Here is a 144,179-nt window from a genome sequence, read left to right as displayed (position 1 = left end):
TTCCCTAAGTTCAAGCCCTGATAGTTATTTATCCTCCACCGTTGCACTTAAAGCCACTAACTTCTCCATCGGGGTGCCTGGGCAGAGACCTCACTGCATCTGGAAGCAGCATGGCCCACACCTTCATCTCCAACCTGTCTCCTCCATCTTGCCTGTTCCAGCACAGACAGACACCATACTCTAGTGCCAACTTCAGACTACAAGCTAGCGTTCATCCCTTGGCTTGGGACTCCTTTCTAGGCCCACATCATCTGACCTCTATATCCCACCTTCCAGTCCCAGCTTTCTACTTTCTTTCCACACAAGAAGCCACTTAGGGCCAGTGACAAGGGTCATTGAGTAAAACTGTCTGACATCAAAACTGATGGCTGGAGTTTGACCCCAGGACTCTATGGTGGGAGGAAAAAATTGACTTATGCATGCATGTCATCTGAGCTCCACACATGTACCTTGGCCCAGGCACAACCACCCCACGCCCAAATCAGTTTTTTAAGTGCAGCAAACAAAACAAAACAAAACAAAAAAGGTCATTTCCCGTTCCCTGAAGTTCCCTTCTCTGCACACCTCAGTGTTTTCCCATGAGAATGAAAGTCTCTAGACAGGCGCTAGGCCTTCTAAGAAACATTCTGTAAGACCAATCAACTGATTAGAACTTGAGTAGCTATGGAGCGTTTAGGATGTCTCAGGCCCATTTACCTTGGATTAACTTTAGCTCCCTACATAGCCATCCCTCATCCACCTTCGTGTAGGTCTTCACATCCCATGAGGAACAGATAAAAAGCCTTTCAGAATGTACTAAGTTAGCAAAACCACCATTTCTACCAACCACAATGCTAAGGGTCATCAGACAGCACCTGAGGCCTGTAGCTGAGCGTTCCTTGCTTTTCTGTAAACCATCAAAATGCTTAAGAAGTGCTTGATTTACGATTTCCTTTGTTCTGTTACTATAAAAGCTTCATGAGGACTGGAGAGGTGGCTCAGCGGTTAAGAGCACTGGCAGCTCTTCCAGAGGACCCAGGTTCAAGTCCCAGCACCAACATGGCAGCTCACAGTTGTCTGTAACTCCAGTTTCCGGGGACCTGACACCCTCACACAGACATATATTATGTACAGAAAACACACCAATGCACATTAAAAAGCAAACAAGCGAGACAAACCAAACAAACAAACCTTCATGAAACTCTCCAGTCCTGGATGTCGTCCTGGGCTAATACCATCTCCTCATGGAGAAGTGCTGTGTTAGAAAAATGAACTAGGGAAACCGCGGGCTCAAATGAACATACTTGTGGGATCCTCTGCTTATAGAACAAAGGAACAGGAGTGGGTTGTTATGACTCAAAGTTTTGTTTGTGTGGATATTACTGTGAGATTTCGGAAGACTCACTCTTGGGCTCAGGGTCCCTCTGAGACAGCTCTGTTCCCCAAAGGCTGAGGTGTTCTTATGCTTTGGCAGGGCTGGTCTGAGCTATATCAAAAGCCGACTTGGCAGCTCAGCCCTGGGTTTCGATGCTCTCCTCCGTGCCCTGGGGGAATGCCTCATCTGCTTGTGATTGCTTATCTCTCTGGTTTCTGGCTTTAGGCCCTGAAATGATTTCTGACTACAGGGACTTCTGCTCTTTACTGCCCAGCACCAACAGTAATTTCTCAACAAGCTTTTCTTAAACGAATACTTTTGAAAGCAAATCTCCGGCAATGCCTCTTGAAACAAACAAACAAACAAACAAACAAAAGTAAATCTAGGTGTCATTTACACAAGAGCGAGTCTGAATTATTTAAAAGAGCTTTTGTTTCTGCTAAACCGAAGTCTGAAAGAGTCTGATCTGAGAAGCAGAGGAAGCCGCTGGAGAAGGGCCGTCCTCTCCCTCTGTTGAACAACACAGCAAATATGGCAACAAAAAGGAATGAGAAACTTTGGTGTTAGTCAATCTCTGTCGGGAGTCTCAGGGAGAAATTGTTCTTTGGCTCCTGCTGACTCAGAACAGCACACAAAGCAACAGCCACGTGCTATCACTTTGTAACCACATGCTGTTTCCAACATACTGGGGTGTGGGTGGGTTCCTTGCTGTTTTTAGAGGATGTTCTTAGACCTGGTAAACACACACACACACACACACACACACACACACACACACACACGGGGGTAGGGGGAGAGAAGAGGAGACGAAGGACAAAAGCCAGCCAGAGAAGAGGAGACGAAGGACAAAAGCCAGCCAGGGAGAACATCTGTGGCACCGATCCCACTGTAGCCGTCTCACAGCTCAGCCATCAAATGGTCACCAGGCCACATGTCCTGATTTTGTGACCTCAGGGCTGAGAGGCTTATTGTCCTGTGGCCAGCGAGAAGCAGACTTGGATTCTGCTATCCATTAGCTTAACTGGGTAACCAGCCCAGCGCCTACAGTTCTTTTCATCCTCATTGTCATTGTTGCTTTGAGACAGATGCGAGATGGTCATGTTTGAAAACTGTGACATCAGGACCTCTGACGACGAGAGTCCAAATCCGTCCTTACAGGCCATGGTGCAGTCACAAGCTTTCCAGTCCGAGCTAAAAGGGGAAATGAAATACAGTGGTTTAAAAGAAATGTACACTGGGAGGGCGGAACACTAGTGACGGAGTCGAATGGTACCACAGGAGGCTGCGACTCAGAGCTTTGTCAAGAGGGGACACTCTTCACAGACACGGAGACTGAGCTAACGAAAGCAAAGACACTTGTCTGCTGTGACCCAGAGCTGGCTTACGAAACTAATTGCTTCTAAGTAAAGATTTGTTGTTGTTGTTGTTGTTTTAGGGTGTGAATATTTTGCCGTGTCTGTCTGCACATCAAACGCACGCAGTACCTGTAGCGAACAGAAGAGGGCAGCAGATCCCCGGAATTGGAGTCACAGTTGTGTGTCTCCGTGTGCTTGCTAAGAACAGAACCCCCAACCCTGATCTCTGGAGGGTCAGCAAGTGCTGTTGTTGTTTTGGTTTTTCGAGACAGGGTTTCTCTGTGTAGTCTTGGCTGTCCTGGACTCACTCTGCAGACCAGGCTGGCCTGGAACTCACAGAGATCCACCTGCCTCTGCCTCCCAGGGCTGGGTTACCGGTGTGCGCCTTCGCGCGCAGCTGTTCAGCAAGTGTTCTTAACCACTGCTCCATTTCTCCAGACCCGGGGTTTGCTGATTTTTGTTTTTTCCACACTCTAGCCTTTCTCTACGTGGTTTGCAGTTTGCTCTGCGCAACCACCCAGGAAATCCTCTGCTGCCGCCCCCTCCCGGCCGCCCCGACTAGAGAATGAGGAACAGGCTGGGTGTGGAGCCCTCGGGGACCCATCAGAGACCATTTGCACCAGCTCATGAGAACAGGTGTGACAAGGGACATCTTTTCCAAATTCAGTGATCAGGGTGCACCTTCGTAGCTTAAAATCAGCCATCGTCGGAATATTTACACTAGAGAAATTGGCAACCGCTACAAACCTCCTTCCTCCACACAAACCGAGGTGGCTGTTTAATCAGCACACCCCTGGTCATCGAGATTATTTTTGCGACACCAACTGGCAGACTGAGGTCTGGGTTTTGCTATGGTTGGATTTATCCTCTCCAAACCTCGTGCTGAAATGTAGCGCTCATTATGAGCTATTAAGAGGTAGGCTGAGGGGCTGGGAGAGACAGCGTAGAAGTTAAGAGCTCTGGCTGCTCTTCCCGAGGTCCTGAGTTCAATTCCACAACAACCACAGGGTGGCTCACAGCCATCTACAATGAGATCTGGTGCACCGGCATGCAGGCAAAACACAGCATACATGATAAAACTTTTTTAAAAAAATAAATAAAAATTTAAGAGGTAAGATGAGCAGGGCTACCTTTAAGAGCTGATTAGGTCTTCACTCTCAAGAACTGATGGCAGCCAGATGTGGTGGCATGCATCTGTAACATAGGACTTGGGAGTCTGAGGATGTAGCCCCTGTTGGCTCCATGAGTGTGAGGCCAGCCTGGGCTACACTGCAAGGTCAAGACTGTCCTAGGCTTTAAAAGACAATGCTACTTTATTCTGCTTTTAGTGCATTTGTGAGCGAATGAATTACCTCGAGTGTGTGTGCTATAAAAGCACTCAAGAGCCACGTCACACGTACACTCTGTATTATTATTATTTTGTCATGCACTTCCCAAAACCACTTCATTTTTCATCCTTCTTTGTTCTGCTCTATGTCTCAAATCTGACTCTGATAAACCATATTCCCCTCAATCTCCCAATGACTACACTTCCTTTGTAACGCCATAAATTCACCCCAATAGACACACACTCAGGTGGCAGAGAGGGAGTTCCCCCATGGTGATTATGTTGTCCGAGGGACCGGAGAAGCAGAAGCAGAGAAAACGAACCCACATTTATGGTGGAAGGCACCTGCCACCTGGTGGCTGGCTGGTCCCTCAGAGAACAGTGTTCTCAGAGGACCTGACTCATTACCCGCTTGGTATTAGGTACCACTGACTTCCTGCGTTGGTCATGAGGAGGCCCTGTGGACAAGCTTCTACACAGCCTCTGCAATGGAGACAGTATGGGCCTCTCTGCTCACAAGTCCCTCGGGCAGATGTCGGGTGGCTGGAAAATGAGGCTGGCCCATAGCTCTGGAGTGTCGAGACCTCTGTAGACTGTGTTCTTATACTTGCATGAATGAGCAGTCACGTGGGAGACAGTAGTCTTCTCTGTGTGTTCTGAGAGGTCCAGCCCCCTGCCTCCGCCCATTCTTCTTTGTTCGTTTTCAGATCCTGATCCTGGATCCTCTCGAGTCCCTGAACATCCGGTGAATCCCGTAGGTCTGAATTTCCTGCCAGCCCTTGACATAGATCAAGCTGAAGTGAAGTGCATTCACCAGTCGTTCGCCCCAGGGAGAGCTGTCTCTCATTACTGTCTCTCAGAGTCACCCTGAACTGAGAAGGCTGTGGAAGTAGAGCTGGTCACTTCCAGTATGGAGCAAACCCATCAGCAAATCCATGTCAAGTGTTTTCTTCCTCAGCCAACTGGCCCAGGGGGAATTTGGACGTGAGTATGACCAAAATATACTGTAAACATGTATGAAATTCACAAAGAATACATTTTAAATATTTTTGAAAATTCACACGTGGAAACTTTATCATGAATGTGGTGGTGTAGGAAAGTGAGGGCCTTTGGGGAGTGACCATGGTGCCCTTGGAAATGGAATTAGTGTCTTCTGCCGTGCACTTTCCATCACACAAGGACACAGCCAGGGAAAACTGTCTATGAACCAAGAAGAGAGCCCTCATCACACCCCGAGCCTGTTGGGATTTTGGGTCTTGAACTTTAAATAAGTTCACGTTTCTCACAAGCCACCGAGTCCACGGGGCTTTGTTGTAGAACAATGGGAGTAAAATGCGGGCCACGTGGCAGGCCATAAATAAGTTTTAAATGAACAAAATCACTCAGTATACATTTTGTAAGAAAGACATGAATCAGTAAGCATGTCCTAACTAGATCATCCTCAAATCCCTGGAAATAAATAAATATATTGTGTTGGTCACTGCTCTGTCACTGTGATGAAATGCCATGACCAACTTAGGTCACGAAGAAAAACTTCATATTGGCTTGTAGCATGTTGGGGAAGGCATGGCCTGGCAGCAGGAACAGGAAGCTGGCTGGAGACATTTTCACCCTCACACAGGAAGCAGAGAGAGCGGGAACAGGAAGCAGAACAGAGCTGTAAACTCTCAAGGCTTCCCGCAGTGATCCACTTCCTCTAGGAAGGTTGTCTCCACCTCCTGAAGGTTCCTTAGCTGGGTGACCAAGTGTTCAAATGACATTGGGCCTATGAGGGACATTTTTTTATTCAAACTACCACACATACACGTAAGTATGTATACACACTATACATATATTCCCCAACCACTTAGAAAGATATTCAAAATGGAAACTAGGTGACATACAAAACTAAAGAAAGTGGAACTTTTGAGGAGGCCAGGAGAGGTGGCTCGGCAGTTGAGAGCAAGTACTCTTGTTGCCAGAGGTCTAACTTTGGCTTGCAACATCCACATTGGGCAGCTCAAGGCTGCCTGTAACTTCAACTCCAGAGAGATCTGACTCCTCTGGCCTCTACGGGCCCCTGTACTCTCAAAGACACACACAAGCAAAAACAAATCTTTAGAATTCGTTATTGGGATACAACTTTTGTAATGTAGAGAGAGGGTGCAGAAAAATTCTATAGACGATAAACAGGCTGAAAATTAATACACTAAGCACATGTCTCAGAAGCTAGGCAACAGTCAGATCATCCCATAGAAATTCAGAAAGCAGAGGTTAAAGAAGAATAAATGTTAAATAAATAGATATTAAATATGCTAAAATAGCAAGTACATGATAATACAAACAGAAGGGAGTATTTTTCTCCTATGATATATTAAAATTGAAAATAATCTGATGGGGCTGGAGAGATGGCTCAGTGGTTAAGAGCACTGTATCCTCTTCCGAAGGACCCACGTTCAACTCCCAGCACCCACACGACAGCTCACAACTGTCTCTAACACCAATTCCAAGAGATTTGACACCTTCACACAGATACACATAAAATTTAAAAGCAAATTTTCAAAAGAAAATAATCTGATGAACCTGTCAAGAATTAAATCAGAGAAGATACAAATTAGGAATGAAAATACCTCTGACATTTTTGCAGACATTGAATACCTAAAAATGAATACTGAGTGTCTATTTCAGCAGAGTTGTGCACATAATATAATAACGAATGGGAAAGGTCTTAGAAAAATCTAATAAAACATTAGAATCCAGAAGAAACAGAAGGTCTGGGAGCTCAGGGGCTGGCCACTTGCCTTTCATATATGAGGACCTGGGTTTCATTCCTGGGGCAGCATGAGAAAGAAGAGGAGGAGGGGGAAGGAAGAAGAGGAGAGGGAGAAAGATTACTGATAAAAAACCTCACAGAGAAAGCTGGTTTCTAGAGCTTTGCTGGTAAGAAATCCCAGGTTTGCACAGACTCTCCAGAGAATAAATTCTTCTTCAGAATATACGATGCTTCAGCGTATGGACTCTCACATAATGGCCTTTATGAAACTCAGAAAGGGAGCATGGAAGAAAGAATGATTACAGCTGTAACTCACTCAGAAACGCAGAGGCAAGCACTCTGGATGTTAACACCGCGGATTCAGCTCCTGTGATGGGCAGGGAGAATGGGCAGGGAGAATGGGCAGGGAGAATGGGCAGGGAGAATGGGCAGGGAGAATGGGCAGGGAGAATGGGCAGGGAGAATGGGCAGGGAGAATGGGCAGGGATGGCTTGTACATTCCCAGAACTGGGATTGGCTCAACATTCAAAAAGGATACAAACTGCAATGTTAAAAAAAAAGATATTTCATTTATTTATTCTTTAAAACTTTTTATTGGGGCTGGAGCACTGTCTGCTCTTCCAAAGGTCATGAGTTCAATTCCTGGTGACCACATGGTGGCTCACAACCGTCTATAATGTGAACTGATTCCCTCTAGTGGCAGATGTAAATGCAGATAGAAGACTCATATACATAAAATAAATAAATCTTTAAAAAAAAAAGTTGAGGTTTGCTGGAAAACATTAAAAAAAACTTTTTATTGATTTTTTTGTGAGTTTCATGTCATGCAACTCAGTCCCGCTTATCTTCCTTTCCCCTCATATCCGCCCTTTGCTCTCGCAATCCCCCCCCAAAATAAAACGCACACACAAACAAAAAGACAAAGCTTAGAAAAACATCTCATTGTGGAAGTAGTATGTCAGTGTGTCCCACAGTATTCCTCTGTCCACACATCTTCACTTGAAAATGTTCATTGCAGTGAGTTCTTGGTTTGGTTCCTGGCCTCTGGCTTCTGTGACACCATCAATCCTGGATCCTCCCCGGGATTCCTGTGTTGCCCTGTGTCATGGAGATCCTGCGGCTTTGGAATAGTAGAAATTGGCCCTTTCATGCATCCCAACCCTTCCCAGATGATAGAGATTTGGGGTTGGGCCAACTCAGAGCCCTGGATCTGGGCCTGGGTGGTAGCTGAGCCGGTCAGCCTGCCAGCTCACCTTTGTCTGCACCACCAGGACAAGCCCTCCAGCACTGGTCCGGCTAGGTCATCCAATGCTGCCATCAGCATGAGGCAGGGTCAGCTCTCCTGAGTGCTGTAGCCAGAGAGAGACAAGACCAGCTCACCTGCTCTCACTGACCCAGGGCCAGCTCTCCGGACAGTCACAGGTGGTAAGGGGGTGAGGACATCACCCACGCACCCACACCATTTCACAGCAGATGGGTGGTGGGGCCAGCTCTCCCAAGCTCTCATCTTTGGGGCTGGCTCGCCTGTGCCTCCATCACCAGGGTCAGCTCTGCTAGGTGCTGTTCAAGCTAGGTACAGAGCCTGCTCTCCCGAGTGCTGCAGCTGGCAAGGGGCAGGGATGGCTGTCCCTCGCTTAGGACCCGGTGGGCAGCTTTCCCAACTACCAGACTCAGCTCTCTCACTCTCACATCCTGGGGCCAGCTCCTCAGATCTGCCCTGACAAGGTGCAGGGCCCGCTGGTCCACTGCCAGCGAAAAGTAGAGCCAGGTCTGCACAGCCCCTGGACATCTATGTGGTCCCTGGCAGTTGCTCTGACCAGGGAGCCCTCCATGTTCTCTAGTGGTAATATGAACCATGGACATTGACGCTGACCCCTGCCACTGTGAACCCAGGGACCCAGACATGACCCCCAGGGTGGCTCAGGCTGGGACTTCACCATGGCCTCAGGTGGCTGGGCTGGAAACTCACAATTGGCTACTCATCTCCATCTTAAATCTCCAGCTCCATCTCTCTTCATAATGCTTGAGATGCTCCACTTCTCTTGGTCTCTAATTGGACCACCCCATACTGGCACACTCGTTCAATTTTGTTAAACCTGTTCCCTCACGTGTCCTTCATTTCCTCAGTCTCTATACTCATCTTTCTATGGACCATGAAGGTCACAGGAATGAAGCTCAAGTTGTCATCAAATGGTACTGTGTGTGTGTGTGTGCGCGCGCGCGGGCGCGCAGCCAAGAATGACCTGGAATTTTTGATCCTCCTGCCTTCACCTCCCAGGTGCTGGGATTCCAGGGGTGACCACATCATGACTGGTTTGTACAATGCTGAGGCTCAAGGCTTCCTCAAGGTTGCTAGGCAACCATTCTATCAAGGAAGCTTCATGCCAGCCTTGCTCTCTTCACATTCTTGGCAGATTTTTCTGATTCGTAAAGACTCATGGACGCCCTCCATTTTGTGTTCCTCTTTTGTATATTTTAGGTCACTGTTTGCTTTAGGGCTAGTCAGAATTTGAAATCCGAAATAGGTTTTTTTCTCCCTGTTTCATGAGCATGTTTAATAACTTTGCTCAAATTTCGAAAAGCCCGAGTTAAAAATTCTAAGGGATTCCTCTGTAACGGGGACTTCTGCTTTGAAGTTTCACACGGCGCCAGGAGCAGAAGTAAAAAGTGGCTCCAAAGCAGGGTCATTTTCTCCTCTTAGCTGGTGTTGCCAAGAGGGACGAGGGATGGGTAAGGAGCAAATAGAGGAACCGTGGGTATCTGGTCTGCTGGGCTGAGAAGTGTGAGGTTGTGCGGGACAAGGGAAGAGGCAGCTTCATGGCTGGGGCTCAGTGCTGTGGCACAGACAGTGCCCTGGAGTTCTGAGACTTGATGCCTCTGGGACCAGCCCGTTCCTGGCGTATTCCTCATGTGGGTGTAGATGGGGTTCTGTATGGGACTTCCTCTGGCCCAGATGTTGAATCACCAGCCTGGAAATAGGCGACCTCTTGCTTGTGACCTCCGGATCATGGCTGGCTGGTATTTGTCTGACTTAAAGTGAAAATGTCCAGTCAGCAAGGCAGTGAGGGTTTCGTGGGTGTGTGCCAGCGAGGAGGTAAAGCCTCTTGCCTTCAAGGCCAAAGACCAGAGTTAATCGCTGGGACCCATGTGGTGAAAAGACAGAAACCGCTCCTACAAGCTTTCCTTGGCCCTCTGCACATGCACTGTGGTGATAAATAAATGTAATAAAAAAAGAAACGTGCAGGTATGATTGCCCTGTCCCTGCCCTCGCCAAGTCAGAAACAGTGACACATTCAGGAAGACATCACACGGGTAAGAAGCAAGTTGGCACTGGCTACGGAGAGGGAGTGCTTCCGTTTCTCACCTTATGGAGGTGAAGAAAGGAGCAGAGGGGCTGAATGTTTAGTCCACAACAGAGGTAAACCCTTCCATGCAGGACTGAGCGAACGTCTTCAGAGCAGAGGGAACTCAAGAGCTCTCAGTAGGCTTTGTCCTCACACCCTCATGTACCTCAGCTGCTGTACAGAGCAGCTCAGTTTCTACGAGAGCATAGGAGTAGCCAGCCTTGTCCTTGTGCTGGAGCCTAGAGAACCCAAGGTATTGCCTGGTTTTGTGTGCCAACTTGACACAAGCTAGAGTCATCAGAGAGGAAGGAGCCTCAGAGGAGGAAATGCCTCCATGAGATCCAGCTGTAAGGCATTTTCTCAATTAGTGATCAGTGGAGCAGGCCCAGCCTGTGTGAGTATAGAATGGTCGCCCTGGGTTCTACAAGAAAGCAGGCTGAGGGAGCCATATGAAGCAAGCCAGTAAGCCGCACCCTCCACGGCCTCTGGATCAGTTTCTGCCTCCAGCTTCCTGCCCTGTTTGAGTTCCTGTCCTGACTTCCTCCAGTGAAGGTCTATGAACTGGAAGGGTGAGCCTAACTTGCTTTTTGTTCATGGTGTTTTGGTTGGATCAACAGAAACCCTAAGACTCCCAAGGAGGTCATGTTGCTTAACTTGGAGAACCGTATGATTAGGGACTTGTGAGGGCTGGCTGCTGGTGTCATAAACTGAGAGCTTTGGGGCTATGTCTGTGAACTTTTGGTACCAGGAGATTACCAGTGCTGCTGGCGGTTGAAGCATAGGACACAATGATTGTCTGTCTGCAAGACAAAGACTACGGGAGCTGGCATCAGAGCAGCCCCGGCCCACGACTGTGAAAAGAGGGAAAAGCACACTCTAAGAGCCAGTGTTGGGCCCAGATGAGCCTGGGCACCAGGAAACAGCATCAGCAAGCTGTCCTCATTGTCCCTTCCCTGAGGCTTTACTTGTATCCTGAGTAAGGCGTTTAAGGAGGAATGAGTCCAAGTCATAGCAGTGATGCTTCTAAGACCACTGGGCCTGGCTCCCCACGACCTCCCTTATCCCATGCCCTGCCTCAGAGACAGGAAGGGCTTCTGTGAAAAGTGGTCTAACATGCCCATCTCTCCTCAGCCCTTCCTGGCCCACCTGAACTCTAGACACCAAGGTATGCCTGGACAGCAAGCCTCAGCTGAGAGGAGAAAGTTATTTTGATTTATTTTTAGAGTCAGATTGCACAGAGCCCCTGGCGGAGCTCTGGAAACAGCACCAGCTCAGGGATGCACACTGGGGCGATGAAGGAAGTCAGAATCCTAGAACATCATGGAGATCTAGCCACTCCTTCTCTCAGACACCAAAGGCCTGGAGAAAGACCTGTCTTTCCTCAAGTCTTCCTAAGTTCCACAGCATGTGTTCTGTCACCAAGTGTCGACAGGAGAATGGAAATAAACACCAACGTCATTTACTGACACTTCTGCAAAAGGAGGTTTCTGGCCTGTTGCTGTGAAGAGACCCCATGACTAAGGCAACTTATGAGAGAAACGTTTAAGTGGGGTCTTGCTTACAGTTTCTGAGGCTGAGTCCATGACCCTCATGGGCAGACATGGCAGCAGGCAGCAGGCAGCAGGCAGCAGGCAGCAGGCAGCAGGCAGCAGGCAGCAGACAGAAGGCATGGTGCTGGAGCAGTAGAGCTTACAAGAGGGAGGCAGAGAGAGAGAGAGAGAGAAAGAGAGAGAGAGAGAGAGAGAGAGAGTGAGTGAAAGCATGAGACTGGACCTGGTGTGGCTTTTGAAACCTCAAAACCACCACAGTGACATACCTTTTCCAACAAGGCCAACACCTCCTAGTCCTTCCTAAATAGTTCACCAACTGGGTACCTAACATTCAAATATGTGAGCTTATGCGGACCATTCATTCAAACCACCAGAGAGGTCTTCTCACACTGAGGGACAGTTGGAGACAGCTGGAGAACAGTCAAAGCACACAGGCAGAGGGACTGGAAAGAAGGACAGACCACAGTCTGAAGATGGGCAGTTTTCTTAGGTATCTTTCTCCTCCTCCTCTCCCTGCTCTTTCTCCTCCTCCTCTCCCTGCTCTTTCTCCTCCTCCTTTTCCTCCTCTTCCTTCTCCTCCTCCTCCTCCTTTGTCTTCTTCAAAATTCTGGGAAAGTCAGAAGTTCTTTGCTGGTGTGACTTTTATAAGTTTTCAGTTTGTCAACAGACAGATAATCATTTTTTTTCTGAACATACATCACCTCCCTTGTTTCATTTTCCCATCACCTTGGTGGCAAAAATTAAATCTGGTTGCATCATTTTGACTTGTGTTTGAGTCACGTTTATGACATAGTAATGGCGTAGACTTTGCTCATGCTCTGCTTTAAAACAACAGCCTCAGGCCTGGAAAGATGGATCAGTTAGGAAAGGGTTTGCTATTCAAACCTGAGGACCCCGGAACTCATGTAAGAAGCTGGACATAGCAGTAATTCCAGCACTGGGGCCTTGTTGGCTGGCTTGTCTAACAGAATCAGTGAGATCCAGGTTCAGTGAATGGCGCTGTCTTAAAAACGAGGGCTGGAGGGGCAGGGGCTGGAGACACTGCGAGGTTGCTGAGAGTGCTTGCTGCTCTTCCTAAGGACCCTTCACAGCGCTCACACCCAGTGACTCACAACTGCCTGTATCCAGCTCCAGGGGATCCAATGCTCTCTTCTTTTCTGGCCTCCATGGATACCCTCACACACTTGGCAAACACACACACACAGTAAAGAAAATTAAGATGGGGCCAGCTAGATGGCTCAGCAGGTAAGGGTGCATGCCACCGAGCCTGATTACCTAAGTTTGATCCCTGGTACCCATGTGGTAAAAGGAGAGAGTAAGTTCCCAGAAGCTGTGTCTGACCTCCATATGTTCACTCACACAAATAATTAAATATTAAAATATAAGATGACGTGAAACAGAGGAATGCATACACACAAATACATATATACCATACACTAATATGTAATACTAGACAGAAAAGAAGAAATAGAGAGAGAGGAAAAGGAAGAAAGGAAGGAAGGAAGGAAGGAAGGAAGGAAGGAAGGAAGAAAGAAAGAAAGAAAGAAAGAAAGAAAGAAAGAAAGAAAGAAAGAAAAGAACAAATACCACCCCACCAAACTCAGCATTGTATTGAACCTGGGCAACTTGAATTAAGAAATGGAAACTATTTTAATACATATATCTAAAGAATTCAAGACAACAAAAGCTTTCCCAGAAGCATGTTTCTATGTTTAATTACCCGAAGCAAAATGAGAAATTCTACAGCATTTGCAGCAAAATTTTACTGCCGTATAATGAGACACAAAGTTGCAAAGGCTATTGAGCCATTCAAGACCACTTGTCCTTAAGATGAAAATTGTATTGCTTTGGGACTGCAGGGCAGCTGAGCAGCTTCTTGCCACATGACATTGCAATCCTGAAAACCTGATTTCTAAGGCAGAGACCCGCTCAGCTTCCCAAAAAAGGCTCAGCTGAGATACTGGGAAAAGACAGTCTCCAACCTGCTGAGCTGTTTGCAGGCTGTGCAGTGAACTCCAGGTCCCCAGCTTTTGTGGGGATCCATCCCCAGCTCATGTCGCCCATGCTGGGATGGGCTTTGGTGACGCAGCTGTCTTTGAGTCACTTTTGCTCCCCTCACCCACATACCTGTAAGTAACCCCAATAAAACCCATTGGTTCAGCAAGTTAGACTTCGGCAGTACACATACTAGACACTTGCTCATGTCTCCCTAGGAATAGTGTCACACAACAAATAATTTCACAGGAAATCAGTTAGAGGAACTTATTAATATGCAGACTTCAAAACACAATGCCCTGCCTGATCCGAGGAGGGGGTAGGCACCTCAAGAGATAGTAGTTGGAAGGAAGAGAGGGAGACCTTTAAAGTTACAACCATCCTCGGTTTTTCTGCTCACTAAGCTGGAGAGATGCTTTTCAGCTGAAAACTTGATTTAGCTCCAGTCTTTTTATCCCCAGCAAAAGGTGTGCAGTGGCCACTGACTGAAATGTCAGAATGAGCTAATTACAAGATGAAGTTATAGTGTATAAATGCAAGTTCAGTGGGAGCAGCTCTGGGCTGTTGTGAAGGAAGAGGGAGAGAGAAGGGAAGGGGAGAGGGAGTGGGAGGGATGGAGAGAGAAGGAGAGAGGAAGAGGGAAGAAGGAAGAGGGAGGGAGCGTAAGAGAGAAGGAGAAAGAGAGAGGACCAAAATGTCTGGATTATATAGTTGATGGGGAAAGGGAAGCCCCTGCCCCTGGGCTGGAAAGTTCAGAGAAGAGGGCAGGGTATGCCAACCACACTCTGCAGCAGTTAGAGACCAAGAGATGCCGGGAGAACCTGGGAGGTCAGGTCCACCTTGGTATTGTCTGAAACCCATGATCACACAAATGTTCCTCTTTGCACCGACAAACTCAGCGAAGTTAAGAAAAAAGTGCCAGTCAGTTGTACTTCACATACATTATTAACAACGTGGCTTTCAGCTCCACTTGCTGAATCCACGATTCCGCAGCAGCGCTTCCTGAAAAAGAAATGAGCATGGTAATGGTTTGCCTCTGGACGAATAAAATATTGAAAAACAATCTATGGAGATACGAGTATGAAGTTTATGGAAAATGACATCTGGGGCCATTTTTTTAAATGCAGCAAAAGATGTCGGGGATGATCCTGGTATCTGGAAAGGAGCCTTCTGGACTTGAAATGGGGTCTGAAACACTCACTCTTCCCATCAACTAACATCAGCCAGGAGGAACAGAAAGGAGAGGCAGACGCAGACATTACATCATCGGCTTGTTGCTGGAGAAACCAAACATCCATAGGTTGTGTTTTCTTGACCTTTACTCTGCTTGCTGACTGTCAGCTTGGCAGCCAATAAATAAACAAATAACATTTCAAACTTAACGTGTCCGGAATTAAAGTGTATGTTCTTGGGGGGGGGGAACTCCTGTGAGTGCACATGTGTGCAAATGTGTTAACACTTCATGTGCTGCTCCCAGGAAGCTGAGCTGACTGTCTTAGAGATGGGCTCTCTTATTAACCTGGAGCTTACAACGTAAGCCAGGCTAGCTGTCCCCCACAGCCCTAGGGGCCCTCATCTCCTCCCAGGTAATGGGATTATGAGGGTACACCATCACTCCTGGCTTTTTTTTTTTTAAGATTTATTGATATTTTAGTTTTCCCTGCCTATATATATGTGCCCAAGTGCCTGCAGTGTCTGTGGAGGCCAGAGAAGGCATTGGGTCTCCTGGAACTGGAGTTACAGGCGATTGTGAGCTGCTGTTTGGATGCTGAGAACCAGCCCCAGGTCCTCTGAAAGAACAGCTAGCCATCTCCTCAACCCCACTCCTGGGCTTTTGATGTAGGTTCTGGGGATCAAACTCAAGTCCTTGTGCTTACAAGGCAAGCACTTTATTGACTGAGCTATCTACCCAGCTCCCCAAATAAATGTTTCCGTTTTTAATCTTCACTTTGATGTCTCTGCCTCAGTTTCTTCCTTTGTTATGTGAGATTAAGGCCAGAACAAATAAGATAAAAAACAAACAAACAAACAAACAAACAAAAAAACAGAAAACAACCCTTACAGGATTAAGAGTTCTGTTTATGGTTAAAATAGTTTGCTTGGTGTTAAAATCCAGCTAAGAGGTAAGTCCATTTGTCCTGTGTCAAGTCCCTGCTAATTGAGGCCTCTATTGACAATCAAGGGTAAGTTCCTGATCTAATTGATGCACACTGCTTATAACCTCCATTCCCTGATGTGTACCCTTGCCTTTGTGACTGCTGTAAGTCGTTTTCACTTGGTGCATATCATATCTTGCCTTGTTCCTCCTCTTTTCATTGTGTCCTTTTAACAATGAATAACCATCAACCACCCCCAACACCTTATCTCTCCTATAAAAAGAACTTCAAGAAGCCAGTGGCAGCTGCTCTCAAAAGCCTCCCTCCCCCAACTTAGGGGAGACAGCAGCTGGCCAGCCTAGAGTGCACTCAAACACAACTTAATTTGGACAATTCTGGACTTGGTCCTTTTGGGGAGAATCTCAGGATTAACAGTTACTCTAGGTAACTGGGTCATATCCTAATATATTGCTTGACTATAAGCCCTTGCTTCAGATTCTGTAGAAACAGTCGACATGAAAAAAAAAAAAAGAGTTCTTTCCCTCTTTTTCTTCTTGTTTTTCAGTTTTGCTTTAATTTTTTTTTTTATTATGTGTACAGTATCCTACCTGTATGTACACCTGCAGGCCAGTAGAGAGTACCAGATCTCATTATAAATGGCTGTGAGCCACCATGTGGTTGCTGGGGATTGAACTCAGGACTTCTGGAAGAGCAGCCAGTGTTCTTAACCTCTGAGTCATCTTGCCAGCCCTTTTAGCTTTACTTTTGAGACAGATAGATCACATAATCCAGGTTGGCCTCAAACTTGCAACATAGCGGAGGATAACCTTGAACTGCTTCTGATGCTTGCACCTCCACTTCTCAAGTGCTGGGCTACTGGTGTGCACAGCTGTGCCTACTTTATATAGTGCTGGGGAAGAGCCTGTATGGCGGGTCTCAGAAAAAAGGGCATTGAAACGGTTGCTCTGTAATTTGGGGGAAGGTTTTTATTGTAGATAAGAGAGAGAAAGCAGATACCTGAAAGAGACCAGATAAAAGAGAAAAAGAAACAGACCGGATGGACACAGCCAGGGCTAGCGAAGTGAGACCAGCAGAGAATAGCAGGGGCAGGAGGAGAATGGAGAACAAGTGTGGGAGGAGGAATGCAACAGCCTGGGAGCTAACACAGTGGAGGAGGAGGAGATGGGGAGGACGGCTAGCCTGCACTTTGAGGAGTATAGCAAGCACGTGAGGTAGGAGCTGAAGCAGCCTGGAGGCCAGCTAGGGCTTTGACACGCAGCACCAGGTATCTGTCAATGAGGAGCCATCTGTCCCTTCTGCCGGAGGCTAGGGAAATGACTCCTTCTGGGGACAGGACCCGGTTCACAAGTTCCTCTGAGGAACGCTAGCTTTTATCCAGTTGCCAGAAATCCTCTAGTCCAGCTTGAGCTGAGCCACGACTGTCATTTCTGGATCTATGCGCTTCCTGAGGCCTAACAGAACCCAGTGCTTTGTGTGAGCTCCGGAAGCACTGAGCTGCATCTCAGCACAATTTCTTAACATTTTCAAGGAAGCTGTGTATGAAATGTATACACAGCACAACCAGCATCTAGTCTGAAGGTGATTTTGAGATCAAGTACCCAGTTTGAACCATCGCAGTCAGGAATTTTCCTTGTTATCAGAGGAAGCCAATTCCACATCCATTGCTCTTTGGTTCTGGATCTTTGGCTTGTTGGCCCACTGATGTTTTAGGTACTCTGTGAAGATCCCATGCAGGTAACCACCTACTGAGCCTGGCAGATGAGAGAGGTCTTGTCATTTTTAAAGCTCTGTGGATCTCACTAGGGGCACACAGAAAAAGTCTCCCTCAAGATGCAGAGTTGATGCATGCAATGGTTTCTACCGTTTTTGAGGCAATGGGTTTTCCAAGGAGGCTGTGTGTGTGTGTGTGTGTGTGTGTGTGTGTGTGTGTGTGTGTGTGATTAATTGTGGAATGGCTGGGTGATTCCACACCTCAGGATGTGTGCTGAAAATTGTTGCTTACCAAAAGCAGGTGCCAGGTTCAAAGGAAACTACAATTCCCCAAAGGCAGTTCAAATATCCAGAAATGAGCTCAAGCCGGACCAGATACAGGAAGATTTCTAATAGTTAGATAAAAGCCAGCAATCTTCAGGGATTTGTGAAACCGGTTCCCATCTACCAACAGAAGCCATTTCCCTTATATGTGGCAGAAGGGACACGTGGTTACCTATGTCACCTCTTAGCATATCAAAGCCCATGCTGGCCTCCAGGCTCCCTCAGTGCACCTGGTACACGTTTCAGGATCAATGCTAGCATCCTAGCCCTTCTCTCCTCCCCAGCCTAAACTCCTTCCCGCTCACAGGCTTCCCTCCTTCCAGCTGTGTGTTCTCTTTCTAACCCTGCTAACTGTGAAATTCTCTCTCTTCTCTGCTCCCACTTCCCTCCTTGTTTTTTCTCTATTCTCTATCCCCTGCTATTCTTCTTTCTCTCACAAATGGCCCTGGTCATGTCCAGTCTGTTGGCCGTATTTCTTTCTCTGTCTGCTCTGGATTCTTCCAGACGCCTCTGGCTGTTCTCTCTCACACATCTACAATAAAATCCTCCCCCTGAACCATATTCTGGAGAGGTCATCATCAGTGTATACAGTTGGTAGCCACACACGTCCCTGTGGACACATGAAGTTTTAGATGGTTCCCAGTATTTCTGTTGGAAATAAGATGATAACAGATTCAGGAGACTAGCCAACAGAAAGTGGTTTTTAATATGAAATTCTGCAGAAAGGGGCACCAGCTTAGAAAAAAAAGCAAAGGGCTGGAGAGATGGCTCACCGGTTAAGAGCACTGGCTGCTCTTCCAGAGGGCCCAGGTTCGATTCCCAGCACCCACATGGCAGCTCACAACTGTCTGTAATTCTAGTTCTAGGAGATCTAGAACCCTTACAAAGACATGTGCATGCAGACAAAACACCAATGCACACGCAAATAAATAAATATAAAATGAAAAAGCGCAAAAGTGGCTGATGTGCTGATGTGAGGCAAGACAGTAGTTTCTAAATTTGTTCCCCACCATTGTGAGAAATGCTTGCCCTTTTCCCCCTAGCCTGGGGCTTGTCTCCTTCTCAGATTTCCCATCTTATTGATTTAGGACACAAAGCTTTATCTAATAAATCATTTAGGACTTGAGACTGTATCATTCTCTGATCATGGGCCCAGTTATGTAGCCGATTCCTGAAACTTTCCAGTTCTCAGAGTTCTGAGACAAGCAGGGGTAGCCACTGGCCTGGGGGAGGGGAAGGACTATTGCCTCCTCCTTATCTTGACTCTTATTAGTGCTAAGCATGCCCCATACAGAAAAAACACCATAGCAATTTATTTCTTACATTTCTTAATCCTGACCCTCCTTTCATTGTGACCCTCTGGGAAAGAGAGTTTGCCAATCCTGGACAAGGCCAGGAAGGAGAAGCAGTGGTTGGTCCTCCTGGTGATGGAGGCCTGGGTAGAGAAGGCTTTTCCCAGACACTAATCAGGGGAGTATGATGTCACCCATGGCAAGGCCTCTGGATGTGTGAGTGTGTCAGCTAACCAAGAGAGGGGGAAAGCAGCCTGACTCCCTGAAGCATGATTGGAGAATGATGCTGTAACCAGCTACTGAGGAGCATCCTGAGAGAGGACGATATCAAAGACCCCTCCCCCCCTCCTGTCAGGCTGGTGTCATCTCGGGGCCACAGTGCTCCCACCCTGCAGTTTTATATTGATGTTTCTGCATCCAGGCTCTGTAACGGAAGTTTTGGTTCCTTTAAAAACTCGGGTATGTTACATAAATATGTTTTTCTTTTACCCCAGTGTGGGATTTTAGTTTGGGCTTTAGTTTGTCCTCCTCAGCTGATAATTGTCTCCTGTGGGATGTGGTCTTTGCCAGCTAGTAATGGCCCGCCTTGTGCAGCATGGGAGAGGGGCATGGTCTAGGACACTGAGCCCAGAAAGAGAAGGTGTGGCAGTTTGGAAAGACTGGAGGTAGATAGTGTGACAGCTTGGAGAGACTCAGGAGAGATGCTTCATGGTGCAGCGGCTTGGAGGAGATAGACGAAGGAGACCGCTGGATGCATTTGCTGTTCATGGAGATTGGAATAGCCCCAAAAGAACCCATTGACCCTAAACAGCCAGGAGAAGTAAGGGGGTCTGCGCCCCTTCTTCCCACTAACCTTCTCTCTCTTACCTAGGGTTAAAGGGTTGGTGGAAGGGAGGTAGAGGCCTAAATACCCCAAATAAAACAGAGTTTAAAAATGAGCGCAGCAGGGGTCCAGGCTCTCCACTCCTCTTAGACTTGCTGTTTCTGTGGAAGTGACGCTGACTCTAAGCCCTGACCTCAGGCCTGCTCCTGACCACTCCTGTCCCTCTATGCTGAAGGGATGAAGCAGAACATTTTGCTGTGCTGTAAGAGACAGGAGTTAAGTGCACTACACAACAAACCATTGGGTGTGACGACAGACAGATGCGCTAAAGTCACGTCAGGGAGATTGTCATTCAGTCTTCAGAGAACAATGCCAGCAGGCAGGAGTTCCAAACCGCAGCACAGAATTAAGGGGATTTTGCTTTGGGTGCCACTGTACCATCTCTGCTGATGGAAAACACGTGTCTTGGGAGCAATTGTTTTTTCACATTTGTCTATCTTCGAGGGGAGGAGTTTGCCACGGGTGCTGTGGTGTGTGCTCATGGTGTCAGTTCTGTCCTTCTGTCCTGTGGGGCCTGGGACTGAACTCATCATCAGGCCTGGCAGCCAGTGCCGTTAGCCACTGAGCCATCTTGCTGGCCCCTGGGAGCAATTTTTGTGAGAAAAAAATCCTGGGGTTTAGATTAGGCTAAACCAAGCTTGAAGTTAGACTTATTCCTAAACTAAGAAGGGTGGGATTGAATGGCCCCTTTCAGTTTTTCACATGTTAAGCTATCTCAGCTGTTTGTGTGGTGGAAAATTGGTTATTAAAGTTTACTATTAAAAAATTTTTTTAAAAACGTTTACTATAATGCATGGACTATTATAGCAGGTTTTTTTTTTTTTAAACCTGCTATCTTATCAATAAAAGACACAGACACCTGTTAGGTTTTTAATAGCTTTGAACCACTGGGGAAGGACAAATATAAGCCCTCTCCTTCTCTTTTACCTCTCAGCCCCACATCCCATGCCGTTTGCCTTAATCATTCCTATCTGGGCTACTTCCCATCCATAATTCCCTCAAATACTTGCACATTCTTTTCGTCTGGGCTGCTTCCCTCCATCACTGATGCTCAGAACCAGCTCCTCCCAGCTGTGTGCTTCTTAACTCTAACCCTTCTTCTCTGCTACTTCTCTCTTCTCCCTTCTCTCCTCCTTTCTCCTTCTGCCTCTGTGATCCTCTGTCCTCCAAGCTCTCAAGCCTTAGCCCGCCTACCTCACTTCTGCCCTGCCCAGGTGTGGGCATTTTTTGACCAATCAGGGATAATCGGGAGACAAGGTTATACAGCATCACTTTGGCATACGTGAGGGTTTGGACAATAAGACTACGGGCGGGGGGAGGCAAGCAATTAATTAAATAGAAAGCGCCAAACCATTCCATAACACGTTTGTGTTCGGGTCTGACACTGCGATGGGAGAGAAGAAGGAGGGATACAGACTTTTGGGGGGCATCCATTCTCACATGCTGTGGGTGTTGGAATAACATTCTTGAGATGGAACGTTTCATCTCATCTTCCTCGCACTGAAGACCGGCTCAGCAGAAAACAAGACTGAGCCCTTACATCTAGGTGGGCCAACTCAGTGGTACCATTCTCAAGAGATCTGCCTTCAGCCGGCTCTCCTCTGAGACCATGCCCTCACCTGGGTCTGCCCTTGACCCTTTCTGCTTTCCTCATTCTGTTCTCTTGAAGCCCTCTCTGTTTCAGCAGCTGGGTGAAAAAGGTTGTTAGAATCAGGAAAAAGAAAAGAAAGAAAAAGCAGGAGCTTCATCATTTAGTCTAGGGAGGAAAAGGGACCTGAAAGAAGTACAAAAAGTAGTAGCCTTGAAATAATGTTTTAAACAAAATTAAAAAGTCGGAAAAAAAAAAGCTGGGTGGTGGTGCATGCCTTTAATCCCAGCACTTGGGAGACAGGCGAGTCTCTGTGAGTTCAGGGCCAGCCTGGTCTACAAAGGGAGTCCAGGACAGCTAGGGCTACACAGAGAAACCCTGTCTTGGGGAGAAGGGGGAGTTAAAAAATGGGAGCCAGGTAAATGAAGTAGAAATTAGACCAAGGCGGAAATTGGTGCGATATCAGAAGGAAGTTTATAATAATCAAAGTTTTGCATCATAGATAGATAAGATTTTACAAGTAACTGGCGATCTGGTGCCACACCTAATTGATGGGCTTGAATTGTCTCTACTGAACCAAAGGCAACACAGTACTTGTTGTTCCTCGAAGTGGACACCAGATGGCAGCAGCAGAGAATTCCCTGGCAGGTGACCAACTAGAAAACGGGTGTTTCCAACTCTTTTTTTCAGATCTTTACTTGTCGTACTAGGTACCGTGTCTGCTAATACAAGCCTTGATAAAACCTATTGAAAAGTAAAATTTTTCACCAGATGCATACTTTTTGCTATTAAAGAGAGAGAGAGAGAGAGAGAGAGAGAGAGAGAGAGAGAGGCAGACGAGGTGGTTCAGTTCCTTCGGGGCAAGCACTGGATGTGAGTTTGGAACCCCAGAGTCCACACCCAGCTATGCTGGGTTTAGTGGTGTTTGGCTAAGATCCCAGCACTGGATGTGTGGAGACAGGAGGGTCTCTGCGGCTTGCTGGCCAGTTAGTCCAGCCATTTCAGGCACTTCCGGCTTCAAGAAGCCCCATCTCAGAAACTAAAAAAATAGAAAAAGGTCTGGAGAGTGACTGAGAAGACCCTCGACATAGACTTGTGGCTTCCATCTGCAAACACAGACAAGTGCATTCACAGGCGTGTACCTACTCTGTGGGCTTGAGTAAAAATAGCCACACAGACTCAGGTTCGATTTCGTAGGGAGTGGCCTTGTTGGAGGAAGTGTGTCACTGGACTTTGCAGTTTCAGAAATTCAAGCCAGGCCCAGTGGGTCACGCTATCTTCCTGATGCCTGGAGGGCCAGATGTAGAACTCTCAGCTCCTTCTCCAGCAAAGTGTTTGCCTGCGCGCCGCCATGCTTCCCGCCATGACGCTAATGGACTAAACCTGTGACAGTGTAAGCCAGCCCCCATTAAATGCTTTCCTTTATAAGAGTGCTCAGGGTGCCTCTTCATAGCAATAGAAACCCTAACTAGTGCACGAGCACACACACACACGCACACACACGCACACACACACACACACACGCGCACACACACGCACACGCACACACACGCACACGGAATATCAGATCTATAAAGGGGCAGGGTTAGCCTGGATGTGAGGTTTGCTCTGATTCAGAATACTCATGCTTCTTACTTTCTAAACTTCTTCCGCTTATTATGTAGGTTTCCAGGTCCAAGCCCAAGCAGGAAATTTAAGAAGCTGTAGACAAGAGGCCTCATGACAGACTCAGCCTATGCTGGATGATTCTCACAGGAAAAAAACCATCGACATGAGCAGGCTTATTTAAAAGTCTACAAGGGGGAGGGCTGGAGAGTTGGCTCAGTGGTTAAGAACATTTGCTGTTAGCCACACAATGGTGGCACATGCCCTTGATGCCAGGATTCAGGAGGCAGAAGCAGGCAGATCACTATGAGTTCAAAGCCAGCCTGGTCTACAGAATTGGTCCCAGGACAGCCAGGACCACACAAAGAAATCCTATTTCAAAAATCAAAACAAAAGCAGCAACAACAAAACCCCAACTGCTGCTCTTGCAGAGGACCCAAGCTCAGCTCCTAGCACCTATCTTGGGCAGCACACAGCTGCCTGTAACTCCAGCTCCATTGTCTTCCAGGCTCTGCAGAAACCTGCAAACACGAGGCGTACACTCTCACACAGACATGCATAAGCTGAAAGTAGTGTTCAGTAAGATAAATAATATAAATGGAGACAAGAAGATGTTGTGGCACGCAGAGGTACCTGAAGGTACTCGGATGCCACTGTGGTTCCATGAAGAAGGTTTACCTCAAAGTTCTGACTGCAACCATGAAGCCAGGCACAGCAGGCCTCATAACCCAGCCACTCCTGGCTCCTGTCTGAGGCAGATAGCCTCCAAGGTGGCCTCCCAGTTGTCCTTTTCTCCTGATATCTATGTCCTTGTTACTGTCCAGCACTAAACCATGGTTGGTATGTGCAATGGGTGGGATTATAGGAGTAATGGACTACAGGCTTGTCTTTAGAGGCTATTTGTCATATTTTATTTTTCATTGACCGGTGTGTACACACACATGAGTGTAACACCTACAGAAACCAGTAGAGGGCATCAGATCCCTTGGAGCTGGAGTTCACAGGCAGTTATCAGACCTTGAGGAAGGTTCTGGGAACCAAGCTCAGGTCCTCTGTAAGAGCTGTGCGTGTCCTTAACCACTGGGCCATCTCTTCAGCCTCAAGCTGACGTATTTTAAAGATGTTCAAGAAGCACTGCCCCCCCCCCCGTGTCTTGCCAGCTACACCAATGAGACATCTTAGAAACGGATCCTTCAGATCCTGATGCTGGGACCCTCATGTCGTGGCAACCCCCAACCATAAAATTATTTTGTTGCTACTCCATACCTGTAAATTTGCTCCTGTTGGAATGGTAATTTCTGATATGTGAGCTCTAAAAGGAGTCTCAGCCCACAGGCTGAGAACCACTGGTGTAGATCCAGGCAGGCTCTCAGATGATTACCGATGAATGGATGCAGCTTGACATTACTGCAGCCATCTTCAGTTATAACTACTATGATTCCCTCTGAGTAACCCTACACAGTTTTTTTCCTGTGCAGCTTCCCAAGAAATCTTAAGTGGATAAAATGACCAAAACTTTCCAGGGCTCTACAAGCAGACTTTGACTCTAGGAAATCACCCAACTCTTCGATATTATCTTATGACAAACCAGGAATATTTTCATCTAAGAAGAAATCTCCTTTGTCCTAACCCATACTACACTGGTGTTTTACTCAAATTATGGGAATCCAACTCACTTCTATGTCACCAAGGACACGTCCATAAATGTCCTGATAAATCATACTGTGTGCGGTTCTAGACTTGTTTGTCTCTCTTTCCACAGCCTCGTGGCAGGTTGGGGCCTGTCCCATATGCAGTAACTAGAAAAACATCAAGGCCCCAGGAAAGACTCAGTTCTGAGCTGAGATTGCAGCTCACTTGGCAAAGCCCTGGGTTCGACCCCCAGTACTGCATAGACCATATAAATCATGTATGTTGGTACACTCCTGTAACCTCAGCACTCAGGAGGTGGAGGCAGCAGGATCAGAAGTTTGAGGTCGTGTGCAGCGAGGCCTGTCACACACGAGACACCATCTGAGCAAGAAAAGGCCCATGGCATGGCTGTCAGCCACGCAGCATTCCTGACCACAAAAGCTGCAAGGTAACGCTTTTTGTTTTGAGCTATTAAGTTTTGGGGGTACTTTGCTACTCAGCAACAGCCCATGGAGCACCCAAATGCCAGACTCCCTGGCCATAGTTATACTCCAGCTACTGCTTTTATCTCAAAGCCTCTTGCCCTGGCTCTTGGCCCGGTGTCTTCTGCCCAAATAACCCACGGCTGAGTATCTGCTCTTCACTGTTTCTCTTCTACGATATGGGTCCTGAGGATCAGGCTCAGGTTTTCAGCTTGGTGGCAAGCACCTTTACCCACTGAGCCTTCTCACCAGCCCCAGCTTGACACTTCAGATATTCATTTCCCATTCCTTGTAACTTTCTTTTCCCTGTCACTTTCTTGTAACGTTTAACCATGTTATCAGGGATTCGTGGCACGTGCTTGTATTTCCGGTGTTGGGAGACTGAGCCAGGAGGATTGTGACTTCAAGGTCAGCCTCAGCTACTTAAGACCCTGTTTTAAAACAAAGAAAAAAACTTTCATCATCTTATATAATCTATGCATTTGTGCTTATTGTCTCTCCTCCTTTAACCGGAAGGTCAGTTCAGTTCTATGTACATAAGGAGCTTTATATTTATTTCATTTACTCAAGAAGGCAAACATCTCTGTGCTGGGTAGTTGTGTGTGTGGATTTTTTTGTTTTGTTTTGTTTTGTTTTTTTGTCTACTTAATACAAGCTTGAGTTATCTAGGAAGCCTCAGTTGAGAAAATGCTTCCATATCATTAACCTATAGGCAAGTCTATGAGGCATTTCCTTGATTAATGATAGACATGGGAGGGACCAGGCCACTGTGGGTGATGACATCCCTGCATAGTTGTATAAAAAGGCAAGACAAGCCAGCCATGAGGAGCAAGCCAGCAAGCAAGCATTCCTCCATGGTTTCTGCTTCAGTGCCTGTCTTGAGTTCCTGCCTCGACTTCCCTCAGTGATGGACTGTGCCCTTTGATATGTAAGCCAGACCTCTCTTCTCCAAGTTGCTTTTGGTCATAGTGTTTATCTCAGCTAAGGTAATCTCAGCCTTATAATGAGTCTAGACACATCCTAAGATTCTCCCCCAGGCTCTCCTGGGCCTGGAGAGAATGCTTCCCCAGTCCCTGAACCCAGAAGTTTGCGTCAGAGGCCGTACAAACTGGAGGTGACAAAATAGCCTGGGATACTGCTGAACATGAAGGAGAAGACCCCGGATTTGAGACAGAGGAAGTGAATGTGGGTCAACTGGCAACTTCCTGGTTCTGTAATCCTGGGCAAGTCGCCCCTCCCTGCCGCTTCCTGTATTGAAATTAATGTTTGCCTCTCTTACCCTGCAGGAATGTGGTGGAAAGCATGACCTTCCTTTAAAAGCTTATGCCTCAGTGACCCGGGGAAAAGACTGACTTGCTACCTTATGAAGCCCAAAGTCTATATCCACATTTACCGACTGGACTTTGTGGTAAAATATCCGCCACAGGGAGGGTATGTTTCAGAGACCCTGAGAGCACCTGGAAGAAGAAAAGAGAAACATGCTAGAATGTTCCGGAAGGGTGAACTGTATCCAGAGAAGTGAAGGCGGGTCATGGAGGAACCCCCCAGGCTTTGAGAGGCTCAGCCACTTCCGGAAGCCCTAGCTGACCTCTGTAGACTGCAGGACTCTCAGCAACTGGACCAGTAGAGTTGCAGCACCTCATCCTCTCTCTACCTCTTTTTCAACTGAGTCCTTCCCCACTCCCCAGCCCCTAACCCCCAAACTCTCAATCCTTCCCCAAGCTCCACCCCCACCCCCACCGCCATAAGCCGTTGACTGTGAAGAGCTACACTGCAGCATCCCTGGCAGACGCAGACGCTTTAAGGACTCTCTGCAATGGCTTCCTGTCTTGCTCTGTTCATTGTCTCTCACTCTCAACTGGGAGCTTGGAGTCATCAATACTACGGCAAAAAAAAAAAAAAAAAAAGTCCTCGCCCGTAACAGCCAGCGGCAGCACCCGCCACGGACCTCAATATGGTCCCCAGTGGCAGCACGGACCAAAACTACCTCTTTTTAAAATGTGTGCCCGTGTGTGTTCATGTGTGTGCGTGTAGGTAGCCAGAGCACAACTCCAGGCATGGTTCTTTAGGTGCAACTTCTCTCTCCCTGCTTTTTTTGAGACAGGCTCTCTCACTGGCCTGGAATTCACCAAGTAAGCCAGCCTCGTCCTGGGAAATCCACCTGTCTCTGCCTACCCAGCACTGAGATTACAAGGGCACACCATCATGCATGGCTTTTTTTTTAAATGTAGGGTATTTCGGGGGTAGGGGGCAGCATGTAACAGGTCCACATGCTTGCATTTCAAGCACTTCATTAAATGAGCTATTCATCGGCCCTGCTCTGCCTTCCTCAAGAGTGATGAATGGAATTATTTCCAGAACGCAGTTGCATTATCAGGTCCTAGGCGGCTTGTGGGCCTTCCCAAACATGGGATCTGCATCCAAGTCCCAAGGAGCCTATCAGAACAGGAGGCCATCTCAGGTCACTGTCCCAGCTCTGCCAGCAGCACCCCAGTGGGGTGCCTGCCTCTTCCCAGCTAGAGTTGAGAGCACCTCTTAACGATGGCAGGAGTTTGGGCCCCTTAATCTTCACCTGTAGGGTTTACTGGCTTTATTTCAGGTTTACTACTGTGTAACTGGAGGCTGGGCCCTGGGGGCGCTTCTGAACCTGTAGTGTTTTGGTTGTGCCTTCGTGTGCATGCAGGGCTGGTCTGTGGCTTTGAATCTGTAGTTTAGCTGGTAATAGCCCTAACTCTAGCCTAATAGCAAACAATTGTTTGGACTGAAACATTACAATTCTATTGATAAAAATAACGACAGTAACTATCCTCAATTGCTTGTTATGCCTAGTCAGTACATTAAGAGTCAGGGGCCACTAAGGGAAGGAAGGCTGGTCACTTTCAGGCAGCTGGTGCAGCCATAGGTAAAGGGGGTGACTGGAGAGTCCACTCTCTCCTCTGCAATCCCTGCTTTCTCAGTCCTCCTCCTACGTAGGTGGTGTCCTGCTCCACCCACACTGGCTGAGCTTCTCCTGGTGTACAGTGGAAGCGCCGTTAGGGCCGGGAGGATCAATTTTCTGAGGAATCAGTGAGGCTCTGAATGGACCTGATGAGGCTTGCATCGTGTTGCCCTTTCTCTGCGGTCTGCTGTTCAGTGATCTGATATTTGTTTTTGGCCTTTTGGTTTTTGTTTTTTTTTTCCTCCCTCCCACCCCCCAGACAGGGTTTCTCTGTGTAGTCCTGGCTGTCATGGAACTTGCTCTGTATACCAGGCTGGTCTTGAACTCACAGAGATCTGCCTGTCTCTGCCTCTTGAGTGCTGGGATTAAAGGTGTGCACCACCTTCTGGCCTGTGATTTGAACACCTTGCCTGACATGTATGTAAATGGACCACACATGCGTATACATAGAAAGATCAGCTAAATGGTGAATAAAAATACATTTTAGGGACAGGAAAGCTCATAGAGATGCTAGAGGCTTGGACACAGAAAAAAGGATGACATCCGGAGGAAAGAATGTTGCTCTCCCAGCCTCCAGGGTGGGGCACCGGGTGTAGAGTGCAGGGATCAGGAAGGCCTCAGGGAAACATGGCCCTGGGTATCAAGTTAGCAGCCCAGCTCTTCAAGTTCCTGGGGGATTAGAAGCTGAGATGTTCCAAGCAGCACTTGCAGGTACCAGAGTTGTCCATCTCAGGGCTCAACTGATGCTAGTCCAGCACAGCAGTGGATCTCATTTCCAAAGCCTTGGTAGGTCAGGCCTGTATTACCCATCACATTAGTTAAGGTTACATGGCTTTCAGGAATGATAAACAGAGTTGGGCCAACTCAAATTAAGAGAGGGAGAGAAAGAGAGAGGGAGAGAGAGGAGGAGGATTAATAGAACGCTCCCAGGATCTTTTATAAAATTAATGGACTAGGTGAACAACTGCAGATCAGCAATGAAGCCATGACCTGATGGTCATACTGCCAGTGTGATTTTGTTTCCGTGTGCCTGGGCTCTCTGGCTCTGGAACAGGGGGTTCTTAAGGAGCCTATAACTTAGCTCAGCTTCCCAGAAGCAGAGTCTGGTGTTGGTGATTAAGAATACCACTTACATGCAGGTGCTGGTGGAGGTCAGAGGGTGTCAGATCCCCTGGAACTGCAGATCAGGGAGGTTGTGAGCTGTCTCATAGAGGTACTGGGAACTAAACACTGGTCCTCCAGAAGAACAGTAAGCACACCATGGACATGGCTTTCTCCTCCTCCTCCTTCTCCTCCTCTTCTTGTTTTTCCCTGGGACTCACTTTGTAAATCAGGCTGGCCTTAAACTCAGAGATTAAGCTACCTCTGCTTCCTGAGTGCTGGGATTAAAGGTATGTGCCACTAACACCTGTTTTTTTTATTTTTTGTTTTTGTTTTTTTCTGGACATGATTTTCTTCTTCCTTAAATTCTGTGTAACATAGAATAATAGAACATAGAAAAATACCTTATATTCTAAAGTACTCTGCAGTTGTGTCTTGGCTATCTAAATTTATAATATGCCAATTGAACATTTATTATTAACATACAATTAAGGGGAGGGGCTTTGTGATAGAATTTAGCCTCAGTAATGAGGATGCCTTGCATTTGTATAGCATTTGATAGTTCATTGAAAAAAAAAAAAAGAATAGTTTCACGTGTTATCTCTCAGGCTCCTCACCAAAGGCCTGGACATAGGAACACAAGGCCTTATTATAACTGAAAGAAGAGAACTTCCCAAGATTACACAAGGGGAGGAGTGGGAGGAGTACTCTGGCCACACCTGTCAATCACAGAGTGCCGTCCATAAAATACAGTTAAGCAGTTCAAGAACTGGGCAGGGAGAGAACCGATTCTCCAGCTGAAGACTGCAGTGTTTCTTACAGGGGTCTCTGCTTGTCACCTCTAGCTCCATGAGCTGAACTGTGGGGAATTCAGACTTTCCCCTCCCCCTTCCTCCGTATGCCTAGGAATCAGTGATCTCAACGTGGGCTGATTGGCTGGTGTGACAATAGCTGTTGTGGAAGCTGGGGGCCTGGTGTCACCGCTGAGATGTCCAGAACATTTCAAAGCTGTGCCCTTGAGAAGCAGCGCCCTTATCAGCTTTCATTGCCGCCCGCAGGCTTTGTACGTAGTGTGTCCTTGTATCTAATAAAGCGGAACCTGATAACTGGCTCAGCTCAAGCCTGGCTCCAGCTACCCTTGCCTTGATGGCTTGCTTAGTGGCCTGCAGGCCGTCCACACAAGTGACTTGGACTGAACTTTATGGTGGGATCTCTACTCAGTGGTTCTGTGGAAAAAAGGGAGGTACCCCTTCCTCAGTATTGGACATTTAGACTCCTGAGCCCAATACCAATAATCTCAGGGACTTGGCTTTATGAGTCTGAGTTGCAGAAGTAAAATACTAAAGACTGGGTGGTTTTTTTCAATGAAAGAAATGTTTTGTTTTTTCACAGTTCCAGAGGCTGAAAAGTTTGCAATGGTGCACCAGCAGATTTGGTGTCTGGAAAGGGCCCATTGCTCAGCAGACAGTGGTGTTCTCACTCTAACTTCACAGGGTAGGATGACAGCTCTCTCTTAGGCCTCCTTTATAAGGGCTTTGCCACCATGACCTAATCACTTCTGAAAGGCTCCATGACTAATGCCTTCTCTTCGGTGGTTAGGATTTCAAATTTTGAGTTTTAAGCAGACACAAATATTCAGACCAAAGCATCACTATAATTACTTTTTAAAAATAGTACTACAGATAGAGTATAGGAATACTTAGGAAATAAAAAATTAAAATAATTGGTCACCTCACTTCTTAAAGATTTTATTTTTAATTATGTATATGAGCGTGCATGTCTTTTTGCATATGAGCACAGCGTCAGTGATGACCAACGAGGGCTTTGGGTTCTCTGGAGCTGCGAGCCCGAAGCAGGTGTCAGAAGCCAAACTGGAGTTCTCTTTAAGAGCAGCTTATAGTCTTGATCGACTGCTGATGGCTCAAGCCCCACACATTCCATCTATTAATGTTAACGTTCAAGTGTCTTTTATTTAGCATTGATCTCTGTGCGTAATAGTAAACACGGCTGAGATTATGTAGAACACACTGTTTGGTAAACAACTTTGTACTTTCAAGTACCTCTGTCACCTCTCCTGCAACAAAAAACATGATAGCTACATTCCGTTTGTTTCATTACCGAGTCTCATTTTAAGTACCCAAACCCCATTTCTACATTCCTGGTTAATGGACCACAGAGTATAGGTCCCCTCATCCAACATACCTGCTAATGAAAGCTGTTCCACACTGCGCCGGGCGCCAGCACATCCTGTGACTCTAGAAACCATTTGTTTGCTTTGGCCTGACAATATGCCCATCCTTCTCACGGACCGAGCGTAGCAGATGGGGGAACCATGTCCAACTCTCTTTACACCAAAGTTGGGCATGCTCTACAGCAAATTCTTTTCTCTACTTTTGAGTTTCCCTTTTTGTTGCAGGATATTTGATCCTATTGTGAACCCCGAGATTCTGAACTGAAAAAAACCTGTTTCATGTTTGGTGTGATTCAACCCCCAACACACACCTTTAATCCAAGGACTTTCTGATTATTGTGAACAGGTAACTATGGTGTGATTCAGCCATCCCTAGCACACACCTTTAATCCAAGAGCTTTCTGTACACAGGATTTAATAAAGCTAACCCTAGGTCAAGAGACAGAGCAAGTAACCAGTTGACAGGGAAAAACAGAAAGGAGGGATTTTGAGTTGAAGGTATTTAAGACAGCACGGCAAAGAAAAAGGGCTGTCTTCTTCTTTAGCTCTTTAGTGCTTTAGCTCTCTAGCTCATGTGCTTTTAGTTGTTGGGTGAGCTGGGAGGCCTTTTTCCTCTTTGAACTGAGTAAGAAAGGTTTTTTCCTTTGGTACATGAGCTGAAAAGGAAAGTCAGCTGGGTGCTTTCTCTGCCTCACTGAGCTAGCAGATTTTCACCCCAGCATCCAGCTCCTGAGTCTTTTTTGGTAATATCGAACACTTGGGCTTTCATTTTTTTAAACAACATTCTCTAGTTTGGAAACTTCTCAGGCAGGTCTCCCCACCCCCTTCTCAAGCTTTTCATGGCCCTCCCCTCTCATTTGTGTCTTCTGTTCTCTAGATAATTTTACTTCTGTTTTCATTTTATATATGCATGATTTCATGTAACTAGATAAAACCCAGGAACCACAAATGAGAGAAAAGATAAGATATTTGTAACTGGTTAGTATAAACTTCATTCAGTTGTAATGGTTTTTCTGCAAGCGACTCAACTTCAATCTTTATGACTAAAAAAAAAAAAATTCCATTATGTATATGAGCCACATTTTCTGTGTTCATTCCTCTGTTGTTGGACATACTGGTTGGTGGTGTCTGCAGAAGATTTTAAAAGAAACGTTAACAGTGTCATATAAAGAGGGTAGGGGGAATAGCTTCTTAGTATAATGAGGAACCAGGGAAGCTAGGAAAAACAAAGCAAAGGAAAACAGACCAACATATGTGTAGATCCTTTTCCAAGACTCTACACGGGGTAAGAGTTCTTCTAGCTGATTCACTTTCGTGCGCTTCTGTGGTGGTTTCCCAGGCCTCTATGTTAGCAGCCACCCTCTCCCCAGGGCAATGAAGGGAGCAAATGAATACTTTCCTGCAAACTGACAATAGGAAAGAATCATAAAGACAAGAAACGACCTGTACTACCAGGTGGGAGTGTTTTGGAAAGCGAAGTGCTGAAATACTGACCCTTCCAGATAGCTAACTCTTATAGTCATGCCTTAATGGTTACATTTGTGTGTGTGTGTGTGTGTGTGTGTGTGTGTGACACATGCAGTGACAACTGATTCTGTAACAGCCTGATGATTTAAGTATGGGGCATGACATTGGGACATGTTCAAAGTGAGTTTCAAGACAGATTTCTTCACCTTTTCCCCTAGTTATGCTTCACTTTTGAGATCAAATGCTTGACAGAAACTGTAGCACGTGTTTCTATTTTATTTGGGTTCTAGTGTCTCTACCTCCCTTCACCCCAATCCCTTCCAATACCCCAACACCAGGTATGAGAGAAGAAGGTTAGTGGGGAGAGGGGACATAGTTCTTTTTGGCTACTTCCTGCTGGTTAGGGTTTCTTGGGGCAAGTCCAATCTTTATTTCAGGATATCTCCACCTTCTTCTCCTCAAACTGCAACAACAGCAACCAGGAGCAGCAGGGGGAAGCAGCCACCTCCTCTTTCCTTGGAGTGCCCCCACTCTCTGGGCTCTGGCATTTATTCCCTCCTTGAGTCCCCCAGAATTAAACTATCTGCAGCTGGTAAAGAGCACACACCTCTCAGAGCCTGCAGGAGGCAAATAGTTCGCTACTGTGGACTATCTGAAGAAGCTCCATATCCCACACCTGGGATTCAAACAAAAACATGTTTACATAATATAACAGGTTTTGTTTATTTGTTTTTAAGAAACTGAAACTCCCACTACAAGAAACTACTTAGCTCAGGAAGAATTTACTCTGGCTTAAACTTTAAGGGAACATCCCTCCAACATGTCAGTGTTCATGGTGGCAGGTGTGTGTGGCTTGGGCACTTCATATCATGGTGGATCAGGCAGAATAGTGCTCAGCTGGAGCTTCAAGGTTGGCTCCCAGCAGCCATGTCAATCATCTAGACACCTTCTTTTCTCTAACATCCCACAACCTCCCTATACCGCACCTCCAGTTGGGAACCAGGTGCCTATTCTAGCCACTGTATTCTTCTTCAGTACACTGGCTTTGAATATAAAATACTCCTCCTTAGCCGGCCCAGGGTTGGGATTAAAAATGTGCCACCGCAACCCCGGCTTAAGGAAGCTCGGGCTTTTGTGTGACTGGCATAGTAGGCATTGTTCCTGACCATTCATATTGTGTTTTCTTTTCTTTTTTCTTGTTTTGTTTTTCAAGACAGGGTTTCTTTGTGTAGCCCTGGTTGTCCTAGAACTAGCTCTGTAGACCAGGATGGTCTAAACTCACAGAGATCCACCTGTCTCAGCCTCTTGAGTGAAGGGACTAAAGGCATGCGCCACCATTTTCCTACCTTAGAGGCAGCGCCTCGCTTTTTCCTCACTTAGGTGACAGTGGCCCCTTTCCTCCCCAGGAAGCACTTCTATCCCGTATTCCATGCACTTCTGGGTGAACCAGGGGTGGAGCATGTGGCTTAGATTTGCCCAGCCACAGACAGTACTTTTCTAGCTATAGTAACCTCTGAGGTGGTGGTTCTCAGCCTATAGTCTCACTTCAGACACCTTGCATATCAGATATTTACATCGTGATTCCTAACAGTAACAAAAGCTAGGAAGTAACAAGGCAGTGATCTTATGTTTGGGGGTCACCACAGCCTGAGGAACGGTGTTAAAGGGTCACAGCCTGAGGAAGGTAGAGAACCCCTGCCCTAAGGGATGGAAAAGTGACCCGCACCAATTCAGTGACTCCAGGGCTTGTGGGAGACCCTCTTTCTTGCTGGATCCAGAGTGTGCATACAATTGCAGTTATTGGGAACTTTCTTGGTGCCTCAGGGAGTCTGAGCGTAAAGACAGTGTGGAGGGGCCATGGGATCTTTGATGTTGGTGCAGAGGGCTCCTTTAGCTGACCTGAAATGACCACAACCTACAAGAGACTGAAAATTATACCTCTGAAAATTATTTATAATTTATAAATAAATTATGCCTTTATTTTCCCAGGGCCCTTCAAACTAAAATAGTTGTAAGAAAACTGAAATCTAGATGTGATGATCATCACAAACTCCAGGCCGTACTGAGCTGCACAATGAGACCAGGCTAGACAGAGACACAATGAAACTGTCTTAAAACAACAGCAAAGTTGGCCCTTTATTTAAAAACAAGAAGGAACAAAAAGCTCTAGATTAACTTATTTTATTTTAGACTATGGACATTGTAAATGTACATTAGGGATATGGAGCTATGGTGTGTAGAAAATAGATCATTTCTCAAAAAAATATACATATATAAAATTTTGGGAAGACAAACCAGTATGTAAAGGGGTGAGTGGGGGGGGGGTGCAGAGAGATGGCTCAGCAGTTAAGAGCATTGGCTGCTTTTTCAGAGGACCTGGGTTCAACTCCCAGTACCCACATGGTGGCTCTCAACTACCATAACTATAGCTCCAGAGGAGCCAGTACCCTCTTCTGACCTTCCTGGGCACCAGGGACACCTGTGGTGCATGGTGCCTCACCTTTAATCCCAGCATTCAAGAGGCAGAAGTAGGTGGGTCTCTGTGAGTATGAAGCCAGCTTGATCTCCATATCTATGTAGCAAGGTCCAATCCAGCCAGGGATACATAGTGAGACCGTGTCTCAGAAACAAAACAAAACACGAACACCACCACCACCACCACCACCACCAACAACAACAACAAATGACAAAATTAAAGCATAAACCCTTTGGAGGTAGTAAGTATATTAATGTATAAAATATCTGAATGGATATAAAGTAATTGATAACTATCTATGAATACAACCAGCCTACACCAAAAGTTTAAGAGGCCTTAAACCCTGAGTATTTCCACTTAATTTCAAAGTACTGCCTGTATTACTTGTAGCACTCATTTTTTAAAAACTTTTTTTTTTAAATTTGGGGTTCCTTAAAGCCTCTCCCTTACAACCCTCCCAGCCCTAGGTAGCAGAGAGAAGATTAGTGGGGAGAGGGGGTGCAGACCCCTCTACTCCTGGCTGTTTAGGATCAATGGGTTTCCCTGGGGCTATACCAATCTCAGTCAACAGCAAATGAAGCAAGCAGTCTCCTCCAGGCCTCTGCACCACGAAGCCATCTCTATCTGCTCCAAACTGTCACACCACCCATCTCTCCGGTCTCTCCAAGCTGCTACATGATGCGTGCCAACACCTCACGCCATGCCACACCTTTCCTTTCTGGGCTCTTGTATTTATATCCCTCAGAGTCCTAGACCATACCCCTCTCTGTGCTCCACGAGGCAGGCTGTTACCAGCGGGCAAAGACCACCCACACAAGAGACAGTTATCAGCTGTGGACAAACTAAAGCCCAAACTAAAATCTCACACTTAAACAAAAACTTATTAAAACAAAAGCATATTTACATAACATCACAGGGTTTACAAAGAAACCAAAACTTCCATCAATTCCTGATCTGTACCTGGATGCATATGTTTGTGTTTCTGTTTAATGACTTGAGGACTTGTATATTATGGACTTGACAGTTCTGCTCAGATGTGTATCAGGTACCTGCAGCTCATGAGGTCTATGAAGATTATTTCTCTAAGTCTTGCCGACCTCCTCTGAATTCCAAACTTTTGGTTGCTGGCAGCCCAATACTTTCAGTCTCTCAAGGTCTAAAATCTTAAATATTGTCTACTGCCCTTTGTCTCACACCTTGAATCCATTTCCAAGCAAATCTTGCTGTCTTTCTATTAAAAATTTCTTTAGAGTGAAACTACCTCTTCCTAACTCTGCTGAAAACCAAGCTACTAGAATAGCTGAACTTGTCTTCCTGCTCTGGTTCTTGCTGTCCAAAGTCTATTTATAGGATATCAGCTATAACAGTCCTCCCCGTGGATGTGACCAGAGAGACAAGACTCTTCAACAATAGCATTTGTGATGAGAAAGAGTCACAAGGTCCAGACACAGGGGATGAGTAGAGTAACTCATGGCTCATTTTGATGATGGACCATTATGATTCATTAAATGCTTTAAAGACTAATTAATGACATGGGGGGGAAAACAGCATGCTAAGTGAAACCTGAACGTCAAGCCCGTGAACACTGGATACCTCTCCAGGGATATCACGTATGTATTAAATGATGTAACTCAAACTGATATATCCCTCTCTCTCCAGAATGTTCTTCTCTGCTCCAAACCATCCTTGCACGTTGCCTGACCGAGTCTCTTCTTGGCTGCTCTGACCTGTTCTCACCACTCTACCTTTCTTTCGTGGCTGGACTTCCATGAAGGTAGATGCTTCTCTGCCTGTTGGTGCCTGGGGTATGTAAATCATTTTTAGACTGACTTACCTTCTTCAAGGACAACTCTTCCCCCCCATCAATTCCCTTTTTTGCTCCTCCAGTCAACTTTCTCAGGACATCTAGTTGTCTTTCTAACCCCTACCTCCCAAAGCCTCTCTTCCGTCCTGTGCAAGATGAACACAGTTGTTTAAAAAAACCCATCCAAAACCAGCTGCAGTGGTCTATTCCTGTGATCCCCTCACTTGGGGAGGCAGAGGCAGGCAGATTTCTGTGAGTTCGAGGCCAGCCTGGTCTACAGAGTGAGTACAGGACAGCCAAGGCTACACAGAGAAGCCCTGTCTCCAGTAACCAAAAATTAAACCAAACCAAACAAAAATACACCCCAAACCCATTCATTAGTGTGTGTGTTTATGGTGTGATTGTGGGTGTGAGCATGCCATGCCTGAGAGTGGAGGTCAGAGGATGTGGGTTCTAGGCAACAAATGCAGGTGACTAGGCTTATGCAGGAACTGTTCCGTGAGCCATCTTGCAACACTTTTGTTTTCTTGAGACAGAATCTTGAGGTTGGCCTCTAAACTCATGATCCTATTTTCTTAGCTTTCTAAGTGTTGGAGTGCTGGAATTATAAGTGTGTACTCTACACCTGGCCTCTGAGACACTGTTAAGCCCTGACACACTGTGTTAGGTAAGGAACCACATATTTTTGTGCTTTTATGATGGTGTCACACCTATTAATGTTTGCTGGGCTGTAAAGTTACTTTGTAAAGTTGACTCTCTTAAAGGACAGCAAACAAAACAAAACAAACAACCCAACACCTCCTTCCCCCTACATCTTTCCTCCTTCTTAGAATCCTCATTTCCATTCAGGAAGTGTCTGGGACATAGGAAGAGCATCACAAGCATTTCAAAGTGTGTTTAGGGTGCTGGAGAGATGGCTCGGTGGTTAAGGGCATTTGCTACACTTGCAGAAGAACCAGGGTCAGTTCCCAGCCACCCACACATGGTGGCTCACAACCATCCATAACTCCTCTTCCAGGGTATCTGATTCCGAGGGTACCAAGCATGCATGTGGTACACATACATACATGTAGGCAAAATCTACATAAAAATAAGTCTGAAAGTGCATTAAGCAGAAATAGTGGTATTTTGGCTCTTTAAGGGCGGAGATGCTATTTTATGGCCATGTTTCTACCATCTGTGTGCTCAGTATGTGATGGGTTAAAGTTTGATAAATAAGCCATGACATGAAGCTATATTACTCCTTTATAAGTTAAAAAGAGCCCTGAGATCTGAGGTCTGGGCATTCAAATGAAACCGATACCGAACCAGCTTCTTCTTCTTCTTTTTTTTTTTATCAACCTTTCCTCGATTTTAAGGCTAAACAGAGTACTTTACACTTCCTTGTTCTATTCTTAGGACCAAAGGGCGAGCCACCTCTTCTGGAAGAATCTGCACAGAGCCCGTATTACTCTGCGAGAATCTGCATCAAAAAGTTATGGAATTCTCATTTTGATAGTTAGGGTTTGTCCTAGTTTTGTGTCTATTGCCGTAATAAAGACTAAACACACGCACACGTGCAAATCAATTTTGGGAGGAAAGGATTTATTTCATGTTACACTTCTAGGTAACAGAAGTTCTGTCTATAACCTCTGAGTTATGTCAGGGCAGGAACTGGAGTCAGGATGTGATGTGGAAGCCATGGGGTGTTGACTTGCTCAGCCTGCTTTCTTACACAAGCCAGGATTACCTGCCCTGGAGTGGCACCCCAATCATTCATCAACAAAATGTTCCACCAACTTGCCTACAGAAATTCTACGGAGGCATCTTCTCAATTAATATTCCCAGTTCTCAGATATGTCTTGGCTTGTGTGATGATTTGAGTAAGAATGGCCCCCAAAAGCTTACATATTGAAATGCTTGGACTACAGCTGGTGAAGGATTAGGAGGTGCGGCCTTGTTGGAGGTGTGACTGTGGACTGGCTTTGAGGTTTCAGAAGCCCATGGTATTTCCCGTTAGCTTTCTGGATCATGCTGTGGATCAGATGTGAGTGCTCAGCTGTTTTCAGTGCTATGTCTGATTGCCCACTGTCATTCTTTTTGCCATAATGGTCACGGACTCATCCTCTGAAAGTGTTAACCTCATTAAATACTTTCTTCTGTAATTTGCCTTGGTCATGGGGCTTTGTCAAAGCAGTAGAAAAGTAAGAAAGACAGTTTGTATCAAGTTGACAAAAATCAACGAGCAGTGTTTAATTTTATTTTTAACCTCAGTTAAACGAGGACTCTTTTTACTTTCACCTCAACACTAATCTCTAAAAATATCTGTGGTCAGATGTATTAAAACACACACACAGGTTTATAGATGGATTTATTGGGAGTGGAATGACATTGGAACAGTGTAAGCAGAAGTAAGTACTGTGAATATTCACTCACAAGTGAGTAATTTTCAATTTTATTGTCTAGCAAATTTAATTAGTTTATTTATTTACAGATAGAATCTCACTCTTTAGCCCAGGCTGGCCTAATTTTCATCAGTCCTGTCTCAGCCCCTTCAAGTGCTACTGTGGTGGTCTGAATAAGAGTGTTCCACAAAGGCTTACATATCTGAATATGTGATCACCATTTGGTGGTGATGTCTGGGTGTGTTTAGAAGGTGTGGTTTTGCTACAGCAAGTATGATGCTGGGCGGGGCTTTCAGAGTTTAAAGACTTCTGCCATTTGTGGGTTGTTCTCCTTGCTTTGTGTCTGTGGATGAAGATGTGACCCCACCCCTTAGCTTGCTGTTCCAGCTATCAAGCTTGGCACTTCCCTGTGATGGTGATGGGGTCTTGTCCCTCTGGAACCATACCAAATGAAGCCTTGCTTTTGTATACAGTCTTTGGTCATGATGTTTTATCACTGTGATAGACAAGTAAGTAATATAACCATCACACCTGGCTGTGGTAGAATTCTGAAAAATAAGTGGAATTTAAGATGACAACCATGGCAGATTTATTAGCTATTGGCATAAGCAGAAAGGAAAAGGAAAGAGCCAAATCAAACATAACAGAAATGAATTAATGTGAAGTGGTACCTTTTTGATATGAAACAAAACCTAAAAATCTAGATTTGAAAATTTAAGGTGATACTAATGAAGAACATTGGGTGAATGACACACACAGTTGACATCAAATGAAAACTGTAAATCTAGACAAGGAAATTTTAGAAGAATACAAAATAAATATACATAGCCTATGGCAATTATATTACTCAGTTCCCATAGCCTCATAAGGAGAAAACAAAAAAATTAAAAATGTTCCCAACACACACAAAACAAATAAATAAACAAAAACATTAGACTTACAAAGTGGCAGCCTTTTTTTTTTGCATATGTGAGTATTGTGCACTTATGTTCATATATGTGTCAGTGCTCACCTATGTATTCATTGAGGCAGGGTCTCTCAACTGAACACAGAGCTCGTGGATATTTCTTGTCTGGTTAGCCAGGTTGCTCTGGAGATCCTGTCTCTGCTTTTTTATTTTTGGTTTTTCAAGACAGAGCTTCTCTGTGTGTATCCTTGGCTGTCCTGGAACTCACTTTATAGACCAGGCTGGCCTCAAACTCACAGAGATCCGCCTGCCTCTGCCTCCCAAGTGCTGGGACTAAAGGTGTGCACAAACCCCATCTCTGCTTTCTAATGCTGGGATGGCAAATGAACTCCACACTTGCCTGGCATTTATGTGGATTCTGGGCACACAAATTCTGGCCTTCATGTCACAGCAAGTGCTTTAGTTTTAGAACCATCTCCCTAGCCCGAGTAACCCATCTTTTTTATTTTTTAAAATTTCATACATGGAGAGCTGGAGAGCTGGCCCAGAGGTTAAGAGCTCTGGCTGTTCTTTTTCAATTCCCAGCAACCACATGGTAGCTTACAACCATCTATAATGAGATCTGGTACCCTCTTCTGGCATGTAGGCAGAATACTGTATAAACAATAAATAACTCTTAACAATTTTTTTTCATACATGTAATAATGTATTTTGATCTCATCTACCCCTACCCACAACCTCCTTCCTTGAGACCTCTAAATCCATTTTCCTCTCAACTTCATGTCCTCTTTTAAAATTATTATTATTGATAGTCCTGACCAATTATTGTGTTTAAGATTTATTTTTATTATTTTTAATTATGTATATATGTGCACCTCAGTGCAGGTGCCCAATGAGGTCAGAAGTGGCAGATTTCGCTGGAGTTAGAGATAGTTGTGAAGCACCCAATGTGGGTGCTGGGAGTCAAATGTGGGTCCTTTGAAAGAGCAGTATGTGTTCCTAACCACCGAGCAATCTTTCCAGCCTGGAGTCTAGTTATTGTTGGCCATAAGTATGTGAGTGTGAGGCCACCCACCGGGGCTCTGTCATATCCACAAAGAAAAGTTACTCTCATTTTTTTTTCAGCAGCCATCAACTGTCAATAATAGTTCCTCAGTTACAGTTGGAGCCTCAGGAGTTCCTCCACCATCCCTGCCGAAATTTTCACTGGGTTGATCTTGTGCAGGCAACACAGCCCCCAGTAGCTTATTTTTAATGTTTGAACTAACGATGTTTCCAGATACATGTTCCAGACAAAGGAACATAGTATTGCTTTGGCCAAGACAGTTTCATCTAAAAATATGAAAATACAAGAGAAACATGAAAAACACATTATTGTCATTAACATCAGAGAAATTCATGCTAAAATATATCTATTTTCCACCCATTACAATATAGAAATAAAAAAAATATATAACCTGATGCAGGCAAGTAAATACAGCAATGAATATTTGTTATTAAAAAAAGGAAAAAATATTTCTTGGCATCATCAAAGAAAAGTATGAAAGATTTGCTGTGGAAATAAATATGTACAGATCCAGCCATCTCATTCCCCCAAACTGTATAAACATTTGCAAAAATTTCCTTCCTCTATTAAATATATCCCCAGAGCAGCCAGCCCACACAGACCTGGGGCATTCACATGTCAGAATATTCCATAAAGATCTGGGAACAGATATTTTTGGCAGAAAGAAATACTTAATGTGCTGAGAAAGACTGCCTACGACATCATTCAGGGTTATGGGCTGAGTCAGGAACTCCTTGCAATGACAAAACGTTGGTGTCAGTATACAACGCTTGAATCACTTATTACAGACACTTTCAACAAGGGGAGGGGCTTTTGTTTCTGTTGCTAAATAGGTGGCAACAAGTGAAGGAGCGGTAATAGGGATCTTGGAAGGCTGCTTCAGGACACTACCCTACACCACCCCAACGCCTACTTTTCCAGTAAAAGAGAGCCAGGTGAGGCGGTGCGTGCTTGCCATCCCCGCACCGGAGAGGCTGCCAACACAGCCGACCTGTTAAGTTCCAGCTCTAAGAGATATTTAATGTCTTAAAAACAAACAAACAAACACAAACAAACAAAAAACAAGGAACATCACCCCAGGTTGTCTTTTGTTTGCTTAAGTGTGTGTAGACACACACAGAGACGCACACGTGCAGTTTCTCTCTGCACACTTATCCGTGTGTGCTGAACCTGCAGGATTGATAGAGTTGATCTTGATAAAGCCTCTGATATCTCAATGGGTACAGGTTCAGAAATTCCTCTTAGAAGCCCGTACACGAAGTCCTAACAGAATCTGCGGGCTTATTCCTGTGTTCCTGAAATCTGCAGTTTTTGTAGACGAGAGGTTGCATCCAAGAGCATTTTGTGCCCTTTCCCCCAAATACCTGGTCAGCTATCACTTCCTGCCAGAGGTCTTCTCTGACCATCTTCTGCAGCCAGAGGCCTCACCCTCCAATTTTTCTCATCATTGCCTGCCGCTGAGTTCACGACCAGCTGTCATTACCTTGCTGATCTGCTTAAGTCCATCTACTCAATTAGAAGGTAAGTTTCCCCCGAGAGCAGGATCTGGTCTTCTGGTTCCTTGAACCTGTGGGGCTTCCACAGACACTTTGGCATTGAAGGACAGGTCTACGGTGCGTGCGTGCGTGCGTGTGTACAGGTCTCACTGCGGTGATGCAAACGCCTTTGCTCGGCCACAGGCTCCAGGGTACCTGGGACAATGTGTGTACGGCACCATACCTGAATGGAACCCAGGGCTACAGACCGCTAAGCAAGAGCCCTATTAGCTGCGCTGGAGACTCAGCTGGAAACTTCTTTAAAAGCAGGTATCTTTATCTCGTGCAGCCACACCCACGCTCCCCATCCTTTCCCACAGCCCGCGCGCCCGGTGCCTCATTTATCGAAGCCCTTCTCTCCCACCCGACCACTTCAGAGGCCACCAGGCCTAAGCACGGCCACGAAACGCTCCGGTACCAACTCTCGGGGCCAGGCCCGGCTTGAGCGAGAGCAAGTCGCCTTCCCCGCCACCCGCTCCACCCTCCGACGCGAGCCCGGCGCCCCGCTACCCATCCGGCCGCTCCTGCGCCGCGCGCGCCCGCCGCCCCGCCGCCCGCCCCAAGTACTTCCGGGTGAGCGGGTCGCCGGCCGGTGGCCCCGCCCCTCTGCCCCGCCACCGCCGCAGCTGCAGCGGCCGCTCGGGCTGCGGCTCGTCCCCGGGTGGCGTTCGCCGTCTCGGCCGCGGCGCGAAGGGCAGCCCGAGTGTGACGGCGCGACCGGCCGCGGCGCGAGGAGCCCTCCTTCTGCCTCCCCGCGGCCCGCGCGGCGGACGGTGTGGGGACGCAGAGCGGCCGCCGCGCCCCTCGCCCCGCTCCCCGGCCGCCGCTCCGGCCCTTCCGGGAGGCGCCGCAGCCTCAGCCCGCGCCGCACGCAGGTAAGAGGCCGGCGACGGGCCCGGCTGTCCCGAGGCGCTGCCCCGGGCCGGCTCCGCGCTGGGGTCGCCCGGCGCGTCGCCGGCTCCCGCTTCGCCCGCCCCCCGCGGGGGAGAGCGAAGGGGTTACGCCCCTTGGACCGGCATCCCTTCGGACAGCTGGGCGCCCCAGCTCCCGTTGCTCCCGGCGCCGCGCTCCCTCGGTCTCCCCGTCCTCAGCCCGTCCCGGGAGGAGCCGCCCCGCGAGTGCTGTCAGGCCGGTGGAGGGCGTAGCTTTTTACGGGAGATCCCCCCCCATCTCCTGGTTCCTTCTTGATCTGAATTCAAGCGCGGGGCTTAACAGGCTCAGGGCAGGACGGTCAGGGTTAATGCCTGGCTAATACGGGGCGTTATTTACACCCACATTGTGGAGTTCCAGAGCGCCAGTCCGGCCTGGTTTCCCTTTGCTGTGGATATCCAGCAGGAAGCCGGGAAATAAAACCCAGAGGAGAAAAGTTCAAGAGTTTGCTTTATGTATTCCCCCCCCCCCCCCGCATCAGGATATGCAACATGGCTAAAGGGTACCCCAAACTTTCATTATGTGTAGTCCCCTTTTGCTTTTTTCCCATTTAGTGACTCAGCGTTTTTGCTGCACAGTTTTTTGTACAGTACGTTGATTGACTCAGGATAACAGTGACTACTATTTGTGTTGTGTTATCTCACGGGAAGAGGAGCAGAAAAGGAGCGGGGAGATGGAACGCAGGGTACAGACAGACAGATCCTTAGTGTTTGACGTTTTCTTCCCAGTATTTGTTCGAGGAATAGGTGTGAAAATAAGCAATTACTGGAGAATGCATAGTGTTCCTTGGCCAAGTTTACCAAGGCTTGAATGTCTTTCAGAGTGAGCCCTAATTTACCAACATCATGCTCTGTTTAACAACTACAGGGAGACGATGACCTCGTCTTTAATACACTCATAACGAATAAGAATTTCGGAAAGTGTGATTCACATAGGAAGTTAGGTCACGCTCACTGTGTGAATCATTGATCTGGCTCTTCACATTGAAATAGTGGAAAGCAAAGTTCGTTTCTGCCCGGTTAATTAGGTAATTTTACTCTTTATAGCAAGTGATGTATAATGTTTGGTTCTCTTCGTTGTTGGGTGATTATTGTCATGCAGTGTGGTATGGAAATAAAACTTTAAACTTTGCATAATGTCTTTTATAATCCTTTGTTAGTTACTAAGTGGACTGCTGTGATTTCCCCCCCCCCTTTTTTTAAACCAGATGTGGGAAGACAAATGAAGGGGTTTAGAAGCCAAATGAATGTCAGTGGAAAGAAGAGCTACCATCACTAAGGTACTGTGAGTCTGTACTGTACAAAGTAGCTTCCTGAGTGGGAGGCCACAGCACTTTGCCATCTTTTCCTTAAAGATGCAGAGTGAGACTATGCTAACCTGTTCTGAAAGGAACTGTGTATTGAAGTTTTGGGTTATTTTTAGAATTGACTAATTTCAAACTAGAAATAACTTTGTGTTGCTGCAGTGTAATTTGATCATTTTAATTTTTCAAAATGAGATGCAGAATAACTTTGAGTCCCACAGTTCTTGATAGTGCAAATCTTGTTTTTCTTTCTTTTTTTTTGTTTACCTTGATTGACAGAAGACCTATTGACTAATTGGAAAGTAATATTAAGTTTATTGGTGTTGTGTAAAACAGACATTCCTTTAATTCTTCGACTAAATTTTGGCATCTTTTTCACTTTGGGTATCTATTCTTATATTCAGAGTGTTCCCTAATGTTGCTTTTTTTTTTTTTTTTTTGTCATGCTGATAGGATGACTTAAGAGCTGCTGTTCCTTGTAACCAGAGATTCCCTTTTGGAAAACCCTTTGTGAAAACCTTCATTGGAGACAGTCTTGATGCCTAAAAACATAAGGGAAATTTTTGTAGATTAGGATTTAAGCATCTCCATAGTGAAGAGAAAAGAGGTATCTGTCTTTAGTGATACAAAACAATTTTTTAAAATTAATTTAGGATGGAGGAGTGAGTGATTTCTTACAAAGATCTTTGTGAATTGCTTCTCCTGTTCCTGTTGTGAAAAGGAACATAATTGAGGAACTGATGATGGGGTGGGGGTGATTGTCCCTATGTCACGGTGGGAGCATTGGTGAGGATTGTTTTAAGGAAATAAAATTCTTCTGTCCTTATCCAAGGAGTACTGTCTGTTACACCTACAAAACAGTTGGGATAGTAGCTTTTCTCTTTAAGGTAGTTGCTTTCTCTCTGGAGAGTCTGAATGGGAAAATATATTACCTTATCCAGTATGTTTGCAAATGAAGCATAGACTCTCACCATCATTCATAGCCCAGGTTTTTAAACTTTAAAAGGAAAGGAATCAAGCAGTTTACCTTGTGAGTAAAATATCTTAGCCCTTATTTCCAGTTTTTCCTCTTAAAACTAATAGATGGGTGGACTATCTTGGGAAATGAATGTTTGACATTACGTTTTGCCTTTTAACCTTTCAAACTTTTTAGTTAACAGTAAATTAGTCTAGACTGAAAAGCAGTTATACACTAGGCTAAAATTATAAACTATAAACTGGGATTTTTATGTGATACAGGTTTTCATTTATGTACTTATTCTGTGGTTGTCATGGGGATCCAAGAGAGAGTTATTTCTTGGACGGTCATGGAGACTTGCTCCCTGTGTGCTATTCTTTTAGTCTGTGGGGCAGGGAAGAAAGAGGTAAAAACAGAGACACTTGGAATGAGGGAAGAAATGATGCGCATAGAAAGAAATGCTGATGATAAGCGTTCAGTGACATTTGTGAACCTTTCACAGATTGATAAATTGTCATATGAGGAAAAAGAGCTTTCCTTTCTGCCACAAACTTTTTATCTTTTCATCCTCCTATTCCCCACTCCAGACTACCATGCTAATGATTTTTCATGTATTCTCCTCCTTCAGATTCTCAGTTACCTGTGTTTAGAAGTGTCTTTACCTGTGATGTGTCTGAGATATTTTTCTGCACCCACACCAATCTCATTTTTAAAAAGACTCGATTTATTCATTTTCAACAGTTTTACTAATTCCGTATTAGTAAGCATTAGGTCATTTTTAGCCTTCTGTAAATAGTGCTCTAGAAAAACCTTGTAAACATGTATTTACCCATTTCTAAGTCAATCTGTGTAGTGTAGTTTTGAATGTATGACTTTGAGGTTGATAGTTAGGTTGTGAACACAATAAAGTCTCAGCCACAGGAGGAGGAAGAAGTTTTAAAAAATTATGTTCTTTACCCATCTCTTCATTTTAAAAAGCGTTGTGAACTGGGCTTCATATCATGTACCTTGTTGTCAATATTTGGGAGGCTAAGCCAGGAGATTGAGAGTTTGCAGTTACGGTATACACAGCATCTAGTAAGACCTTGTCTCAAAATTGCAAATGTGTTTTGTAAGTCAACATTTTTAAGTGTCACAGAATTAATTTGAATTGGTTAATGTCAAGATACTATAGTTGAAGCCTGGTGTTCATAAAAATAAACTACTTATATTTGGTAAAATGGCTCTATATTGTAGGTTTGTTTCAGAGTTTATATTTTCTGTTAATTCAAAACTTTTATATAGCTGGGTGTGGTGGTACACACCTTTAATCCCAGCACTTGGGAGGCAGAGCAGATCTCTGAATTCAAGGCCAGCCTGGTATGTATAGCCCCTTCTAGGTCTGCTGGGGTTACAACAAAAACAACCAACCAACCAACCAAAAAACAAGACCCCCAAATAAATAAATAAAATAAAAATACAACTTTTTTATAGTTTACATTTTTGTCTTGTTAAAGTTAACTGATATTTGTCATAAGAGAAAGAAATGATTCTTCTTTATCTTCTACATACTAGTTTGTCTATTCAAAAAAGAATAACAGACTGAATGCGAGAGCCAGAAATTTCTTGGCCATCCAGAGCACTGTTGGTGGATTCCTTTGTCAAGCAGGAAGCAGGTGTAGGCAAAGAGTTGGTGAGCAGGATAAGGGAGCTTCAAAAATTTAATTTGAAGTTCTTTAGGTGGCTGATGGCCGGGGGAGGTTCACCTTTGTCCTTTTGAAATGAGAGACTGAAGGGGTCAGTGCTGAGAGGCTCAAGTGTGGTGAGGCTGGCACTCAGGAGTGGCAGTTTCCCTGGATGGAGTCCAGGGTCTATTTTGAGGCCCTGTCAAAACTTGCCGGACGGATCTACCGCATAACCATAATCTGGCTTGGCCCTGCTGCGAGTCAGGAAGGCCTGCGGTTTAGGGAAAGTGGCAACTGCAGAAGAGGGGGAGGGAGCTGTGAAGACCGTTTGCCTTCAGAAGATTGAGGCTAAGTTTTGGGCTGAAACTGCTGAGCATGTATATTACATTCAGGTGTTTCTGTCTTAGCATCCGGGTTTTTGTTTTCTATTATTTATTTACTTATTTTTGGAAAGAGTTTGATTGCAGAGAACTAAAGAGGAATGATGTGCACGAGAAGGAACATGGGATTGTCCCAGCTTAGTGTTTTATATTCTGGTTCTGGGAGCACTTGTCAAGAACCAGTCAAAATGATTGACTGTGTGTGTGCTTTGCATTGTTATGGGTGTAGGCAGGTCATATTCCTAGTTGAAATGGTCAACCAACTCACAGTCCTTCACACTTGCCACTGGGATCTTGGAATAACGACTGTTTAGAATTCACACAGCTAAATTATCTTCTTACTCTATTTCTCCCTTGAAAGTGCTGTGAAATTACATATTTTATTTAATTTTCTTCTATTTTATGTATTTTGTATGTGTGGGTATGTAAGTTAGAGGACAATTTGAAAGAGTTGTGTCTCCTGCTCGGTGGCTTTGAGGGTATCACATTCTGGTTGTGAAGCTTGGGACAAGCAAGTGTCCTCACCCAGTGAGCCTTCTTGCCCTGAAGTTGCACCTCTCAGTGGACGCCATAGCTGGCTCCCTGTGCTTTGCAGTGCTGCATGGAAACTTTGGTGTTTTCTGTTTGGTGAGACTTAGGTTAAAGTTCTTCAGGGGATCTCACTTTGACTAGAAAGCCGTTGGGGTTACACCCTCTGACCAAGGTTCATGTCCTGTTTCCCTGCTGAGCTGTCCTGCAATCAAAGCTTTCTTTAGGATTCAGCTTGCAGGTATAGCTGTGAGTCTGCAGATGGTTCCTCATCATTTGTGTTACATTAGGCTGTTACTTCAGGACATTTAGTTCTGGGGTCATTAGCATTTCATGATGATGTCTTCAGGATTCGTTGTAAGGCTTTCTCCCCTAGAACAATAAAACAAAACGAAAAAATTAAACATGGAACAGATGGACGGAGAATGGTTAACAATTGGGAGAAACCTTTAAGTTAAACTTACAGGGTGTTTTTTATTTTCTGAAGAGTGGGCTGCTACCTCCCCATCTAACACCCTGTCAGAATCACACGTTCTCTTTACCCATTGTTTCCACTTTGAACCTTGTATATATCTTAGAGTTTCTTCATATGAGTATTGTTTTAAACTGGTTTTGATGTAATGGCTATAATTTAGTGCTTTTGAAAACATTTAATTTTTAAGCTATTTGGGAGCAGTTATTCTTTTTGTAGTTCCACTTTTAAACAGAAACATTTTAACAGCTAGGAATGAAAGTGTACTGCCTACTAACAATAAGATGTTAAGATACTTATTGTGCATTGGGCATGGTGGTGAGTATCTTTAATTCCAGCACTCAGGAGGCAGAGGCATGCTGCTCTCTGAATTTGAGGCCAGCCTGGTCTACAAAGCAAGTCCAGGGCAGCCAGGGCTACATAGACAAACCCTGTCTCTAAAAACAATAAACAAAACAAAATAAGATACTTAATTTCCTGTTAATTTGTTTATGTTTAATAAAAATTTAGTAAACACCAGTTGTTACCAATTTTTTTTTTTTAGTACAATTAAGTACTCCAGCTAAGTGATTCAATGGGTATAGGATAAAAGATAAACAAAGATTTCTGTTTCAAATCAATGTCCCCCCATGCTATGGATAATGCTTTATCTGTGTGGACAATCCAGGAACTGAGGTCATTGTCTCCTTGTCTTGCCAAATTCATCTCTTGAAATCCATCCAGTTTTATTTTTTGGATCGTAGTAAAACTGAAGTAACATTGCCATATTGACTTTTTCCATTCTTTTCACTGTGGAAAATGTATACAGTGTAAGCCTTCTCCACCCGATGTTGCCCTGCTCCACAAGCCCTCTGCCATTGATCTGCCACCAACCCCTTAAAGCCTGTCCCATTACAGAGCAGTGTGGCACAGCTGCCGGGGAATCCATCTCCCCAACATAGTCATCGCCGAACCTCAAACTGCCCAGCAGATGCTCAGGTCCTGTGGCTCTTGGCAGCCACTTTGCTCCCTTGTCTCTGATTTAACTACTGTAAGTTCTAATCTACTCTAGATCCACATTTGTGGAATCACATATTTGCTCTGTTTGGCTCACTTTATGTAGCATAATGCCATCAAAGCCATTCATGCTGTAGCATGTATGTTTGACTTCTGTTGATTCCCATTTATGTCTTCTACCTTTTGGTTATCATGAATAATGCTGCCAAGGACATGGCATATGACTGTGCATTCAAGTCCCAGTTTGTTATTTTGTGTACATACCTGGAAAGGGAGCTGCTGAATCATGGTCATTTAATGTCTAAATACTGAGGAATCGCAGTGGCTGTACTGTTTTACTCCCCGCTGGCAGTGTGCCAGCCGACCAGCACTTATTATTTTCTCTTTTCTTAACAATTTTTCTTTTTGATCATGAAATCTATCTTAATGGGTTTGTGAAGTATATCTCATTGTGGTTTTGATTTGTATTTTCCTAATTACTAATGATGTTGAGGATCTTTTGTGTACGGTGCTGAGATTAACCGTGTGTGCCACCATACCTGGCCCGTCTCTTAATTAAAAGTTAGTTTATTTTACGTGTATGGGTGTTTTGCCTCACGTATGTCTGTGTACCACGTGGATGCAGTGCTCATGGAGGGAGGCCAGATGACATCATATCCGCTTGGAGCCGAGTTGAGATGCTTGTTAGCCTCTTGTGGATGCTGACGATCAAATTCATGTTCTCTGGAAGAGCAGTGGTGCTCTTAACCTGGGAGCTGTGTCTCTAGCTCCACATCCTTTTAAAAATGAATTATATTAGTATTTGTTTATGCACACATACATACATGCACACGGGGTGGGGTTGCGGTGGGGGTATCTGGCTGTATGTACATGTGCGCACAACATTATTGTGGAGGTTAAAAGACAACTTTGTGGAGGTTCTTTCCTCCCAGGTTTTCATGACTTTGAGGGACCAAACTCAGGCTTGGTGGCAAATGCTTTCATCTGCTGAGCCATCTTACTGGCCCTTCATTTGTTTTTGTTATTGAGTTTTAGTTCTTTATATGTCCAAGAAATCAACCCTTTAATTACCAGTGTTTTCTCCTTTAGATTGCCTTTTTACTCTGTTTATAGTGGGGTTTGATGCACAGAAGTGAAATTTGGTGAAATCTAGCTTGTATATTCCTTTATTGCCTTTAATTTTGTCAAATTTGACAAGAAATGTTTGTTGAATCCCATGTCATGAAGGTTTTCCTGTGCGTTTTCTTCAAAAAGATTATAGTTCATATATTTAGGTCTTGATGCATCATGGGTTTTTATGTTTTAGTGATGAGCTTAGCCTTTAACACCCGAGCCATCTCTCTAGCCCCATGAGATAACTTTTGTGTATTGTGTAATCTAACGGGTCTAACTTTATTCAAGTATGAATTTACCAGTGTCACCATTTATTGGAAGGATGATCCATTTTCTTTTGTATAGTCTTGGCACCTCTGTTGACAATCATTTGACCATGTACATTGGGATTATATATGGGCTATGTAACTGATCTATGGGTCTGCCTTGTGCCTATAACAGACCATTTTAATTACTATAGTTGTGTAGTAAAATTTTAAATCAAGAAAGGTTGAGGGAAAAGGGTTATTTGGCCTAAAATTAGAGCTCACAGTTCATTATTGTAGGGAAGTCAAAGCAGGAACTCCCAGCCCATATTCCACCCATAGTGAAGAGTAGAGAGAAATGAATATATCCGTGCTGCTGCCTGCTTGCTTGATAGCTTACTTCACTCTGATAGACTTCAGGGTAGCCTGGGCAGTGGACTGAGTCTTAGAATCCCCTCACACACACGCCACAGGCCAACCATCTTCCCAGGTGTGTTGGCAGTTAAAATTAACCAGCATGCTGGGCTTTTGATAGGATTACATTGAATTTGTGTATTGTTTTGACCAATTTTGCTATTATTATATTGCTGTCTTTCAATTAATTTGTTTTCCTACTTTCTTTTGGCAGTGTTTTTAATATATGTCTTTTGCTTCCTTGGTTAAACTTATTCCTAAGTATTTTATTATTTTTAATGCTATTATCAATGGAGTTGCTTTCTGAATTTTCCTTTTGGGTTGTTGGTATTTAGAGATCTCTCTCTCTCTCTGTTTCTCTCTCCTCTCTCCCTTTTTGCCTCCTTCCTTTCTTTCTCCAAAGTATACCTCCACCATGTATTTTCGTTATTTTTTTGTATTGTCTAACTTTGTTTCGTTTTTGTTCAAAGAATTAAAGGTTGGAACTACTGTGTGTAATCATACAAGTTTAAGAGTTTAAGACAGCATGCGTTCTGTTGCCTCTGTTTCTTTGTGACAGGAGTCTGAGTGAGAATGGCTGAGCTCCGTCCTCTGCTGTGTGTTGAGGCCTCACTGAGGGTTGACTCAGCTGAGTCTCACTTGGAGACTTGGGAAAATCCTCTTCCAGATTGTGTAGGTTGTTGCCAGAGTTGATTTTCTTGTGGGTCAGGCACTGAGGGTTCTTCCTTGACTGGTGATAACCTTACTCCTCAAGACTGCTGTCTCCCGGCTCCTGAGGCAGCCTGCAGTTGTTTGTAGTTCTTGTACTTCATCAAGCTACCCTGGGAATCTGTGTAGTAAGTCAGTCAGCACCACAGCCTTACATAATGGAACACAGTCACAGGCTTGCCATCCTATGACCTCTGCCCTACTCTGTTGGTGAGAAGTAAATAACAGGTCCCACCCAAAGGCTTTATGTGTCAGTGGTATTTACACAATGGTATAAATACTAGAAAAGAGATTCAGGGCAGGGAGCCACCTAAGAATTTGTTTGCTATACCTGGTTACAAAGTGACACATTGTATATATCTCCTTTGTTTAAAGAAGTGAATACTTTTAATGTTACTGTCTTCAGAATTACTGTTGGTGTCATTGTTATTTTGTAATAAATTTTTTTTGAGACAGGGTGGACTGTAATTCATGTTGTCCTGAGTGTACTATGTAGCCTACCCTGGCCTCTAGCCTACGGTGATCCTCCCCCCCAATAAGGCATTCCGAGCTTTCACTTCTTTGCTTCCTACTTTATGTCCTTGTAGCGTTCCAATTTTGAAGTCAGTAATTGATGTTTTTAGGTACTGTTTATTACTCAGCTACACATTATATTTTGATTATGTCCTTTCTAAATTTTCTTTTCTATTAAAAATTTGCATAATTTTCTGTTTGTTTATGTTTCCACCCATATGCTCCAACTGTTTTTCATTTTTTCCAACTCTTCCTGTATATACCAACATGTAACATAAGTATCAACTATCTTATGGAATATAGAAAAATATAAAACAAAAATGGTTTTAAAGAAGAGTGAGCATCAGTGTTGTCACTACTAGGCTAAGAAATTACATATGAAGGTTATCTGAGCTGGTCCCTCAAGATTGACTTCCCTGGCACCTACTGTCCTCCTCTACCTGCCACATTCTACACCTAGTGGCTCTCTTGGGGCCATTGCTCCCCAGTTTCCTTCACTTGTATGTATGCATTCCTACCCAGTATGTGCGTTAATTTTGAAAAGCTGGAAACCTGTATCATGTGCTGTGTGTTTCAGGGCAGGTTAATTGCTTTTGTGGTACTGGGGACTGAATTCAGGGCTTGTGCATGTATGGCAAGTGTCCTGCTGCTGTGTGACATCCATGACTCAGGTTGACCGCTTTAACAATCTTTAAGTCTTAATATGGTCCTTGTCTACTGTGAGTTGGAAAGCAGTCAGAGAGTTAGTCTGTTCCACAATCATTCAAGAGTTTTATTTCTAGGGACTCTTCTGTCCCCTAGGGCCTTCAAGGATTTCACTAGTGCTTGGCATCTGGCTGGCAGATGCCAGGGTAAAGAGAGGGAGTGTAGTAGAGTTCAGAAAGTTTGATGGCAGGCCTGGACCCTGCTTGCTCTTGCCCACATTGCATTGTCAAGAATGCAATGAAATGGCTGTGCTTACCTCCAAGGACAGATGACAACAGAACCTAACTCTGGCAGAAAAGGGACATAGCTTGGTGTGTGGTGAGCCAGTCTCTGCTGCGTTGTGTCTCTTTGAGTGGTATGTTGTTTGGCTTTGGAAAACTGAGTGACTGGAGGGAAAGTCCATTTTGCCCACTGTTAGATGAAGGCTCCTGAGAGGAAAATCAAAAGTCTTCCTTGAGCCCTCGGTGGGCTTATTTTTGGGAAAACTTGTTAATGAGTTCTGAGGAACACGTGGCTCATGATAATCAAGTCACCTGTTGTAGCTGAAATGTTCACAAGGTATTCATAAATATCTGGAAAATGTGGTTAGGGAAGCAGGCTGGTTGTGTGTTCTTGCCTCTGAGCGCATTGTGTTCTGCCTGTTGGGGATGGATAGAAGTTAAACACTCTGGTGTGACGTTGATCAGCGTATCTAGGCAGAGGGAGGGACCGCAGGGAAACTCAACATGGGAGTCAAGGCAGACTAAATTCGGATGAAAACCTGCACAGGGTTCAGGTTAAAGGGCTATCCCAAAGACTGTGATAGTTTGCTAATGACAGTGGTCCTCTGTTAGTTTTTTTTGAATTGCATGGTTTCAATTTGTATTTCCTTTTCCTGGGAATATCCATCATACCAGTGAGGACCCCTAATGCTCCTGTGTGCGTTAGATTTTATGCTCAAGCCATTTGATTATCCTCTTTGATTTGATGAAGCATTTTAATAGCGTAGTGAAAAAGATAAAATAGGTTAAATTTCAAGCCTTTACATGTCTGAACTATCTTTCATAGTCAAGTTTTAGAAGAGTGTGACTTGATTGGGTTATAGGTCACTTGTAGATTATCTGTAATTTTGATTCATGAGTCTATCTTGCTTCCAGAGCTCCTTCTAGAAGTCTCAAGGCATTCTGTCAACTTCTCTATGATTGCTTTTCCTAGTCTCAGAGGCCAAATATTTTCAGTCTCATTTTCAGTGTTTGAACTCACTGTGATAACTCACTGTGGCTCCTGATGTGAGTCAGACACTGCTGTTGGCTCACACTGGCCTTTCAGTCTGCCAGCTCTCCTCAGCCTCACTTCACCGCCTCTCTCAAATCCTCTCACCTTAGTTCTCGCCTCAGTTTCTCAAATGTTAGCGTTGCAGACCCTACTCCGTCACCGAACTGTCTTGACCTGCTAGCTCCCAATGATGACACGGACACATTTTATCATTTATGAAAGCTTGGACCTGATAGTGTAGGCTAGTTCCCCGCCAGCTCATAAACTTAGTTAACCTGTTTATTCTAGCCGCTTTTGCCACATGGCCTCTGTTACTGCTCCTCAGTCCCAGTATGTCCGACTTCCTCCATGTTTGGATGGCAAATCTCCCTGCACCTTGTTTTTTTTGATAGTTCCTATCTCTGCCTGGAAGTCCCACCTTTTCTCTCCTGCCTCATCTATAAGGCCGTCAGCTCTTTATTAAACCAATCAGAAAGGTAAGAGAAGTATATGTTTACAAAATACTAAGGCAAGTGATTATCCATAAAAATAATAATACCAAGTCTTGACAGTTACACTCTGCTGGTACGGAAACCAACATTTGAATAATACAAAGATGGCCTATACACAGTGTACAAAAAGATTACCCCAACACTACTCCTGTGCTTAGTTAAACTTTGGTTTTATTTTCTGGCTTTTTCATTTTTCTGTGAGATTTTCTGAACTTTCCAATCTGTCTAAGAGATTGTTATTATTATTATTTTTTTCTAGACAGGCTTTCTCTGTAGGCCTGGCTGTCCTGGAACTCACTCTATAGACCGTGCTTATTTTGAATTCACTGAAATAGATCTACCTGCCTCTGCCTCCCAAGTGCTGGGATTAAAGGAATGCCACTGCTTGCTTGCTCTTTCTTTCTCTCTCTTTTTTTTTTCAAGACAGGGTTACTATGTGCATAGCCATCCTGGAACTAACTTTGTAAACCAGACTGGCCTTGAATTTAGAGGTGTGCCTGCCTCTGCCCCCAAGTGCTGGGACTAAAGCCGTGTGCTGCGACCACCACCCAACGCCTTTATTTCTTTATTGAGGTAAAATTTATATTTCACAACATTTACCCATTTAAAGTGAAGGTCTTTGCAGTGTTTTCTAATGTGTTTGCAAAGCTGTCTGGCCAACAGCACCACTGTCCAACCCCAGAGTGTTTCATCACGTTGAGAAGACACCACTCCCGTCCCCTCCTCCCTGTAGCCCTGGAAAGCAGGGCCTGGCTCTCTGTGTTTGAGCATCATGTCTAATGGACACGTTATCGAGATACCGGCAATATGTAATCTCTGTTTCTGGCTTGCCTGTGGACAGTGTCTTGGAGGTCTAACTGCATGGTAAATAGAGACCTTAAAAGTGATGTGATTTTTTTTGGGGAATGTGGAGGCCTGGCCTTCATGCCTGCTTTCTAGCCATGCTGCACAGCTCTGTAGAGGTCAGCTTGCTCATTTCGTGTTTGACTCACTCTCTGCAGGCATTTGTGCTCTAACAGCCATGCTGGCTATCCTCAGCTAACCTTTCTCTACTTAGTGTTATGCATCTTAAATATTTAATTGAAATTACAGCCTCCCACTGCCACCCAGGCCTCAAAACTTAAGATTTATTGGAGTTTAAGGAAGTAGATGGAGTAATTGTGGTTACTCTTCTGTGTGTAACTGGAACTCAAGTCTTAAATTACATTTGTTTGTGTGCTTGTGCACATTGGAAGTGCTAATGCACCGTGATGTGGGTGCGTAGAGGAGCTGGTTCTCTTCTTCATGTGGGTCTTGGAGGTTGAACTCAGGTCATCATGCTTGGTAGTAAACCATCTCTCTGGCCCTCAGCTTTTTATTTTAAAGACATTAAAATATTAGCGAGTTATGTTTGAAATTATGATCATATGTATATATTAAACTTTGGATATGGAATTAAAAAATCAAAATTAATTGAAGTGAGGATTCCCAATTTAGTGCTTGAGGCTGAGACCCAGGGCCTGGGATGTGTGGAGCAAGGTCTCCAGCCCTGCTCTGTCCATCCCTGCTCCTCTATTCATGACACAAAAACGTGGATAAAGGGCCTAGGTGTGTAGCTCAGTCACAGAGTGCTTACCTAGGAAGGCAAGGCCGTGTGTGTCCCATGCCTGCCACCAAGACCTATTAAAATGGTGGACAAGGTACAGAATTTTCAGCCAGTTGTTCTTATAGACCAAACGGGCCCTCCCTCTATTTAATTTATTGCTATTGTCTCAACACTGTTGTTACTATAAGTTTATTGTTGCTTTTCGAATGTGTATTATGTGTCTGTGGTGTTCGTGTGTGTGTACATGTATGTGGAGTTTAGAGGTTGAAACAGAGTCCCCTGTTGCTCTCTGTCTTATGTATTAAGGCAGTGTCTGTCTAGGAGCCTGGAGTGACCTGCTTCCCTGTCTAGCCAGGCATCTTGCCCCAGCTTGTCTGTTACATGGCTGATGGAAGTGCAAACTCCTGTCGTCATACTTTGTATAAGGACTTTGAGCAAGGACTTTAGTTTCTGAGTTATCTCCCAGCCCAAGTTCATGCTTTTCGGTCAGAAGTAGCTCTGTTACAGCCATTAAGGTAACATTTTTATACGCAGTATTTAAAACTTACAAGGTGAAAACCCGGATGTATTGTCTTTCTGCATAGCTTTTACAGGTGCATGGTCTAACACACTTCCTGGCTTGGTCTATTTGCCCCTTTTCATCTTTTCTACTGAAGAGGCATTTACAAATTTCTTTTTCTTTTTCTGTGTCCCTTGAGGTTTCAGAGGCCGCCATTCATTACAGTGTGACATTAAGCTATTAGTGTCAGCTTGTGCCATTTTCTGTTGTTTTATTACAGAGTAAAAAGAAATCGGGGCAATCATATTTATTCATGTAATTTCGTTTTCTTTTTAAAAGTATTTATGGTCTCTTTCTTTCTCTGTCTCTTCTTTCTTTTTCTTCCTCCCTTTCTCCATTCCTCCCTTCCTCTGTCTCTCTCTTTTATTCTTTCTCTCTTTCTTTGTTTCTTGTACTCTGTCTGCATGTACACCTGAATGCCAGAAGTGGACATTACATGGTCATGAGCTATCTGAAGTATTTACTGGGAACTGAATTCTGGTCCTCAGGTCCTTAACCATGGAGCCATCTCACCAGCCCCAAATTTTGTTTTCTTTATTATTAATTTTTTTAATTTAGTTTAAAATATTTATTAATTATATGTGTGTGTGTGTGTTGGAAAGTACATTTGAGTGCCAGTGTACTTGGAGGCTATAGGTGTTGGATCAAAAATGGCCCTCACCTTAGTATAAGATCTAAAGCGGGTCATTGTTGCCACCATCCTGCCTCAGCTTCCCAAGTGCTAGGATTATAGCTGTGTGCCACCACACCTTACATGTGTCTGAAAATGTACTTACAGTCTCTCATCTACCCATCCTCGGCTCTGCTAAAGACTAAATGTATCTGGAGAATTGACTTCAGAGCTTTTCCTTGATTCTCATTCTTGGATTCTTCCTTATTCTGACTTCACAGCCTTCTGTTTTTGTTTTTTTTTTTTTTTGTTTTTTTGTTTTTTTGTTAACAGGTTAGTGGTAACCTGATTTTTTTGGTCACAATTTATAGAAACTTCCTTGTCCATTTAAGCTTTTAAATGACACTTGTGACATAGCAATGAATTTAATAAAGAAATGCAAGGCATTGAAAACAAGAGACTGTAGAGCAAAATAAAGAGAACCAAAATAACTGAAAAGAATCCCATCATTTGGGTCAGGGACTTAATATTATTAAAGTTGTTCCAAAATTGATTTATAGAGACATTGTAATTGCCATTGTAATTCAAGATGCATTTTTTTCTTTTTCATTTATTTCTTCCAAAAAAATGACAAACGGTTCCTAAAGTTTATGTGGACATGCACAGAACTCACAAACCAGAAATCTTAAAGGATGAGATAACAGTTGGATGACTTCTTTTTTTCAATTTTAAAACATCATACAAAGTCACACCAATGGATGGTGTGGTACAGCATAAAGAAAAACATAGATTGATGGAACGGAACCAGGCATCCCCGAGTCTGCCTTTAATTTTATAGCTAGGTGATTAACATTTTTGTTTACTTTTATTGTTAGTGCGTGTATGGGTAGAGCGTGGGTGTGCTATGGTGCAGGTGAGGTTGTAAGAGAACAAGGTATCCTTGATTGTCTTCCTTGCACCTTTACATGGGTTTTGGCAATTGAACACGGTTGTCTGCCTTCCTTGGTAAGTACTTAAACCCACGGAGACATCTTGGCGCACCACCTGATATTTTTCATAAGGGTGACGTGATATTTTACTAGAGAAAAAGTGGTGTTTTCAATATGTAGTGCTAGGACAAGTAATTTTTACATGCAAAAGAATAAAGTTGGATCCCTGTCTCATGCCATATTCAGAAGTTAACTTCATGAATCATGGAAGCAGGAGTAAATATTGTGGCCTTAAGATAGGCAATTTCTTGTATACAATACCAGAAGAAACAACAAAAGGAAAATAAATGGGTTTTCCTTAAAATAATTTTTTTTATGTGTACGAGTATGTTGCCTATGTGCATCATGTACCACAAGTGTGCAGAGGAGGGCATTAGGTCCTCTGGGACTGGAATTATAGAGGTTTATGAGCCATCGTATGAGTACTGGGCTTTGAATCTGGGTCCTCAAGGAGAGCAGCTGGTGCTGTTAACCACTCTTGAGCCATCTCTTGAGCCCATACTGTTTTCCCTCCCTAGTAGAACATAATTATAGATAGATGGAGGCTCAGCAGAGATGGCTTATAGTTAAGAGTGTGCACTGCTCTTGCAGAAGACCTAGGTTTGGCAAATAAAAATACTCTTTAAAAAGATGGATGGATGGATACTACAGGAACCTTCTTGCTAACGTTGTTCCCTCTAATTTTTCCCATTGTTCTTTTGTTCAACTACAAGGCAATGGCCGTACCATGCAAAAAGTGCCTTGCAAATTCTTGGTAGGTACATTTATTTATTTGTTTTGAGATGGGGATCTCATTGTGTAGTCTGGGCTGGTATGAAACTTGCTTTGTAGACCAGGCTGGTCTCAAACTCACGGAGTTTGCCTGCTCTGCTTCCCCAGTGCTGGGATTAAAGGCATGCCTTTAAAATAGCAGGCATTTAAAAAATGTAGAACAAGGAAAGCTATATGACATTTTGTAAAAAGTCTTTAATTTTAAACCTCCATATTATAACAAAGATTTTAAATTATATTACTTGTTTCTCTCTCTCTCTTTTCTGTGCTCAGCTTTGTTCTTTGTTACCTGGCTTGTGTTGTTCACTTTCACTTATCTATGCTTTATTATTATTGTGTGTGTGCAGTATGTGCACACGAGTGTGTGTGCCAGAGGAGGGTGCTGGTATTCTTCTCTGTCGTTCTCCACCGTGCTCCTCTGAAACAGGGTCTCTTGCTGAACCTGGGGCTAGGATCGTAGCCAGGAAATCCTCGTCTTGTTCTTATCTCTATCTCCTGTAGTACTGAGGTTACAGCCACAAAGCCGTGCCTGGTTATTTTTTACTTGGATACTAGGGATTTGAATTTAGGTCCTCATGCTTCCACACTAAAGACTCTCACCCATTGAGCCATCTCCCTAGATCCTTTCTTGTTCTCTGTGTATTTTCAATTTTAAGTCTCTGTCTTTAACACTATGTACTTTTTTTCCTACTGTTTCATCCTCTGAGGTAACTTTAACAGGTATTTAGAAAGAAGGCCATTTGAATGACACTGGGAAGTAATTTCTTCAGGGTACGGAAGAAGGCATTTGTTGGTAAAAGTACATTATCTAAGTTTGACTTCACTGCAGTTAATAACTAATTATTTTAAAAACTGTCTCAAGCATGTAACCACTTACATTTATATTTATACTTATAGAATAGCATAGTTGGCAAGGAAGAAAATGCAACCACTGGCATGCCATCTATGAGGAGAGGAAGCAGGCTAGTGTCTGTTGTGTCGGGTATGGGAATAGTGTGCGTTCAGACCACAGAACCTAAAAAGGCCTTTCTACAGTTCTTAGGATAACCCTGTGGAATATAGGCATCAGACAGTATGAGCTGAGCAAAAACACTATAGATTCTCATGTTCTTTGGAGAGTAAATTTGTGTTCAGTTCCCCCTTTCCTTAGTGAAGTGCTGGCATTTTAGCCAGTGCAGTTATTCTTTTCTTTTGTTTTAAGGGTCTCACACTGTACCCAGAACATTTGAAGTTTTGAGAGACATGTTACCAGGCCCAGCTACATTTTTAAAATGTTTTATATCTTTCTCTCAGTTTCTTGATACACTTTTTATTTCTATGGATTTTGCAAATGACTTATTCATTTTATGTGTTAATCTTATTTTGCTGTTGGTAGGACTGATTTCTTGAGCTAATTCCTTTTGCTCCCCTCTCTCCTCTGACCTGTCTTCTAATTCAGGGAATTGGACCATTTTTTCTTTTGCCAATTGTTTTTTTTTTTCAAGTGAATATGTAACTATTTGTATGAGATTACCTTTACCTTTTTTTTTTCAAATCAAGTATTGAAAAATATAAAATTCATAAGTTCTCAGGTCTTTTGTTGACCTAGTCAGTCATACTTTTCAAGCATTATTTTCCCCAAATACATTGTTAAAATGTTTTGAATTATACAAAAAAATTGAAATAGTTGTAACTGAGTGCAGTGAACCTGCCATCTAGATTTCATCACTTTGCCTTTCTTGTTACATAAAATGGAGCAGATACTGGTACATTTAAACACTGTGTATTTTGGCTTGTACCTCATTAACTAAGTTTAAAATTGTATAGAGATCTTTTTCTAAGGCAAAATTTATTTAGAAAAACATGCATAGATTTTAAGTGTGCTATTGAATAATTTCTTTAGTTTTGTTTCTGTGTATACTGGCTGCTGAGGAGACTGAAAACGGCAACAAACTCACGTATTCCTTTATATTCTCAGAAGTAGACTTAAAATATCACAAAGTACCTTCCAGCTTTTTCTTTTCATTACGTAAATGTTCTTCACAGTGAAGTGGTCATAGTCAAAAGTGTTTTAATTTTTTAACAGATCATTCCTTGAGTCAACAAAAGTCTTTAACTTGACTGGTGTTGTCATATATGCGTACTGAAGAAGATAGCCTAATCCTGTCTTTGTTCAGTTACAGCCTAAACCGTGGCAGTGGCATGTGCCCACGGCCTCAGGTGCTCAGGAGGGTGGGTAGCATGGTGAGGACCCACCTCCAAGGGGAGGAAGGAAAGGCCTGAGCATGCAGCTCATTCATACACTCCTTGCCTTATCTAGCATGCTGCCCTGGGTTGAGTGCCTGGGACCATAATAAAACATGGTCTAAAGTTGTAGATAAAAATGAGGAATGGCCTTTTGTCAGTTTTATGAGTTATATAGGTAAAAGAGGTAATTAAAGATACTTTACATATTTCTGGGATGCTTAGTAGTTTATTAAATGCTTGCATTAATTGTGGCTCATTTGAGCCTTCCTGGGGAAAGGTTGGAGACCTCTAAGAAAACTCCCCTGTAAGTTTCAAGAAATAATTTGTCAGCTGTTCCTTTCAGAGAGGAACCTTTGTTTGCTTCCATTCAAATATGATTTATCTAGATAGGTTTATTTACAGTAAAGAGATTGGTCATCCCCAGTCTTAATTTGTTGGTTTTTTTTTTTTTTTTTGAGAAAGGGTCTTATTGTGTAGCTCTGGCTTGGAACTCACTACATAGACCAGACTGGCATGAAACTCACAGAGAAACTCATCTTCCTTAGCCTCACTAGTGCTAGGATTAAAGGTGGGGCCACTAGGTCTGGCATCTGCTTTTACTGACAAACATGAGGCAACTTGTGACTGGAGAGATGTCTCACCAGAGCTCTTTCTGCTCTTTCCGAGGATGCAGGTTCGGTTCCCAGCACCCTCATGGTGGCTCACAACAGTCTGTAGCTAGTTCTAGGAGATCCACTGCCCTCTTCTGTCCTCCTTGGGCGCCAGGCACACCTCTGGTGTACATGGAGTACATTCAGGCAGTTATTCCGATCTTCTTTACAAAGTGTAAGCCAGCTCAGGCTAATAAGCCATGTCAGAAAAGATAAGATTGCCATGAACTTTGGTTGGGAAAAACATTTCTATTGAAGTGGTTCTACTTAATTTTTTTTTTCTTTTTTTTCTGGGGAGTAGGATAGAAAGTGGTTTGTATTTTTAATTTTAAATTTTTATTTATTTATTCACTTTATATCCCGGTCATAGCCCCTTCTCTCCTGTCTGTATGATCGCACCCTCCCTCCCTGCTCGGTTTATCCCCCTTCTACTCCTTAGAGAAACCTCCACTCCCACCCCAGCATATCAAGTCCCATCAGGACTGAGCTCAACCTCTTCCCCAGTGGCCTGGCGAGGCAGTCCCACCAGGGGAAAGTGATCAAAAAGCAGGCAACAGAGTCCATGTCTGTTACTAGGGAACCATATGAGGACTGACCTGCCCATCGGCTACATGTGTGTAGAGGGCTAGGTCCAGTCCATGCGTGCTCCTTGGTTGGTGCTTCAGTCTCCACAGGGCCCCCCTAGGCCATGGTTAGTTGGCTCTGTTGGTCTTCCTTGTGGAGATCCTGTCACCTCCAGATCCTTCTATCCTTGACCCACTCTTTCACAAGACTCCCTGTGCTCCACTCCATGTTTGGCTGTGGGTTTCTGCCTCTGTTTCCATCAGCTGCTGGGTGGAGCCACTCAGAGGACAGCTGTGCTAGGCTCCAGTCTAAGGGTAGCAGAACATCGTCAATCCTGTCAGGGGTTGGCTGTCTCCCATGGGGTCTCACTCAGGTTGGGCCAGGCATTGGTTGGACTACTTAATATTGTTCAATCAAGTAAATTTGAGCACACTAAAGTCACGTGTATTTTTAACATCCCCTGTTCTTTTTTTTTAATTTAATTTAATTTTTTTATTATTAGTTACATTTTGTCTCTGTATCCCAGGTGAACATATCCTGTTCTAAGGGGTTAAACTTACTCGGGGATCTTGGTGAGTCATATTGTAATAAATGTCTCCAGTTTCTTTTATTAAAATTAGGAAAAAAATTTAGACTTACCGGGTGCTGGGTTAAATGAGCTCTGTTTCTCAGCATTGTATTTAGAAGGGGCTTTCATTCAGTTTGTCATACCCTCTGTCATGGGGAGACATTGGGGGTGGGCATGATAGAAAGTAAACCCAGGGCGTGACACACGCACCGCTTTCATGGGCTCTGTCAGCCTTAGTTTAGGTTGTTGTCATCCTTGTTGCTAAATTCTAGAAAAGAATTAGGTGCGCCTAATAATAACAGTTGTGAGAGGTCCCAGAGATCCTCTTTTTAAAAGCATAATTTTGTTGGAATATATTCATTGTGAGTAGTAATGGGTTTCATAGGAAAAATTCATACATGTATATATTACTGTCACTGTGTTTTCTCCCGTGCTCATTCCCCCTATTTCCCCCATGTTAGTACCCTTTGATCCCTTACATAGTTTTGCTTGTACTCTCATGTGTGTGTACATATATAAACATTATGCATGTATATGTATATATGTACAGATATGTGATCTTAGGCACATAGACACATTCTCAAGTACTTGGCTGCCTGTTTTACTGTCTTCAGCGCTTGTAGTATCAGGCAATTATTGCATGAAAAGTGTTGCTTATAATTAACTGCAGAATAATGACCTTCTGTTAGTTGTTCTGTGTAGTTGTGATTTAATTGGAATTGGTTTTTAAAATATGCTAAAAAGCAAATTTGCTTTTGTGTTACTTTAAAGCTCAATATTGAAATCTTGTGAGTAAATTATTCTAAAACTTTAGACTGAATGATTTATGAAGCATCATTCTTGTTTGGAAATAGATTTTAGGAAAAGCCTTATTAATTTTATGCTCTTCAGTACAATTATAGCTTGTTTCAGTTTTCTGAGCTAAGATAACATACTCTCGTAGGTTGTTGTGAATGGCTTGGTGAAGTTAGCAAGTTGGTAATTGATATAAATTTAAATATCCTAAAATGCACTGAAATAATTTGGTAGTGGGCAAAGGAATTCAGTTACTGATTTCTTTGAGGAGAAATAGAATTGCAGTGTTAAAGTTGAATGTTTAAATAAGCTTCAAAAATTGCACAATGAAACATCCTAACTTACCTTTTTTGTTTATTTCAGGGCCTAACACAAGCAAACTCATTTTCAGAGTTAAAGAATTATTTTAAAAAACAAGATGGGGACTCCTGGTTCTGGAAGGAAGAGAACACCCGTGAAGGACCGATTTTCTGCAGAAGATGAAGCCCTGAGTAACATCGCCAGAGAGGTGTGTGCTGAGGTGTACAAATGATGCCCGCCGAGCCCGGGGAGGCAGACGCGCACTTCACCCAGCTTGGGGTGGTTGCTAGGAGCAGGGAGTGGTGGCTGCCCTTTCACATCATAAATCTGCCCTGGTAAAATGTCTTTAGAGTTGTGTCCCTTCTGAATTTGATTTTCTGAGACTTCATCTGAAATTAGTTTTTCATTATAGTTGGGTCATGTTTGCTGGGGCTTTTGGCTTATGGCTCACTAGACCTCACAGGTCCCAGAGCTGCTGGGTGAGTGTTGGCAGCAACTGCCCTTACAGGGTATTTGTACAGAATTATAATCTGAGGTTGCTTTTTGAAACATCGCAGTGGATTTGTGTGTATGTATGTATATGTGTATTAATTTATTGTGTTTTGAGAGATGGTCTCATGTAGCCCAGGCTGGTCTTGAGCTCCCTATATAGCTAAGGACGCCTTTGAACTTCTGATCCTCCTGTCTCCACCTCCCAACAGCTGGGGTTCTGAGTGTGTTGCTCTCTGGTTTCTGTGGTGGTGGAGCTGAAGCCCAGGGTTTGTGCATGCTGGGCAAGCACAGCTCCAACTCAGCTGGATCCTGGGCTGTGCTGGCAGTTTTGTGTTTAATCCTCCAGATACTAACAGAGCTTCTAGGGAGTTTTTGTTTCAGTTTATTGATAACTCAGGGGAAAGGAGGAGGAGTGGGCAGGGCTGATGCTTTATGAGTCTCTGAAGCATTTCCTGTATACTGGAGATTTAGGATCGCTTTCGACCGGGCCTTCTTCCTGAGGCTCCAGCTTTTCTTCAGTTCTGACGATAGTTGCAGATTTGCTCTCAGAGCTCATTCAGGGTCAGCGTGCTTTCCTTTTGGGTTATCAGTCTTTTTTTCCTCTTGAAAGCTAGTTAGCTTTTGAATGATAATAAAACATTTTAATTCTGATTTCATTTATATGACATACCAGGGTAGGCAAATCCATAGAAATTGATAGATTGTGATCGCAGAGAGGATCATTAGGGGTGACTGCTCAGGTGTATGGGTTTCTGGAGTTTGGTAATAGTGATGATTGTACAACTCTGATTATACTAAAAGCACTAAGTTATTTACTCTAGAAGTGTAAACTTGTAGCAGGTGTATATACAACTCTTAAAAACTCTCAATCAGGTAATGGTGGTGCTATCCCTTTGCTATTTTAATTTGAACTTTTTGTTGTTAGTATTTAAAGGTTTTTCTCATGTAGCCTAGCCTTAGCTCAGATTCCCTGTGTAGAACTTGAAATTCTGCTTCTCCTGACTTGATACTGTCGACTCCCATGGTAAACAAGAGTTTGTGTCACCATACCTTTTAAAAATTATTTTTATTGTGTGTGTATGTGCACAAACATAGAGGCCAGGGGTTTAAAACTGGAGGTGGTAGGGGAGAGGTTCAGTGGTAAAAGCACTTGGCCCACAAGCCTGACAAGTTCAGGTCCTGGAGATTAAATAAAGAGCCAGATGTGGTAGTATAGCATACATCTGTAATCCTTTCATGCCTATGGAGATAGGAGGAGGAGGCAGGAGAATTGTCTGGACACTTGAGGTCCAGCTGGCCTGGAGTGTATTAGTGGGCAGAGGTGAGAGAGTCTGCCTCAGCAAGTCTGAGAACAGTTCACTGAACTCTACACATGTGCCCAGGAACATACATGTATAACACACACACACACACACACACACACACACACACACACAGATCTGTTTTTCTAAAAATATTTGAACAGTTACTCTTTTTAAAAAACAATTATGTCTGCTGAGCAGTACTCTGAAAAGAAATTGAAGCCTTTAGAAAGGACTGCAAATAGCCTTTTTTTTTTCTAAATGTTTTTCTAGATATATTTATTATCTTCTTTGAGAATCTCATATATGTATTCATGTCCATGCCTCATGAGCCCCTCCATCTCAGGCCCCCCCATTTATAACCCGCTAAGTCCAATTAGGGTTGCTTGTGTGCACATGGGTGTGGGTATACCTGTCAGAGCATGGTCACACCCCCTGGGAAAACGGACTCTCCCTTTCTCAGCAGCCATCAGTTGCTAGTAGGTCTTTAGCTAGGGGTAGGGCCTCATGGGCACCTCCCCATCCTACTGAAATGTTGACTGGCTTGATCTTTTGTAAGGCTTACATAGGCAACCACAGCTGCTTTGAATTTCTGAGTGGCAAGGACCTTGTCATGCCCAGCAAACGTGGTTTTATAGCAGTCTTTCCTGATCTCTAGCTCTTCCTAATCTTATTTTCTTTTAGGCAGCCTAAGTTTTGTTTTAGTGGCTTAGTAATATTCCATTATGTATGTATGTATTCTTTTTGTTTATAAGTTCATCAGTTGACTCCACTTTATTGGATTATCATTTATTGTCAGAGGAGGTAATAGACATTCAGGCATCTAGGAGAACCAGAGTTTGTGGGTTTTGAATATAGATAACAGCCTGTGGAAAAGAGTCTAAAGAGGTGGATTGTGCTTAGGTAAAAAGACACTGTCTAGTAGTGCTTTATGGAATGGCATCTTTAAGAGCTGCTGGTAATATTGCTATTCTGAATAACTGATTTATTTTTAGGTTATGGTAAATAAAAGATAAAAAAATTTTAGCAAGTACAAAAGCTTTCTTAAAATGTAAAGGATTACCGTAGTCAGCAGGAATTAATGAGTATTAATTCTAGCTTTCATTTAAGGCTATAGTTTCACTTCATTTCATTTATTTATTTATTTTTATTTTTTGGTTTTTCGAGACAGGGTGTCTCTGTATAGCCCTGCCTGTCCTGGAACTCACTCTGTAGACCAGGCTGGCCTCAAACTCAGAGACCCTCCTGCTTCTGCCTCCTGAGTGCTGGGATTAAAGATACGCACTACCACTGCCCAGCTAATTTCTTTTTAAAACAAACATGAACTTTGCTTTTTTTTATTTGTTGTTTTTTGTTTGTTGAGACAGGGTCTCTCTACATAACTCTGGCTATCCTGGAATTCTCTATGTAGATCAGGCTGGCCTCAAACTTACAGATCCATTTGTTTCTGCTTCCTAAGTGCTGGGATTAGAGGGACCTGACATCACCTGGCTGGCCCTATTTATTTATTTATCTATCTATTTATTTTTGAGACAGGATCTCCATATATGTAGCTGACTGGGAGCTCACTGTGTAGACAGGGTCCACCACACCTGGCAATGTAAACTTTTAATATTCACTCAACACACATTTATTGAGCATCAATTTTGTGTGTACATGACTACATTTAGAGGGTATGGAGTATATAGCTCTAGTATGGAGCTTAGATTCTAAAGGAAGTAGACACTGAGGACCACATACTAGATTCTTCCTCAGATTTCAGATACTTAGCTATTTCTTTTTGTCTTTAAGACTGGTTATGTGTGTGTACTGTAGTCACTGGTATTCTTAGAATTGAGGAAATATGTAATATGTGTATTTATGGTAAGTGCTCTGAGAGAACAGTAAACAGTTTCATTAAAGAGTGCCACAAGGGACATGTTTGAGGGCCTTGGGAAGACTTCCTTGGAGGAAGTGGCCTTTCACCTGAGATTTGAAAGATGAGGAGATTCCTTAAGGGAAAGGGAGTTGTCAGAGAACTTTTTGTAATCTTGTGAGGCTGAAGGAGTGCATAGAATTCAAGGACCAACCGCAGCAGCTAACATTTATTCAGCGTTTCCTTTTATACACTGTCTGAGTACTTGAGTGAAAAGCCCCAGGCCTTTTTATAAAGCATCACTGTTTCATCACTGATGAATATAAGTCATGGAGACACCAGGTAGCCTTGCCAAGGCCATAATGCTTAGAAGGGCTAGAGCTGGAATTTCCCGTAGTTGCCGGCCTCTTAACTGGTGTCTCTAGTAACTTCAGGGTGACAAGTGAGACAGAGGAGAAGAAAGAGGAATTAGCTAATTCAAGCTAGTAGTTTGCAACTAGGGGCTAGTTTTGTCCTTTGGAGGACGTTTGGCAATGTTGATGGACGTTTGCATCTGTCACAGTGATGGCTGGCATGGGAAGGTGCCCTGACAGTTGTGGGTGGAGGCTGAGGATGTTGCTAAACCTCCCGGTGCCCAGCCCAGGGGTGAGCAGGGATGAGGCTGACAACCTTATTAAAGGCTCTCACAGATTATGTTTAGCAGAGTAAGTCAGTGCTAAAAGCAGTGGGGAAGCATTGAAGGTTTGTGCAGGGGAGTGACTCGATCCAAAGGATGGCTTGTTATAGGTTGGAGATCATATCAGGAAAGAGGCTGTATCAGTGGTTTCAGGAGGTGAGTCACGAGCCACAGGTAGTGGGGTGGCTGGGCTGGGGAGATAAGTTGTTGGTTCTCTTGAATGGCATGGGAGGCAGAGACAGGACTCTGTAGTGACTGCATCTGGAGAGATGGTAGGGAGCATCAGAATGAGTGGGGAAGAGCATGATTGCATGTTGGCATGTGTTGTATTTCAGGTGGCTGTGAAATAGCCGCATTGAGGTTTCAGAGGGTGGTTTGAGAATACAGACTAGGGCTCAAAGGCGAGAGGTGGGCTCTAGCAGATTCTGAAATACTTGTACCTGCTGTTGGCACACTGAAGTAATTGAATTCACAGTGTAGACACCATCATCTGGGGAGAAGGTAAAGATAACGCCTCTGTGCTGAGTCTTAAAGAGTTCCAGGTCAAGTTAGAGTTTATCTTTGACATACTTTTTTTTTTTTAACTTTATGTATTTGATTTAGGTTATTCTGTGCAAATTGGATTTGTCAGAAAAAGTAATTCCATGAGTCAGAATTACTCCTCTTTGTAATTTGAAAGTGTTCTAGATGTTGGTTCACAAAATTCATAAATGATTATGAAAAAAGAGTTATGTTTTCAGTTATGAGAAGTGAATGTCTTTCTATTTCTACTCAGTTAAAAAAAATCAGAATCTCGTTTCTGAGTCCTGATTTTACTAGCACATCCTCTGAAAGAGCAGGTCTAAGTTGTGACTTCACCCAGTATTGCCTTGGGGCATGCATTGAGCCAGTCTCTCTCTCCCTTATCCTCTGCTGAGGAGACAAGGCAGAGATGTAGCTGAAGCATCTCTTTTTCTGCCAGGCTATCCACCTGCTGCCTGCTTGTCATTTCCTGCCAGCTTGTCACTGACTCCAAGAAGACCAGTATTGCTCTCAGTATATACCACTGTCCTTGATTTGTTGCTCTCTCTTGAAATAAGTGAGCATCACTGTTCTAAAGGCTTCATTGTGTCTAGGTCTGAGTGGCATCTTTACCATTCATATCCTTCAGGAACAGTACTGTGAATTGGGAAGACATTGCCGGCAGCATGCCTCTGCCCCCAGCACTTTTACAAGGTGACTCACAGTCCCTCCTTTGGTTAGATTGTATCATTGAGATCCACCTTTTGTTTTTCTTGGGTTCTTTGTTATTTTGTAACCAGACCTCAGTAATTAAACTTCTTAACCTTAGATTTCCTTTTTTATTTGATAAGATTGTTTTTGCAGTCAAAAGGTCTCTGAGTAAAAAGAAGATAGTTTGATGAGTTAAATTTTTTTGATTTTATTATTTTGGTTTTATCTAGGATATGTTAATACTTATGTTCAGAAAAATTTAAGTATTTGTTCTTAAGTACCAAAAGCTTTAAAAAAATGGGTAAACATGTTACATCTCTTAATTAATTAAGAAAAATGATACCTCACATTTGGATTGAAGGGAAGTTGCTAGGAACATGGAGTAATAACCTTTATTTGTTAATTTGGAAACCAAGGCAACACAATAAATATTATGTCTCTTAATTTGTCTTTCAGTGTTCTTTTGGCCTGAGTACCATGGAAGAGTAAACAAAATAAACACAGTAAATGCTGAGTACAGTGCTATCTGAGTTAGTCATTTTTCTTAAGTGTTTTACCTTTTTTTTTTTTTTTTTTGAGATCCTGTCTGACTATATAGCCCTGTCTGACCTTAAGTTTATGATCCTCCTACCTTGGGCTCCCAAGTGCTGGTTTTCATATATCTAGTGAGTGAGAAAAGATTAACTCCATCTCAGGCTGGCTTCAAACACACAGTAGCTGCTTGCTTGTGTTTCAGTTCTCTGATTTTTGTACTATGATCTCAGGTATCTGCAGGTAGAAGGGTGTGAGGTGCTGGGCTAATAGCTCATGGCTTACAGTGTGTACAGTGGGGGGGTCATGATACTGGGGGGGTGGGGCCCATTAGGAAGGGATTTTTTTGCTGAGGAGTTGGACTTGACTTTGAAAGCTTCAGGGCCACAATCAGATTTGACTTCAGGGTAATTTCTCTTGACACCATGGGAAGTGTCTGATGTCTGGAGGAGGGAAGATCACAGTGAGAAGGTTGCTGTGTGCATCTTGTTAGGAGATGATGAGAGCTTGAAGGAAGGTGGTGGTAGAGGGAAGGGAGTGGTTTAGGGAGATTGGCAGAAGTGAGGAGAATTGTGGGAGCTGAGTTAGGTGGGACTCAGGGACTGAGCTGAGGAGGGAGGCTAGGAAAAGGAAAGAGCCTTATGAGTCCTCGTTTTATCTTCCGAGTAACGGGCCAGTCATAAGAGCTATAAATAAGAAGAGGGAACTTACAGGAAAAAACGATACATTTAATCAGGGATTTATTGTTCTTGTGGAACAGCATCCATTTTTAATAGTCTGTTAGATCAGGATGGGTCAGTATCACTCAGGAGAGAACTAGAATTCAGAGAGCAGGAGATTAAGCCTGGAAACTCTGGTCTGGCTAACACTTTAAGGATCTACAGAAGAAATGTGTGTCCACACAGGATTCTGAAGGAGGGACATTAGAGAGCACAGAGGAAAGCCAGAAGGCGTTGGTGCTGCAGGATGCCAAGAGCTTTCAGGAGGAATGAGGGGTTAGTGATGTCAGCTGCCCAGAAAGAAGTGAGATAAGACTTAGAAATTCCGCTGGGTTTGGTAGTCATTAGTGACCTTTGCCAGAGTAGTTTCAGTTCAGTGATTTGGGCAGAAGCCAAATTGTCATCTGAACCAAGTGACAAGGGAAGAAGGAGGTATGTGAATGCTTGTTGCGGAGGAGGACTGTGGAGCTAAGCCGGGATGGGGTTCATTACCCGCCTTTTAAAGACGGGAAGACCCATCTTTCTGCCCAGTTTTGATGAACCCATAGAAGGAGAAAGTGAAGACAGCAAAGGCAGATAGTTGGGGAAGTTGGGGAGGATCCTGGGATAGATGAGTCTTAAATGGCAATTTGGAGGGAGTGTTTGAGAGTTGTGGGCTTGGGGCATCTCTGACCTGAAACAGGAGGGGTGGCTTTTCAGTGGGACTTCAGAAAGGAAAAAGGACAGGTAAGAGACTGGGAGGTCTGTCCTAGGCAGGAGGATGTGGAGGGAGTGCCTCCTTCAGGCCACAACCTGCATTTTCTACCTAAGGCACATCTTTAGACACATTTGAAAGATTCCTTCTGTTGTGGAAAAGTATTGGCACAGGAAGATAAATACCTCATGTATGAGAGAGAGAAAAAACTATATTTCAGAACTTTCTTCATTGAGAGCGAATACCATTTACATTGTATTTCCTAGAAATGCTCTCCTTCCAGCTTATTTAAAACAGTCTGTATTAGTATGACAGTTTTGAGTGGTAGGATTTTGTTTCTGAAAGCCTCTGTGGTTCATTGTATACTTGGAGGATATATGTCCTAAAAATAAACAAAACCACGTGTCTGTGGGCTCACTAGGTACTCCTCATAACCTGGTGGGCCACACCGACTGAAACAATGCATGCATGTTTTGCAGTTGGTTAACTTTTACCTCTGAATTGTTAGAGTCAGACTGCTATGAAGTAAACATACCTTTGCTTCATACCAGAATAGTAGTATCAGGTGAGATGTGCTATGTGCATTTTATGGAGGTAATCAGTGAGCACTGATTACCAGCAGATCAAGCAGGTTTATAAAGGATTGGCAGGCCTCAGATGAGCCTCTGATTGAATGCTACAGGGAAGCAAAGCAAATGTAACCAAGTCCCTATGTCATCTAAACTGAAGCAGACACAGAATCTGAATTTAAAATGCAGAAAGCTCATGAGTGTTTTGGAGTGTTGGACATTGCAAGGTATACCAAAGTCAGATTGCATTTCAGTTTGAGAAGTTTTCCTGTGCTTGTTCCTGGGGCTTTCAGTAGACTGACCCATAGTATATATTGTGGAGTCTCAAAGAAGGGAGAAACTGAGTTAGAACTAGGAAGCTTTGAGGTACTCTCGGTGAAAGTGGAAAGAACTGTTGGGAAGAGGGGGAGGCTGTTGGGTGGAAAACAGGATGGGCTTAGGAGATTTGGAGGTTCTGAGGCTTGGCATTGAGTGGGGCGGTGTGGGCTCCACTGCAGGAAACTGGGGACTAGTGAAGCCAGGCTGCCCACTGGACAAGGGTGGAGCTTATTTCCCTTACTGTAAGGTCTGCTGCTAGCTCACCCTGTCGGTGTTAGAAGTGGAGGGGTTGAGTATGGCTGAGAAGTCAATGTGTGATGCTGGATCTGAGATTCCCTCCCGCTGGCTGAGAGCTGAAACTACGATAAGGTGAGCAGAAAGGCTGGGCACAGTGAAAAGAGGTTATCTGCATCTCGTGTGCAGGAGTGGTCGGAGAACCAGTAGAGCAGACAGTGCAGTTCCGCAGAAAACAGCATCGGGGCTTATTTGAAACCACCCACAGCCAAACTCTGTGGTTTGTATGAGGAGATGGGTTCAGACTTGGTGTATAAATGGACGGGTTGTAGTAGGGTGTTTAAGAGTACGGATTACCACGTGAGTCTGAGAATGTGGGTCTTGGCCTCAGTATCTGCAGGTTAGGTGATGTTATTGGCAAGGTATTCGTCCTCTGTACCTGAGAGATTGGGTTTGTGGATTAGAAGCAGTCGGTCATCCAGCCTTGCTAACAAGTCAGTGCTCAAGTGTCGGAGTGCTCAAGTCAGAGCAGTGCCAGATTTCCCTTTGCCAGCTATCTGCCAAGTGTGGCTTGTGTTTAGTTTTCTTTAAGATGGGATCTTGCTGTGTTATCCTTGCTAGATTCAAATTCCTGGGCCCAGGATTGTCTGGCCTCAGCCTTCAGACCAGCTGGGATTCCAGTTGTGCCCCACTGTGCCAGGTAAAAGTCTGGGTTTTGATTATGAGGAAGTTATTCTGATAATACTGTTTAATTTTAGGTAAGGTTATCCCTTAGCACACTTAGCACAGTTTGAACTGGAGTCTGATCTATTTTTATAAGCTTATTCCTCAGACTGTATTTCTGGAGAATGATGTTTAAAGGATTACTTAGGGTTTATTTAGTAATTGGTCCAAGAAAGGCTATATATTCTGTGCCCCCTTTTTGAGATTCCTAATGTTTGTTGTTATTAAATATTCTGACTTAAAAAGTTCAATCCGATATTTCCTAAACCTTCTTGGTCATCCTTTCTCCTGTTTATACATTAAACTTTGTGAACTTGAAGTTTTTGTATTTTAGAATCTCTCTGTCTCTGTCTTTCTCTATGTGTGTTTGTGTGTATTTGTATGTGTCTTTGAGACAGGCTCTCATGTAGCCCAGGATGGCCTCAGACTCATCATGCAGACACGGCTGGCAGACTTTTGATCCTTCTGCCTTAGCCTCTTGAGTGCTAAGATTGCAGTGCTAAGTCTCCACACCTTGGAACTTAGGAGTTTTTGGATATACTCTTATCTATTTAGAAAGCTAACTTATGATATGATTCATTGGGCTGGAGAGATGGCTCAGAGGCTAGGAACACTGAATATTCTTGCAGGGAGCCCCGAATTTGATTCCTAGCACCCACATGGTGGTTCACAACTGTCTGTAACTCTAGTCTTAGGTGATCTCACGCCTTCTTCTGCCTCAGTGGTTACTGCATGCACATGTACACAGGCATACATAGGGGCAGAATACCCATACACATACAATAAAGACAGAGGTTAAAAAAAGGATATAATCCAGTGACTGACACATGTACCATTTTAGGATATTGCATGCTTTTAAAAATCTGCTTTTTTGTACTGGGACATATAATCATCATCTTTTATCTAATTGCAGAACATTTCATCAGCCCCCGGAGAACTCCCTTCTTAATTAGCAGTTACTCCCTGTCTCATCCTTCCCTTGCAGCCAGTCTTCTAGTTTCTGTCTGTATGGATTTGCTTATTCTTGGGTATTTTATAGAAAGAGAATCACATGTGTCACTCTTCTTTCACTTAGCAAAATGTTTTCAAGGTTTGTCCGTGCTGCAGCCTGTATTAGTCTTGTGCTTGTTCTTGTGGCTGAGTAGTATTCCATTCAGTGAATACCCCACATTTGTTTATCTGTTCACCAGCTGTGGAATGTTGGTTATCTGCATTTGGACTGTCACAAGCAAAACTGTTGTGAATATTCGTGGGAACATGTCTTCATTTCCCTTAGGCACACATCTTGGGGTGGACGCTGGGTTTTATGATAACTGTATGAACTTTTGGAGAAACCGCCACTTCCAAAGCAGTTGTGTACTACTGTACAAGTGTGCGTTCTGACCTCCACACTTTTGCCAGCTGGGAAGGGATGACTCAGTGTATGTGAGGTCTTTTTCCCTCTTCCCCCCTCCCCTTTCTCATTAAACTTTTTTTTAAAAAAAATGAGTCTGAAAATTTGTGACACATTTTTGCTCAAGTTCTTTCTGTTAATAAGCACTGAGTGAAAACAAACAACAACAATGACTCAAAACTTCCATACACACACAAACATGTGTCCACACAACATTCTTAATTCTGAAGGTTTTTCCCACGCCAGCCTTTCATTAGGTTACAAGTATTAGGGATGATACTCCATCAGCCCTTGAGCTTCCTAGGTAGAGTTGGTGCCTTCCCAGCTCCTGTGCTTCTTGGAGCATAATCAGAGAAGCTTCTTAACACCTACACAGCCTTGCTGGGGACCTTATCAGTGATGGTGGCTGCTGCATCAGCTTTCAGGAACTGAGGACTGCCTTCCATCTTTGTACCAGAACAGGGATGAGTCTATCTCTTCAGCAACCTTGCAAGCAGTGGACTGTTAGAGTCCAGTAGAGGGCCAGAACGTACATTGATTTAGCCTGGATGGTTCAGGATAATCATGAGCAGTGAGGATAGCTACTTCTAGTGACAGGTAATTTGCTGTTTTGTAGCACTGCCAGACACACGTGTTTGATGCCAGCTCCCTCAGGAATAGCTTCACTCAGAGCCTCATGGTGCCTTTCAACACACTTTACTTCAGTTGTGGCATTGGCTGGAGAAAGGCAGCCACCATACTGAGTTTGAAAACCACAGTTCCCCTCAGTTCACAGGGACCGCATCAACACCACCAGTTTGTAAGCATTCTGGAAGGGCGGGCACAAAGGCTTGTAGTTTGACAAGTTGGTGGCAGGAGACAGTCTGTACTTGAAGTGGTGTGGTTCTGCTTGCATTGCCACCTTGTGAGTGACATTCCATCCCAAGGACAGAGGCATGTTAGTACTTGACTAAGACCAGGAATTTGGCATACATGCTACAGTGTAAAGGCTGGAGCTCATTTTCTTGGTGTAAGTGCTACCTTTCTAAATAAGAACTTTGTTGCTGTAGCTGTTTCACACCAAGTGTCTAAGCTGGAAGGTATGCTCATGGGTGGGCCAGTTTTTCTTCTTCCTCTTCTTCAAGACAGGTTTCTCTCTGTGGCTGGCTGGCCTGGAACTCCTTTTGTAGACTAGGTAGGCCCTAAACTCAGAGATCCGCCTGCTTCTGTCTCCCCAGTGCTGGGATTAAAAGCGTGTGCTGTGCCACCACTGCTTGGTGATCTGCTAGCTTTTTGAGAGACCAGCTTTAATGTTACTGACATCAGCAGCAACAATCAAGACACATAGGCAATCTTGACGATGTACCTGTCACCATATTTTTATAAAGGTCTATGCTCTGGGGCATCAGTGCTAGTCTCGCAATACTTGCAGGGCTCAGATGTCAATGGTGAGAGCTGCTCATGCTCCCCCGCTTCATCTTATGACCCCGACATTCTCAAAGGAGCCCTCCCCATCTCAGCTGCCTGCTTCACAAGCTTTAACATCTGTTTTGTGGAGTTTTATGTGTCTGAGTGTTTTGCTTGCATACAAGTTTGGTGTACCACATGTGGGCCTGGTGCCCAAGGAAGTCAGAAGGGAGCATTAGATGACCTGGAAGTAGAAGTACAGATATTGTGAGCTACTTTGTGGGTACTAGGAGCTGAAGCCCAGGTCCTCTGCAAGAATAGAAGAGTGCTTCTAACCACTGAGCCTGCTCTCTCTAGACCATACTTAACAGAATTTTAAATGTTTTCTCTTTCTTTTTGCCCTACCACATTTGCAGATGACCTGGGCAGTAGTGCTAGATGAGCCTGAGTCTACATGACCACTAATACCGATGTTGATAGATGAGTCTTCTCTTTTCCTATTGTGATTTAGGTAGTTTTCATGGCATCTGTGTTCTGGTAGCAAATCCATTGCAAAAACCATAGAGTCTTTCTTTTTCTCTTCTCCTTCTTTCCTTCCTTCCTGCCTGCCTTCCTTCCATTTTTCCTTCCTATTCTCCCTCCATTTCCCTCCCTCCCTCCCTCCCTCCCTCCCTCCCTCCCTCCCTCCCTCCCTCCCTCCCTCTCTCCTTCCCTCTCTCCCTCCTTCTCTGTTACCTATGCTGCAGGACCTGCTATGTTATGGTCCTTCTGCCTCAACCTGCTAAGTAGCTGAGACTGACTGAGATTATAAGTTCATGCCACAACACATAGTGTGCATTGCTGTTGTTTGAGCCAAGCTAACTTGCAACTCTTTTTTTTTTTTTTTTTTTTTTTTTTGTCCAGACTGGGTTCAAATTTACAATTCTTCTGCCTCAGCCTCCTGAGTGCTGGGATGAGAGACACACACTGTCATACCCACCCCCATATGGTTTTAATTTGTTACATCCTTCACCAGCCTTCATGTGCCTCATATTTCAAAGCATCCAGTGACCTGACTGCACAGGAAACTTCAACCTGAATTTCTAGTCCCTTTTTTTTTTTTTGAATGTTAGTATTAGGAATTAGGATCACTTTAGACTAAAGAACATAAATTATTTAAACTTCCAAATACTTATGATTTCATGTGTTATTATTTCCGAATGTAGCTAAATCTTTTTTTGGTGAAATATGTATGACATAGAGTTTACCATGGTAACCATTTTGAGTGTGCATTCCTGTGGCATTATGTACAATTATAGTTTTTACTCACTTGAATCCTTCTTCAGAACCTTGTCATCCTTCATTCTTTTTTTTAAACATCCCTCATTCTTGAAACTGTCCCCATGAAGCATTAATTCGTCACTCCTCTTCCTTCCAGTCCTTAGCAACCCCCTTCTACATCTGTTTAAGAGGGAGTGTGAGGGATGGAAGTGAAGGGGAAGGAGTAGAGACCCTGAAACAAGCAGAGCTCGTGATAGTTTAAATATTGGTAATATTGAAAATGAAAAAGCAGCTGTTTTCAAGTTCTTAGTCTGTGTGATTGAATTGATAAGAAAAGAAATACAGGAATAGAGCAAGTTCTGGGGAAATGAGTAGTGAGCTGTATATTGAATGTGCAGTCAAGGCAAGCAGCTAAAGATAATGGCCCTGATTTCAAGAGAGATACTTGAGAATAGAGAAAGAGGGAAGGTATAGAAATTAAAGTTAGTCTAACTTGTTGATGGTATTTTCTTCTTCCAGCATCCTTGGAGGATAGTGTCCTCAAATCTGGTGTGTAAGTACTTTTTGTAAAACTGAGGTTTATGTTACTTTTCAGGCCGAAGCCAGGCTAGCAGCAAAGCGGGCCGCCCGGGCAGAAGCAAGAGACATCCGCATGAGGGAACTGGAAAGACAGCAACGAGAGGTAACTGGAAGACTTAGCCTGTGTGTGAGCATGCATGGATGCATGTGCTATATTTGGGTGAGGGAAAGAAAGTGATAGAGAGATCTCACTTTCTCGAATCTCAGTACATTGGGCTTTTGTGAGATACAAGGAGACAGTGGTTGGGAAAGCCCCAGATTGGACAGCTTTCTTCTCAAGGTGCTGTCTCCTCCCCTTGAGTGTAGATCTGAGTCTTGCCTTCCTCGGTCAGCAACTGTTTTTTTTATTTTTAGATAAACCAGTTCAGAGTGGACAAAGAGAGGAGGGGGCATTACAGAGATTATATAAAAAGGATGGGTTGTTAAAAGTGCTGGGGCTTCAGGGTGGCAAAAGTCAGGCCCCTTCATTCTTCAGTTCATAGTTCCAGTTCTCTGCCTTGAAAGCAATCATTTCATAAGTCTGTCTGTACATTTTCTGTATTTTCTCTCTTACAATATAAATTTGGTTTCTGCCTACATTGTTACCATCCTCACTGTCAATCCTATTCCCATAGAATGTGGGGAAACACCTCTGTAATGGATCTTTGTGCTAAATGGGGAGTGACCTAGAAGTTTTGGAGTGGAAGATTTTGACATAAGATATGTGCAGGTCCAAGTGAAAAATCACAGTGAACCCCAGCTAGCTGCTGAATCCTTACTTAGCATTTTGAAGCATACTTGATAGAAATATGTGCATGTAAGAGTATGGGGGGAAACCCCAAACTACAAAATTGGCAGAACACTCAAAAACAAATCAGAACAACCAGTGCCTTTATATAGGGTCAGAAAGAACTGGTTTCATCAGTACTTTGGTTTGACAATGTGAATTATAATTGGCTTAATGCTTTTCTGTAGTTTAAAGATTATATTATGCTTTTGTCATCAGAAAAGAGGACAAAAGTAAAACAGGCAAATGGAAATTGAGCTAAGATGACATACTCATTAACCTTTCTGATTTTTGACTTGGATCTGAAACTGACACAAATGTTTCATTGTTTTATTTATAAAGGGGAAAACATCTATGGAGGAGTAGTAACCAATTTATTTTGATGTTATTGGTACATTTTCTATTGATAAATTAAAAAAAGAAATTTATATATTTGTGTTCTATGCTAATGTAATTTTTTTCCCCTTAGATACTGTTTCAAATATTGGATGTAGTTCTTGGTCTGAAATGTAATGTTCCAATGGATTGCCTTTATGCTCCTAAGGTTATACTCAATTATAAATAGAAGAAACAGTTATTAACAAGTTCTGTCTATGGAGAGAATTATGTATCTTTTTGTTATTGAACATATTAGGTTAGTAATTTCTTGTATTTGCAAAGTGTAGCTTTGAGTCACCTACTGTTGTTGTCTAGGGCAAGTGTGACTGAGTTTTTTTTTTTCCTTTGAGAATGCAGTGAATTGAAAACCATTCAGTTTATAAAACTTTTGTATTCATAGCCCTCTCATCATTCCTTTGACCGGAAATGGGGACAGATTCAGAAGTGGCTGGTAGGCCAGGATTGCCTGTCTTGCATGCTGTGATAAACTGCTGAACTAACAACATCGAAGCAAAACATTGACTAATGGTTTGCAAAGTAGGCGGATTGGTCTGTGTGGACCTAAAGGTCACAGAGTAGCTGTTTTGTGTGCAGTAGATAGATGGGTCCTGGACCCAAGCACTCTCTTTTGTAGTCTGAGGCCTCACTTTGAGCTCATACAAATCTCAGATCAAGAAAGACTGAATAAATGAATGTATGCTTTCTTTTAATGGGTTTGCTTTTTCTCCCTCAAATCCCCATTAACTTCTTTCATTTTCCATCTTTAAAAATTAACACCACAGGCTCTTCATTGTAAGAGATGACCTTAGGCCTTATCCCATGTGTTCTGATTTCGTTCTTATTTCATCTCTTAGCTCTTTATCAAGTCCGCTACCATCACTGCTGCAAAAGCAAATCCCACACTAGTTAGTAGCCATGAACTTTCCCAAGGTTCCCAGCCACCTTTTATCGCAGGGTTCTTAATTTGTTATGTGACTAGGCTTGGGAGGTGTGCTTTATAAAGACCAAGAATAATATGCAAACATTTGAAAGTGGTGTGTTCCCCCACTCCGTGGTTCTCTCTCTCTTCTTCTTTTTTTTTTTTTTTTTCTTTGAGACAGGGTTTCTCTGTGTAGCCTTGGTTGCCCTGGACTCACTTTGTAAGTGGCCAAGCTGCCTCTGCCTCATGAGTGCTGGGATCATAGGTGTGCACCACTGCACTTGGCTTTTGTGGTTATTTTCAAGACAAGGTTTCTAAGTGTAACAGTTTTAGCTGTCCTGAAACTCATTCTGTATTAGGATTAAAGGAGTGCCCTACCACACCTAACTTGAAAGTGTTTTTTTATGGGAAATGTTTATAGGTATTTATAGGTATTTTTATCACCAGATTCAAAAAGAAGTTACCCAAGGAGTTTAAGAACCACTGTCTCAGCTGCTACTCACACATCAGCTTTCCCAAACAAAATGCCCTCCAGAGCAGCAATTTAAGATACAACTAGTCTTACAGGATTTGTAACTGTATTGACCTTTGTATTTAAAACTTATCAGTCATTGTTTTAATCAATTTAGAAAACTGAAAAAGATGCTTGGTGATCTAAAATTGACTGGCTCCTCATGTATGTGTTTGTTATTTTGGAGTGCAGCCAGTCCTTTGTAACTGAAACTAATATAGTGAATTTTATCTAATACATTTTCTGCTTGTAAATGTGTCATGTTATTAATGTATGAAGAAGAGTATTTTGTTTGAATAAACAAAAATCACTTTTCCTTATAGATATTTTAATTAAGCATTTAAATCTAAAATTGCTTAACACTTTAGTAGCTTAGGTCAGACTAAAAAAGCTAAAACACAAAAGCACACCTGTAATCCTAGCACTCAGGGAGGCAGAGGCAGGTGGATCTCTTGTGAGTTCAAGGCCAGCCTGGTCTAGAAAGTGAGTCCAGGACAGCCAAGGCTACACAGAGAAAACCCTGTCTCAAAAACCCCCATTTTGAAAAAAAAAAAATTCTAATATTTCATTTCTCTGTCCGGGGACTATAAAGATAACCATTGTAAAAGAGTCATTGGTATGTGTAGCTTAACTAGTGAGGATATTAGTCTTATCAGGTATTTGGTTCGAGGCTTAAAGTGTAGTTGGTGGTTAACCTGAGTCTTGACTGATAGGATTGGACACACATAAGAAGTGGGAGTTTGCTTCTGATGGAAATAATTGCCACTCCTCACTCCTTCTGCCACCGTTCTTTCCTCCTTTCAAATGGATTCTTCTGTTCTCCTCTGACCTGTTCTTTGGCTCCCTTGTTTGTAAGGCCACAATATCTTGACATTCATGATATTCTTGAGATTAACTGTTAGTGGCCAATTGGTTTTTGGTAAAAATCTATGGTACATATCTACAAATAGGACTGTTGATGATTCTTTTCATGTTAAATATTTCCCTTGATTCTAACTCATGTGTGAGTGTGTGTGTGAGTGAAGGAAGCTACTGTTGTGTCAGCACTTTGCTTTACCATAGGGGCTACTCTCCATTTTAAATATGAGCTCTTAAGGGTTTCCTGTTTGTTTGTTTTACTTTTATTTTTATTTTTTATTTTTGTCAACTTGAAACAAATGTAGACATACTTGGGAAGAGGGAGTTATAACTAAGGAATTTTGTCCATCATATTGGCCTGTGGCCATGTCTGTGAGGCATTTTCTTAGTTACTAATTGATGTAGGAAGGTCCAGCCTACTGTGGTGCTGTCCCTAAGCAGGTGGGCCTGGCTGTATCAGAGAGGTAGCTGTGCAAGCCAGAGGAGACAACACCGGGAACAGTGTTTCTCAGTGGTCTCTGCTTCAGTTCTTGCCTCTGACCTCCCTCGCTGATGAACTGTAACCAGTAAGCCAAATCAACCTCTCCCCCCAAGTTAGCTTGCTTTTGGTCAGTGTTCTATCACAGCCACAGATAGGAATCTAGGATATGAGCTGAGAAGCTAGAGATTTAGTGACACAAGTAGCCTGTTCAGTCATTGGCAGAGTCAGAATTTGAAGGAGGAAGGAGTGCCACAACTGGTGATCGAGGTGAAGCAGGTAAGGGAAGGGCCCGAGTCTTCTGGGTTTCCAGATGGCCCTGTAGCCAGCCTTTCCTGCTTCTCATGGTTCTGATTTTAAGTTGTGTGCTGCAGTCAGCGTCATTGCTGTGTGGCTGGAAGAGTAAATGCAGTTTCCAGTGTCTCCTCATCTGAAACTGGAGCAGCTCCAGCTCCAGCGTAAAGATGTTTGTAGACAGAAGATGGCCAGGCATGTTCTTTGAGCTGTGGTTTTCTTTTACTAAAACCTTCTTCTAACTTTAAGTGAACTTTTAAAAAGACTGTGTTTTAGTTTAATTAACGTAATTTGAATATATACCAAGACAAATTTCCAGAAAGTTTTGCTTTGATGTTTTTATGCTTTATTAGTTCTTATGAGAAATTCATTCACCACAGAAAACATCGTTGCTGAATCTTTCTCCATCTGTATTTTGCCATTACCAACATTGCCTTTTTATCCACAACTTTAAAATTTTGAGACCACTGGGGCCGCACTTAGATGGAAGGAAGCTCTGCCATAGCTTTATCTCCAGCCTGTTTTTTACTTTTGGAGACAAAGTCTAAGTCGTTAGGCAGAAGTTGGTCATGAACTTTCTGGCTTGGATACTTAATTTGTCATTTGTGATAGTGGCTGGTCCACAGGGAGGAAAAAAGTCTCAAAAGTTTGGACTAAATATGTCCCTGTCATTTGAGGCATTGTCATGTTTGGGTTGTTCAAGCCTAATAAGGCCACCCAGGACTATGACAGTGATTGTTTCTCATGACTCTGAAGAAGGGGAACACTCTGCCTTTGTGTTTTGAACTAAGAATACAGTTCGCTGTAATGTTTTATTTGTTACTGGTGCTGTCACTGCAGGCAGAGCCACTGACTGTAGATCTGACCTGGACAATGAAGAGGGCTGTTCCTCCGTGGAAGGAAGCCCTGAGTTTGTTGTTCGTGTGTAACTGAGCGATGGCGGGGTACCTGCTGCAGTGGGTTTTGTATTCATAGTTCTGTGGTCTGCAGACTCTGAGGGTCTCAGTGCTGACCCCAGCTGTGAATTGTGAGCCCCTGTAGGTTCCTCATTAACCCTCCTTAACTTTCTGTCCTGAAGATGAGGGGGCAACTAAGACAGTCTCTAAGGATTCCAGAGCTGAATGGTGGCACCTGACCATCATCCTCACACTCCTCACACTCGGGAGGCCCTGGCAGGCATGATTTTAGTCTGGTTTACTGAGTGAGACCTGTCTCATAAAAACAGAATTCTGGTGTTATAACCAAGGTCTTTCAGACAGTGTTTCCTTCTGATTTCCTCACATTTGCCACTTACTGCTTACATAATTAAAAATAGCCTTCTTTCTTTGCCTTCTGCATGAGTGTGGTGTTATTGAGAAAATATGTTTTGGCATGATAAAAATTGGCTTTGTATTTTCCTTATTACTTTTTCTGAATGTTTATTTTTCAAATTAGCTTAGAGAAATGCTGTGCAGTAGCCATGTGCAGGTAATTAAATAAATTAGAATTAAATATAATTTGGAATTTAAATTTTCAGTTGTACATTACATTAGGGTTTTCTAGAGGAGCACAATCCACAGACTGAATAATATATATTATTAAATTATATTACATATAAATGTATATTTATAATACCAGCAATTGTTATACATAAATAATAATTATATAATATATAAAATATATAGATTGTTAAATAGCTTACATTAAAATAGTTGCAGCAGTTGTCTCACACTTGAGAATCTGAGAACCATGTAGCTTCTTTTTTTAAAAGTTTATTTATTTATTATATAAATATTGTTCTGTTTGTAGGCCATAAGAGGGCACCAAATCTCATTATAGGTGGTGTGAGCCACCATGTGGTTGCTGGGAATTGAACTCAGGACCTCTAGAAGAGCAGACAATGCTCTTAACCTCTGAGCCATCTCTCCAGCCCACCATGTAGTTTCTTGATCCTTTTCACCGGATGCTTCACCATTTGGAGTTTCTCATTGGAGCTGTTTTCTAGCTGTTGGTAGGCCAACAGCCTTGTATTCCAACACACTGGGTGCCTCACCAGTCCTGATCTGGTGCCCCAAACCTGGAAGGTTCCGAGAGAGCTGCTGTTTCTTACTCCATGTGGAAGCCTGCAAAGGCTACTCCTGCCGTCAGCGATCAGCTCAGTAGTAGAAGGGATGAGCAAGGGAGCAAAAGGAACGTTTTCCTTCTGCCTTTCGTATCTGAGGGGCCACTAGAAGGTGGTGCTCACGCTCCGGCTGCGTCTTCCCATCTTGCTTAAGGTTGTTTTATTAAGTGTATTGTTGAGAAGGCATGGCTGTTCTTCAGTTGCGGCTCCCTGCTCTGGTGACCTGATTGATTGTGGCACGTTGGACCATCACACAGTTTCAGCATTTCAAGTAGGCACATGTAGCCATGTTACACATATAAACTGTTTGTGTCAATACAGAAAATGCTATGGACTGCTGGTTTAAAGTGTGGCTTTTGACTAGGAGATAACCCATCTTCCTTGTGCAAATGAACTGTACAGTATGCAACACTTTATTTTGTATTATTTTTAGGTCAAATTTTCTTTCTTCAAAAATTGTCTTTACCCCGGGCGAGGTGGCGCTTGCCTGTAGCCCCAGCTCTTGGGGAGGCAGAGGCAGGTGTATCTCTGTGAGTTCAAGGCTAGCCTGGTCTAGAAAGTGAGTCCAGGACAGCCAAGGCTACACAGAGAAACCCTGTTTCTCAAAAAAAATTTTTTTTTTGTAACTAGGTTTATTCATGTTTTATTTTATGTAAGAGTATTTTCCTTACACCCATGTTGCGGACCATTTGTGTGTCTGATGCCTGAAGAGGTCAGAAGACATTGGATCCCCTAGAGTTGCTGATGTTTGTGAGCTACCATGTGGGTGCTGGGTATCAAAACTAGGTCTTTTGGAAGATCAACAAGTGCTGTTAATCACTGATTCAACAATAGCCTCTGTCAAGTTTTCAATGGAATTAAAAAGAAAAGCTGCTTCAGTGTAGATGTGTGTAAGTGCTTAATAAGATTTTATTGTTGAGTTACTTTGATAATTACATGGCTGCATGAAGAGGGTTCATCTACTCTTGTGCCTTTGGTGGGATGTGTTCTTCAGATGGGTTTTTGTTTGTTTGCTTTAGATACAGGGTTTTATTATATAGCCCCAATGGGCCAGGAACTCACTGTGGACCAGACTTGTCTCAGACTCCCAGAGATCTGCCTGCTTCTGCCCCCTACATGCTGGGATTAAAGGAATGTACATCTGGCTAGATGTATTGCTTAGAAGTGCTCTTCTGTGGTTGGTAGAATGGAAAGAAAAGAGAGTGTAGAGGGAGGATTAGATTCTCAACCTTGACTAGTATCCCACATGACACTGAGATGGATGTAAAATTAATTTGCCTGTGTAATACAAGGCTTTTTAATTTGTTTGGAATCAGTTACCACTTAACACTGTATGCTGTGCTGTGCTAACTGTTTCTAAGACTTGTGGTATCGCTTACAAACAGTGTGTGTAAATCAACGATTAATGCTTAGAGATCACACCCCCCTGTTGGAAGTGAAGTCACAGAATCATCACGTTATCCTTTAATGGACTTTAGGACACGTCTTCAAAGGATAGCAGTGTACACAGTGGATGTCGGAAGAGATTTTTAAGAAGTCATACACAAAAATCAAGATCAAAATGAAGGAGTAAAGTGTGACGTCTTGGTTGAATTGCTGTTTCTGTTTTGCAGTGACTGGGCAGATATGGCCCCATGTGTTTTTCAGCTGCATAATGGCCTACTGGATTGCGATGGGCTGTAAATGTAGCATCGCTTCCTTTAGGAAGATAGTATTGCTGTAGATAGGTGCGCTCACCTAGACTAGTTAGGTGTACTTTTAGTCATAGTGCAAATTACTGTAATAATTTGGACAGTAAAGTTATGAAAAATCAGAATTTCCTTATGGGTGCAGGTGCCCATATTCTAAGGACTAGCTATTAGATGCCCATGTAAAGCTGCTCTACTGCTGATGGGCAAGGGTGGAAACATTGTGAATTGCACATAATTTAGTTGACTGTAAGGTGTAGTCGGTCTCTTTCTAAGCTGCGTAAAGTGTGTAAGGCGTGACTTATCTCTACCAACTGTGAACATTTATGCTGTTTTCCTGGGTGGTTTTGCACAGAAACACACACAGGTGTATATCCTTATTTCTTTTATTTTCTAGTTAGAATAATGATAGGAGGGAAAAAACAACAAGAACCAAAAAATTTTCCTTACAGGGAGCAGGGAGCACCAGACTATAACCTAAGTATTTTGAAAGCAGTGTACATTCTTCTTAAGATACATTTATGGCATAGTAAGCATCTCTCCTCGCCTATATAAGCCAGCGCTTACAATGAAGGGCAAGCGTCTGCCTTCAGCGCACAACTCAGCGTCTGTTTGCAGATCGCTCTTACGTGTTTTTATCTCCATGTGTTGAACTCTCTGGGCCACAAGTAAGTGACAAGTGCTCGGCGTATGAACACTGCTGGAATAAAGCACAGCCTTGATTGGGTCAGCCTTGCCACTCAGTGCATGCGGTGCTACCGAGCTCGGCTTTGGGATACAAGTGCCCGAACCTGCTTTTCCTCAGAAGGTGTCTCTGTGCTTTTGACTGGCTGCTTTTGCTCCTTTGCCCCGACAATTACTTGTTCGGTGATTAATTATTCATGTACTTTCTTCTTTCCCAGGAAGATTCAGAAAGGGCCAGGCATTCTCAGCGGTCTGGTCGTCACCGTCCATATCTGGTTTGTAGTGATATATAAACTTGCCTGTGGTGCTGTTCCTTGTTGGCTTCATTCACTCACAAACTTCTAATATGTTTGCTTTTATTTTCATCAGGGAGTTGAGGATACATTGTCTCTTCGAAGCCTTGGCAGTCACAGGGTTGGTATCCTAAGTTGTTTATGCTGAACAGCAAAGCTTTTACCTTTGAGCTTCCTTCAGCATCAGTGATTATGCAGGCAATATGACAGTGTACACTTATTCTTTTGCCTTTAACAATAAGTGGAAAACGCTGCCAAAACTCTTTAATGGAAAGAGATGCTTTCTCTCAAATTATTGCTAGAAGTGAATCAATTCTAAAATCGTTGATGTTTTTATCCTAACACAGGCCTGTTCTTAATTTCTATAGAAATTTCATTGATTTCCGCAAAGTATCACAAAATGATAACATTGAATTTTATAGGATAATGTTTGCTTTGTCCTAATTTTTAGGTTTTTCCTCTTCTTACATATTAAACTGACAATCTATTAAATGAGCAATAGCTTTGGCGCTTGCCTGATTAATTATAATTTTGTGAAACTTTTGACTTGAAAATTTTTCTTACCATATGTGTAGGAATTATGCTTTGACATTTTAATTATTATTTTATAATGTCCCAGCCTTTTAGTGCAGATCCCTGTGAGTTGAGTGCAGATTTGCTGCCTGAAGTCCTGCATGGAGCACAGCCTCTCCTTTTCTTCTTAAAGAATTGGGCCTTAAAACAGTGTTTTGCATTTTATGTTGTATTTTTTATCAGTAACATCATCTTTCATGTTAAGGTGTGTGTATTTGTTCCAATTCTGACTTCCTTCCTGCTTTATATAAAAATGGACTAGTTAAGCTATTCCGACATAACAGGTATTGACAAACATATTTGTAAATACTCCATTACACTCTAATATATTATTTCCTTTTGGTATTTGTAACTATTGTGTTTGCATAATAACTTTGTAAACTGGATTCCAGTTCTAAGTGCTCTGTTTAGTTACAAAATTTAGATTTGTTTTAGAGTATTTTCAGTTTTTTTTAAAGAAATCTGAGCTATCCGGTGGCGTGAAGGTGTCTTGATGGGGCTGGAAGGCTGGCTCAGCGCGTGGAAACACCTGCCACCATTTCAGAAGACTTGGGTTTAGTTGTTCTCACCCACGGGCAGGACTCACAGCAGTTCCCAGGCCATCGGATGCCATCTTCTGGCCTCTGCAGGCAGCAGGGATACACATTGTATACATGCAGCAAAACGCTCCTTTAAAAATATTTTTTATATGATGGATTTTAGGCAGAAAACGTATGCATTTTGTCATGCTTCTTGCTAGAGGTACTTTTTCTTTCCTCTTTAAATTACTTTAAAAAGATTTATGTAATGAGTCCACCAAAGTTTCGAAGTTGAGGGTCAAGGATATTCCACATTTTCTTTTTGTGACCAGTTTCTTTGCTTTTATAATGCTCATAGTGTGAACTTTCACACATTTCTTATTGAGTTAGTTGGACCTCAGTTAGGAATGAAATCTACCTACTCTAATAGGGCACTGTTCAACTGGAGTGGCTGGAGAGCATCCGTGCCAGTTTCCCTTTAATGCAGATTGTATCATTAACCATTTGAGATACAACTTTAATTCTCTCTCCTTTTTTAAATTACAGTAGCTGTAAAAATGTGTTCCCATGGGTAGAGGGAGACTTCCCCTCCCCCACCCCCAAGATAGGGTTTCTCTTTTTCTGTGTAACTGTCCTGGAACTTCCTTTGTAGACCAGGCTGGCCTCCAACTCGCCAAGATCCTCCTGCCTCTGCCTCCTGAGTGCTGGGATTACAGGCGTGCTCATCACGCCCTGCTGACTCTTCGTATTTTACAAGTTAATGTATGAGGGCTGAGGATGCAGCTAAGTGGTAGAGCTCTTGACTAGCATGTGCAAAGACCTGGGCTTATTCTCCCTCCCGGGAAGGAGAAAAGTGCATGTGAGCTTGAAAGGTACTGAAGGAGGCTGTACTTTCCTAATATGTATGTGTACATACCCACTGTATTTTACATGCATAGGTTTTTACACAGAGAAGTCCAAATGCTCACTGATAAATTAAATTGCATTTCTTTTAAACAGTGTTCTTTGTTTTTGATCACTGTGGGGATGGAGCCCAGTTCTAAGTGCTCCTCCACTGTGGCTGAGTCGCATACCCACGCTTTGAGATCTTCCCCCCCATTGTTTTAATTAGGGTTTCATTATTAGGATTTTATTAGGATTCCAGCCATTTTTGTTTTTGTTTATTTTATTTGTGTTTATTTGTTTTATTTTGTTTTTATTTGTTGCTTTGCTTTGGGGATTGGGCCCAGGGTGTGTGGCAGGCCCCTGAGCTGTCAGTAGCTCTGGATTATTGGCTTGTAAAGTGACTTTACCATTTCCATCAATCTGAACATGTCAGACAACCTCTGTCCTCTGTAGAAATAAATATGGTTTAAAATTATGACCTAAATTTTCTTGTGGTTTATTATATAGTTTAGAAGTTTCTCCACTTTTTTTTAAACTTAAGAGTTATGTGTTTACTGCCTCTTCTGAGGAGAAACAGAGGGAGGAATTGGGAAGAGAGGAGGGAGGGGAAGCTGTGATTATTGGGCTGTAAAAATAAACAAATAAGAAAAAGTGAGAACTCAAAAAAATAAAAGAAAAAAGTTACGTATTTAAAGGACTCATACTATCTACACGTTTATTTGGTTTTGCAGCGTTAGCAGTACCTGGATGTGGTTGGGTGCATTTACACTTTTATGCTGCATTCTTAGGACTTCAAACTTTCCTTTTGTCCATTTATGTTTCAGAAACTGCTCTATTGAAAGGTACTCCTGACAGAAGCTATCTGGCTTGAAAATCCTATAGCTATTTAGACCAAAAATAAGGAGAACAAAGAAAGCCTGAGACTGAATCTAGGCTTGGGGGAGGGACCAGTAAGTCAGTCTTGGGTGTGGAACCATGGAACCATATCTGCCTGCCTGTTACCTGTGAGCAGATTGCTGATAATGTGGATGCCTGTAGCCACCTAAACAAAACCCCACAAATGCTTGTTTATTGTTTGTGCCCCGAATACAAAAAGACAGTAGAAATCTCAAGTTAGAAAATAGAGTGACCTTGAATCAAAGGGTAATTACTACTCCTCAGTAGTGATTTCTGTTGTTTAGTTACTGTTTATTTAGTTCCTAATCATATATTAGTGGCTTTGAAATAATTGTTTTTAAACTCTTTAAGCTTATCTTTTGATATTTAATATTCTGCTGCTTAATTTCATTGAAGAGTTCATCGAAGGATGTTACTGGGACACACTGGAGCAGAACCAGTATACCCAAAAGGAGAGACGTGATGGTGTGTAACTCTGAAATGTGTAGTCTTCGATTTTTATGCTTTTATTGTTGATTTCTAGTATTCTAGACATAGGAACAACAGGAATGGACTAGTAAGACAAGAGAGTTTCTACTTTGTTTCCCTGTGAGAACTTTAAAGCAAGTTTCTCTGAAAATAACCCCCCAACCCTGTTTAAATTGCTGTCCTGGTTTTCTTCTGTTACTATGATAAAATACTCTTGACAGAAGCATCTTAGGGGAAGAGGAGAGGGTGGATTTCTGTGGCTCACACTTCCAGGTCACAGTCCATAATTGAAAGGAGTCAGGGCAGGAAGGCAAGCAACAGCTTGGAGCAAAACCATGGAGGAAGGCTGCTTGCTGGCTTGCCTATGGACACATGCTTAGACAGACGCCTGGGGATGGTGCCGCCCGACTGGGCCCTCCCCTTTTCTCTCCCCACTGTGTCCCTGCATGCCATTGATCTCCGCACTTCTCCATCAAGGCTGTACTTGATTGAAAGAATTCTGTGTTTTGGTCCATGGATTTTTTTTTTAAATAAAAAATATTTTAATTGGGAAAAGAAGTAAATGAAATGAAACTTTCATAGAGAAGGGACTTGATTTTCAGAGAAATATCATATACAACATTTTCAGTGAATTTATACCAGTGGTAAAATTGTACCGCAGCCTTATATTAAATGGAATATGTGGTTGGGGTTTCTTCTGTATTTTACATACATAAGACAAGCTTTGCTATATTTGAACTAGTATTTTAAAATCTTACTAAAATTAGAATGCATGTCTTTATATTCTAGGATATTTTAAGCTTTATAAAATTATCTCTACCAGAAATATATTTTATTTCATTATCTATTCTGTATATATAAATTTTTAGTTCTCTGTATGTATTATTGAAACAAGTTCCAGAAAATTACATGTAAAACTCCTGTATCTATTCTATATGTATATATAATATATACTTGTTTTTATTTTTGAGATGAGGGCTCACTGAGTGGCTCAGGCTGGCCTTGAACTCCATTTCCTGCTGCCTCCGCCTGCTTACTGAGCGTTGGGATTACAGGCTGCTTACTGAGCGTTGGGGTTACAGGCTGCTTACTGGGCGTTGGGGTTACAGGCTGCTTACTGGGCGTTGGGATTACAGGCTGCTTACTGAGCGTTGGGGTTACAGGCTGCTTACTGAGCGAGCGTTGGGGTTACAGGCTGCTTACTGAGCGTTGGGGTTACAGGTGTCCATTATGCCTGGTCTCAAGTGATGTAACTCTGCTGTACACAGACCTTGTGATATTTTCTCCTGTGTTTAATTTTTAAATTGCATTTATCAGAACTTAAAAACATTTTATTAATTTATTTTATGTATACGAGGGCTCTATCTGCATGTACACCTGCACGCCAGAAGAGGGCATCAGATCCCGGTGTAGATGGTTACAAGCCACCGTGTGTGTGTGTGTGTGTGTGTGTGTGTGTGTGTGTGTGCACACACACACGGTAAGCTGGGAATTGAACTCAGTACCTCAGGAAGAACAAACAGTGCTCTTAACTGCTGAGCCATCCCTCCAGCTCCCTGTATTTCATTTTTTAACTTTTAGGTCAACTCAATTAATTGATCTCAAGAGGGAATCAACTTAAATTTAGGAAAGCATTACTTTGGATCGAGTTTTTGAATAGTGTTATCTAAAGTTCTAACTCAGTGTAAGAATGTAAAAGAAAGATATTTTTACAAAATAGTATTTTTAAATGCATTGTGATGTCCATTACCTTAGAGTAAGATTGTTTAAAAGCTTATAAGCTAGAATGCTGAAGAAACATTGTTAGGAGACTAAGTCCAAGTAGCTGCATTCCATTCATTTTCATGGTTTTAAAATATTATATTCATATTAAAGGACCTTACATGGAAATGTGCATTTTTTGGTCTTATTAATTTTGCATAATTTTTTGATTTGTGTCTAATGTCACTTACTTATCAACTGTGCTTTCCACAGTTTGTTCTGGCCAAGTTTCTCTTTTTGTTGAGAATTTTCTTGAAGAAATAAGATTTTTAGGCATATGCCTCTAAGAAAGTTCAAGAAAGTGCTCCTGCTTTGATTCCAAGATTATTCTTTTGCAAGCTAGATTAGCTATGGGCTCTTCCTCGCTTTTGCTGTTTTTAAAATGGCTGCAAACAGTGGTAGCACTTATTTCTGCTAAAAAAGTAAAGGTTGTATATAATATAATAGCTTTTGCATTTAATTATTTTTTTCCTTTTGAAGTGGCACTGTTTTGATTTTAATATTAACAAATGTTGCTTTTTTTCCTTATGTTCCTGACTTTGGCGATTCAACCAACTTTTCCTCTTTTCTGAACTGCAGTATGATACCCTCAAGGACAGATCATCAAGGCTTTCATCATTAGTATGTAGTGCATGACTTTGTTTTACGTGTGAGGTTTTATTTTGTAAACAGCAGTTGTTGCTAATCATAGATTATGACTAACTTTCATGGTTTTTGTTATGATCTTTTTTGGGGGAAATGTGTAACAAAGCAAAAACCATTGTTTTTGCAGTTGTGCTGTAATCTGTTACTGAAATAATAGCTTTTCCCATAGACTTGAGGATCAGTGGCTGAGAGCATGGCTCAGTGGGTGAAGTGTGTCTTTAGCATTGCAAGGCTGTAGGTTTGCCAGTACCACAGAATAAAACAAGACAAGACAAACAGTGGCCATTTAGTGTCCTGAGCACGGTTGTGTTTCTGTCTGTCCTCTAGAGAGGAGCAGGTCCCTGTGCTGCTTACTTGCTGTGCAGAAAGACTGGTTTGTTTATTTTCTTAACTTCATGTTTATTTATTTTTCCTGTGTATGTGTGTCACATGGCACACACGGAGGTCAGAGTATAGCTTGTTGGGGCTGGTTCTCCTCTACCATGTGGGTTCTGAGGATTGAACTCAGTTCATCCAGCATCAGGCTTGGCAGCAAACATCATTATTCTCTGAGCCATCTCTCCAGCCACGCTGACAGTGTTTTGGCACACCCTGAGCTAAGTAGCACAGACTTGTGATTTATTTTATGTTCCATAAGCTGACAGATTACTAAATAAAACATCTAGCAGTGATAGGTGGCAGCTGAAGATGCTTAAGCATTTTGGCGTGATTTGTTGAGTTAGCTATGGAAGTCAAACTGGCTTGTTTTCTTTGGGTTACTGTTATGTTGGTAGATTGCCCATTTCTATACTACATTTCTATATTACATAGTTTCCACTTAGGATGTTCATAGTAAAATATAAAAGAAATATAATAAAAATATATAATATATTTTATATAAAATTATATAAAATGTATATATTTTATATAAAATATAAAAGAAATATAAACTCATTTTCACAATAAGAAAATGAGTTTATTCCTATTGTTGAGGATCTGACTCTATATGAATTGGGTTTCCTAGGACAGCCTGTTGCCCTTGGCTGTTTTCAGGTACTTGCAACTTCAGTCTTACTACCTAGCTGAGTTTATTGTCTTCTGGTTGTTTGTTAGTAACATTGTTGTCCTTTGTTCCCCTGGGAGAAGTGATGTTTTTATATAATCACCCTTTGAAAGTACTTTGTATAAGCTTAAGTACATACATTTTAGGTATTTCTCTTCTGAGTGGCATATGCCATGGATCTGCTAACTTCTTCTAAGAATACTGTCTGCGGTCTGGAGAGGTGACTCAGGGGTTAAGAGCATTTACTGTTCTTCCAGAGGACCTGAGTTCAGTTCTGAGCATCTGTGATGGCTAGCTCACAACCATCTATAACCCAGTTCTGGGGATCCACACCCTCTTTGGCATTTGCACACATATGGCATATAGACACAAATGTTTACACATAAATCCAAAAGAAGAATGTTGTCCTCAGCAGTGAAGTGTCCTTCCGATTAACTTACAGCATTGTTTTTGCTTTTAGACAAGATGGCTAAAGGAGGAGGACTAGACTCTTGCCACCTACAGCTTTCTAAGGAAAAGGAAGTAGGGGACAAGACTCAAGTCAGGGGTACAGTGTAGGTCCCCACAGACGTCATTCTGACTCTGTGTTCTAGTAGATCTCCTTTAGCTGGCTAGACAGCACGTGGTTACAGGGAGAGGGAAGAGAAGGAGATGTGCTTGAGGCCACATGTTTCAGCCTTCCAAGTTCAGGGAGTCCATTACTAACAGACGGAAAATAGGTCCCATGTGCACTACTCTGTGTTATATATGCCACTGCTATCATATTCATGTTGGATTTCATTCTTAAACTCTTGCTCTATGATCATTAAAGTTAACTTTCAATATTTACTTGCAGAATCATTCTTATAGTCACACCCATGGGATGAAGACGCGATCTTCTAGTTCTCATAAGGACCCACTGGTTAGTTCTGTTTCAGAAATTTGATGGACAGCACCAAATTACAAGTGGGTTTCATCAGCTAGTTTTTAGGAACATGGAATGTACTTACTGGTGGAAACAGTGAAATAGCTCATAGAGGGTTCCCATGTGAGAACTCTGAAACCCTTTCACCTGTGTGAGTACCCTGCAGAACGAATAGGCTTTCCATTCCCGTTACTTGACCAAGCATTTCTGTGGAGAACAAATGCCACGGAATTAGGGTCCTCGGAACACCTCTTCCTCGCTGTGCCATTGGCAGAAATGCAGTCTCCAGCTCTCTGCCAATTCTGGGTTCCCATGGGAGTAATGGGAGGATTTAGCCAGAAGGGAGGAGGGAAGGTGAACGTAACGGAAAGCAGATTCTAGAGAGGCCTTGGAGTGTGGGCACCGGCTGAGATGTTCTGGCTGGTGAGGGTGTGAGTGGCAGTGATGGCAGAAGCAGGGGCCTGTGAGTAGTGTCAGCAGTAGAGAAGGTCAGTTCTAAGCAGAGATCGCAGCGCTTAACCTCCACCAGGAGAGACTTGATAAGGGACTTCTCTAATCCAGCAGTTTATACAAGTGGCAATTACTCAGTGGCCCTGGTTTTTTCAGGGCCATTCCTAAAAGCAGAATGAGAGTAACTCATTTATTTGCCTTTCACTTTTATCTGAGGGTATACTGTCTGTTTTTTAAAGTAATAATAATCAGTAATGACTTTGCTTTTGAAGTAGCTGACCTTTAATGCCCATCATTTACAAGATATCTTAAGCCGTTGCTGCTGACCTTTTTCTTCCCTGTGAGCCATTGCTCTGATGGCAATGCTCTGGGAAAGAAGGAACCTCAACAGTATCAGACTTTGCCTGTGTGTTCAAAATTTGTTTTGGTGAGGTTACATCAAAAACATGTAACCTAAAAAAAACAAACAACAACAACAAAAAAAACTGTGGTAACTTTTGCTTTTTTCAGAGTGGGCTCTACTTTGACCAGAGAAACTATAGCAGTCTTAGACATAGCAAACCTGCCTCTACCTACTACTTCCGGGTTTGTCTAGAGTTCTTTGGCTCATTTATCTTCCCCACCCTTAACACCTCTCTAATCCCCCACTTTGCATTTTGACTATTTGTAACAAATTTATGAATGGTTTGAATGTACCAGTTTTGATAACGAATTCTATAATCCTTGTGTGTCTTTAGAGAGAACTGCTAAATTACCATGTTTGTAATGAAAATTTTAAACAGAAAAAGAATTTATTCAGTGAACATTGCATTCTTACTACTTAGATTATATAGCTTATTCCCTTAATCATAATTATTAGTTTATTACCTCATCTATCATTTTTTTTTGAGGCAGATTATTACTATGTCTATAGCCCAGGCTCAAATTCAAGATTACTTTGCCTTAGCCTTCCAGTTGTTGGCATTAAGGTGAGGACCACCATGCCCAGCCTCTATCTAGTTTTTCGATTTGGTTGAAAATAAGATAGAGGCATCAATACACTGATAGGTAAACTTTAAAGAAGTTTACGTGTGAAAATATAAGCTACATACAAGACAAGAGGGCTGTTATTATTTGTTAGAATATTAAGGTAGTGTTAGAATCTTGTTTTTCTTTTTTGTCTGTTTTGGAGGTTTTGCTTGTTTTGTTTGTTTTTGAGACATGGTGTGTCTTTGTAGCCAAGGCCTGCTCATCTTGCCTCAGCCACCCATGTGCTCAGTTTGAAGGCAAGTATCACTACTAGAATCTAGTCAACTAGAATCTTTTTTTTTTTTTAAAGACATTTAACATTTAAAAGATACTTTAATGTGTGATACCCAGTACATTTAAAAGTAGTCAGGAGTGGGAGCTAATCTATATGATAGAATATTTCATTAAAACCTGCCAGGCTCTGGATTTGATTCTAAACACTAGAGAACACTGTCAACTTAAAAACCTGCCTGCACTCACAATTTCACTATTCTTGTTTGTCTAAGTTCAGTGACAAAGAACTGAAAATTGTGTCTTCAGTGACAGCAGGGAAAGAGATGCAACTTTTGTATAAAAGTCCTTGTAGTGCATGAACTCAGTGACTAGCGTAGTGGCTGGTTAACAAGCGTGCATGTCCATGGTGTGATCTGAAGGGTAGGCTTTCAAGTCTATTTGAGGAAAAGAGTAGTGACAGCAGTAACTAAGAGCTCGCTTACTTAAATCCTCTAGAACATAGCCAAGCCCACTGGGAGCGTGTCACAGAAGCATTGGTAATGTCTGAGGAACAGCCACCAGGCTGCTCTGAGGCCACCATTGACACACTCCCAGTACCATGGCCCCCTTTTCTCCAGTGCCTTCCTGGGTCCCCACATCACATCCTACAAATATTTGCTAATACCAAAAGTTTGTAGTCATATTGATAGATGACTGCTAGAGGAATTTTCTTTCTTACCCTTAACAGCATTTAGAAAGTTTCTACTGACTTTTATTTCCTGTGTTTTCACACTGTTGAAGCATGTGGGTCTGGCTAATGAATGTGGAAGCACAAACTCAAAGTTGTCTGCTGTGTGATGTGAAGTGCCTCTGCTGTCTTTTTTGTTTTTGCTTATTTCTATCGTTCTGCCTCTCTTACAGTCTTCTTCCCTGTGCAGTGAGCCTCTGGGCACATCCAGGAGTCAGAACAGGGTTAGTACTTTCCAAGGAGTGTGTTGCTGTCACAGCTACTCTTGGCTTTCTGTAGGTTTAATAAGTGCACTTTTCCCATAGGCCTCCCCAACTGCAAATTCTGGTCTGCTGAGAAGTACCAGTCTGGTTTGTATTTCCTTCTTCCAGTGTGCTCTGCAGCAGGGCCACTGTCAGGGAGCTGCTCAGCTGTGTGGACTTCTGCCATGTACCCTGCAGTGTACGCTGCCTGTGCTTAGGATGCAAAACTTAGGGCATGAAAAACAATCCTGTTCCCTTTGCCAGTGTAGAAATGGATGATTTTTGCTAGCTTATGTTTTGAATCGTTTCCTGCAAGGAGAAAGACTCACTTGGGTCCTATTACACTCACATAGTTTTCTTTGGTATGATTGTGACCCGAGACTATGGCAGTCAAAAGACTGTGAAGCCAGCTGACTTAAAAGCATAACCAGTAGCTTTGTGTGACATGCTTGTTGTTGGTGCTTTTAATTGTTTGGTGTTCTGTGGCCAGTTTCAGAAAACTTTCCCGCTGTTTGCTCTTTTAAGAGACTAAATGAATTAATGTTAGCTTCCTCATGTTATAACATGATAGGGAAAGAAAATACTGTATTTTATTTTAATCAAGTATATTGTTGAAGTTTTATTGAAAGTGATACAGCAGATTGTTTATGTAAGTGAATATAACACAGCGTCCTGAAGCAGTTTTTGAATTATGAACTGCCAAAATAATAAGAATTTTCAAAATAACTCCAGTGCTAAATAGATAAATAATATTCTTTTGTTCTTCAGGCATCATTGTATGGTGGATTATATAGCCCTTATGGTTCTCGAACTGTAAGTCTAAATGGGGAAAGGGGGGTGGGATACAGGAAGGGACCGGAAGTGATTTCGTCTAGCCCTGTGCTACAACATGTGACCCATTCATTCAGCTAGCTGTAAGAAGGTGACTACCTGAGTTATTAATATAGGATGGGGGTCTATAGAGAAACTTCTTGGGATGCCTCCTCCCCTTTTGAGGGTGGGTGTGAGGTGGAGTGCCAGGCGAAGAAAAGGCAGCTATTTTCACCTGGGCATCAAAAGTTAAGAGTGGGGTCACTGTATTCCCAGCAGAGAAAGCCAGCTGGCCATTGTTGTAAAGCCTTTCTTCTTGGAAACTTTGTAGCCATCTGAATACAGTTACTACTCATCCAGAGCGAGTTCTTCCCGGAGCAGTCCTGTGGTGAGCTGTCTGGTTCCTCTGCATGCTGTAGGAGTACTTAGCTGCTCTCAGTCACACTTTAGAATAGAGTGGTGTGCCTCACTGTCTTTTTGCATGAATTGCAAGTCTACAAAACCATGTACTAATATGTGCTAATTGACTGTTTCTGTATGGACCTGAGTAATTTCTTCACTGAGTCTGGAACTGAGGCCATTGGGCAGTCTTAAAGTGTTTGTGTTATCTTTTACGAGGGACACCCTGCCTTTCAAGTGTGGATAGTTCCTGTTGGTGTGCTGCTCTGAGCTTTCCCTGCATATGTCCCTGCATTGCCATTCCCCTGCTTACTAGCCCTTCTGTCTGGGAAGTGCTGGAGAAGTAAAACCAACTCTTAAAACTTGTGACATACAGTGATCTGCTCCTTCTGGGACAATAACATTTTTTACTTTATATACGTAAGTAAAGTTAGTCCAGGGAAGTCCGGAGCAACAGGGGACCTACTCACATACAGAGTGACATGGGACCTGCGCACATGCAGAGTGACATGAGACCTGCGCACATACAGAGTGACATGAGACTGGTGCACATACAGAGTAACATGGGACCTGCTCACATACAGAGATGTTTTAGACATGTATGGGTGCTTTTCATTTTGGCCACATATTATCAAAATTTTTTAATCTCAGTGTACTGTCCCACAAATGTATAGATAGTCATTTTAAAAATCACTCATTTTAATCTATTTTAAAATGAGTATAGGTACTCATTTTAAAAATTTTGGAAAGCATCACATGGGTGAGTTTTTATTAATGTGGACAGTTGTAAACCGTGGTTCTCATAGAGAAGGAAACACCATGTCTGTGTGCGACATAAAGCAGGGGGATCCCTCAGCCCTCCCGTAAGGCTGACACTCCTGGGAACCTGGAAAGGGGAGGGACTCTGCAGCGGCGCTGCAGGGCTGGCCTCAGTCCCGGCCATCAGTTACTGTTGAGAGCATGAAGGCTTTTTCAGAAAAGAAGGACATTTACTCTTAACCCGCTGTGTGATCAGATTCTACTTGGTCATTTCAGACCTGGTGACATTTTTAATATACTGAATGTAGTGGCCTCTGCAAAAATATTTTGATAGTGTATTTTCAGAAACACACCAGTGTGGATCCTTGTCCTTGTGAGCTGGCTAAATTCTATTTCATTTGCAATTTGGGTTCAGAATTCCTACCATAGTGATGCCATAATGGTGTCTAAGTGATATCAGAATGGAGATAAGCTACTTGTACCAAAGATGAGTTCTGTCAGTGGAGTGGGAAGAACACAGCCCTTGAAGGGAATGACAGTACCGTCTCCGCTGGCGGCATTGGAGTGAGTGCCAGGAGATGAGAGTCACTTCCTTGGGGCTTTGCTGGTAGGAACCTCTTTGACATATGTTATTTCATTTTAAAACACCATTTTTTCTTTGCCAAATTGAAATCATAAGTGTATTTATTGATGTCTCAAGGGACTACACAGATCTGCAAGTCTAAAAGAGCATGACCTCCCCAGCCAACTTTGGTTTACTCATGCCCTCACCAGTGTTAAATCTAAATAAAATAATAGCTTTATTCTTTGTGCTTTTGGGAAGCATCGTGATTTTTAAATGATAGTTCACTTTGCCTTAGAACTTCTTACCTCTTTAACGAAGCACAGTGGCTATGCCAAGTGTAGTGCTCGTGTAGAGTGGCCTCCTCAATGCCCCATGTGTTTACAGTCTGCGAGACCCAGAGGGAAACTGAATCTCTTTCACTTTCTGTAGTCCATCGACGACGACACCGCAAGCATTGTGTCTTCTGATGGCGCCAGTCGTGGGCGAAGGGAGAGCGTGGTGAGCATGGTCTGCATGTGCACAGATGCTGCCTTTACAGTGACAGCAGTGTGGGATTATGTGAAATTCACTGCAAAGTGAAGTTTGCATTTGACAGAGTGAGCATTTCCTTAAATACAGCTTTTAAGAGCAACTTGTTTCGTAATGTGGTCTTGAGGTGAGTCATAGGTTCACGTGTTTCATGTACAAGTCATTTATTAAAAATCTTTCACTTTCTTTGTTTCTTTTTTGTATACCTATTTATCTGCTTATTTTCCAAAATGAGCCTCTCAACCGAGAGTTGCACTTTTTTGTAGTGCTTGCAACTGGAATTCAGCGTCTTGCTACCTGTTGCTTCCTATATGTAAGTTGTGTCAGTGCTTGTCCAGATCTTAAAACTGTGGCCTTGTCAGCTGATGACAGCAAGATTTCAAGCCATCAGTTCAGACATTCACCTAATTTATTATTGTCGACACGGCAATAGTTTCGTGTTACTTATCAACAAAGCTGGAAATTTTGCAGAGTGACACTTTTGGTCTCTATAAGGATCTGATGTGGAAATTATAGAATAGAGGATGGTGTATCAGCTTAAAGCTATAGTTCCTTCCAGAAAAGGAGTAGACCATTCAGTGCAAGCTGAATTAATGTGGACACTTGTAAACCGTGGTTCTCATAGAGAAGGAAACACCATGTCTGTGTCAGACATAAAGCAGGTGGGATCCCTCAGCCCTCACGTAAGGCTGACACTCATGGGAACCGTGGACTGGAAAGGGGAGGGACTCTACAGCGATGCTGCAGGGCTGGCCTCAGTCTCGGCCGTCAGTTACTGTTTCTGTACAGTGGAGATGCTAATGGCCGTCTACTCTGTTCTTAGCTTAATATGTATTCAGTGAATAACTGTGGAAGATACCTTTCAAACTTTTTAAGGTAGCAAGTGCTAATAAATATTAGCATTTAAAAATGAAGTTGTAATATTGTTTTAAAGAATAAAAATACCATTGCTTGATCTTGTTAGCCTTTAGCAGACTTCATACTTTTGAGACTTTTTTTTTGACCCTGTGGATGGGTTTCTGGATCCATTTCTCAGGGAGGAGCTTTAAAGTGGGTGCAAACAGCTTACGTTAAGAATAACTGGTGAGTGGGGTAGGGTCATTTGGTAGGTATTAATGGAGTGCCTGCTATCTGTGAGACACTGTGTTAGGAGTGACGTGTCAGACCAAGGAGGACAGTTCTCTTCCTTTACCGAGCTTATGTCCTAGTAAAAGACATCAACTAGTGAAGAAAGGAACACAAAAGCAAGACAGCTCAGCCTATGATGCTGTGAGCAGGTGAATGTGATAGAGGATCTTGGGGTGGATATGTGAGAGTGACCCTGGAAGAATCATCAGGGCAGTGACTTAGGAGAGGCTCCACTGTGTGGAGAGCAAGGGAAGGGACTTCCTAGGTCAGTCCTCCTCATTAGTTAGTCCAGCAGTTCCTGGGATAATGCCATGCAGAAAACCAAAACAAAACAGAAAAAAAAAAAAAAAGAATTGTAGAAATTGAGTATTGCCAGAGTTGATGGCTATAATGAATTATAAGACTGTAAGATACAGTAGAGATTTCACAGGAGCCTAGAACACTGCCCTCTAAAGTTCCCAGTGCCTTGAGTGTGTCAAGTTTGCTTGACATGAACGCAGGCAGGAAATGGTCTCTGTGGCAAGTCTCTGCACTTGATCCTGGAGAAAGCTTGTTGAGGGAGCTGTGACTTCACTTAGTTACCTCTTTTCTGCTTTTTGAAATTGGCTAATTACAGAAGTTTCCTCATTTTATTATACTTTATCAAACATCAGATTAAAATGTGCACAATTTCCCACTGTTAGCTAGTGTCTCTTTCTTTTCTGACTTTAAAAGTGTCTCATTTTCTCTGACTGAAAGGTCTCTGCTGCTGATTATTTTAGTCGCTGCAATCGTAGGGGGAGTGTTGTCTCTGAGGTGGATGTCGCCGGCATCTCAGACTTGACCAGCGTGAGTTTATTGCATGGCGTCATCGTGTTGTCCCAGGCATGTGACTAACAGTTTGTGTAGTAGTTATTTTTAAAGTTATGAAACTAATTAAACTCCTTAGACACATTCATTTGAGCATATTACACAAAACATAATTATTTTGCAGTATAGTTGTTAAGATGTGCTTTAAAACCCCTTTTCTTTTGCTCTGGAATTCCTCCGCAGTTCTCATCAGCGTCTTCAGGGACCCCGGTAGCTAATTTTGTTTGGTGTGTTTTTTACTATCCCTTTTTCTGGATTATTTTAGAGCCAGTGCATTTGCATCACGTCTCTTCCTGAGAAGCAGTCTGACGTGCATGCCCAGCCTTACATTCCTAAGGAATTAGTACTTTCCCAACACCACCCGGGGCTTGGCCCATGTTCACGTGCTTCTGCTTTGCTCTTTGCCCCTCATCTCGGTTTTGATACATCTGTAAAGTTAGGGCCTGTAAAAGCTGAATAATAAAATACGTTAAGTAGTGAAACACCGCTGATTCTCTGTTTTAAAGTGGACTCTGGTGTTGGTGTGAGGCTCCTTGTTCCTCCAGGCACTCGCCCTTCAGGCACACTGTGACCTGCCTTCTGATCTCATCTCTCCAGCCGCTCCCCACCTGGCAGGCACCACACAGACAAGTCCTGTTCTGATTGCCCAGCCCTTTGGAGGGGATGAGAGGTAGCAGTTCTTCCCAGAAATGCAGAGATTGTTTTTTATTAGCACTTCACTTATGCTACGAAATAGCTATTTCTGAACTATTTTAATCCTAGACTATAATAATTTTAATTATTTTAATTTCAGTTGTAATTATTCCACATTACTAGTTCTTTTTTACCTAATTTCTTAAAAATTTATTATTTATCAATCTATTTATTACTTATTATAACTTATTCACTTTGTATCCTGTTGTAGCCCCCTCCCTTGCCTCTTCCCAGTCCCACTCACCCATCCTTCCTCTGTATCTCTTACTTAGTCCCCTGATAGGGGAGGACCTCCTCCCCTTCTATCTGACCCCAGCCTCTCAGGTCTCATCAGGGCTGACTGCATCATCTTCCTCTGTGGCCTGGCAAGGCTGCACCCCCCCAGGGTGGTGCATCAAAGAGCCAGCCACTGAGTTCATGTCAGAGACAGTCCCTGTTCCCCTTACTAATGAACCCACTTGGAAACTGAGCTGCCATGGGCTACATCTGTACAGGGGTTCTAGGTTCTCCATGCATGGTTTTTGGTTGGAATATCTCTGCAGGAACCCCTGGGTCCAGGTTTTTGGCTCTCTTGGTCTCCTTGTGAATCTGGAAACAACGTAGATGCCCCTCAATTTAAGAATGGATATAGAAAGTGTGGTACATTTACACAATGGAATATTACTCAGCAGTTAAAAACAAGGAAATCATGAAATTTGCAGGCAAATGGATGGAACTGGAAAAGATCATCCTGAGTGAGGTAACCCCAGAAGCAGAAAGACACACATGGTATATACTCACTTATAAGTGGATATTAGCGGTATACTACAGGATAAACATAATAAAAATCTATAGTCCTAAAGAAGCTAAACAACAAGGAGGACCCTAGGAAAGGTGCTGAAACTTCACTCAGAAGGGCAAGTAAGATAGACATTGGAAGTAGGAGAAGACAGGGAACAGACAGGAGCCTTCCACAGGGGGCCTCTGAAAGATACCCATCAGCATATTAAAGGAGATGCTGAGACTCATAGCTAAACTTTGGGCAGAGTTCAGGGAATCATATGGAAGAAGAGGGAGATAGAAAGACCTGGAGGGGCCATTACTAGTTCTTAAATCTGGCTGTGCAACAGTCTCATCTTGCTGTGGATTAAACCAAGGACTTTGTCTACATAGGAAATTAGAAGCTGGTTGCCCAGTTATTCTCTAGATGTGCATTTTATTAACCTGCTTGGTAACCTCTTTTTAATTTTTAAAATATTTTAATTTATTTTGTTTATGTGTGTTCATGTGAGCATGTGGCATGGAGCACGTGTATAGGTCAGAGGACAGATGGCAGGAGTTGTCTCTCTCCTTTTGTGTAGTCCTAGGCATTGGGCCCAGGTTGTGAGGCTCAGTGGCAAGTGCTTTACCACTGAACCACCTCACCAGTTCACTGGTACCTGCTTTTTTTTCTATAGATAAAAGCGAATTTACTGTATATATCTGTTCTCTTGATAGCTTGCTTTCTGCCCATCACACAGTTCACGAGACCTGGATTAGTTATATTCCCTGTACGTTTAGTTCTTGGCAATTTGCTTTATTAATTAAGTAGTAATTTTTGCTTCTATTAATTAAATAACTCTTTAATGTAGGCCAAAGATTGCCTAGAACAGGGCTTTCTAGGTATTTGTTATTTTATAGCCTGTAAGCCATAGCCCTTTGTATTTTTAAGTGCTTATAAAATAGCATTAATTTTACCTTTTGATGATGTGCTTATGCGAAACAGGTGACTCTCATTTAAGAAGCAGATGAAAGGGGGTTTCTATTGGGCGATCCTTCCCTGTGCCAGCTTTGCCCTCTTTATAGGCTGCATTGTGTGCCCACAGGATGATATTGTATAAGGAGGTGCTGGGAAAAGGGGCCAGGCTGTTCTACAAGGCTACAGGATTCATATTCTGTAACCTCTTGTCTTCCTGTGTGGGTCAGGCTAGAAGAAATGAAAATAAAAGGAGCATAAATATGCTCTTATTATTCATTGTATCTGGTTTTGAACAAAATTCTTAGCCAGGTTCACTTCAGGAAAATTATTAAACCCTTTGTTTACTTGCCATCAGTGGTTATGGAATCAGACACACTTTCTGTGTTTTGTTTTTCTTTAAACATTTTTTAGATAACCTTGTCATTATTAGGTTGACTGTTCAAACTTAATACAAAAAATCCCAAAATTCATAATGTTGTAAAATCTGAAAGTTTTTGAGTACTAACATGATGCTGTATAAACTGGTAGTCAAACTTCAGTCACACTAAAAATAACATATAAAATTAACTTTTGTGGGAAAAGTGTGAAGTATAGATGTATTCTATGTTTAGACTCGGGTACCATCCCCAGTATATCTCAGTATGTGTATATGAGTATTTCTACACTGGAAAAAGTCCTAAATTTGAAACACTTCTTTCCCCAAGTATTTCAAATGAAGGATATTTATTAGAAGTTAATGGAAAGAGCCAGGCGGTGGTGGCACAGGCCTGTAATCCCAGCACTAAGGAGGCAGAGGCAGGTGGATCTCTGTGAGTTCGAGGCCAGCGTGGTCTGCAAAGTGAGTCCAGGACAGCCAGGGCTTGTTACGCAGAGAAACCCTGTCTCAAAAACAAAACAAAACAAAACAAAAAACAAATTAAAAAAAAGAAGTTAATGGATAATTTTGATCTAATGAATATAATTAACAAACCACATTGTAAACACTTTATTTAGTGTGTACTTTTGTACTTTAAGCATGATTAAATTTTTATTGCATTTAAAAAGCCTTTTCAGGATCTGGCAGGTACTTTTAGTCATCATTGTAAACATTAGCTTGTCATTGCAATATACCTCAAGGGTTCCTGAGCTTTACAGTGCAAACCTCAGAAGTGGGACCGGAGGAGTTGCTGGCCAACTTACTGCAGCCACAGTTGGACTGCAGCATGGCTGCTTGATGCTGGCTTAACGATTCAGAAGGTTTGGCACGTGACTGGGTTCACTTGTGACAGTTGAGGTCTGTCAGAACACAGTGAGCACTGCAGAGTCAACGTTGTGGTTGCTTCAGGGATGCAGCCTCTGATATGGAGGGTCACTCCAAGGGGACGGATTAGAGAAAATGGGTGAGTTTGGGGGTGATTTGTATAAGAAGGGTTGTATGAAGAAGGATTTCAGATGAACTAGACTATTTTAATTTTGAATACTTCTTTTTTCATTAGCTTATTAGCAGAATTAATTAGAAAATATTTATAAAAATAAGGCAGTTTATGAAAATAATACTTTTTTACTCTGAATAATATTAACTATTGGGCAGTGTTCTTCACCATTGAGAGGGACACCTCCTCATTTACAGCAGAGAGTGGCAATATTAAAATTCCAGCTGTAATTGCTTGTTTGTTGTTAAACATTTCGTTTTAAAAGTGTAACAGCAAGAAGTGGCCAAAAAGTGAAACATAAAAACCCAGCAATTATGTTACCGAGAGAGTGACTAGCTGAGTAAAAGGTCTTTGTTAAACATGATAACTGGGTAATGAAAAGTACACTAAAATCTCTCAGATGTGAGGAAGTTGGGTTAAAATCATCCGAGCAAAGGCAGAAATGATGCTTCCTTCCTGTTCTAGTAATTAACTGAAGAAAGTTTTCAAATTCCCCTTCTAGACTGGCCTGGGAAGGCTGAGCTCAGAGTTCAGGATTGGGACTATTTTATCTTTATTTAAAGTTCCTATGCCACTTTTTAACTATGGTTAATAGTATATGCCAGCAAATATGAATGCTGTAGGTCATGAGACATACTCAGATCCAGCTGGGACCTTTAGTAATTGTTCAACCTCTAGCAAAGTTTTCCAGCTCTGGATTTTTCCCCGTAGCCACAGTTAGAATTTTTGAATCAATCTATAAGAAACCTTCCTTCTTGCAGCATGTTTGGGAGAAACTTAGGCTGAGCAGCAGAAGACAGGTTACTCTGATTGTGGCATTTCACAGGTCAAGGTGACTTGCCTCTGTGAAGCAGTCTGTGAGCACAGACCAGTGCAGTGGGTTCTGAGCCCAAGAGAGGGCCACGTAGACAAGGCTTTCATGATGGGGAGCAGACAGCAAACAAATGTGTCTGTCGTAGTGTTGGGGAATAAGACATGCTGTGAAGAAAAGTGAAGTCTCAAAACTGATGTTTGCTAAGAGGAAAAGGAGTGGGAAAATGTATCTGTAACATTGTTGTAAAGACTGTGAGAGACTTGGGTTGATCTTGGCAGAGAAGGGCGTGGTGGGAAGAAAGGCTGATTTCTTCTACTGTTTTGTACTGTTGAGTTTGTTATGTAAAGAAAAAATATGTTTGTATCACCTGCTTTTGGCATGAAATAGTTTTATGCACATATTCTGTCTTAATAATGTTTAAAATATTTTGTATTGATATTTGCTTGTAATGAGGTTTGTATGTAGTTTTTCTTCAATGTATTTTAAATACCATGAAAAGAAAAATCTGTTTAAACAATCTAAAATTTTTGAGTCTATGCTGCTTGCTTTCTGCCTGTGTTCCTTAGGATATGAACTAAAAGTTCTTGACATTTTGTTATAACTTTTGTTTCTGTTTTAATGTGTTTACTTTTGGGTCTACACATTGTTGAACTTAGAAAACCCCATTGAGATTGTTCCTCACCGACCAGACAAGACCCAACAATGCTGAGCATCTTCTTGACTTTTATCTTTTTTCTTTTCCTAGTTGGATGAAAAATCTGACAAACAATATGCTGAAAGTTACACAAGAGTGAGTATAAAACTGTTGATGGGACGGAGCTCTCAGGGTCAGCCCGTGCTTCCTGTGACTCTTCCATTCTGTTCAGCACAATTGGCTGACAGAGCTGTTCTTCCCATCATCTATTTCCTGTCCTTGACCCCTCAAAATTCCTTCAGCCTTAGATCATGTGAAAGCCCTGGGAAGAGAGAAGCTTCGTTTTATTTCACTGGATGTCACCCCTAAAGCTCTTGGCTACTCCTTTGATTCCCAGACTCTAAAAGCTGATATTGAGAAGCCCTTAAACATGAAAACGAAGTATTTAGGAATGGACCGACAAACTCCCTGTTTTGATTTTTTTTCCTTATAGATAAATCATTTCTGTAAGGAAAGTAGGATAAGCTCCTTTTAGATGGGTATCTGTGTAGTAAAGGGATTCTCCCCTAAACTTTACTTACTTACTTACTTACTTATTTATTATTTATTGCTTGTTGTTTTGGTTTGGTTTTCAAGACAGGGTTTCTCTGTGTAGCTCTGGCTGTCCTGGACTCACTCTATCGATGAGGCTGGCCTTGAGCTCCCAGAGATCCTCCTGCCTCTGCCTTCAAGTGCTGGGGTAAAGGCGTGCACTACCACTGCCCAGCTTCTGAGCATACTTGTAAGAAGTCCGGGAAATGATGTGCTGTATTAAATTTTATAATGCAAAGCACAACTAAAGCCTGTACAATTTTAAATTTTTTAGCTGCACTCTAGAAAAAGCAAAATCAGTTTAAATAATATTCAGTCCAAATAAGCAACACATTTCAACATGGAATCAATGTGAATGTTTTGTTTTGTGATGTTTGCGTCAGGGGCTTAGTCTGTAGCCTGGGCCAACTTTGACCTCCTGTGTCAGCCTGTTGCTGGGCTTACAGTATTTTACCACCACACTCTCCAAACTGCCTGTGACGTCCCTTGTCCACTCTTCTGTCTGCAGTAGCCTTCAAAGTGTGGCGTCATTTCATACTCAACGTCTCATTTGCATTAGCTCCATCTCAGGTGCTTTCACCTGGCTCTTGACAAGTATCCTGCATAGCACAGATCTCTGCTCTTTATTAGTCAAGTGCGGCTTTGGGGAGAACAGTGTCAATTCATAGCAGTATGCAAACGTTCCTGCTCTTAGCCAAAAATCGCTCATGTTTCTGTGCAAAGATGAGATCCTCAAGCAATGTTAGGAACTAAGCAGGGAAGTACTTAGACACTAGTTACAAAGTAAACTACTCAGTGGGACAGCTCACCTGAGCAGTGTTTGAAGGTAGCAAAGATGAGCCTAGAAGTCAAAGCTTCTGTATAAATTATTCCCTCCTTTGAATTTTGGATTCTGTCAAAGTGTTTGAGATAATGAAATGATATGAGGTATGGCTGGCCTCTTTTCGGGATGATTTCTCTCCCCAAACCAGTCTAAACTGCTAATGTGGACTGCTCTTGGTGACCTCCTGACTGTGTTGTTAAAATTTTCTTCTGAGGCTCTTGCCTGCACCCACCGCTCTGCCCCAGGCTTAATCTTCACAGCAAATGTTTTTAATAAAACAGCTCACAAGTGTCATTTTCTGTCTTTTCCAGCCTTCATCTCGAAATTCTGCCTCAGCAACAACACCTCTAAGCGGAAACTCATCCAGACGGGGCAGTGGGGACACCAGCAGCTTAATAGACCCCGACACCTCGTTAAGTGAACTGCGGGTAAGCCACAGTTGCTCTGCTTTCGGAAGGCAGCTTTGGTTTCCTTGTGGTTCATAGAGCTTTTCACACTTAGTGTGAATCGTGAGGGGGAAAAATAGGATTTCTGTAAAAACATGGTTATCACAGCTCAGAAATCCCACTTGGATACTTCAGAGCTTAAAGGAAGGGGAGTAAATTATTTTTTCCAATTCTCTTTTCTGAAGATTTGATGGCATTGTAATGGATTCTGCCAGTGCCAAACAGTTATGTTATCTATATGAAAGTAATTCTTTCAGACTGACCTTGCCATGTTTTAAGTGGAAAATATTTAGATTTACAGACAACAGATTATGGGAAGGAATTTCTAGCTTTTTGAGCCATTGTCGTATTAGTTATGCACTTGACTACAGTTTGTCAGTATTTCATAGTAATAGAATTATAATATTTGGACAACAGAAATACCTGAGCTAGTGGAAAGTTTATTTTATCCATTAGTTGAGTCTCCATCTTTCGTAGCCCTTTTATTTGGAAGATGAGAGTGTAGCAAACATTTGTTTTTACTGTATTATTTGCTGTATCTTCTCTGAGGAATGGATCAAGACTTGTGAGACAAATTGCACTTGCATATTCACTCACTCCTGCACTCACATTCCCACTCACCCATGCACACGCTCGCTCGCTCGCTCACTCACTCACTCACTCACTCACTCACTCACTCACTCACTCACAGTTTTTGAACACTTGGCAGTGGACATGTAGACAGCCAGTCAGATCCTGGCCTTCAAGAGATCACTGTCCACTGAAAAGACAAACTGATTTGAATCAGCTAATAGTAGCTGATGCTATCAAGAACAGGATAAATTAGTTTAGAGAGGCATCATATAAGACTGGGAAAAGAGATAGCAGAGGCTGTTCAGAGAAGCAAGCTCAGAAATGAGTCTTGAAGGGAGAATGAAAACAGTAAAGCATGGAAGCTGGAGGAGAGACTGCTGAGTGAGTTCAGAGAACTTGAAGGTCACTGGTCCAGATGATTTGCAGAGAGTGAGATCATAAGGAAGAAGGAGTTGCTGGTGAAAGCAAGCAGGAAGGTGGGGGTGGAATGGTGTGGGACGTGGGGTACAAGTCATAACTGTACTGTATTGGATAGGAGAGCAGTATGATAGGATTTTGCTCTTAAAAGTAACTCTGGCCACAGTTCTGAGGCAGAACTTAACCCAGGGCTAGAGTTAGGGTGAAGTGGGCAAGTGAAAACTTTCAGGGAAGAAAATGTAAGAAATTGGCCCTGAAGTGAGTTTGCAACACTAGCTTTAGCATGGGCAGTAAGCCAAGAAATGGGATATCGAACAGGTTTCTGCCTTCTTGTTTTCGCTCTGTAAAAGTGAGGTTGCCTCTCTTCCTGTGAGTTGACTTGTGAATGTGGAAAGGGAGGCTGAGAGCTGAGGGAGAGCAGAGAACAGCTGACGGCAGTGTCTGAGGCAAGAGGAGAGTGGGCTTACCTGGAGGGTTTTCCCGTGGCCATGCCTTTCCACTGCCCCGTAGCAGAGGAGGTTGATTGTGGACTGGGCAGGTGCCTGGCTTGTGAAATTTCAGGACAGGGCAGAATGAGGACTTCTATAACAGAGGCAGGGAGGAGGCTTGAACAGGGCAGTGCAGCCATGCCTTCGAAGATGTCACATTCTTTGATCTCTTCCTGTTGACCAGGAGTGTGGAAATGCTGGGGACACAGAGTTTGAATAAGGAAAAGACTCATTTTTGGGGGACAGAGGACACCGAGACAAGCTCTTCTAGTCTTGGATTTAAGCAGCTCTTGTATAGTTCTTAGCATTTGTGTAGTGTTTTTTTTTTTTTTTTTCTTCTTCCCTTGAAAGAATAATGTCATATGGTTTTGGGTCATAGCACTTGACCCCTGATGGGTGCCTCAGCAAAGTGTCTGTTCAATCAGTCCAAGAGTTCAAGACCAATAAAGCCATCAGAGAGGGAATGAGCTAGGCAGGGAAAGCTGGTCTCCTGCACTCCATTATGTCGCCATTGCTGCGCTCAGAGCCCTGATGCACATGTAGCCTGCCGTGACTTTACATGATGCGATGGGACACAAGAAATAATGTTTTCCATTTAAAAGTTGGCCTATTATTTTAAGAAAAGAATTTATGGAGACATTGGGAACAAATGCTCATCTCATCACTTAAAGCTATCCTCAGAATAAAATCTTATTGGAAACAGTTTTCCTTGTGTTTAACTACCTTCTCTTTCTCCCAATTTAATGTGCTTAGTAAGTAAGTGATTTAAGAGTGACTTAGTTCTTATACTGTGTTACGTTTTTGAAATTTATTCATGGAGAGTAAAATTTGCTTCCGATTAATTTACTATGTCATTTACTAGTTGCAAGTTAAATATACTAAAATATTTGTGATTTATGAAATTAAAAACTTATATTTAAAAAATTTAGAATTAATATACACTTGAATATAGTTATATCTCTACTCCTGTTTTTTAATGCCAAGAAAGTATTGATACTAGACTGATTTTTTCCAGTCCCACTATCATTTGAAGGATTTGCCTCTTGCAGTGGTTTGGGAGTGGGGTGTTTATATTTTTATATTTAGATTTCTCTAGTTTTAGTCGAACTAAGTTGTGTTTTCATCTGATTCCTTTGAGTTTTGAGATATATTTGTGCGACGGTTCCTTCCTATGTCCTGCAGGACATCTATGACCTGAAGGACCAGATACAGGATGTAGAAGGGAGATACATGCAGGGGCTTAAGGAACTGAAGGTACAGGGCTCCTCGCAGCCCACACACGCTCTTCATGCAGAAGTGTTGGTCATGGTGGCTCCAGAGTCCTGTTAACCACTGCTCATGGCTTTACTAACAGTGTCTGTCCTTCCAGCATGTGCTTAACCTGCAGGGTACAGGCAAAAGAAGCTTACAGTCTGGCTGATGTTTAAATGTGTAGTGTGAATTTGGGGGGAAATGTGAGCAGAAGATAGCATAACTTGTATCTTTTTATTATTTTGAGACAGAGACTTCTCTGTGTAGCGTAGGCTGATCTTAAACTTACAGTCCCCCTGCTTTGGCTGGGATTATAGCAGACACACCCACCTCCTTACAGTTTTTTTAGCAATTGTAAAGTATTTAGTTGTCTCTTGGGTCTTAACCATACAACATTACACAAATGCCTAAAAATATTCTAAGGATATTTTAATTGAGAACTGGACCTTAAAATTTTTCCCAGTGAAATGAAAACATTGATTCTGTCACTGAGTCTAGTCACCTCCTTACAGTTTTTTTAGCAATTGTAAAGTATTTAGTTGTCTCTTGGGTCTTAACCATACAACATTACACAAATGCCTAAAAATATTCTAAGGATATTTTAATTGAGAACTGGACCTTAAAATTTTTCCCAGTGAAATGAAAACATTGATTCTGTCACTGAGTCTAGTCAGTGTTAGAGGTGGAGGAGGAAGCATTCCCCTGTCCCCTTGTGAAGAAGGGACCTGAAGCATGCACACTGATTCCTTTCCTGCCTGTGTGTAAACTAAGGATTGCACATGTTTAGTGTCTTAAAGAATTTGGAGCTGGCGAGATGGCTCAGGGTTTAAAGTAGCTTGCCACCTAACCTGCTGTCCTGAGTTGGGTCCTGAAACCCACATGGTAGAAGGAGGGAACTGGCGGCTGCAAGTTGTCCTCTACCCTCCATATGTGTGCTTCTGCATTTGTGTGTGCATACGCACTCACGTATACAATAATAAATGTAATTTGAACATTTTTAAGAGATCTAATCTTTAAAAAAATTTGGAGGTCAATTTGAATGACCTTTATGTGTTCCCGACAAGAATGTCTGTACTTGCCAGTGTAAACGTGTCCTGCAGACATTTGTTGTAATGGCATTTGGTTGTGCACCCCTCCCTCCCATGTTTCAGTATTAAAGAAGCTGGATATTATGAAGAAGCTAAAGGTTTCTTTAAACCAAATACCAGCAAGTTTCTAGAAGAGTGAATGCAAGGTATTCCAAAAGGTGACTCAGCACATGCCACATATGAAACAGGCTTCATGAGCAAGGCTTCTTGACTCCTTCCTGACATGGTCTGAAATAATTCCACCACCAGTCAGACCTTTTCTGTAGGTAGTGTGGTCCAAAAGGAATTGACAGTGAAGACATGGGGCCAAAAAGGTTGAGAGTCCATCCTATATGAGCTGTGTCCCTGGGAGCTTGAGATGAGGCTGTCAGCAAACACCAGGAGAAGGCAATCAGTTGAAAGGCCCGTTGATTTGTGTTGCTCTGAGTCTTGAGGTTTAACCCTCCCTTCAGGGCTCAGTGGTATAACCTACATCTTGCATCAGGGAACAGATCAGTACGTGAGATACATGTGGGCTTTCTTAACCTTCGGCACAGCACATCCAAACAGTAGTCAAGTAACTCAGAGGGCTCAAGTAATTCACTGGTTCCAGTTACTGGTTATTTTATTTAAAACAGTTCCTCATATTTTATATCTATTAAATATTAAATTCCATGAAGAAAAGAGCCAGTGAATTTGATTTGAAAATTGAACAGGTAAGATTCCCCTTTCTTAATTCATATCAGTGTGTGATTGAACTTGACTGCAGATTTCTGTTATCTTTGAAATGATTCATTTATTTGGAAGAAAAGTTACAACAAAAATGTATTTGGTTGGTGATTGATCCTAGTGTTTGGCATATCCTAGTAAAAAGAGGTGTTGCTTCACTACTTAGAAATATTGTTCTTGACTATGGTGTTTACTTTTGGAGTGTTTTCCCCAGATTCCCTGCCATCCTTCCTTTAATCGAGGAGTGTTATAATGTTTTCCCCATGTCATAGAGTATACTGATAGTATGCACTGTTGATCGGAAAATATAGTAAAATAGTATTGAAAAGCATAAATGAAACAAAGGCTCTAGTGATTCTGTAAAGGACTAAACCCATTAAAACTATTAAACATAATATCTTACTGAATTTTAACACAGAACATAATTTACCTATTAGTGAGTATAAGCTTTTCATGACATTGAAAAAGTAACAAGCTGTGGAACAAAATTTATGTCTATAGCTTGTGTTAAAATGTCGAAATAGGCAAGGGGACGTATGTGCACGGCAGCGAGAGGAGGCAGCGGACTCGGGCTCTGCTGCCTCGGAGGGGGGAGGGGCAAGGAACAGTGTTACTTAGTGTTTTTTCTCCCCACAAAATGGTGACATGTTTTCTGCTTTTAAAAACAGTTTTTAATTGGTAGTTAATTTCAGAATTATTGAACATTTTCTCCAAACCTAGTATTATATGAACTTTCTCTGGGCACACTGAGTATCCACTCAGATAGGGCACCAGTAGTAGACCAGAGTAAGGATTCCACCCAAGCCTAGCTTGGTGAACTAGTGAGCTTCTGGGGCTTATTTGCAGGGCCATGGGTAACCCCCAGACAGTTATATCACTGGAAAGTTAGCCCAGCAGGGATTTAGGCTTCCCTATAGCTGCATGGATGCCCCCTCCAGTCCAGTTTCCACAGTCTGGACCACTCTTGCACCTTCCCAGATCATATACATCTGGAACAGAATTTCGTACAGCTGGCAGGAAGGGCAGATGGGAGGCAATGGCTAGGCATTTGAAGTGAGGATCTAATGACCTGTCCACTTTTTCTTATGAGAGAATGCCAATAGGCCCAATCTTAAAAATAACAAAAATTAGTTGTATGTGTGTCTGTGTACATGTGTGTGCCCATGGAGGCCAGAGGTGACTACTGTGAGCTGCCTTATCTGGTGGGTGCTAGGAACCAAACCCAGGTCCATTGCAAGAGCAGAATTCCCTCCCAACCACTGGTCTGTCTCTCTAGCCCCAACAGGCCCAGTTTGTTGTGGTACTTTCCAGCTGCTCTGATTAAAAGATGCTAATAGCAGTTCTGCTGGGGAGGACTGTTCCACAACAGTTGCTGACTAAATAACCTCAAATCAGTCAGTCTCTGTAGGGGTCTGACCTGTAAGACCAGGAGGATTCTAGGTAGTGCCTGTCCCATGGAGTTTCCTACTCAGAGGGCTGTCTGCAGTGCAATGTGAAGAGCTTGAAAACACTCAATAAATGCTGTTACTCTTAAGTATTAGTTATGACATTATCAGGAACTTACCTGAGTCTGTAAAGAAACCTTAAAAACTAAATGCATTTGCTGCTGACACTGGTGTTTCATATCTGAGTACTTAACTGCAGAGAAGCTGCTGGACAGTTGGTTGGGCCTTGTATTTGGCTTTTACTATTTGTCTTGTTCCAGCCATGTTATCATTGATTATTTGATTTTTTTTCTCCACAAATTATAAATTACTGTACATCAAATCCTTTGGGCTTGGTATGTGTATTAGGTAGGGTTCTCTAGAAAAATATAACTGATAGAATGAATATATTTATTGCACTATGTGTTTTGTGCATGTGTCTAGTTTTTGTGCTTCCTTAGATTATCTTACTCATGGAGTCAAATCCTAAAATAAGGATTTTTTCCCCCCTACTTTTGGTCTCTGAGATGAAATTTGGTATTACATGGATAGCATTGGATTTGGACCTTTCTGGAGCTAACTTTTTAAAATATGCTTTTAGTTAAATATTTTCAACACTATTTTAAATCATACCTGTATTCAGGTCTGGTTTGTGAAGCATGGAATTACTGGGTCTTACGGTTAGAGTGTTGGGCATCTGAGTCACTGCCAGCCTGTGTCCAGAGCAGCCATGTACTCTTGCACCAGCAGTGTAAGGAACCCAGGTTCCTGTACCCTCCCCGACCCTTCTCTATTTTAGGGGAAAGGGGCTTGCCAGTGGTCGAGGTGGAGTCTCTTCTCCTTAGCCCTGTGCTAAGATTGGATTATGGGTTCTCGCCATCTTAGTAGATGAGACATAGGATCCTATTTGTAGTTTTGCTGTGCATTCCCCAATGAGTCACAATGCTGAGCCTGCATTCATGTACTCACGGACACCTGTCTATATACTGTCTTTGGGGATCTGCCTACTCACGTCATCATTACCCGGACTTTTGGACCTTTTTTTGTTGAGTCTGTGATGTTCTGGATGGAAGTCAACTGTCAGAACACTTAGAAGTGCTTCCTCCCATGCTGTGGGTTGCCATTTGCTGAGTAAAGTTTTGTATTTTAGTAAGGTCTCCTTTTTCTCTTTGGCTGATGGCGCTTTTGATGTAATTTTTATTCAAGAAACCATTAAGCATCCAGAGTCATAAGGACTTACTTCTGTATTTCCTTTAGAGTTGTATGGGTTTAGCTTTGCACTTAGATCGTTGGTTCATTTTGAGCTATTTTTGTGAGTGGTGTTAGTTAGGCATTTGTTTTCATTCAAAACAATGCCGCTGTCCCAGCAGCATTCATTCTTTTTCTTTGGATTATGTGGACACCTTTGTTGAAAGACTGGTTATAAATGTAAGGGTTCTGGAGTCCTAGGCCTGTTTTACTGATTTTGGTTTGTTAAACATTTGTATTTTTTTGTTTTTTAAGTCTCCAAAAGTGGTTACTTTTCAAAATGAGTTTTTCTTTTTGTCTTTTAATAAATCAATAGGCAATTATAATTACCAAGTTATTTATTGTTTTAAAAAACGTGTATACTATCCTAGGAAAAAGCTTTTGAATTGTATAAAAATTCAGGCACCACACAATAGCTCTTAAGTGAGTTTTGTATTGTTTATTTAACAGTGACTCAAAGATGAATAATTGCTAGAAGAAAAATGTTCGTTCCATTTACCTTAACATTATGCACATTGAGGAAATACTGCAAACAGAAACCCTGAAGTGACAATTAAGAGAAGTGTGTAGCTGCTCTGAGAGAGGCTGTGTCTGAACATTAGACATCTGCTTGTTAAAACTACAAGAGAAACTTTTGGAAATCTTAAAGATTCTACATTTTCTGCTTCTTAAAAACATGTTTTCTACATAACTTCTCATATTGCTGCTTGGTGTTGCATTAGTGGCATGCAAAGAGGGCACTTCTCAGAAAGGCGATAGTGTCTTCTCGCCTCGCTGTTACACGTGCACGCTAATACACAAGGGGTTGTGCCTGCTTGCATTGTGTGGAAATGCTTCTTTCTGTGTGCCAGGCCGTGCTGCTGTGGTGTGGAAATGCTTCTTTCTGTGCGCCAGGCCATGCTGCTGTGGTGTCGTCACTTGTGCGGCCACCATGTTGTAGATACCAAGCTGATGGTTTTTGTCATTTAGGATTCTTTGTCTGAAGTACAAGAGAAATACAAGAAAGCCATGGTGTCCAACGCACAGCTAGACAACGAGAAGAACAATCTGATCTACCAGGTGGACACCCTCAAGGACGTCATTGAAGAGCAGGAGGAACAGATGGCAGAGTTTTACAGAGAAAATGAAGAGAAATCAAAGGTAGCCACCCATCCTGTATTCTACTCTGTTGGGTCAGAAAATCAAAGCCTGCCACTTAAAGATTAGATTGGTGGGAAACTGCAGTCAGAACTGAACGGTCTGACACTGCTTTGGAAAGTCCGCTATTAATTTTTAATACCCTATTAATTTTTAAAAACTGTTTTTTATGAAGAAAAAGCTACCTATTAATTTTTAAAAACTGTTTTTTATGAAGAAAAAGCTCTATACTTTTTTAGGTTTTTAAAAACTGGATTACAACTCAAGTATTTATTCTTTTAACTGTGACAATCATGTTGAGTTGCTTCTTTGTTTCCATTGTAAATAGAAGGACACAGAACTCATAGACTCTCAGTGAGATGGGTAATTTTTTCTGTGAGCTTTGTACTTCCAAGAGGCTCCACTTTGCAAATAACCAGTTAATTAGAAGCATCAGTTCAAAGACGTGAGTCAGAAATTGACAGTTGTTTTCTTAAGTTACATAGAATTGGAGAATAAAAGTCACCACCGTTCAAGTGCCATATTTGCCCCAGGCAGCTACAACAAAGAAATTGGGTTGTATTAAAAATGTATTAGACCTTGACATTTTAAAGTTTTGGTTTCTTAGTAGAGAATAAATGGATAGTGTTGCTAGAAATTAGTTACTGCAATGTTGCCAATATAGAAAAAAAAAACAAAAACAACAGTTTAGGAAATATGTGTTGATGAATTGTTGGAAGCAGCATCTGAATGGTACATAGTAAAGGGAGCAACAACGTGTGTGGTAGTTGCTAAACTTCATGGTTATGATTAATACTTTAATAAGGAACTAGCTTGTCTGACACTCACAAACATGTTATTAAGGGGGATGGAGTGATAACTCAGTGGCTGAGCACCCTTGTATTCTTCAGGGGCACTCAGGGATAGTTACCAGCACCCACATCAGGTGGCTCGTACCTGCTTGTAACTCTAGCTTCAGGGTATCTGACACACACTTCCGGCCTCTGCAGGCACTGGCACAGAAGTTTGTGATTCAGTGGAGTTACTGCATTCACATGAACTTGCATTGGTCACACTCACAAAGTGTTTTCATTCTCTCAGACTACAAGTACCCACTGATCTTCTCTGTGTCTCTATAGACTTCCCCACTCTAGACTTAGATATCAACAGTGTTGTAAAAGAAACTCATGATTGTCATCTTACATCTAGTATACTAATCCTGAATCATGTAGCATACATATAAATAAGTGCTTATTTCTTTTTAATGTTAATATTCTCTCATTAGGGTAGTTCTCTCTCTCTCTCTCTCTCTCTCTCTCTCTCTCTCTCTCTCTCTCTCTCTCTCTGTGTGTGTGTGTGTACATCCAGCAGTATTAATTTGATATTTAGGTTGTTTTTCCCTTTGTGTAAATACTCAGGAGTGGGATTGCCAGGTCCACTGGCAACTGCATGAATCATGTGAGGAGTAGCGGACTTTCCAAAGCAGTGTCAGCATTTTGGCCCATTTCACTGACTGTTCTTTGCCCGTGTTCTTCGCCCATACCCTCGCCATTATTTACCAGGGTTTGGCCTTTTGGGTCTAGCTGTCTAGTGGATGTAGCTTTGACTTGCATTTGTCTTATAAAGCTACTGGTTTCAAGTATTTTTTTCATGGGTGTATGATTTATCTTTTGAAATCGCTCATATTTCAATTTTTTCTTATAACTGTTATAAGACTGTATTTTAGATACAGGTCACTTACCAGAAACATGATTTACAGCAGCCTCTGACATTCGTATGTTACTTTTTAACCTCCTTTTGCTTTATTTATTTGCATATGGCCATCCCTTTTAAAAAAATCATGTCCATTAGAGAGGATCTTCATTTTTTATTACCTAGACGAGACAATTTGCATAGTTTTGAAAGTCCTTTGCTTTTATAGTTTCAAAATAAGGAGTTGTCACTTTCACCTGGACCAGCCGCCCTTAAAAGTGTCTGTGAAGCTGAGTACAGTGTTGTGCATTGTGGCCTTTGTTCTTTGGATGCTCAGCTTTGCCTACTTCGGGCTGTGGTGAGCCCCATTGGGGCTTATTCTCAAGTACTTTGTAAGTCTCACTTAGCCTCCATGCTTCCTGACAGAACAGTGTGCTCCAGCCTTGTCTTTAGGGTCCGTCCTTTGTCCAAGGACAGCCCTCCATCTCTTCCATTGGCCTGAGCCTGCTCTTGCTGCTCAGTCAGTCACTTCATAGGCCCCTTCAGTTGAAATATGTATGTGGGGCTTGTTTGTTTGTTTGTATGACAAAATACATTATGCTGTGTTGGCTCAAGTTTATGTTGATGACTCAGGGGATTGTACTCAGTCCCTTCTGTACTCCATCTCCCCTGTCCCACACTGCAACTCCTGATTCTCACTGCTGTGTTCCACATCACTCAGAAAAGCATAACCATTCTAACACTGGTGTGGTTACTGGAAGTATCTTACTATTTGCTTTGGCCTTTACTTTGGGACGGTGGGCTGTGAATTACAAGAATACTGTGTTATAAAAGTTACTTGAAATAGTTTTAAATTTTTTTGGTTTTATATTTTATTTTGGTAATAAACACACCACTATAAATTTACCATTTTAAAGGGTGTAGTTATATATTTTTATACTGTTGTGTGTGAAATCTGTACATTTTATCTTGCAAAAGTAAACCGTAAACAAGTTAAATAAATAGGACTATTTGACCCTTTCCTTAGCCCTTGTCAGCCACCATCCATATAAGTCAGTACATGTACCCGACTTACAATACTCAGCACGGAATCACCAGGCTCATGATAAAAGCTCCTTCTTTCAAAAGGCTAACCACTGTTCCCCTGTCAGTGCCACATTTTACCCATCATTTTTTATCTGACAGGACTTGGGTTGTTTCCACCAGGAGCTGTACTTTAAATTGAACTCTGACTTATGTAAAAACAGTAGATCTGAATTAAACAAAGGAAACAAATTCAAAGTTTATTTGTCTTTTCATCCTCATTTTCCTCTTTGGGAGAATCCTTTTTATTTTATTTCTAATTTTTTAAAAATTCATTATTGTTTTGTGCATGTCTGCACTACATGCATGCCTGGTGCTGTGTAGGTCAGAAGAAGGCATTGGATCCTCTGGAACTAGAGTTAGAGATGGCTGTGAGCCAGCGTGTGACTGCTGGGAACCAAACTCAGTCCTCTGTAAGAGCAACAAGTGCTCTTACCCGCTGAGTCAGCTCTCCTGCCCTGAGGAATTCTTAAGTTCAGTGATTTGCCTTTCCTTTCTATAAGCTAAGAAGATATGCTAGCCAGCTTTGATTAAAGAGACACATGAGATTTGAAATATGTGGAAGCGCGTGTATTTGTGGTCCTCCTTTCTTAGCAAACACCAGCAGTCCGTAAATGCTGCTCTGCTTTTGTAGCACACAAACCTTCACTTCTTTCCCCGCTGTGGTTACTCCATTGTATGGACACTCTACCCCACTAGCTCCCAAATCACGGACATCTGAGTTGTGTGCAGCGTTTGCTGTTCAGAAGTCATCCTGCAAAACAGTGACGTGCTTGGGTCATTCTGTGGTTTTACCAGTGTATCTGTGATAGAGAGCCGTGGGTGTGGGTACCATGGAGCCTTTCTATGTAAGCCATGTGTGGTGACACACAGAGCTACTGTGTGTGTCCCTTCCTGTGAGCGTGTTTCATATCGGAGCTTTTCCCTTCTGGTTTCCTGGGCTTTAGCCTGGTTCTCATTTTGCCAGTGGGTTTTTTGTTGTTGTTAATCTATCTTATTTTAGGAGTTTTCCAAATGGAAAAAACAGTAGTAAATCTTTAGTTTCTGGATGTAAATGATAATTTCTTGTGTAGCCTGTTATTCATATCTTTACTTTGTGGGTAGCTTTTGATAGTCTAAAAAATAGTTTCTTGCCCCACTTTTCCTTTATTGTTTTTTTGGGTATTGGAATCATTTAAAATAAAGTTTACTCTACAGTTACTAATTTTTAAAAAAGTACCTTTTGCTGTCCCTTTTGATGCTTTTCTTGCCTTCATTATACAAGGTGAAGATTTAAAATCTGACCCTTTCACCAAATGCAATCTAGGCATCAGCCATCTAGGCCTGATTCTGGAAGTCATACTGGACCTCTATGTTAAGTTGCACGTGTCCAGCTTTGGGTCCATTCCATGACCTCTGTAACAATAGCATTTGCTCAATCGCAGGAGTTGGAAAGGCAGAAGCACATGTGCAGTGTGCTGCAGCACAAGATGGATGAACTCAAAGAAGGCCTTCGGCAGAGAGACGAGCTCATTGAGGTAGGTACCTGGATTACGGAAATACTTGATTTTGAAAAATGAGTTGGTTAGGATGGTGGTGTATTTGTTGGGAGAATATTAAAATCCTATAAACAGAGTTCTCAACTTCCCTTTAACAGTTCCTCATGTGGTAACTCCCAACCATAAAATTATTTTCATTGTTACTTCATAACTATAATTTTGCTACTGTCATGAATAGTAATGTAAGTGCCTGTGTTTTCTGATGGTCTTAGGTGACCCCTATGAAAGGGTGTTTGGCTCCTAAAGGGGTCGTGACCCACAGGTTGAGAACTACTGCTGTAAAGTTTACTTGTGTTAACATTTGGTGCTCAGAAATTTTGTACCATGAAATATAAAGGCAGGCTTAAAAAGTGAACGCTCACAAACTCTGTAAAATTCTCCATTGAATAGTAGGATTTTTGGCTGGTGTCTTTTACTCCTAAGCCCTTTCCCTGAAGGTATCAGAGGCAGTTGGAAAAAGAAGAATTGTAGAGTAATATTTGCATCCTAGGGCATGCCATGCTATGACATGATTATTGAGGAGTAAGAATTTTGATCTTCACTCAAGTTGATACATTTGAGGTAGCTGAAAAAGAGAGGAAGATCTCAAGATCTTGACCTTCAACTACAAGGCGCTAGCTCTCTACTGTGGAGGAACTCTGTGCCACACTAAGGCAGTATCAGAGGGCAGAGGGGGCAGCCCACTGCAGTGCCTTAAGCACCTGTGCACTGCCATCCCTGCTGTGGTTGGTTGGTTCAGTTTTTATAAGAATTCCACAGGAGAGGATAGTAGGCTGAATTTTCATAACTCGTTACCATGTGTTCTTGAAAAACAGGCCCAGGGTGCTGGATGTAAGCTTTGAAAGCCTTAGTCTTTTTATGTTTACAGTTACCATCTTTTGGATGTCAGTATCTGTTGATCATGCACAACTGACAACTGACATGCCCACAGACCGACCTGATAATTATTCATCTGAGTCGTTTCCCCCAGGAGATTCCAGGCTGGGTTAGTGCTGACACAGGACAGCATCACCACACACAATGCCATTAGGGCTCTAGAATTAAGATTTGAGGGTGTTTGAGTGGGGACGTGTTGCTAGGAATTTATCAGTGACACATAGGGAAAACATGGTAAGAAGTCTGATAGGTACTTACTCTGCTTGCCTTTCTGTTGCTGTGATAACACCTGTGGCCAAAAACAACTTAGGGGAGCAAAGGGTTTATTCATCTTATATTTCCAGGTCTCCATCCATCATTTTGGGACGACAGGGTAGGAACCTGAACTCGGGACTCTTTGCTATTCCATACAGCATGATCTCTAACCATGGAACTAGAAAGTACACCAGAAACCACGGAGGGTGCTGTATGCTAGCTGGCCAGCTCACTGGCTGGCTAAAGCCTATACTCCTTAGATAGCCCAGGACTGTTTGCCCAGCCGGTAGGTTGTGCTCTCTTGCATTAATTAGCAATCAGGAGAATCTCTGGAAGACACACATACAGAACGATCTGAAAAAAAGACAACTAGTTAGTCACCAGAGTCATTTCCCCAGGGAATTCTAGGCTAAGTTAGTACCAACTAGGGCAGCATCACCCACCAGCACTTGTTTGAAAACTGTTAAGTGTTAAAATTCCATCTTTCTAAAAACGGTGTTTCTTTTCTACTTCATGATATTCTTGATATTTCACTTTTTGCCAACAGAGCATCAAAGTGATCTAGCTGAGATATATCTCTCCTTTTTTTAGTTCTGCTTTACCAAATAACATTCAAAATTACGGTTTGCTCTCTGTGGTAAAGCATTATTTGTTTGTAAGCAAACATGAGTTTCCTTCTGCAAATATAAGCGATTCCATGTTTGGGTAGAAGAGCAAGTATCACAGGAGTGTGTGTCTGTAGGAATGCGGGTGGGCCGGCTGCCACGAGCTGTGGTTGGAACAGTTAGGTATTCTGATGCTCTTTTCGGCATCTGCCCCACTCTCTTTTCTTGTGGTGCTGGGGATCAAACCCAGGGCTTGTGCACACGGTGCACACACTTAGCTGCACCCTGCCCTCCTCTCTGGCTTACTGTTGGGGTCAAGCCAGGAGACACTGGGTGTTATCTTTCCCTTTTCTGTTGATCATATACTCCCCTTCCTCCCTTTTAAAATTCACCCACCTCCTTTTTGTTCTGTTTTCCTTCTAACTCCCTTGCTTTTTTTTTTTTTTTCTTTTTCTTTTTTTCTGCTTTTATTATTTCCCTCCCCCTCTTCTTCTTCAGGAGAATCAGCGCCTCCAGCAGAAAATAGACACCATGACAAAAGAGGTGTTTGACCTCCAAGAGACCCTGCTCTGGAAAGATAAAACAATTGGGGTATGAGAGGAGGTGGGGCTTTGGAGAAGCTCATGCCTGAGTGATAGACCAAGAGAATGTAATCAGAGGTTGCCAAGAAAGCCCTCCTTTTATTTTTATGTATTTAGACAGCATGAATAAACAGAAGACAGAGACTTCTCTAGGAAACCATGGTAGTGTGCCTAGAGAGGGTTCTTTCCGCACTCCGTGCTTGTGAACTCACAAATAGAAACCTTTAAAAGAAGAGTTCTTCATTCCCCACAAAATAAGGATTGTTTCTCCAAAGCAACCACAGGCATCTAATTCAAATTCTGTGGGTAGCTGGGAATGCTTACATTATAAAAGCATGGGTTGAAAAAGCAGATGGGGAAAATGTTATCTCATAAATTGTTGGTGAATGAAAGAGGAAGCGATCAGTTTAATTATGGAAATGGATAGGAATGTAAGATTGCAGAGCTGCAAAACTGTGACATCATCTCTCATTATAACCCAGCACTCCCCAGTAGGGCCTGGTAAAGAAAACTTCCTCACTGCTGTTTTGTTTAGCTTTGTGGGTACACTCCAAGCATGCTGGATGGTAGCAAAAGTAGTCACTTTTCTAGTTTCATGGGGTGGAGATTTCAAGAGCAGAAGATACTTTTAGATAATTTTCTGAATTAAGTTACCAAGTTTGCCAAATTCCATCAAAACCCAAAAAATCTTCCCAGGAGACATTGTAACTGTGAATTACAGTTTACACATGTTTTTCCTCGGGAAAGGGGAATGATATGGGGAGTGGGTGCGCAGAGCAGGCATTTATACAGGAAAAGTTCAAAATGTACACGGTGTCTGGGCTGGCCGTATCACGGGTCAGCAGGCCCCAGGGCTTCTCATTTTCATGGCTTTCTTAGGACTTTAAAAATCAGATTACCTTGGACTTCCTGACTAGCTAGAGTAAAACTACACACCCCACATAACAGCTCACTAAAACACACATGCCTTTGATCCCTTCGATCTCAGTACTCAGGGAAAGAGGCAGGCAGGTAGATCTCCTGAGTTTAAGGCCGGCCTGGTCTATGTACAAGTTTTAGGCTAGCAAAGGCTACACAGTATGACCTGTCTCAAAAAGAAAAAAAAGAAAAGAAAGATATAATGTATTTAAGTTTTAAAAATAAGTTTAAAAAGTAAACTTTTATTGGCTGCCGTGATAGCTCAGTGGGTAAAGTGCGTTGATCTCCAGAACCCACCTAGAGGTGGGAGGAGTGAGGAGACTCCAGAGAGTGCTGTGTGCCGTAAAAAATTTTATTTTGAGGAAAGTTAGGGTTCACGTACAAGTGTAAGAAGTGCTACCAAGAAATCCCTGCACACCCTTCGCTCCAGTGTCACATCTTGCAAAGCTGTGTTCAGCATCACTGTCTGTGGTGAAGCTACAGCCACTTCCATTTCTTCTTTTTATAGATACTCCTCCTACCTCTGCCTGCCAGTCCTAAGAGCCACTCTGTAATTTAGCCATTTGAAGAATGCTGTATAAATAGAAACCTATAGTGTGTAACACTTTTGAATTTAGATTTTTTTCCATTCAGCATAACTTAAAAAGTTTATCCGCTGAAACAGCAGCTTATTCCTCCCTTAGCTTTCCTATAAATTGTATATATTACAAATAATGATTTGCCATCTGAACTACTGTACAGTCAAGTGGAGTTAAATTCAGCCACATTCATGTGCACTGTTCCCATCCTCTCCAGCTAACCGTCTACCCACCAAGCAGTGCCGCCTCCTCACCCATCCAGCCACTGCTCCCCCCTTTCCGAGGTGACCACTCAAGGTTCCTCCCTGAAGTGGACGCATATGGCACCTGTCCACGTATGGCTCCTTTATTTCAGTAGCACAGGGTCCTAAAGCTTCATCAGCATTGGAGTATGTGCAAGAATGAATGAAGGAATCTCACTCTCTCGTGTGGGGTCTTACTCTGTGGTTCAGGCTGACTTTCCCATTTCTGTCTCAGTGCTACGGTTCCAGGTATTCAACCACAGCACATGCTCTCACTGTTTGAAACTTAACTGGCATTACCCTGGACACGTGTATTCTATTTATCTGCTAATGATACCTGGACAGCAACTTCCATCTCTCACTGCTGTGGACTTGTCTATTTGGTGCTGTGCTTTCAGTTATTTTGGGTATATACCCAAAAGTGGAATTGCTAAATGACTTAGTAACTTTATTTAGTTTCTTTGAGGGCCAGCCATTCTGTATTTGGTAGCAATTCTGCCCTTATACATTCCCCTGAGCAATGAGCAAAGGATGGAATTTCTCCATCTCTTCACCAACACTTGTTATTTTTCTATCTGGAGTTGTCATGTCTCTGTATCTCTCCTTTTTTCCCCCTCCTTTTTGCAGTACTAGGAATGAAACCCAGGAGCTCACACCTCATAAACAAATCCTCTACTACTGAGCTATATCTCTAGACATGGCTCTTTTTCTTTTTCTTTCTGAGATAGACTCTGTGTAGCCCAGGCTGAATCCACCATACCCAAGCTTTTTACTTGCAAAGGGCTTGCTTTCAATACCCAATGCATCACTCATCACTGATTTCATTTTCAAGAATAAAATCTAGGAACATATTGAAAAAACAGGTCCCAGGTTAAAACTGAGTTTTCTCTCATTTTCCTGGGTGACTGCTGGCTTCTTGCAGCTCTCCACAGGTGCTCATGCAGAACAGAGCAGTGACTATAAAAAGGCCTCTGAGCTGATGGCCAACCCAGCCACAGTCAATTCTCAGCTGCAGTTATCTCAGCCTGTTCCACATCTCTGTTTAACTTTTTGTTGCTAAGATTAGATGTTAGGTCTTTGACAGAATTATTTAGATCTCTGCAAAGCTGAACCTTTTACTCTGATTTTCTGGCAGAGGAAATTGCTGCCTGCAAACACAGGGTGATGGTTATACCGTCAGCAACATAGAGGATTTCAGATCTAGAACAAATACATTTGACTCAATTATAAGGTAGTTCAGTAGTTTTCAAGTTTTGTGGTGAAATGAACAAATATACAGGATCTATTTTATTTTCCTATCTGTAATTATGGGAAGAAGAAAATTTTAAATCTAAAAGTAAAACAAAACCCAGTACTGTAATTGTGGAAGGAGGCACAAAAGCCATGCACTAGTGTTTGCTAGAATTCTTAACATGAGAGCGGTCTGTTCCTGAGAGGTCTTTCATATTCAGTGAGCATATTGTGAAAGTGACCACCTCCTCAGCTACATGTTGTGATTGTAGCACAACTGCATGCCATGCTTTTGTAACACGTAACCTGTGGTGTGGGTGACTGCTGTGCCCATAACACATCTAACCCACATGGTTCAGGGACAGCCTTGGACAGGATATATTCCTGTGCTTGTTGTCAAGCTGTCAACACTCGCAGAAAACATCTAAGGCTTCAGAATCTAGACTTTTGAGCCACCTGACAGGTAACGGGAGATATTCCAGATTTGTGAATCTCCACCATTCGTGGAGAGAAGCCAGAGGTTGACTCTGTTGTGTAAAAGCAAGGATGGGGCTTCCCACTTCCCCAGCACTGTGGGGGTGATGAACGGGTGCAGCCTCTGGAGGCTGTGCGATAAAACTGTGTGGCAGGGCTTTAGACCCAAAAGAGACTGCGCTCATCTTTTCCCCTTGGTGTCCCCTTGGACAGGGAGCTAGCTAAGCAGTGCGTCACAGAGGGAAGGGCGGTGCTTCACAACCAGGTCAGGGTCTGCTGTGACAGTCAGTGCTGCACGGTTGTGCTGCTGCTGCCATTTGGTCAGAGTGAGGCATGTTGCCACATGCCTTTTGTTCCACTGTAGGTGGACACTGGAGGACCAGAAGTTCAAGGTCAACCTTGACAATATAGCAAATTCAAGGCTAGCCTAAGCAATAGGAGAGCCTGTGTTGAGCAACAAGGACAACCGGGGACACTTTCTAGCCATAAGTAACCAAGCAGTTGAGCACTTTTTGACTTGGTTATGAGAGAAAACATTAAATACAGGAGAACTATGTAGTAGAAGGGCTCTTGTGAAAGCAGTGTGCTGTCAGGTTACTGTGCTCCCTGCTCTTGTCTTAGTACTTAGGTGAGGTTTCAGATTCGCCCACCGGCCTTTCCAAACCCTCTGTGTAAAGTCCCCAGTGCAAGCAGTGCTCCAAGACCAGTGCCTCCTGGGTGGGTGCTGCCCTTAGGCCTTCTGTTTATCAAGTGCGTTGGATATGGTTGTGTCAGGTTCCTATAGCTAGATTTGAAACCCCTAACCTCTTACCCAGCTGGGCTAGTGTTCACTTGTGTCATATTTTTGCTTTTCTCATTTTATCAGAGTATCAGGAAACCAAATGAACCATTCTTGTTTATAACTAAGTTAACAGCAGGTTGTGGAGACTGCCTTTGGAGATGTGTTCCTGGGTCAATCAAGTGGTGTCTGAGTACTTTGCTCTAACACTTGGAGGACAAGCAGACAGTCGGTATTTAAAATAATATCCAGACTTGCTTTTCTTCCCAAACCAATTTTATTTTTAAAAATCAGGCATATTCTTAACTACTTTCATTCAACATGAAACGAAATGTGTTGATTTGTTGCTGTTCAGCAAATGGAAATGTACTGAGGAAGTCAGGCAGGAAGTTTATGTGTGTAAAGATGATCTTCATGTGATGAGCATGTCTTGCCAAGTTCATGCATGAGCACTCTTCTCTGTTTAAACTCTCCTCCAGCTGTGCTCACAGGCTGCTCCCTTCCTGCCTGGCCACTGCTTCCAACCTCCTGCTTGTAGGCCTTACCTGCTTATTGGATTAGTCACCTTTCTCTTGCTCTTTTTCTATGCTGTTCTTGCCCTTGCTACCCTGCCTAAAACCAGGCCCTAGAGAGACAGAAAGAACACATTTCCTGCCTCAGGCATGAGCGAGATGTGCTCAGAGAGGAGCTGGCTGCCCTGCAGGAGACAGTGAAGACAGCAGAGGTATGTCCGCCTGGGCCTTCATCCCCTCCTCTTGCCTTAAGTCTTCCTGACCATAAACAACAGTCTTGATAAGATGGTGGAATGAGCTATTTCCTCCACAGAGGTATATCACATGACTAATACTAACTAGTTTTTACCCATGCAAACAAACATTGTTGCAGAGATGCCTCAACAGAACTTTCATACAGTTTCTATGTGGGTTATTGTTTGTGATGCTAAGTTTTTTCTTCTCCACAGAAACATGGCTTAGTTATAATCCCAGACAGCACTCCCAATGGTGATGTCAATCATGAACCTGTGGTTGGAGCCATTACTGCTGTGTCTCAGGAAGCTGCTCAGGTCTTGGAGTCAGCAGGAGAAGGGCCACTAGGTGAGACACTGCTTGTTATTTAGTCTTGGTTGCTGTCGGGCTTCTAGCCTGGTGTAGGGCTGGGCTCAGTATACGGGCTGTTTAGCCAAGAAGGAATCTGGACCCATTGTCCTCAGATACTCTTATCTTGGGAAACCAGCAGTAGAGCCATCCATTGTGTGCGTAAGTGCAGGAGGAAGCACTGCAGCTTTATACACATCGCTTTTCACCTAAAACTACCTTCGTTTTGTGTGTGGAGCTTTCTTAAGAGAACGTGAGGCACTATAAGAACAGCACAGGTTGAAATATTTTAAATAGTAGGCATACTGTCTCATATAGAATTCTAGAAATATAATTAAGCACTTTGATACAGGATGCGGGTGAGCTAGAGGGGAGATCCTGCAGGCATGCTCACCTTTGACAGTTGACATGATGTCATTTACAAAGCCCACCCTTAGAAACCATGCAGTCAAGTTACAAAAATAAAAACAAAACAAAAATCTTTTAAGTAAGTTTACTGTCTTGTGGTTCCCACTCACAGCTGTTCATAGCCTGATAGTGTATGGAACTGAAGCTTACAGTGGGCAGCTCTGGGGCTCCTCCACCTTTTCAGGGGCTAAAGGGACTGGAACCGACATGGCCGACCTTATTTAGTATGGGCTCATTGCTGGCTGTGAGCTGCTTTGTTAGCTAAACTAGCCATGTCACCTCAGCCTGTGGGACCAGTTTCTGCCTAGGGAGAAGCTGCCTTGTGCATCTGCCCAGGCTGAATGAGCAGTAAGTTAGCCACTGGCTTAAGAAGAGGGTGAAGCCAGGTATTCAGATCCACCATGCTCTCTGTTTGACCATGAGGCTTGGAGCACCTCACTCACCCCTCACACTTTAGCCATCTCAGCCCCACCTTGGCCATCGCAGGCACACTGCTAGGCCCCACCTTCCTGGGTCCCACTCTTGCTCCACATTCCCTCCATGGGTGGGAGCTTCTGAAGACAGCTAGGAAGAACTTGTACATTTTTGCAACAACAACAATAGCAAAATGGTTTCCTCTGGACTGCAGTTTGTCTCTAGGCAGAAAGTCACTGCTCTGGGAGCAGGTATTTTATTTGATGTCATAACTGTCACTGGCTGGGAATATGTTTGGGAGAATAAAGTATTCTTTCTATTGCAATTCAAGCCTTTGCCATATTTTCATGTTCATGGTGTAAGTAATGCAGTTATTTAGATGTTGGCTATTTGTGAGCACCTTACAAGTTCAGTTTACAACTCTCCCACTTGTTCCAGATGTGAGGCTACGGAAACTTGCTGGAGAAAAGGAAGAGCTCCTGTCACAGGTGAGACATCTGCTCATCTGAAACTATTAGTTTATCTAAGATAGGCAATAAAACGCCAATAAATTAAAATGCTTGTTAGAAATAGCTGAGCAAAGTGTTGTGCATCTTTAGTCCTAGCCCTCAGGAGGTAGAGACAGGTGGATCTCTGTGAGCTTGAGGCTAGCCTGGTCTACATAGTGAGACCTTATCTGGAAAACAATGAAAAAATTAGAAATGTTTTTCTTTTTTTTATTATTAATTACACTTTATTCATTTTGTATCCCCTCATAAGCCCCTCCCTCCTCCCCTCCCGACCCCACCCTTCCTCCCCTTTCTGCATGCATGCCCCTCCCCAAGTCCACTGATAGGGGAGGTCTTCCTCTCCTTCTTTCTGATCTTAGACTATCAGTTCTCATCAGAAGTGGCTGCATTGTCATCTTCTGTGGCCTGGTAAGGCTGCTCCCCCCTCAGGGGGAGGTGATCAAAGAGCAGGCCAATCAGATTATGTCAGAGGCAGTCCCTCTTCCCATTACTATGTAACCCACTTGGATACTGAACTGCATGGGCTACATCTGTGCAGGGGTTCTAGGTTATCTCTATGAATAGTCCTTGGTTGGAGTATGAGTCTCTGCGAAGTTCCCTGTGTTCAAATTTTCTTGTTCTGTTGCTCTCCTTGTTTTCTACTGTTAGTATTCAAGTGACATTTAAAGGAAGAAAATCTAATTCAGATTTTGTCTGAAAAAGTATATAGGATGCACACAAAGCTTGCTGTTGGCCCTTCCACACTCAGCTGACCATCTCCGTCCTCCTTAGTGTGAGGCTGACCCTTAGTGCAAGGCACTGACTGGATGATGCTGTTCCCTAAAGGCACCATCTGTTGACATTCCTCTGTGGAAGACAGGCCTCTGCCACACACGTGCACACTTCCTGTTCCTGTAGCCAGCCTGTTTTCATCCACAGGACTCTGAATGTTGCTTCCACAGAGAGCCAGCCTATATTCAAGCTGGCTTTTCTTTTTGTTCCCTGTGCCTGGTTTTCTTGTGTTTATCACAAAGTTAGCCACTGTTTGGGGCAGTAGTTTAACCCTATTCAGGGTGTTCTGATACACACCAGGTTTCTCTGGGTTCCATCTTCAAGTCTCTGACTCAACCCATTCTGGACTAGCGGCTTTTTCACTCTTTGTTGGTGTGACCAGCCTTTAGGCCTGGGGACTTTCTCTGCCTGGGGTTTGGGTTGGGTTCCATTTTCTCAGTCTTTCTGCCTTCCTCTTTCATTCTCTTATTTTGGTATGTATTTTAGTAGCTTCCCTAGGAAAGACCATGTATGCTGTTAATTTCCCATGACCTTGAAGGCTTGAAGATGTCATGTTCCTTGAGGTTAATAAAAGCCTATTTCTTCACTTCCTGTCTTTGAAGGTTGTTGCTCAGAATTGTGAAGCCTAGGCTTGTGAGATGATGGTTCAGGCACATGTTGTGTAAGCCAGACAGACACCTGAGGTCAGTCCCTAAACTTACATAAGGTAGAAAGGGAGAACTCCATAGATGTGTGTGTGCGTGTATGAACACATAATAAATAATAGAACAATTCTCAGGACATTTTGAGATTTGATCTCTCATGGGTGATGTTTTCCTTTCTCCTTCTGTCTTACTCTCTTTCTCTCTATCAGAAGTTTTTAAGCATGGTAGTAGCCCTTGTTGATTCTGGGAACTTCTAATTCTCAAGTTTGGGAAAACTTGAGTGATTTTACTTACTCTTTTCCTGGCTCTTTTCAGTCAGTTAGAAACGGTGAGTGTGTTACTCCATTGTTTAATACATTGTTCATAACATGTAGGAAACTTAGATGAACAACTAGATTGTTGTGGGTTTATTTGGAAAGTCCATCCTCTGGTAGGCTAGAAAGAGGTCGAGCAGTTCAGTTGCAAAAAGCTGTATTATATGTATTATATGTTTCGGTAAATACTTTATTATGTGTTTCTCTAGCTGCTGTATGATGTAGGCACGTAATCATGAGAGAGTTAGACTTGACCAGGGCAAGACTTCGTGATGATCACACTGGCCTGAGAAGTTAAGCTGGATGACCAGTGTTGGGAGAACCTCTGAGCAGAGATCAGGTGTAGTGAAGTGAATGTGGCTGAGGGATGTTAGGGTCCAGGGAGAGTGAACTGGGAGATGAGCATCCATGGTTAGAGTGTGTGGGACTAAGTAATCTAGGGATGAAGTCTGTTATGTGGCCAAGGGCAAGAAGAGGTAAATGACAGATCCTTGAAAGGGAGGTGGTCCGGAAACTGAGGTGCATTATGGGAACATGCCACTACTCTAGGTGTATATTGAAATGACTAAGACTTAAGATAAGGGGTAGTTTTGGGAGTGCAAATCTGGAGCTAACATGACAGAGGCACAGTACACAGTAAAGATGTGAGGTAGTTAGCCTAATCTGAACAGATGAGATTAAGAACAGACTTCCAAAAATGTGAGAATAGGAGAGTTCAGCAACATGAGGAAAGCCTGAGAGCACTATTCCATGTCTACGCTAAGGTAGGAGGCTGGAAGGCATAAGCAGCAGCGCTTAGTGAGACTACAGGAGTGGCAGGGCTCTGTGAGGGTACTGAGGTGAAAGGCACACTCTGAGATGAGACTGCGGCAGGAGCATCAGTTGGTGGCAGGCTGATGCTTCCAGAGGCATTGGAGAAGTGTGGGGGCCGAGGTTAAGCATGGTACAGGCCCTGTGCGTGAGAGTCCTGAAGAGGGATGCCTCCTTTTGTGTGTGATGGGAATGATGGATAATTCTCTCAAGGCAGCATCATGTGTATACAGAGGGCAGGGTGCCTGAGACTCGTGCATTCATTGAGTGTGAAATTAGCACTTGCCCTTCCCGTTGGGTAGTGGCAAAGGGCTGAGTTGAGGCCATGGGAAAGCCAGCCATTTGTGCTTCCAATTAATTTTGTGTATTTAAAGTTCTCTTAAGTATTCAGCTTATTGCTAAAAAGCTTTTAAACAGAAAGTCCTAACTACCCATGAAAATGTTTGTTTTAGTAAGACAAAAAATACTCAAAAGATGTACTGTTGTGCAAACACACACAAGTAACAAAAGCTTTATTGGGGCACCTGGTTTGTGAGGCCCATTCCTTTCTGCTTATACTAGTTTATATCAAATGCCTAGAGCCATTTGTCTCACAGGAAAACAGTGCTTGGTTTGTATGACTTGCTATACAGGGGTCTGTTTTGTATATGATACTGCCCCTGGGCTTCATCTGAGAGAACTGCATTTAGGAGCTGGTCTCATAGCACTTGCTGGGCTAGCATATGGCCCAAATTTGAATTCCCAATAGTCGGCACCACAGCATGTGACCATAGTTTGTCACTGGGTTGGTGGACACAGGAGGGTCACTGGAGCTGCTGGCTCGCCAAATTGATTAGCTTCAGGTTTGGTGAGATTCATTATCTCATAATAAATGAAGACCAACTGAGGAAGGCATCTGATACAGACCTGTGGCCTCTGTGTATGCACACACTTGCATGCCCACATGCAAGCTCAAGACACTTACTTTCCATCCAGGCCTGGTGACACAGGTCCACAATCCCATCTTCATGGGAGGTTGAGGAAGGAGAATTCCAAGGAGGTTCTTCCTGGGCTGTGGAGTGAGTGCAAGGCCAGCCTGGGCAACGTAGTGAGAGCTTATCTCAAAGTAGAAAAGAGGTCTAGGGCTATAGCTCCATGTTGTTGCTTACTCAGCACGCCTGAGAGAAAGAAGCTAACGTAGACACGCAGCTCACTAGTGACCTTTCCTTCCATTTCAGATTAGAAAACTGAAGCTGCAGTTAGAGGAAGAACGGCAGAAGTGTTCCAGGAATGACGACACATCTGGGGACCTGGCCGGACTGCAGAACGGCTCAGACTTGCAGTTCATCGAGATGCAGAGTAGGTACCGGGGGACAGGCCGGTCTGCACTAGTAGAATGTATTCCAGGAATAGAGTTGGGTTATGTGGGCTGCTGAAGTCTACCTTTGACCCCGTATCATTGGTTTATTTGAGATAGGGTTTCTCTACATAGACCTGGCTGGCCTAGAATTCAGAAATCTGTCTCCCTTTACCTCTCAAGTGCTGGGATGAAAGATGTGTGCCACCATGTTTGATGATGGTGGTGGTGTTTTTTAAAAAGACTTATTTTTATGTACATTCGTGTTCTGCCTGTAAGTATGTCTGTGAGAGGTTGCCGGATCTTTTGGAACTGGAGTTACAGATAGCTGTGAGCTGCCATGTAGATCCTGGGAATTGAACCAGAGTCCTCTAGAAGAGTAACCAGTGCTCTTAACCACTGAGCCATCCCTCCAGCCCACTGTTTTTAAGTCTATTGTATTCACACTAAATCCCACAGCAGAGTCGTCCCAGCATCCATTCTTATAGTTAGCCTGTTGGTAGTGATATATAACTTAACAATAGGGATTAGGGATTTTTGTTTTTCTCATTTGTAGTGGCTTTCCTGATAATGGACTTTTAAAATCCTGGCTGTTTGTGACCTGTTTGGACTTAGGCTGAATGGAGGAATTCTGGGGTTTGAAGCTCATTAGTAATAATTTTTGTGGTTAGTATTACTTCCTCTTTTGGACCTCAGGGCCCTCATATTGTTTGATGAGTAGTTTCTTCTCACTTATTGCTTTGGAACGTGACAGAATGTGGGAAGGCTAGTTAGGTGCTGGGATGGTGAGCCTGAGCAGCACAGTGGATGCCCGCAATCCCAGAGGGCCCAAGTAGGGTTTGAAAGACTGCTAAAGCAGCACATTCAAAAGGAACCAAGTTAAAGAGGAACAGTCCAGCATTTGTGTGATTGCTTCCTAGCGCCAAGTTGGTGTTATAGGTGGGCTTTGCAGGTGGAAGTTAAATGACCCGAGAGGCTGCCTGGAAGCCAGGACTAGCAGCTGCTGGTTCTGAAGCACAGCTTGACCTGTAGCGTGAGTAGGGTTTCAATGACAAAGGAAATGAATAAGTAGACTTGTATAGAGAAGGAAATCAGTGTTTGAAAGTGATAAAGAAGCTGCACATTTTGATAATGGGTTATTGGAGATATGCGTGTAAAAACGGGACTAACACTTCTGTTGTAGAGCTCATGAGTGGAATATTCTCTGTACTCCCAGAGGTGGCCTTGGCGATAGCTGCTTTATCTGTTTTTTGAGATAGTCTCATTGTGCAGCCCAGGCTGGCGGCAAACTCATGGTCCTCTTGTCTTGGCCTCCCAAGTGCTGGGATTTGGGATTACAGGTAGGTGCTTCCATCCGTGGTTCCTGTTACTTTAAGGTGATAACTGCCCAGTAGCAAAACTGCTTGTACTGAACACCACATAGGCAGGCCTACTACTGTTCCTGTGAAAATAGAGGAAAGTTCTTTGGGAGACTTGAATTATTTTCTTTGTTGGGTTAAATCTGATTTATGTTCTACAGACTGTGCAACTGCATAATCTTCAAAGGGTGAAGTTGTTAGCTTTAGGATCCTGGTGGAAATTTCGTCCCCGCCCTCAGTCCCCCAATTTCTAAACTTCTTGAGTATGATGTTGATGTGCATCTAATGATTTGTGGCTATACTCATAATATTGCCGTGTTATTGTAAAGCATTTATTTCAGCTTTGTTGAGGCATATGCTGTAGAGCATTTGGCTAGGCACATAGTAGATTTAAGAAGACTAAGGCAGGACCCTTCCCTTTACATACATAAATCAGTATTACAGAGCATAATTGTCATAAAGAGAATGCAAATAGAATAAGCAAGGGAAGAAGTTATAGTTCCCTAGAGTTATGGAGATGAAGAAGTTATAGTTCCCTAGAGTTATGGAGATGAGTGCTTCTTACTGAGCCTGGCAAAGACTTGAATCAGAGTGTGAGAGAGCAAAAACACTGCCTGGGAGCTGGAAGGTACAGGCTGGGTTCAGAGAAGCAGGGGACCCAGAGGCTGCAGGGGCCATTGCCACCCTGTGAGCTTCCTTTCTCAAAGTTTTGAGCAGTAGTTCTCAACCTTCCTAATGCTGTGACCCCTTAGTAACTAAGTTCCTCATGTGGTGATGATCCCCAACCATAAAATTACCTCGTTGCCAGTAGCAAAGTTACAGTTATGAATCATCATGTAGAAATCTGATATGCGGGATATTATGGGTCAAGACCCACAGATTGAGAACTACTGGTCTAGAGGGAAAGGTGGACTTTGCTTCTGACTCTTGATTGCTAGGATGCTGCTGAGCAGAGGTGCAGGAGCTGTGCCCAGAACTGAACTGCATCTCCTCTGTGTGCTACTTCACAGCTTCATCTCTGGTGATGAGTAATTCATTATTGTCTTCTGTTTTAGGAGATGCCAATAGACAAATTAGTGAATACAAATTCAAGCTTTCCAAAGCAGAACAAGATATAACCACCTTGGAACAAAGTGTAAGTACTTCTTTGATTTAAATGCCACTAAATGTGATCAAATGCTTCTGAGCCCCACACATCAAAGTGGATAGACCTTTGAGTGTCTGTGGGTAGCCTTGGCAGCTGGATCTCTTCAAAAGCTCTATTAGAGTTGAAAAGCCATCATGAGAACACCTGGTAGGATAATCTAGCTTTGTGTTTGCTCTAAAGACAAAGGACCGGGCCAGCAAGATGGCACAGCAGCTAAGAGACATTTGCTGCCAAGCCTGAGTTTGATCCCCAGGGCCCACATGGCAGGAGACACCTGGTTGACTTCTAACCCTAGTCAGGGTTTCTATCGATGTGCAGAAACACCACGGCCAAATATATCCTGGGGAAGGAACGGTGGCCTTAAATCACTTACATTTCCTTACTACTGTTCATCACTGAAAGAAGTCCGTAGAGGAGTTTGAGCAAGGCAGGAACCTGGAGGCAGGGGCTGATGCAGCGGTCATGGAGGAATGCTGTTTACTGGGTTGGTCAGTGTGCTTTCTTACAGAATTCAGGACTGCCAGTCCAGGGCTAGCAACACCCAATATGCTGGGCCTCCCCCACTGAAAATGTCCTACAGGCTTGCCCACACCCCAATCTTACAAAGGCATTTTTTTCAGTTGAGGCTCCCTCCTCTCTAAGTTGACATAAAGCAAGCACAGACCTCTGCATGCTCACAGTGAAATAGACGTACTAATTTTTTAGATTGTAGTATTCTGTAGCTCTCACTGGTTTTTGTAGATCTATCTATAAAGAATTTAAAAACAGTGCCTCTTAAGAAAAAAAAAAATCTCATGTACATTTCATAAGCCTAAAGATTGGCCCCATAGTGAATGACTGCAGTTGTACTTCTCCCCGGGACCCTTGGCTGCCCAGTGACGCTGCCCTTCCACCTTTGCCGCCAAGCAGTGGTGGCAAACCCTAGAAGCCGATGTCCTCATATTCACAGATCAGCCGGCTTGAAGGGCAGGTGCTAAGGTACAAAACTGCTGCTGAGAACGCTGAGAAAATTGAAGATGAACTGAAAGCCGAGAAGAGGAAGCTACAGCGAGAGGTACTTGGTGTTAACATGCTTCTTGGAGAACACAGCTCTAAAAAGACGAATTCTGTGGAAAAATTCCACACTAAATAAGAAATTTCACTTTAGTGAAGTGTGGTGGTGCACACTTTTGATCCCAGCACTCAGGACACAGAAGCAGGCCTATCTCTGATAGTTTGAGCACAGTCTGGTTTACATGATGAGACCCCTGTCTCAACCAAAACCAAGAAGACCTGACAAAAAAAAAATAGTGGAGCCACTTGCTTGTTATGTAGGCTTGGACCTGCACAGTTGGCTGCACAGTGAATGTTTGTTTGTTTGTTAAGGCAGCAAATAAAAATGTATTTTGGGGTTTTGCTTCAGATGGTATCAGTTTTTGCAGCTTTTATACATCTTGTTTTGTGCTTTAAACTATTTTCAGCACCATTGTTTAGTCCTCTAGCTGCCTACAGAAAGGCAGCAGCAGCTGTTTGGGGACTGCATTCATGGCTATCACCATCAGAACTCCCGTTTCCCAGAAAGCTGAAGGGAAAGGGTGCTGGGCTTTCTTCCGACCATGTAAAGTGACTGTGTTTTTTTCTCCAGCTACGTACAGCACTGGACAAGATCGAGGAGATGGAGATGACCAATAGCCACCTGGCAAAGCGGCTAGAGAAGATGAAGGCCAACAGGACGGCCCTTCTAGCCCAGCAGTAGGAGGCAGCCTTCCACCTGGGTGCTCTGAGGGCCTTGCCCAGAGACACTGACTCTTTTGTACATTGACACAAACCCCTTGGAGTACTGTTTGAGTCTTGTCATTAAACAGCCACCTTTGTATTTTATAATTTATGAGAATGAAGCAGGTTTAATTGTCATGAATTTGCATTTTGTTTGTAGTTCACTTTAACAGTGAGAACTAGTCTGGGCTGTTTTCATTTTCAACATTCTATATTCTAGAATCACATTTTCTCACCTCTTCCTCCAGCTGCCTCATTGCTGGGCACTTGGAGGCCTTGGTGTGGGTTCTGGAGGATGGCCATTCTGAGAGCTGAGACACTTGCTGGAGACCTCAAAACCACAAGTGCCTTCTCCACGGTGTGACACAGGCTTCAGAGACCAAGTAACCAAGATTCCTACTCTTCTTTTCTTACCAGAGCATATACATTTCAGTGAGGATGTGTTCAGGGGTGGGGAGTCTGTTTCACTCAAATTTATATGTTTGGAGGAAAAAAAAAATCTTTTTTTTTTGTAAGATATTTAAAATTTATATAAAAAGGTTAGAAAATGATATGGGGAGTGTATATTAAATTTATTGCAGAGGAAGTCCAGATCTATACTCTTTTTAAAAGAGTAGGGTCCTTAGTCTCTGTATCCACTGAGCTGTACCTTGTATTTTCATCTGCTGCTTATTTGTGAAATGAATCTTCAGACAAGCTCGAGGGATGACAGGGACAGTGCAGGCAGGTAGAGAATTTGCCTAAATTCATTAAACACACCTTCTGCCAACGAGGATTGGCTGCGGGCAGTCACTGTTACAGAAGCCTTTAGGACAGAGCATGGCAACCATGTACAGTCCTGTCTTGCTCTTCTTTTCTCAAGATGAGATGATCCAGAGTATAGATCTTTTAGTTTTTTGGGAGACAGGGTCTATGTAGCCCAGGCTGGCCTCCACTTCACAATCATCCTCACTGGGCCTCTTAAATGTTGGGGTTCCTGGCATGTACCATCATGCCTGGTTGCAGAATACGAAATGTTTAACAACTTCATCTTTAAAGAGCCCAGTTCGGGATGGCCCTTCCCCCACGGTAGCCACTTTATAAGGTGTGTGATTCTTCTGTCAGAATCAAGGTGGTCTCATGGGAATGATTACTGTAGCTCAAAGTGTTTACAAAGAAACTATATTGAGGAAAACCCTAATGAATCAAAGTCTCTTCATAAATCTAGAGTTGCAACTAGATAATAAAATGAACTCAAAAGTGAATGATAGTTGTCCCTTCATTTTTAGGATATGGAAACTCCATCATGAGCTGAGAGGACCCGGTGCATCTTTGAATAGGAGCCGCAGTTGCATGAGTAGGGGCAGGAATGCAGACTTACCCTGTCCTCTCTATTACAATCGGTTTATCCAGCTCTTCATACATACAAAGCACCTCTTCCTTTCCACTTGAAGTCACTTAGCCTGTATGCCTCCTGGGCTCAGGAGCTTCTCAGAGAAGCCCTGCCTTGCCCTAGCTCTTGTTTTGGCCTTTTCTTGTTTGGTCATTTCAATTGAAATGGCTCTTTTTTAAATAAGATATTTTCCTTAGAACCTTCTCCATTGCATGCTGTGGTCTGTATTCTGCTTTAAAACCCTGGACATTCATGCTTGGGCTGAGTGCTTTATTTCTGCTGAGGCAGGGCTGATATTAAGGTAGCTTGCTTAGGCACCAAAGAGTTTATATTTTTTATTACTGGTTTTAGAGAAAGCAGCCCTGGATAACTCCCAGTGGACTAGATTTGACCACCCATCCCAGGGAGCCACTCGAGTTGAATAGTGAAGGCAAAGAAAGATTCATTTCATGTGGCCATGTTGGGAAGAACAGACAAAATGCTTCCAGAACTCCAAATTAATTTTTTTCCAAGTGTTAACGGTTCAAAAGAAGGAACAAAGGAGTCAGCTGAGACATGCAGTGCTGATGAAGCAAGTCATTTTGGGAAGGCCAGTGGTCTGACAGGTAGTAAATTCAGGGCCCATGAAAGGCTCTGGAGAACTGGCTACTGAAATCGCTTGATGGTCTCCATGGCATAAACATTTCCCGCTCCAGGGTACATCACTGTTGTAGTGTCTAATTTTGAGTCATAATCTGTCCTTTGAGTGTTGTTTGGGAGGAGTTTTGGTCCCTTGTCGTAAAGATATTTCTTACCAGTCCTGTTATTCCTCAATTCCAAAGTAGCTCCAAGACAGAATGACTCAGGAGGTAATAAAAAAAAAAAAAAAAAAAAGAGACATACCCAGAGAAGGGTGAAATAGAGGCCACTGACTCCTTTTTGCTTCCCCAGGATCCTCTAAACTAGAATGTCTAGAAATGTGTTCAGAGCCACTGAGTGGGTTAATTTAACTCTTACCAGTTAAAAGACTAGGTAACTTTTCTCCCTAATAGTAAATCAGCCTCAAATACTGATAGGAATGGATTCTCAGTTTGAGCTTTCTCCAGTCAAGACCAACACTCTTTACATACTGCTTTTGTATCTTTGTAATGTTGACCAAATACCTTACGAGTAACAGATGGATGGACTCATTTTGGCTCACAGTTGAAGAGCAAAGTCCATTACGAATGACAGGGAAGGTGTGGTAGAGTTCACGGGCAAGTCTCGGCAGATGGTTTTCACGAAGGAAACCCCTAGCATGCTGTTCACGCTTTTCAAGCGAATTTGCATATCCACATACTGAAGCTTCAGTGAGTGGAATCTTGACCCTCAGGTCACCTTTGCCATTGCTGAGGATAAAGGGTAAGGTCTCTACTTGTGTTCATCTCTCTAACATTACAGATACCTTGTCCGCACCCTGCTTTTCTGCAACTTTAAATGTGTTCATCCTTCTTGTTCATGGTTTTTCTTACCAGACTGCATATTTTCATCTGTTTTGAATTGTCAATCAACCTCAATAAAAGCAGTGATAACGAGGCTACCACCCAAATGTTAAGCTGTTTTGAAATTATCTCTGCCAAACAACTTAATTCATCATCATCATCAGCCTTATTCAAGGTCATGAGAAAAGACAGCGGCAGGCCTTTTCCAGAGCACAACATGAATGTCCTCTAGCCTAGATCCTACCCGTCCTTGTTCCCATTCTCAAACTACATGAACCATGCCCCGCACTGGCTGCATTGCTTCCGAACTCCCATGAGAATCATCCATGAAGTTCTGTTTACAGTATTCCAGAGCTCCCCTAGCCTGCAGCTCCAAACTCCACATCCCTCTTGTAAACCTATTCCAAAGCCTAGAAACCACATGGCAAGTTCAAAGCAACAACCTAGTTGTCTGCACCAGTAATTTTTAGGCAGGGTTCTCTACCAGAACAGAATTCATGGGGTGTATGAAAAAACTTACAGAATAGGGCTTAGGCATTCATAGAATGGCTGGCTGTAAGCTGGAAAGGTAGAAAACTTGGTCGCTGCTCAGTCCACGAGGCTGGATGCCTTAGCAGGTCTAAAAGCCTGTCACCAAAAGCCTGGAAGATCCCTGGAGGAGTCTTGGAATTGGGTCTGCCTCGGAAGGCGAGGTAAGTTAAGAGTCCGCTGCAGCATCAG

At 42.9% G+C, this 144,179-nt stretch overlaps 1 protein-coding gene across 11 annotated transcripts; it reads left to right on the top strand.

Moving 5' to 3' along the window:
• The first annotated feature begins 43,916 nt into the window (after positions 1–43,916).
• On the top strand, positions 43,917–140,735 carry Lrrfip2 (LRR binding FLII interacting protein 2). 11 transcript variants are annotated; one of them, XM_060385180.1, is made up of 28 exons: positions 43,917–44,054; positions 45,317–45,388; positions 65,534–65,678; positions 79,429–79,515; positions 88,308–88,364; positions 88,459–88,503; positions 94,064–94,105; positions 96,007–96,072; positions 97,036–97,110; positions 98,668–98,718; positions 98,800–98,844; positions 99,505–99,549; positions 99,878–99,934; positions 101,699–101,767; positions 103,664–103,753; positions 109,156–109,200; positions 110,770–110,886; positions 113,565–113,636; positions 119,071–119,241; positions 123,417–123,509; positions 125,765–125,857; positions 130,690–130,791; positions 131,029–131,161; positions 132,422–132,471; positions 136,249–136,369; positions 138,781–138,860; positions 139,822–139,926; positions 140,497–140,735. In XM_060385180.1, exons 3-28 carry the CDS (start codon positions 65,589–65,591, stop codon positions 140,605–140,607), a joined length of 2,112 nt encoding a protein of 703 aa, XP_060241163.1. In that variant the 5' UTR covers positions 43,917–44,054; positions 45,317–45,388; positions 65,534–65,588; the 3' UTR covers positions 140,608–140,735. The 11 variants fall into 11 exon arrangements, with proteins under 11 accessions (XP_060241163.1, XP_060241160.1, XP_021510337.1 ...); XM_060385177.1 differs by lacking the exons at positions 94,064–94,105; positions 96,007–96,072; positions 97,036–97,110; ... (5 more) ...; positions 103,664–103,753; positions 113,565–113,636; XM_021654662.2 differs by lacking the exons at positions 94,064–94,105; positions 96,007–96,072; positions 97,036–97,110; ... (5 more) ...; positions 103,664–103,753; positions 125,765–125,857.
• Positions 140,736–144,179: the final 3,444 nt, after the last annotated feature.

This window comes from Meriones unguiculatus, chromosome 6, assembly GCF_030254825.1.
Source record: "Meriones unguiculatus strain TT.TT164.6M chromosome 6, Bangor_MerUng_6.1, whole genome shotgun sequence".
Lineage (NCBI taxonomy): Eukaryota > Metazoa > Chordata > Mammalia > Rodentia > Muridae > Meriones > Meriones unguiculatus.
Note: the sequence above shows the minus strand (reverse complement) of the source record. Positions and strands in the feature narration are given on the sequence as shown.

What these genes read in the sequence shown, in the direction of transcription:
- Lrrfip2 (XM_060385180.1), top strand. Translation starts at nt 65,589, where the DNA reads ATGGGGACTCCTGGTTCTGGAAGGAAGAGAACACCCGTGAAGGACCGA. An exon ending in TGCTGAGAAGTACCAGTCTG is followed by an intron (nt 98,845 to 99,504) that starts GTTTGTATTTCC and finishes TTTGTTCTTCAG; the next exon opens with GCATCATTGTATGGTGGATT. An exon ending in CTTCCCGGAGCAGTCCTGTG is followed by an intron (nt 99,935 to 101,698) that starts GTGAGCTGTCTG and finishes CACTTTCTGTAG; the next exon opens with TCCATCGACGACGACACCGC.